The 144179-nt window shown below is 38.1% G+C and overlaps 4 protein-coding genes across 7 annotated transcripts in view; 3 read left to right on the forward strand and 1 right to left on the reverse strand.

Moving 5' to 3' along the window:
• The first annotated feature begins 42615 nt into the window (after positions 1–42615).
• On the forward strand, positions 42616–69403 carry SLC24A5 (solute carrier family 24 member 5). Its single transcript, XM_021693907.2, has 9 exons — positions 42616–42736; positions 43448–43627; positions 61511–61594; positions 61693–61796; positions 62134–62234; positions 63917–64200; positions 66262–66468; positions 68383–68484; positions 68976–69403. Exons 1-9 carry the CDS (start codon positions 42616–42618, stop codon positions 69296–69298), a joined length of 1506 nt encoding a protein of 501 aa, XP_021549582.1. The 3' UTR covers positions 69299–69403.
• Positions 69404–69871: 468 nt separating this feature from the next.
• Positions 69872–100328, reverse strand: MYEF2 (myelin expression factor 2). Of its 2 annotated transcripts, XM_021693905.1 has the most exons (17): positions 100150–100328; positions 94590–94798; positions 93309–93361; positions 92095–92102; positions 91895–91988; positions 88101–88292; positions 87245–87398; positions 86660–86709; positions 86476–86539; positions 81685–81786; positions 80157–80207; positions 79792–79860; positions 79449–79547; positions 79089–79151; positions 77157–77365; positions 77028–77079; positions 69872–70042 (listed from the first exon to the last, which is right to left on the reverse strand). In XM_021693905.1, exons 1-17 carry the CDS (start codon positions 100308–100310, stop codon positions 69879–69881), a joined length of 1794 nt encoding a protein of 597 aa, XP_021549580.1. In that variant the 5' UTR covers positions 100311–100328; the 3' UTR covers positions 69872–69878. The 2 variants fall into 2 exon arrangements, with proteins under 2 accessions (XP_021549580.1, XP_021549581.1); XM_021693906.1 differs by lacking the exon at positions 79089–79151.
• Positions 100329–123091: 22763 nt separating this feature from the next.
• Positions 123092–123337, forward strand: CTXN2 (cortexin 2). Its single transcript, XM_021694044.1, has one exon. The coding sequence runs from the start codon at positions 123092–123094 to the stop codon at positions 123335–123337; it is 246 nt and encodes an 81-aa protein (XP_021549719.1).
• Positions 123338–128545: 5208 nt separating this feature from the next.
• Positions 128546–144179, forward strand: part of SLC12A1 (solute carrier family 12 member 1) — an 86738-nt gene continuing 71104 nt past the window's right edge. For 2 of the 3 annotated variants that reach the window (XM_021693783.1, XM_021693784.1), the window contains exons 1-3: positions 128546–128978; positions 139249–139383; positions 139539–139614. In XM_021693783.1, the coding sequence (XP_021549458.1) occupies positions 128559–128978; positions 139249–139383; positions 139539–139614 (631 nt within the window). In that variant the 5' untranslated portion in view covers positions 128546–128558. Of the gene's footprint in view, positions 128979–139248; positions 139384–139538; positions 139615–144069; positions 144166–144179 lie in introns of all 3 variants that reach the window. The other variant, XM_044917786.1, reaches the window with a different exon arrangement.

Genomic DNA, 144179 nt, shown 5'->3' on the forward strand with positions numbered 1-144179 from the left:
AATTTATTTTGGTGGCTGATGAAACCGGCTCTTGGAGTTCCTGAATCTTTGGTCAAATGAGTCATGCTTCCTGGGAACTTTGCAGAATAGAGCCATCTTTCCAACTAGTTCTGATGATCAGGTCAGACCTGTTCAAGGGCTCCTAAAAATAAAACTTAACAATTTGGCTGGAGTCATCCCAGAATTAGAGTGAAATACTCCATCACACAGAACCCCTGAAGGTAACCCATCACTGATTTGTCTCCTTTCCTCAGAGCTCCGTGGAAGTTTGCGCAGTGTCTCACCACACACATTCCTATAGCTCAGGAAGGCAAGGAACCTTGGTGAGGATCATATCTTCCCTGCAAGCTCTTTGCACGACACCAAGGCAAAGGGGGCAAAAGCTTGCTCCTTCGTGAGGCAAAGCATTGTCACAGAGCTCACAGGGCAGATCAAAACCTAGCTCTTCTCTATCGCTAGAAGGAGGTCTTGGGAGCCCCAAGTACTCAGCTGAGATTTAGTGCCTCTTAGCTACTATGCTACAAGGCTCCATAGAGCAAAGAAAATATTCACACCAAGGTAGTCTTTGACGACAAGGTAGCAGAACGTTGACCCTAAGTCTTAACCCAAATAGTTCCAGCAAGTATCAGAATCAACCCATTTATGCTGCACACCTTCCGCCGAGGAACAGGGCGGGGAGGCAGTCGTGGCTGAGAGCAGGTCCTCCTACTCCATGTGGCTATTTGCACTAGCAGCCTCTGGCTAACCAGAATGTAAAAGATCCTAAAAAACACAGTAACACAACAACACATAAACACTGTGAGGTCCTTGATGTCACCTCTGTCACTTACCCAGACTTATCAGGCATGCTATTATTTCCTTTACAACTGCAAAGCTGGCCCAGGGATGGGGTGGGGAGGTGGAGGCCAGTCACAGCAAAGCCCACACCACTGAGGCATTTCTCCCAGTCATCAACATTCAAGTTTCATGAGAAGAACTTGTCTGTGCTGTTTAGGACCGAATCTTCTGTAATAGCAAAGTGCCTGGCACCTCATAAGTGATCAATAATATCTGTTGAATAAATGAATGAATGGAGTCCACCCTCAAGAGAAACCTAAAAAACTATTTCAGAGTACCACCTGTGGATTTATGGTTTGGGAAAGAAAATTCCAAGGACTGGATCATAGAAATCAAGTGATGTCTGAGTTTCTAGGAGCCGAAATGAACATCCTAAGATATTTCAGCCAGGCCACGAGAGGAGGATGGCAGTGAGCAAGGCACGGGGCAAATCACATGGTGTCACCTGAGACAGCCCAATGCATCTGCAATCATAGAATCTTGGCTCTTGAAAGGACTGTCGATGTCATCTCCTCCATCCTCCTTCTCAATAAAAGGACTCTTTTTCTATAGGTTCCCTCCAAACAGAATAGGATGCAACAGAACCACCCAGGGAGATTTTTAGGTTGTAAGTAGAGAGCAAATGAGTATCCCGTGGCACCCGCCCCCCCCCAAAAAAATCTTTGAGGATAATCAGAAGGAATAATACCAAAAGAGTATTATCTGTAGATTATTTGACTCATTTGCTTAACAAATACTTATTGCGGCCAGGCCCTCTGGGGATAAAACAGTGGTTGAGACCTAAACTCTGGCCCCTTTCTAGAACAAAGGCACCACTTGTATTTGTAAAGCCCTTCACAGTTTATAAGGCATTTGATTTGATTTGATCATATGGCCACAACAGAAGTTGCTAGTAAAACAGCTTTGGAGTATAGTCTGTTGAACAAACTTCTTCATGGTGAGGGTAGGGAGAAGGTGGCCTCCCCCTGAGGTCCTATAACCCAAGCACCCATCATTCCTGGAAGTTTTCATTCAAAGGGCAGCAAACATTCATCAGGGTGTATCCTTGAGTCCCCTCTCTTTGCCTTAATCCTTCAGATCAATATAATATAATCACTGCTTTAGTCGGCAGGTTTTATATCTTCTATTATTCTTGTTGACTTCCAGTCAATTTTTAAAGTTTATTTTTAACTTAATGGTTTTTGTGGATTTTCCGGCTCATTAAAGAATTTTGGTTTTATGGTAGATTTAAACAGACATAAGAATATAATTTTAACTGATTTTCTTTCCTGGCCTATAAATCTTAATTTGACAATGTTTGCCAAGGGTGAGTTTTTATAAGTGAGTCTGTTCCAGGGACCATTATTTCCATGGAGGTATTAAAGTTAAAGTTAGTAGGTACAAGGAATAGAATTCTCTTTTGTGAAACACCAATCTGGGAGCTTGAGGAAATTAGAGCAATTCAAGGAGTGAATATGGAGATGGACTTAACTTGGGGGGATCGAGTAGAGCAGGAAAAACTCAGTATGGTGTGACTGCCGTCTCCATGATATTGGGCGGGCCACCTACCCTTCCTGAACTCTGAATTTCTCATCTGCTAAATAAGAAAATGATGTCAAGAGTCTGGATAGTATGTGCAAGCACTGGGGTCCAGCTAGGAATGAACAGCCCTTCATCATAATGCAGCGTGTGGCACTCAGGACCCACATGCAAGGCTTTGTTCGGGGCTGGTGTGTCAGGCCTTGCGGTTGAGACACCGGCTTTGCACGTAGGGTGAGTTACCCATGCCACAGTGATGCTAATGTAGACAGTCCCCTGGCTGTTCTGAAGATGGGGCTGAGGGCATTCAGCAACGGGACATGAGTTCGTCTCGGTCTCAGAGAACTAAAGAGAACCTTCCAGACCAAGGGGCCCGTTTCGGTCAGCTGCCTGAGGGAGGGCCAGCACCCATCTTCTAAGTCACCAAACCCAGTGCTGTTCTCCATGACAAAATGCTTTACTTCTGCTCCCCTTGTCATCCTCAGCCTCCAAAGTAGGTGGTAAAACAGGACTGCTCCTGGCATGGAAGGCAATTTGTAGTGGGACCTTACTTGTGTTGGCTGCTTCTGCCACCCCATCTAATAAACCAGACCTTCCAGTTGAGCACAGACAGCACTCCTTCCCGTCCCAGTCCCAGGTCACAAACGCCCTCTCCACAAACTTTCACCCTCAGGTACCAATTCGCTCCCTTGGATTTTCCAAACGGAACCTGGTTTTCCCCTTCTGAGGACTCCACAGGGAAGCCTGGGGTTAACCCAGCTCTGCAGTCGAGTTTTCAGTTTATTCACATTTCCTGCCCCAGCCTTTCAGATCATAATCCATGTCACCCTCTAAGACAGGCCAGGTTTAGGGTATTCTAAGTATAAGGCCTGCCTTCCTTTAATACCACCTTGGTCCTTCCATTTTCCCTGTCACTTCTCTTCCACATCTCCCCATCTCAGAACCTCCAAACACAACCTGAAGGCAGTCAGTCAGGCTCAGTTAGGCACAAAGCAATCGCCTTTACTACAGAGTGTAAACTCTCTAAGGGACAGACTCTATTCAACTATATAAAAGTGGATAAATCACAGCCATGCATTACCTCAAAGTGGAGGCTTGGGGTCTGTTTCATCCTCACGTTCTTCTCTTGTCCCCAGCCTCCCCCAGCCTGTGTCCCAGCCCGCCATACCCAGCCCTCCTCAACACCCAAACAGAACGGAGCATCTGCCAGAATGGTGCTGGCCAGTGTGCATGCACCCTCCTCCCTGTCTGGTTCCTCTGCGTCTTATCATTGAATTGAGGTTAGGCTGCTCTCCAAGTCACCCTGACATTCAGAGAAGGGATCCTCCCCCTGCCTCCCGCAGACTTCTCTGAGAAGAAAAAATAGAGAGAAAATAGAGAAGTTGAGAGGATTAGATTTTCACTTATCTTCCTTTTTGGGTCAATCTTGATGTAAATATAAAATGTCTTTTCATTTATTTTAAACCAATTAAGTATCTATTTGCCGTGAGGACAATAAATTTTTAAACTGTTCTTTTTGCTTTTTCCCTAAGTCAAAACATCTGTCTTTGTTTTGGGGCCTGGGATTTTTTTTTTTCTTGTCTTTCTTTCTTTCTTTCTTTCTTTCTTTCTTTCTTTCTTTCTTTCTTTCTTTCTTTTCTTTCTTCTTTCTTTTTTATAGTTCTCAAGACAGCCACCCCAGCACCACGGTGTCATTAAGTCAGTTACAGCTTTGGGAATCTTCTGGCTCTTGCCCATGGTTCTCACAGCTGTCACCAGCCCATTGTCCTACCCTGCAGAGAGGTCAGCAGAAGCGACCGCTCATGGGCTGTGGCATATGAAGAGATACCAGGGAGCCATCATCCAGGTTTTCAAAATAGGCAAGAGATCTAAATGCTGAGAACTTTGACGTGGCAAAGAATCAGGAAAGGACAAGGTTCCTGCTTTCCCTGCTGCTCTGCTTGAGGCACACCCTCGTCAATGGCCTGAGAGCACCGAGGAAGCCTCAGGTGTCTTGAGAGCTGGCATCAGCCTTAGCTTCTCTTAAAATGAGCCACAGGAGCACCTACTAGGTGTCTGGTACTGTACTGGTCTCTCTATCCGCATGATCTCTCATGATTTTCCTTCTGTTTTTTCAGATGAGGAAACTAAAGCTAACAGAAAGTGATGTCACATCACCAACCAGAGATAAGTTCACACAAGGCGAATTTGTTATAGGTAAATGAAGGCTGAAAAGGCCCAGGAAGCAGGATGAGGCCGTTAGGAAATGAAAGGGGGGAGGAAAAAAAGAAAAATGACTGTACTCACCATTAGGCCAGAATTGTGATGCCAGGGCATCAGTCTTCTGAGAACTTAAACTTGAATCCATCTTGTGACCCAGTGCTCAGATGATATTCAAACGTCCCAGGGCCCTGCTCCTAACCTAGGCCTGGGTGACGCATCAAGCAGCTACCCTCCAACCCCCTGTAATCTGGTTTGCTCACATGTGCGCACATGGCTTGCTCCTTAGAACCAAGAATGTTTCCATCTACTTTGTCCAGTAGTGCACGGCGCCTCAACACTTTTCTTCGTACTCCTCGGGAGGAGATAAAACTTCCCATTCGGGGGCCATTGGCTTCTAGACTGAAAGCTTTATCCCAAATGGATTTGCATCTGGCTGACCACCCAGGACAGACAGATGATATCCATATTTTCAGTTCACTCAGACCATCTGCTTACTTTGCAATAACACTGTCCTCTAGTCTGTGCTAAGGGACCATTTAAGAAAATGCTGCTTTAGGAACTAAGCTCTTTGGTGGGAATTTAAGATGGATCCTTATTACAATTAACTTGATCTGATAGCCCATAAAATTATGGTGGGTTTCCAATAGAGTCCTAATTCTCTCCATGAAATGGAGACTAGAAGGAATGAGAAAAGGAAGGCCTTTTTTAACTCCTAGATTCCGACTAAGTCTCTGCCTCAGCCCATCATCAGAACAGCATTGCTGCCCACGTCACTGATTTCCCCAAGCCTGTATTGACTGTCATGCACAAAGCTCTCTGATGAAAACACCAAGGGAGACAGCCTTGATAAGATGAACTGCAACTCTTAGAAGAAGTTCGAAAAAACACATGTGACCCTCATTAGGCTGACGTGGTGGGTTTTATTTTGCTGACTCAACTTTTACTCTCACTGGAGAGTGGTTGCAGAACAGAGGGGAAGAGGAAGTGGACAAACGTGCTTCCTGATACAGACATTTGATTGTCATGCTGTGGGATTTAGGGTGGATTCTCACTTCCAATAAATACCTCACAAAACTTGCGAGAAGATCTACATTTTCATCAGTGCTTACAGTTTCAGGTTTTTTTTGTGGGAATACATGCATTGAAATGCTATGTTGGCAGAGACTTCTAAGGAGGACCCAGCTACATGGATATTACACAGAGGGAGATGGATGTGATTCCTGCCCGCAACGAACTCATGATCTGGTAGGATTGGTAAGACAACTAAAGAATACCAAGGACACTGGGAAGACCTTGGTCAGGACCCAAGTTCTGTGCAAAGTCAAAGCAATTCAGAGGAGAGCATTCTGTCATTTTGACTTTGCTGATTTTATATCATAAGCACCACCTCAGTACTGATTTTTATCGCACCATCTGGTGAAGTGGAGGGTGGACAGAATAAGGAACAGAGGGAAGATGTCTGTTTTGCATCTTACTAGACATAACCTGAAAATGTATGGTTGTAAAAGTAATATAAGAGAACTCACATAAATAGTTCTATCCATTGGGATGGAGAGATTTCTAAGCACTATACCAAAACCAGCAATAATAAAGGAAAAGATGATGACTCGATGATGGTATCACACATAAACATACATATACACAAACATCCAAGTTTAAAAAAAAACTGAATAAATATTTGCAACAGGGATCGCACATTGTCATTTGATTTTTTTAAATTGGTTTAAGTTCACCTTAATTTCGCACTTGGATTCTTACCAAGCGCTGCCCTGCATCAATATCACAATGGTTCATTCAAATCAATAATAAAAATATATGCACCTGAGAAACTTTCATTGACCTGAGAAGACAATGGAGAAATGAAAACTAAATGCAGTGTGGGATCCCAGACTGGATCCTGGAACAGAAGAAGGGCAAGTACCCCACTAAGAAAATGGACAAAGGATAGGAACAGATAATTCACAAGAAGAAATAGCTAATGAAATAGGAAAAAATGTTCACTAACTAATAATCAAAGGAAAATTATTTAAGTTATATGTATAATCCGTATTATGTGTAATACATACCACACACACACATTAGATTGGCAAAGATGGAAAAAGATCAGCGACATCCACTCTGATACCAGTATTCATTGGTAAAATTATAAAATCATCCACTTCCCTATATTTCTGCCTTGATCACCTTATTATTGTCTATAATTCAAACTAGTTTAAGCTAGTGTCACCTGTCACTTGGACAACAATAGTCTTGTAACACGTCAAAACTGTTCATTGCCTGTTTATCAGTTCTCCACTCAGCCAAAGTTTCTTTTTAAAACACAAATACGTTCTCTAAACTCTGCTTATATCTCCCGTTGCTGTTGGAATAACAACAAGATCCTTCACAAGACCTACAAATGCATCTGTGACCTGCTACCTTCCCATATCTCCAGCTTTGCCTTGCACTGGGCTCCCCCTCACTTTCCACACCAGCAACGCGCAACTTCTGCAAGCCCCCCGTGGCCACATTGGCACAGGCTGTGGCTGAAGAGCTCTTATGGTCCCCACGAGTCTAGTTACCTCCCACTTAGGCTGTAGGCCTTATCTGAAATGTCTCTTCCTCCACAAAGCCACCCTTGAACTCCCCAACTATGCCAAATCCTCTCGACTGTCCTTTCTAACAGGACCATATGTCTCTACTTAGTAACACTTACACCAGACTCTACCAAGGGCAAGGACCACATCTGCCATTACTCGCCATTGTGTCCCAAATACCCAGCACCCAGTACATATTCGGATCTCAATGACTATTGTTGAATGAATTATAAATTTTTCTAAAGATCAGTTTGGCAACATATGTCAAAATTTTAAATATGTGTATTCTTTGACCCAGGGATCTGCTTCAGGAAATGTATCTTTCCTTTATTCTATCACACACACACACACAAGGATATGGGAGTGAGTCTTGAGATTTCCCACTTTTTTAAGTTTGTCATATTACTTAGATAATCAGAAACAAATGATGAAGGTATCTTCATTCTTGAGGGGAAATGTAAGTTAGTAGTGTCTTCTGTAGGTTGTATCAAAGTGTCCCCAGGTTAAAACAGTTACATCAAAGGGAGGACATCAAAATATCACTGTCATTCCAGAGACAACCTCAGAATGCTGTAGCAAAAGTCAGAGCAGGTAGAGATTTTCAAGTAGAGATGGGGGGTGTTGAGGGTTCAAGGATGTCTTCAGAAGAGGTAGCATGTGAGTATGGTTATAAAGGAGAGTTAGGACTCGCATAGAAGAAGAAGAAGGGAGAGGTGGGGAAGAGTGCATGTCAGCAAGAGGTTCAGCACAAAGAGAGGTATGAAGATAGGACTGTGCAGGGCAGCAATGTGCTCCTTTGACCAAGTATAGAAATGTAGAGAGAGGCAAGACTGCAAGACAGAAAAGGCAGGCTGGGGCCAGATCACAAAACTTTCCAAACCTGATGGGAAACAATCAGGGGTAGAGGGCAAATATGGCAGTTTCCATGCTTTATTATTTCTTCGTTTCTTTTTTTTTTTTTTTCTTTTTGAGATGGGAAATATGCTATTGCATTTAGTGCTGTAGTGAATATCCTTATACATTTCTTCAGGCACAAGCTGAAATAGAATTGTAGGAGACAATTTTAAACATGGAACTGGATGTGTGGAAGGGCATGCACATTTCAAATGTTGATAAATATTCTGAAATTGCTCTCTTTAGAGATTGCATCAATTTAAATACCTTAAAAATGTACAAATGTCTGTTTTTCTATATCCTTGTCAAAAACAAGTTGTCAAAAATACATTTTAAGGAACTTTGGATATTAGCTGAAAAATGCAGTTTTAGTTTACATTTGCTTATTGTGGAGGGACCTAGGTATCTGTTCAACTATCTTAGTACCATTTGTATTTCTTTTTGTGAGTTATTTGTTCATGCCCTTTGCCAATTTTTCTAGTAGAGTGTTGATCTTTTTCTTATTGATTTGTAGAAGTTCTTTATATTTTAACATATTTAGCCTTTTGTCTGACATGTTTGTTACAAATATTTTTCTTTCATTATGATTTGTCCTTTGACTTTATTTATAGTGTTTCTCACCATGCAGAAATCTTTGATTTTTAGAGCTAAATTTATCCATCTTTTCTTTTATGTCTCCTGAATTTTGTCATGCTTAGAAAGTTCTTCTCCATTCTAAGACCATTAGAAAAATTTTTCCATTTTTTTCCTAGAACCTTGATAATTTAATTTTCATGTTGATAGTCCATCTGGCACTTATTTTGGCTTAAAGAGTTAGGAGAATACAACTTTATTATTTTCCAGATGGCTACCCAATTGTCCCAACACCATTTATTAAATTGTAAATTTTTCCCCACTAATTTAGATATGCATCCTTTATCAAGTACTAACTTTTCATTAAAAAGTATTGGGATCGATTTCTGATTCTATCGATTGTTCTCATTTATTATGTACAATTAAGCTATATTAAATACTGTCACTTTTTAACAATTTTAGTATCTTTTAGGATTCATTCCCCCTTTTTATTTATCCTTTTCAGAATTTTCCTGCAATATTTTATCATACTATTTTTTTCTATAAAAACTCTCAGATCAGCTTATCTGGTTACAGAAAAATACAAATAAAAAAGCCCTCTTGGTATTTTTATTGAAATCTTATTAAATTTATAGACTAATTTAGGGAGAATTGGCAGCTTTATAATAATTTGTGCTCCTGGCCTTTCCATTTATGAAGACTTTTTCTGTGTGTGTCCCTCATTAGCATTTTAAAGTTTTCCTCACATAAATCTTATGGGCACTACTCTCTGTGAAGATTATTTGTCAGATACTTAGATAGTTAGCAAAGGAACGAAGCTGGAGGTGAGGTGGTCAGTGAAGAGAGAACTCCCCAGGCAAGACATAATGCGTAACAAAGCTACATGAAGTCAGTTGAAGTCAAAACAGCATTTTTTTTTTTTTTTTTTTTTTTACTTATTGGAAACTAGTAGCATGGGAGAAAAAAGAATCAAAGTCTTCTCTAGGGTTTTGAGCTTAAGGAATGCAGAGTTGGGGAGGTAGTGTTATCAGAAAAAGAAAGCAAGGAGAAGAACCAGATTGTAAGCAAAAGGATGATATATTTGATTCGGGAAATACTGGTGCTCAGGTTCCAGCAAGATGTCTGGGTGACAATGCCCATCAAACAAATGGAAATAAATGTCTGAAGGTATAGACACAGACTTGGAAAGGAAACCCATAGGGTGAAAATCAAAGCTCTTCTGGAGGAAGGGAGTGAGCTAGAGACTGGAGAACAAGGGCAGGACCTTGGAGACAATCTTGTGTGAGGAGAAGGAAGAAGAGCCAACAAAAGAGTCGGGAAGCGAGCAGCCAGAATAGTGGATGAAATAGTCCGGTGGAGGGTCAGGGAGAAGAGAAGGCGACAATGGTGAATGAAAACACTGCTGTATTTGTCCTTCACAAAGCATCCTCATAAGCTTGCATTAGAGACTAGTCAGCCAATGTTCACACTGTGACCCCATAACCCAAGAGTTATATGGCTTGAGGCAAGTCAGTTAAGTTCTCCAAGCTTCAATTTCCTCATCTGTAAAATGGAGATAATAATAGTACCTATTTCATAGGGCCACTGTACTGACTAAAAGAGATACTTCTGCAATGATGGCAGGCACTCAAAAATACTAGCTCCCTCCTTCCCTCTGTATGGTGAGGTTTGTAAAGGCTAAGCAGCATTCCCAAGCACACACAGCTAGTGAGCAGCAGAATTTGTGATTGTACTACACTAGAATTACTTCATTCTGGAGGAGTGTGTGGTCAACAATAAGCAATGACATCCAGGATGTTGAGAGTTTGGCATTTAGGACATTCATTATAGATGAGGCAGTAGGGAAAATTTTACATGGAGCAAAATGTAGTGCCCTGCACATTGTGTTCTCTGCCTGACTTTTACTAACAAGTGTCCTGGAGCTTTTTCCATCTCTGGATATAGAGACAATCTTCATTTTTTGGTTGCATTCCAGTGTATGGATATATTATAATGTAGTTTGCTCTTCGTTGATGAAGATTTGGGTTGTTTCCAATCTCTTGCTTTCATAAATAATGCTGAAACAATTAACTGTGTACACATGTTGCTTCACACAGCAGTTCTATCTCTGGGGAAATTCCCCAAAGTAAAGTTGCTACAGGACAAAATCTTAATCAGACTTACAAAGAGAATCAACCTATAAATACAGAAACCATAATTCTTTTGTGAGGTGTCCAGTTTAGCACAGGAACAGATAACTAAAAATCCCTACAGGAATAATATTTCTTACTTCCTCTCTTTGTACAAACAGAAAACAAACCCAAACACCCATGATGAATGTGCATTTTACTCCCCATTTAATGTGCTTTGCTCCAGATGTTATAGAAATCATTGAGTTTGATGTAGTCTGCTATAATTTTTATTCACAGTGCTGTTCAAAATCTTTTGAGTAACATCAGGGAGGTGGCTGAGTTTTGCAGGAATTAATATACAGAAACCTGAGTCTGAGTTTCTTAGAGTGACAACTACCGAGCCCTTTTATGATAGCATAACTTCAGCAATCATGTATTCCTAAATTGAGGTATTGAGTTAGTGGTTGGCAAGCATGCAAGTTTAAATTCATATTGTTCTCCCACTCCTTTCCCGGTGGTTTCCAGCACACTGACCCCAGAAACAACTGTATAACCCTCAATGTTTAACAAGAAGCCTCTTCTTCCATGAGGCTTCAAGCACTAAGCCGGCTATCATGTCCAAGGCTGCTGGGAGTAGAGACTTGGCACTGCAAGTGTGTGGGATAGAAGAGCCAGCAGAGACTAAAGAGCCAAGAGGTGGCCTGCTTTCCTTATTCCTGACATCAATCATTTCCTTCTAGATGATTCTGACAGTAAAAGAGCTGAATTTTTCCAGAGGAGCTCCATCTCAGATCATGTCCTCATAAATCAGAATAAGCTGCCTTCCCATGGTCTACTCCAAGGACTGGCTCTGCAGGCTAAGCTGAAGGCCAATCCAGGCACCCCAAAAAGAATGCCCTTAACCAAGAGGGATTTGAAAAAAAAAAGAAAAACAGCTAAGCTGGCGAAAGTATAAAAATACTCAAGTCATGTGCTTTGTACCATTTTCTTATCAAATTAAAAAATAATTATAACCACAAAGAAGTTAGAAAACTCAGCCCTCAAGGAAGAAAGAATAAAGAGACCGACAAAGCTGGATGTAACCAGCAGCATAGTTCTGAAGATGGGGCCACCTGGTGAAGATTCAGAACAAGTGTAGGGTTAAAGAAAGGAGCTCAAGAAACTCCAGCGAGCTGGGAAAGCTGGGAGGAAAGGCGTCAAAAATCAAAGTGCAGCTGCTCTTTTTGCTGTTTAAATCATTATATATTAGCTGAAATTTTAGTTTGTTGGCCAACGCTCAAAAGTGACATATGGCCAATAAAAGGTTTGGTGGAGTTTTCCATCTGCTGTTCAACTTCACTGTGGCTTGCACATGTACAGCTCGGTGTCAAGCAGGCTGCACTTTAGCATCCTCCCATGAGCCGCACGCAGCCTATTCACCCGGCACGATCCTACGCCAACTTATGTCACCAACCCTGTAGAACATCTGACAAGTTGATGTGCATGTTCCCTGGAATTTGTTCTATGCTCAGATCCAACCACCTTCCAGGACCTACAGGGCAAAAAGTGTCTGAGTGGACCAGCCCTCCAGAATGTCACAGGTGTGGATGCCATAGGTTCTACAGGTGGTGTTCTCCTGAGGCGTCATCTGGACACTCTACAAAAAGCTTGGGAGAAACAACTACACTCTGGGTGCTCATTAAAATCCACTCCAAACGCAAAGGAATTGGCAAGTGCCACTGGCTCAATTTTTAGGGGCCATATTTACTGGTATTAAAATGCAAAGAGAAGAGGTTTGTTTTCCTGGCTCTGGGTTGTTTATGTCACCCACCTCAGAAGTAGAATTGCCTGCAATTGAGCAAACTGGCCCTCGGCCACCAGTATGCAGGGGCACCTCGGTGGCCCTCCTGCACTTGCATCTGCATAGCTGCCTGCAATGGGGGACATATTTTTATCCCAAACTCTGGAATGGGAAGTATCTAAGATACTCAAAATCATTCTAACCCTTTTCTCATAGTTGTGCTCTTAACGGTAGAATTGGGGGGTGATGAATGATATCCACAGTGACTTCTTTGTTTAAGTAAAAGAACAAAAGTCGTCCCCAAAGGTGACTTCACTGTAACCCAAAGGGACACCAGCAGGAGAAATGATGGTGCACACTGCTATATTTGCTTGTATTTTGCATGATGCTGTCATTCCTCCTGCCTGCTCTGCACCTGTCAGAAATATCCTGCCAGAGGCAGAGTGAGATTCAGGGCTAGACAAAGAAAGCCCTGTCGCGGACTCCTGTTTTGAATCTGTTGGCAGAGATGATGGAAGGGCAGGAGGGAGACAGGGGAGGAAAAAAAGACTTGTTGAAATACTACACAGGAACTGATGTAAAAAATGAAAAGTCCCTGAGTCTGTGAGGAGGTGGCACAAATTATAACGATGAATCATTTGCACAGAAATGGGCTCTCAGCTCTGACAGACAGCGAGGATTTAGGAAGACTGATCCCTCCCGGGTTCAGCAAGAAGCTAAGGCAAGGAAGCCAGTGGTGCTTGGGGTTTGGCAGAGAGTCACAAACTCTTTCTCCAGTGTGCTGACTTGGCAAAGACTCAGTCCTCAAGGAGCCAGGCTCTCTAGAGACTATAATTTTTTTTTTAACCCATGTGTATTTGAGGGAAAATTTAATCTCTCTGCCTCTGACTCATTTACACTTAACTCATCAAAAAGTTGTTTTGCTTTGTGCTATTTGATGGCCAGTAAGTTAGAGTCTAATTTAGAAACAGCCTCTGGTCCTGGAAAAAGACCCAAACCCAGATGAGAGACTCAGATCCAGCTTCTGCTTTGATTATAAAGCAGGGGAGGTTATTTCTTTGGGGAACAACACGCAGGGAAAGGGGTCACCGTGTTCTCACCCCCAGCTCCCATGCTCCCAACACCCAGTGCTCACACATACACACACTCAACTAAGAAACTGGGTCTGGAGGAGGACAATGGAACAGGGGGGCTGAATGGATCTGTCCCCTAAAATTAAATCAGGTCATGGTAAATCTGCAAACAGCACTGATTAAAATGTGTCATCCTTAACCATTAACTTACAGGCACAGAATCTGGACTCAGGCTGCCTTGGGTTCAAGTCCTGCCTCTGGCCTTTTTGTTATTACATTACTTTAGGCAGCTTACCGCATCCTTATGTGCTTCCGTTTCTTCATTTGTAAAATGTGGGCCACGTTAATAGTGCCTGAGTCACAATGGTGAGACTTAAACGCATCCATTCACACGTGGTGCTCAGCATAGCCTCTGCACCGGGTGAATACTTACTTACTTAGGGGCAGTTTAAAATCAGTGAACTGTACCCCTTCTTGCCAGATCCAGCAGACACCATCGGACACCTGTACGTGTCACCTCGGGTCCTCTCAACCTGCCCCGACTTCCGCCGCTGCCGCCATCACTGCCGGAGTGGCTACAGGTGCGGGACGGCCGCACCCACCGCGTGCCCGTGCCTCGCACCCCTCACCGCCCCGAGGACCTGTCTCCTGGCTTCGGTTAAGTTCTGAAACGCAGACTCTGAGATGAGAATTTAGGGTGGATCCTAGGGACGCTGATAAGGGATAGGAAGGAAGCCATGTCAGTGGGAGGTGTTGAGGCGGGGACCTGGGCTTCCGCGCCCCTGGAAGCCGCTGGGAGAATGCACAGCACGGGCTTTACACTGGCCACACCCAAGGGATGAAGACCCCAGAGGAGTGAGCACCAACTCGCAGCTCCCAGGAATGTGAACTCCCTGGTAGGTGGGCCCGATGCGCTTCTGCAACCAGAGAGCGCCTCAAGCAGAGAGCACAATCGGGGGAGCGGAGGGACGCGGGATAACAAAGTGGCCGCGTCTATGACTAGCAACCCGGGACTCCTCGGGACTCTACTCGGGGCCTGCACACGTGGCCAGGACACCCAGGGGAACTAAGAACCTGTGGATAAAAACCTTTCAGGGGATGGGGGGAAGGCAAGATCAATTCTGCCTCTTTTATTCCCTCAGGGTTGACTTCCTAAGACCCAGTTTATACATCTTCTTGGAAAATGGTCTCATGAGATGGAACAACCCATCTCACTTAGAGGAGACTAGTTCTACAGCCCCTCTTCACTCCACCCCTCCTCCTTCCTGCCTCACTTCCCTCAGCCCTCACTCTTGCTGCCTGGAACTAAGCTGTTCCAGTAAGCCCTGGCCTCTAGGGAAACCAGGCTAGGACAACGGGGTTACTTTCGCTCCCTTTTTATTATTATTTTTTTCTTAGAGAGGGGGAGAAAGAGAGAGGAGAGAGTGTGTGCAAGCGGGGTGGGAGGGGCAGAGGGAGAGGGAGAGAGAGAATCTTAAGCAGGCTCCATGCCCAGCACAGAGCCCAACACAGGGCTCAATCTCAACGACCCTGAGATCATGACCTAAGACAAAATCAAGAGTCAGACGCTTAGCTGAGTGACCCCAGCAGGGTTACTTTCTAACTAATTCCAACCTCCACCACTGTACCAACCTCACAGAAACTAGATCTCAGTGAAGGTGGTGAGAGGTACAGTGTGGGCTATCAAGTCACATGTGACCTATTAAGAAGGTTTAAGACCTTCTAAGTCATCCGGGAGAAAAGAGTAGATCCCAGTCCTTGTGTGTCCCTAGGAAGGGAGATACAGTTCTTGTAGAGAATGGTCACAAAATGCAGGTCCCCCGCTTCCCCCAGTTTAGAAAAAGTAAAATTCTTGGAGCAACCGAGGGGGTGCATTTAGCAACTTCTAGGAATGGCTGCATCAGTTTTGTCCACCACAAGCCCCAGGCACCCCTGCAGCTGACCAGTGGAAAACCGGACTGCATGATAGAAAACGGTCGTTAACAAAAGTACAATAAAGAAGCAGACGCTGCCGTTGACTTCAAGGTAACTTCAAACATGTCAAGACTCATTTCAGTTTTTGATATTTTAAATGTATGTTGAAGGAGAAATTGAGCCCCTTCTCTAACCTGGTGAAGGAAAGTGCCGTTGGGACACATCATTGTCCCGTGTCTGTGGCACTAAGGCATCGATCCCCGTGGTCCTGCTCCCTGCACACTCCCAATCCCTGCCGCCTGCACACCAGAAAACCCTCTCCGCAGAATGAGTAACACATCACTTTGTTTCTGCAAGGATGCCTGTCACTTTTTCACTTGCCACAGTGCAGACGAATGTCCAGTGAGGACCGTGGCCTCCGCTGCCCGCCAGGAAGGGGAGCCTTCCTGTGCAGGGAAGCCCTGCGCTGTGCAGAAAGCTCCTCCTGCCGGGACTCCCCACAGGAAGACACCTGGAACCCGCGGGAAAGGAAATTGCCATTTATTGAGTGCCCTGCGCGACTTCTGCGCAGAGCCCCTGCATAGCTCAGCTCGGGGATGCGCCAACTTTCTCCCTAAGGCCCAGACAGCACAAGTTTTAGGCTGCCGTTTTGGCGGCGTCAACGCGGCCACAGACAGTCAATGCACAGCAGGGCGCAGCTGTGTTCCCACGTAATTTTATTTACTAACACAGGATTTGGCCCGCTGTCTGCAATTTGCTGACCCCTGGGCCAGCTGACGTCACCTTCCTAAGCACTCATGCTGGTAAGCGCTGTCCTCCCAGGGGAGTTTCTCGTCAAGGGCCATCACTCTCGAGAGAACTCACTCAGCAAATCTCAAATGTCTAAGCATGATTTAATTCACCATCCCCGCTTCTAGAGACGAGAAGTGGAGGAAGGAGAAACAACTCTCCAGAGTAAATGTGAGTATCCGGAAATGAAAAAGAAAGAGGGAGAAGAAAGGAGGAGGTGACAAGCTGAGCTTGGGGCGGGGGGGGGCGTGCGTCTGGGCTGGGAAGGAGAAGGGGCAGCTTTACGACACCTTGTCACCGGGTTATATCATCCCAACTTTTCCCAGGGCGACTGGAGGTGCTATCACTCCATGGTTAAAAACAGGGTCTGGAAGTCAACAGCGTTCATAAAACTGGCTAAGCTTCTGCCAGGTGGTGGGAACTCGGATAAATTGTGAGTCCCGGGCATCAGGTTTCTCATCAGTCAAGTGGGGATTCCTAAGATTGAAGTGAGGATTAAATTAGATCATGTATGGAAAGGGCTCGGCCATGTGCTTGGTGTGTTGTGAGCACTCAGTAAAAGCTGGGGGTGTTCGGACCATTTTTACCTAGACTGAGCCCAAGGAAGGAAAGACTAGCAGAACAAAAATGCCGGCTTTCAGTTCACCGATGCTCTTAGTGGGTGTTCTATAGCTCCTCCCTAATCCTAAGTAAGACACCTATCAGGGAGTCAGCTGGCCTGTCCGGACTACTAATAACCATAAACAGCGATAGGCATTCAGACTGAAGTTCCTTCATGAACTAAGATCCATCAAACTTTGCCCCGACGAAGTTTCCCTTCCCTGATTTTGTCCACTTAAACGTAGTATGTCTTAGCAGTTGACCACTGAGACTAGAGGAAGTGCTTCTGTTGATCCACCCTAAATGCTGGGGCTTGTTTTTCCAGTCATTTATTTTAAGCATGCTTTCTGGAAGGCTTACTGGGGCTTGAGTAGAAATACAAGAAAGGGTATAAATTAGATAAAATATAGAGTTTAGGGGACACAAGACTAATTGCTTTTTAATTCTATTTGCATGAATTCTGGCAAGATCCTGTTCGCAAGCTCTTGAACCTAAGAGCATTTAAGATCAAGTTTCTAAGCAAAAATGTAGCCACTACCAGAAAAACAGGGAAATGAGACTTGGAAATTGCATGTTTCCTGGGCTCAAAAAACTCATTTATTGTGCGGCCCCACTGGCCTCATCAATCCCTCCTAGCCTTTGAGGACCCATGCGTGGTCTGCCCTCTCTGGGAAGCTTGAATTCACAGCTCGAGTCTGTACTGGTTGCTGGCTTCTCTCACTGCCAACAGGACAAATAACAGTTGCTCTCAATCCTGGGTGCACTCTAGAATAATCTAGGGAACTTTTAAAAATACTAATGCCCAGGCCCTCCTCCAGGAAACCTGATTTAGTTAGTCTAGGTAGGATTAGACATCAGAATAGCTTTTACCTTCTTACTGAAATAAAATAGTACTTACAGAAAGTGCATACGAGTGTTTAGTTGGGTCAGTTTTCACCGTGAAACATGCCTGTGTAACCAGCACACAGATCAAGACAGAGAACGTTACCAATTCCCTACAGGCCCCTCATGTGCCCTTCCAGAAACCACTCCTCCCAGGGTAAACACTTTCCTGACTTCTAACAGCATAAGACCAATTTTGTCTGTCTTTGAATTTGACATAAATGGAAGCATACAGTATGATTTTTTTTATGTTTAAATAAGCTTTTAAATTTTAGAATGGTTTACTTTTACAGAAAAAGTGTAGGTAGTACAGAGAGTTCCTAGACACCTGGGCCAAGGTTCTTGTGTGGTGAACATCACACGTTACAATGGCATATTGAAGTGTGATATTTTTTTATCTGGTTTCTTTCGCTCTACATTATACAAAAGAGATTAAGCCACATCAATATGCGTAGCTGTCATTCTTTCCATCTCATTTTTGAATGGTACTCCATTACACAAATAATCCATAATTATTTTCCAAACTCCTGTTGATGTGCATTTGGAGAGCTTCCAGCTTGGAGCGCTTACAAGTAGTGCTACTACTAGGAACATGCTAGTAGGCATCTGCATTTTGTAAAAAGCTCTCCAAGGATTCTAATATGCATCCAGAACTGGAAACCACTGATATGATCTAGGCCAAACGATTTATCCCCCCTTGGATGGTTGTTCTGTCATTTCTCTTCCCTGTCTTTCCTCTTGCGTGGAGGGGGGCAAGGGGCACAGAGCATGGTGTTCTCGTCCTCCGCGAGGTACACAGGGTAGTGCTGGAGACAAAGTGGGTCTTTGGTAAATACCTGTTTCTTGATTAATCAACTGACCATGCTTTCATATTTCCCATCACCCTTTGTTCTAGGTTGGAGGAAACCATCTCTGTGTAGCAGCACCTGGCCTGCTGATGGGGGATGAGCAAGCAGCACCGTGCCCGCTTTACTTCATCTGGCCCGCTCCAGACCTTCTCTCTGGTACTCACAAGCTGGGTCCCGGACGTACATCTTCAGGATACACTTAAGAGAACACATTTTGAGTACAGATTTAAAGGGAGGGAGGAGGCACAATGAGCCCAGGTCATCCCGGTGGTGATTCATCAGCTTCTTCCTTTGTATATTGATTGTTCCTCAATTTTCCTCATTTTTCTAAAAGGCATTTATCTTTTCTTTCCTGATTTTTTTGGAACAGCTTCTCATATATAAGGAAATTAACCCTAGTTTCCTATCATATCATATATGTTCCACTTCTTTTCAGTGTGTTTGCCCTTGGTCTTCGTAGGTAGTGTCCCCTGGAAACCCTGTATCTAAGCCTCTCTTTTCTTTCCACGGTCCTCCCCAAAGCTCTGCCCATGTGCCTGGCATCATGAACATCCCAATCAAGTCCCAGAGTGGGACATCAGACCCTAACTTCTACTGGGAAATGTGGCTGGGACACTGCTGAGTTTAGCTATACATTAGTTTTTTGGGGCTACTGTAACAAACCATAAATGAGGGGGCTTAAAACATCATAAATGTGTTCTCTCATAGCTCAGGAGGGTAGAAGTCCAAAATCAAGTAATTAAAACAACAACAACAACCACCACCACAAAATCAAGGTATTGGCAGGAGGGATTCCTTCTGGAAGCTCTGTACGAGACACCAACCTAGACATCTGTCCTACCCTTTCATAGTTGCCAGCCATCCTTGGTGTTTCTTGGCTTGTAAGCACATCACTCCAATCTCTGCCTCCATCTTTACAGTATCTTCATCCTTGTGAGCCTGAGTCTCTGTGAGAGTTAATTTTGTGTGTCAATTTGGATGGGCCGCGTTGCCCAGATATTTGGGCAAATGTTAATCTGAATGGTTCTGTGAGGATATTTTGGGGTAAGAGTAAGATTTAAATTTGCAGATTTTGAGTAAAGCACATTGCCTTGGGAATGGGTTTGAGGTTGAAGGTTGAGCCTCCTTCAATCAGTTGAAGGCCTAAATACAACAAAAGATGGACCTCCCGCCCCCCCCCAACCCCCCCTCCCAAGAGGGAATTCCACCAGCAGGAGATCTTGAACTGCAATATCAGCTCTTCTTTGAGCCTCCAGCTGGATGGCTGTCTCTAAAGATTTGGGACTTGCCTGTCTCCATAATCCATGAGCCAATTCCTTAAAATTAATCTCTCTTTCTCTTCAGCATGTCCTCATAAAATTTCTCCTGATCACTCTGTATTACCCCCCCCCCACCGTATTCATCATAAAAGAAACATTCAAACATGCTGCCATTGTCCACTATCCTCACATGCCTTGCTGAGTGGGGCTGAGTCATACCAGCACAGATCTGAAGGCACGAGTTAGCTAGGCCACAAGGCTCCACTATTGGAAACCTCATCTTGGCCCTCATCACTGCTGTTGTGCCTATATTATTGCACAAGAATATTTCTATCCTTTTGGGGATATGGCAAATTTACCTGTAAACTGACCTGCCCAATCAGAGAAATTAACTAAGTTCTTAACTGAGGGATCTAAAAAACGTAAATAATTGAGACATGATGGAGAATCCCAAAATGTTTGAGTTCCACCCCCCAGGCAGATGGTAATGCAACCAGGTAGTGTCCAAAGAGTCCGCCAGATAGCTAGATAAGTTTCTTAGAAAGCCCAAAATATAGGAAGAAAACTGGCATTAAAATTCCTTATGCCTCTGGTGAGAGATGATGAAGGATTTTCTTTTAAGAATATTCCTGGATTCTTGGCAGTGACATTTAGGACTGCTAGCCAGTAAGCATGATGGAAATAAGCAACTCTGACTTCTCTCAAAAAGCTACCCTCTACACTGTGACCAAAGATGTTATTCCAGACTCTGAGCACACCCCTGTACTGATTCCAGTGGCCCAGCACTGCTCCCTATTTCATACAGGGCCAAGCATCATCCAGGCTCAAGCTTCCTCTAGAGCCGGAGTCATTCCATGTTCCTCACCCACACCTGACCATGCTGCTCTATTGTCCAGCACACAGACACCCAGGGCTGTCCCTCCTCCAGGCCTTGGTCATGCTATTCCTCTCTGTATATTTCTATCTTCTTTCATCCTGCTGGAAAATTCAACTCTCTAGATAGATAGATGATAGATGGATAGATATCCTTTATAAATATATGTATATATAATATATAAATATATCCCTTTATTTCCATATTTCCACTACACTACGTTACAATGAATCATCAGAACTGGAAACCATGGTAAACTTTTTTGGGGGTGGAAGGGTTGGGGGTGTAAGAACAGAACAGATGTTACAAAGATACTCATAGCCTGCGGGCATGGAAGAGCTTCGGTGAAGTCTGGAAGCACGTGCTACCGCAGCCTCCTACTTTCCCCTGTTCACACGGCTTAAGGTGGGGTGGCAGTTCCATCCCACTGGTGAGAAAGGCTGGAACACGTAACAGTGCTTTCAGTGCTTACTCACCATTAGGGCTTAGTCACGAGCGCCCGTTATATTACCTCAGACAACCGAATGTCCTAATCAGATTCCGAGCTCCTCTGAGGGCTGCCACTAAAGCTTCGCCTGACATACAACACAATCTCGTGAAGCAGCCAATTTGAGTTGTAAAATTGGATTTAAGAAAGGAGTCTAAACAGCCCACAATTCTGATTCATACACCACCTCTCACCCTACCCAGCTTTGACTGCCCACCATTCTTGCCTCTCCCCGAACTTCACCAAACCCCTAACTCCCACCTTCTCCCTTATCACATCCTTAATGGGTGAGTATCAGAGCTGTGGTAAAGAAAGAACCAGCTATAAGGAAAGAGGTGAGGAGTGCAGTGATGGCTTGTGCAGGAGTGTTATTTGATAACTTCTTTCAAGGTGAAAGTTTGTTTTACAGTCCAGTCAAAATACTGTCAAACTATCTGAATCAAGATGTCATGTGACACAGGGCAAGGAAACAGTAATTGCTGTGGCTAGGGAATGGAGTTGCAGAGACCTTCACTTTTCAGTATATATTATTAACACCTTCTGCATTTTGTATTATGTGCATGCATTACGTTTACCAAAATATAAGTGAGTTTTCTTTAAGATTGTGTATGTCCTTAAGAGACCCCTTGCACTCAAGTCCTAGAGAATAGTGCAAGACAACTCCAGGAGGGGGCCTGTTTAATTAAAATTCCTATTAATTCCAATGTATTTGGACCATCCCTTTGGTGGAGATGTAAATTTGAAGGTTCTCTTAGAAATGTTCTTTCTAAAATTGGAATTGGAGTCTAGAATTGGCTGTGAACTTGTAAATAGCAACTGAACATAGGATATAGGTTCAATATCACTCCTCCCACGGGAAGCTGAAGAATTATACAAATATGTGTCTGAAAAGCAAAGTCCTATTTAGGGATGCAAGCTCATGTTTCCTGATTGAATAAATATTACAACCCTGTAACTCAACATAATCTTCAGTGGTAGAGTTTACTGGCTTATTTATTTTTCAGAAACGAAACCAGCAAAATACACCATGCTGCAAATATATTTCATTTGCTCTCCTCTGTCAACTCCAGATGAGTTAATAAGTGTTACTCTTTTATAGGCTATCGATAATTTCTCCATCATAAAGCTATTTTAATTCATTATTGATGCTTTTTAAAAATGCCACTGTCTAGCCACCACCCTGTTGATGGCAGAGGATAAAAGAGAAAACATCTGAGGAAATGTGAAACATGAACACAACCATTGCTTTTGTTTTAATATGGTTCGTTAAATTATCTCTGCCGATGCAAGTAAACTCAGTGACGTCTCCATTACCAACCAAAACTCCTGAAAGCAGATGGTCGGTGTGGCAGAAGAATTGCACTTTGGGGCTCTGGAGCCAGATTTCAGTGCTTCACTAGCTACTAGCTAATAACCTTGGCTAATTGTCTTAACTCTTCTGCCTAAATTTCCCCATCTATAACATAGGGATAACAGTTGTATCGCCTGCATGGGGTCGTTAACGTGCAGTAAATAAGATTATGCATGTCAAGAGCTTGGCAGCAAGTGAGTGCTCAATAAATATTAGCTATTATGGTTATGTGATAATTGAACGGCCAGATTCGGTGCTATTAGATCTGGAAATTTTTCTATCCGGGTACTTCTCCATTTCACCATTGTCCCCTTGATGATCCAAAATGTGTGTGGAGAGCACGCTTCCATTTGTCACCATGTTCCCCACATTTCATTGCCTCATTCTGCCTCGGGCCTTTCCTGAGTTTGGCAGTCAGTCATCTCTAGCTGAGCAACCTGGAGACACTGCCTCTCTTCTCCCCCCTCCTCTTGTCTGCTCTGACACAGTTCTCAAGCACAGGCAGGCTGGGGGCGGCCAGTGCAGTATCATTCCAAGGGAGAAGGGAGCTCTAAACCTCCCCTCGTCCCCAGGCTTCCCTGATGTGTGTGTGGAGAATGCCTCAACTCACACCACTGGCTCAACTCAGTCTTCAGTTGAAAAGAATGGAAAGGAAAAAGGAAATGGAATTAAAACTCTCCTAAGAAGAAATAGAATACAATCTTCCCTTGTTCCAATCTGCCTCAAACTCAGGCTTAAGATGTGATGGGAAAACACGGCGACTTGGGTTGTCTACGGGTTATCTTAAGAACCAAATCCAGAAACATATATTACCTTTTGCCTTCTGCCCACCCAAATCCTCTGCATCATTCAGGACTATTCTACACATATTCCATCCAGGAATAAACTCTCCCTTTTTTAAATGCCCCTAATACCTTGCAAGTTGATTCTAACCCTCATTAATACCTGCCTTATTTTAAGGTTGTGTGTTATAGGTGTTGGTGACGATGTTCTCACTTTTCCACTGAGCTATCAGGAAGCTGAGGTCATGGCTGCTACCTTTATTTCTCATCCACAGCTTGTAATCCGAGTTCATTTTCATGGTGTGTCATCCTTACTGCTCCAGCCTGCACCGATAGGCCCCATTTGATGCATAAGCGGCAACTGTCAGAGCTCCAAACTTACAGGGACTTTATATCCGCACAGCCTCAGAAACCATGATAGAAACCAAGGAATAATCAATGGCGTGGTTTTAAATAGTGCAACTAAAAATGGATTACCTGCTCCCACATATAGAGAAACAATTACAGCTGGTGCTGCTACAGAGGGGAGGGATGAGGCTTACTAACATGATAGAGGAAATCTCACGAAGCTACAGAAATGGGTTGTCTCTGCTCAGCTCCAACCTGGAAGTGACTTTTCCCACACAGAGGGGTTGCAAACCCCATTAATAACCACAACCCTTAAAACTTCAGCTTCTGACCCCCAAATTACTAGTCCTCGCCAAGAGAATGCAGTAGTCCGATTTCATTTTAGATCTACAAACCTCAGAAATGTTTATAACCACTGGCAGCATGTTGGAGGAATATTGCCAGGAAACAAGGTCTTCTAAAAAACAATGTATCTGATGGACTCAGAGCCAGTGACATCACAGCCAGAAACAGCATTTTCTTTTCATCCACATAAGTCTACCTCAAAGCTCATGTCATTCAGAGCTGGAGGTACATGGCCTCTCAGACTTTTATTCCAGCCTCTTTCCCCTCCACTATTTGAAAGCTTTACCAAAAAACCCTGAACTAGGGGCAGGTCCTCATTTCTCCCAACAGCTTCCTCTGACATGTTCAAAGTCTGTGTCCACAGAGTCCCTTGAACTGTGCCTGCGCCAAAGCGGAGGGTCTCTGCCCATCTTGCTGGTGCTGCAGTGACCTTTACCTTCCGGAAGGCTTGCCCCTCCCAGAGCACTGCTGGGAGCAGGGTGTGGGTCCCGCCCAACCTCGAGACCCTTCTTAATGCCTGGGATGCCCCTACTCTCATCTTGTCCTCAGAGGTGCTCCCTCCACACCACCCTTCTCCAGAATACCCAATGCCATCTCTGACGAGCTCAAGACTTTATAACACACTCGAGGGCCTTTTGCCCTCATGCAGCTTCCCCTCACTGGCCTGCGAAAGTTTTCAGGGCAAAGAAACACAACAACCTTGTCTCCCATCTGAACCATGAAAGGAGGAGGAAAAATAGGGAAAACCTGCACTAATCAATATCTCAATCCTTTGTTCTGCCATAAACAAAGTGTCTGTAATAAAGGCACAAGCAGGTTGCAGATACCCCAGGGCAGATAAGACCTTTTCAGATAAAAGCAACAGGAGGCCTGCAGAAAAGAATCTAGTTTGGACCAGAGCTGATCTAGTGAAAGCTTATCTCCAAGTTCTGCAATGAGGAGGGCAAAGAGAAACGGGCAGGATCTGCTGTGTATCTTTCTTTGCAGCTTGAAGTAATACATAAGAACAGTGAATGGCATTTCAATTCATTTTCCATAACGTGTTTATGATCTTCATAAAACCCAAGGTACAGAATCCTTTCTAAAAGTTTTAGAAATAGACACATGATTCGGGTGATGCCCGCTTGAACACTAGAGTCACAACAGGGGGCAAAAACCAAATAAGCAGCTCCAGCTATGAGGACTGGTTAAACCCAGAGAATTTCCATCTGTATGTGCAGAATATGAAAATCACGGTTTTTGAAAAAGAATCCAGGTGTCCGGGTGAGACTTTTGCACAGCACAGATGACTCGAAGAATAACAGATGCTTTTATCCAGTTTATTACACTGCTCAGTTACTAAGGAAATGGAAATTCTGGAAGTTTGCCAGCAATGCTTAATCTAAAGATGTGTGCTTTCCAAAAAGGAATGGAGATAAGCCTAGCTTATCTTTCTCATCACAGACATGGCCTACACAAGGCAGAAGTTTTCCAAAGATAATATATGGTCCCCAGACTTTTTTTTTTTTTTTTCATTTTCCTGAGTTGTTGGCCAAACAGTCCCGAATGGAATAACAGAAGAATCTTAAAAAGGTGTGGTGAACGGTCAATCAGCCAGTGTGCACACACATGGGGAAATTACATTGTGCAAGTCATAGAGTTATACATGTTTATTGTTAAACAAACCAAAAAAAACCCTAGAAATTATATAGATGAGCCAATAGGAGAAGTTGAGAATTACTTATTATCCTACCACCACTATTAACGTCTTTGTATATATTTTTCTGGACTTTTTTTGGTACATACTGATAAGTAGACTGTACATCTAACTTTTACAAGATTAGAGTCATTGTACATATTACTTTGTAAACTATTTTTTCATTTAGGAATAAACTTCCATAAAAACAAATGAACTTCTGTTTAATCCTTTTAACATCGACAGAGCTCTCCATTATACCATAATTATTTTATTAGAAAATGTAGGTGATCTCCAGTTTTTCAACATCATAAAAAATGCTACTCTAGATGCATCTCTGGCCATTCCCTTAGGACAAATTCTTTTAAAAAGGAGTTTGAGGTCAATGCTGTGCAGATTTCATAAGTTGTTTTGATGCACATTGCCAAATTGCCCTTCAGAAATGTTGTTCCAATTTATACTCCCACCTGCATAGTGTGGGTGAGCATCCAAAGCATTAGTCTTCATGTTGTTCAGTTAAACTCATTGACAGAACCAACCTCTTGTGGCTACAAGGATCCACAGCCCTTATGACACATTGTCCATCACTTGCACACGAGAACACCTAAGGAAAAAATAATAATACATAATACATAAATAATACATACATGTGCAAACAAAACAAAAATCTTCAGGAACTTCTCATTTGGCAGTAACTCTTAAATCATATTCTATTTGTAAATATCTACTTTAATCAAGTCACCATCTGGGCGTCAGGTTCTTTATCCACTAGATGTTCCCAGAACCTACAGTTCCATTCCACAGAGGGAGAGAAAAAGGCCTGAGCCCCCTGGCTGGGAAGAGAAGGCCCTGCGTCTGGCCCAGCCTCCCCCCGCCCCCAAGCCATCCCTTCCCCGGTTCCCTGCAGAGGTATCTCATGCCCCACTGCTGTTTCCTGAGCCAGCCAGGCCGCTTCTGAATTCTGTCTTTGGACACGCTATCCCCTCTATCTTAAAACACTGCCCTTCATTCTTTCTTTCTCTGGCAAATTCTACTTCTCCACCAAGGTCCACCCTCAAGAGCACCTTCCATGATGCTACTTTGAACAAGTCACCCTTTGTATTTCTGACATCACCCCGTGTGCACCTCTCTTATACCACTTGTAATACTGAATGCAATGGTCTTGTTCACATCTGTCTGTCCCACGAGACCACCTTCCCAGATAAGAACTGGGCTGTGGATATTGAAGGTGCCTAATAAGTTCGTGGAAAATGTGCACATGAGCAAATGAACAAACAGGTTAGAATTCTCCTGAGTTCTTCTGTGACCTCTCCAACAACTTCAGAGATTTATTCAAATCCACATCAACTCGAAGACTGTTATTTTGCATATTTAGAGGCCAGGCTTTCCTTGGGGGCTTATCCCAGCCCAGGCTCCCCCCAGTAGTATGCTCTCCCCTCCTTCTCATGAACAAGCACTACCACCAGTGCTCATTCCTACCCTGGGAAAGAAGGTGATTAAACCCAGTCCCCACAGACAGTGCCATGGGACCAGCCAGGGACTGTCCATTCTCCGTCCTGAAGGATCAGGGAGAGAAGGGGAGGTGACAGGAATTCTAGCAGAACAAAAGTGGGCTGTGAAGTGTAAATGGGGCAGTCTTTGCATTCACTTCTAGCAACCACTATAGCATGACAGGGAAAACTAGTGAGGGGAGGTTAAAAGACATAGATGTCTTTCCATTCTATCAACTTGATACTGTAGGACTCAGGCGCAGGACACAACAGGAATTACACTCAAGCAATGTGAACATTCTGTGGGCACCTCATCAAGTAATGCTTTATAAGTGCCGACCCTACACAACACAGTTCCCAAAGACACTCCCCCTCTTACTACTGTTACACAGGAAAACAGATCCCAGCTGGTTTTCAGATCTATTTTCATCAGAGACATGCTTATCTTTTTGCCATTAGACTGCAGCCTAGCCACACTGTGCTGTGGCCGAAGCAGGACCACTGCCGAGCAGCGGAGAGCAGAGAGCCCTAACTTTGGAAGATGGAATTCCAGCAGTTGAGATCCTACTTTCAAAACCGCCCTTGGGGCCTGTGGTAGAATTAGCCCAGAACTCTGTGCTTATGAAATGACTTTCTCAGTGCATGCAGGTTTCTTCCCAAATGTCACCTCCGCAGAGAGGCCCTCCCAGACCACTCTTTGAAAATTGTACCCCCTGTCACTCTCCATCCCCTTGTCTAGGTTTACATTTCTCCCAACATTTATTACTCTTGGTATTCTGTTAGATTCTGTGTTTATTGTCCTCCATTGGTAAGGAAACACCATGAAAGCAAGGTCTTTGAATCACTCATGAGAAAAGGTGCCAGCACATATTAGGAACTCAATAAATACTTGCTGCATGCATGAATGGGAATCCTGATCATTCCTATCATCAGATTATGATGAAGATTAAATGAATAAGACACAAAAAAACGTTTAGCACTTGCTTAGCACATTAGAAGCACACAATGTATGATAGTGAATAGATCTAATAATACTAATAATAAACAGTCCATTCCCGGAGAGTCATTTTTTTAAAATTTGATACTGAAAATATAACTTTATGTAGTCTGGTTTTACATTCTCTAATGAACAGCTTTGCTTCTCCCAAGAAAGGATTTGAGGTATCTTACAAAAATATGTAAAACTTGCTTTGCCAACATAACTTACACCATTCTGGAATATTTTTACAGTTGTTGATAAAATATTAATGCATTTTATTTTCCTATGCATCTATTTCATGGCCAACACAATCAACAGTCTCATTCTTCTCAGATACAACACTTAAAATGAGACCAATGATCAAACTTTACAGAAAGAAGCTTACAGTCGTCCCCAACCAAATTACACATGGTGGTCGGGTCTTGGCCCCGCTGGTGCAGGCATCATTGCTGAGCTGTACTGTGCATCACTCTCTGCCCTGTGGGTTTCACATTTCCATCTGCAGAAAGCAACTCTTGTAAAATATAGTGGGTGTCTCAGCTTGTGTTCTGGAATAAACTCTCCCATAATGACAGTATTTATGTACTCTCTCAATGTATTTAGTGACTCCAATATCATGTATTGCAAAGCTCACAGCTGTAACACGTTTCCTGTTTTTCATTTTCATTTTCTTTCATGTATAGATTTTTGTGCCCAGTATTCCTCTGTGGTTAGTCCTATAGAGTTTCCCATGTCCTCTCATTTCCAATCATTCTTCTTATTCTGCAGTGGCCTTTGTTCATATTTGTCATCTTGATCTCTGCCTTATTATTGCATTTGCATTTCTTTTTTTTTTTTTTTAAAGATTTTTATTTACTTATTTATTTGACAGAGAGAGAGAGAAAGAGAGAGGGGAATGGCAGGCAGAGGGAGGAGCAGGCTTCCCTCTGAACAGAGAGCCCGATGTGAGGCTCAATCCCAGCACCCCGGGATCACGACCTGAGCCGAAGGCAGATGCTCAACCGACTGAGCCACCCAGGCGCCCCGCATTTGCGTTTCTAATAAGGCTCCCAAAGTCCTTAGTCATGACTTAGTTCTTTTCTCACTTCTTCAATTATTTGATTAAGCAAGCATATGCTCAAAAAATTCATAAGATTCTTTAATTAAATTAATAAAGCCTCAGATAGGAGCTTTTGATTTAATTGATAAATGCTCAAACATGTGTTTAGTTTTTGTAAGCAATTTTGTGCTTGTTATTAAGTCCAAAATGGGTGGCATGTTTAACATTCTATGTAGAAATTCCAAGCTTAACTCAAAAAGATTAGCTCAATAAATTCTGAGAAACATGTATTGTTTATAAGTGGTTATAAGCTAAATCTTCACTATTATGGGTTATGAAATAACAGGCTCGCTTTTAACCTGATCACCAGAAGCATGCACCAGTCGAAGTGGTCAAGATAAAATTCCATCCAGCTGAACCTTGGGGAAACACACTTTAGCTTTACGTATTCAAGAAATATTCTAGAATAGAAATGAAACATGAAAAGAAATCACCAAGTTGAGGAAATCAGGAAAAGATAACCAGATAAAGCAAAGGGTAAAATTATTCCTAAGAAATCGATACCATAATTTTCTGCATAATTGCTAAGTTAAGCCTGAGCCACAAATCTGGCTGTAATGGGCAAAGTAAAAGGGGATACATATTTGCTTACAAGGCTCACAAAGGGTCAGTTCACTTAGGAGTGTCACAGGTCTTCCTAGCAATGAAATCTTAGAAAAGTTTCCCTTGTGGGTCCTAATGAAGGGAATACTGTGCTAGGGAGTGCATTACTTCCTCAGAAAGCCCTATATTCAATACCAGTGAGAACTAGACAGGAATGTTTCCATGGGAGCAGTAAATATCATTACTGACAACACGGCTCACAGAAAGTGGTCCATAAGGAGTCAAGACAATGGTCCTAGGGTGCAGCTCTCGTTTCGGGAATAACTTCTAGCATTTTTAAGAGAATGGACCTCTTTGCCCATTCAGTAAATATTTATTGAGTATTTTATGGGTCAGGTACTGTGCTGGGCATGAGGGAAGAAGCAGTGACAAGACAAATGTAGCTCCTTCCTTCAGAGAATAACATACTTGTTGGAAAGATGGACCAACAACCGCAAAACATTGAGATGTGTGAAAAATGAGATAACATCTAAACGCTGAATTTTCAGCTCCTTAACGTTCTCATCTCCAGTTGCTTTTCCCTCCATCGTATTACAGCTGAGCTAGTCCTACTGTCACCCACTCCTGTGTTACTGCTGCCTCGCACCACCTCCAATTCTGTTTCACCAAAGCCAGTCTCTAACCCACACCTTCTCCCCTAGCTCCCACTCACCGACACGATTCTTTAACCTCACTGCTATCTCCAAACCATCAGCCACATTCCCATTATCCATCAGTCAGTCCCCTCTTTCTATTTTCCTTCTGAATCATTTAGATCATATGCTCTATAATTATTATCGCCTCCTTGAAAATTTCCTCTCCTCCTTTACACCTCCCTCTCTTCTGTCACATTTGCCTGGAATAAAGCCAAGCCTGGTGGACTCCAGTTAATCCACACCTGTATTTAAAAAATAGAATATTCCTGGAGGGAAAACACACACATGAAATATAGCTAACCAGGTTCATTCTAAATTCATGACCAGAAACCTGAACAAAACACTCAACACTCCTCTTATATTTCCTCAGTAAATTAGCTTTTCCAGTCTTGTCATGATTAGTTTATACCTTCTACAGTTTCTTTCCTCAAACCCTCTTTAAATATGAATTAAACATGATTTTTAAAATGTTCTGATTAAAAGATAGACACCATCAGGTAAGAATTCGTACTATTCCTCCCCACCAAATCTGTGAGTCTGCCTCATCTCTACCTGTCTTCTCCATTTCTCTTGTTTCAGTGGAGGAAGCAAAGCTCCTCCAACAATGGCCCATCTATCTCTGGAGCTCTGGGACCCTGATCCCCAGCACCTTCTCAAGGATGCCCTTGTCTTTGCTATACTTTCAATCTCTTGCTTGTTATTGGATCATCCCCATCAATGCATAGACATGCTATAGAATTTCCCATGGTAAAAACAAATAAACCAATGAACAAAAACCCAAATCCCTTATGCAATATTCTCCTCCAGCTGTTATTCAATTTGTTTCACATACATTAATAATAAATAAGTAAATAAGATTAAAAAAATAAACCCTACTTCTTTCCTTCTCGGGGTTTGTTCCCATTTTACTTACCCACAGGACTCTAATGAAACTTCTCTGTCAAGGTCACCCATGATCTCTGTGCTGCCAAATACATTGGGCTGTTTTGTGTTTCATCTTAACCTCTAACCACTCCCTCCTTGAAACCCACCCATCTTCCACTCTAGCAATACCACAACCCTCTGGCTTTCCTCCTACCTCAGTGACCCGCTTGCTGAAATTCATTTGCTGGCTCCTCCTCTTCTATTAGGCTGCACCTCTGAGTTCATACTCCTGTATTCAACTGCCTACTTGACACACAAGGACAATGGGCTGTAGGGTGGCAAGAGAGATGACACCCCGTCAGCAGAATTCTGGGTAGCAAATGATGGTAACGATGGATATCGAGGGAAGTGTGTTGACCCAAGAGGTGTTCGGGAGAAACAAATAGCTGGACTCAGAGACTGAGAGATGCGGGAGGGGATGGGAAGAGCAGGACAAGTAATCAAGGATGCCAACCAGGGCGATGTCATTCACTAAGATTGGGAACTTGGAAGGAAATGGGCTGCATAGAATACATCCTTCAGAAATCTTCCAGAATCCTGGTTTCTCTCAGCTTAGCCTTTAAGGAAAATTAGACAGCAAGCAGAAGGTTAGAGGTGGATTCCCCAGCCAAAAACCGCGATATGCAGGTATTTTCCCTGAAGACCCAGATGTTCTGACCATCTCTGACGGCCAACAGTGCAGGGACCCTGTCTGCTTTATCCAGCACTCAATCCCCCAGTGCTGGCCTTGCACCTGGCATACAACAGGTGCTTAGTGAATAGTTACTGAGTAACTGAAAAGAAAACATAGTGATTAATAAAATAAGGAGATTATCCGTACCCCTCCCCCAAAAAAATAGAAGAAAGAAAAAAAGAAAACATAGCAACTCCTTATGAACAGTTAGGAACTGAACCAGAATGGACGGATGCCTTTTTCCTTTGCCTCTCTTTCCTCATGACAAAGTGGAAATATTAGTAGCAATATTCTTTTAGAGTTATTGTAAGAATTAAATACAGTAATAACTAGAAAGGCTTAGAACCGTGCATGGATCATAATAGATGCTCAATAAAAGCTATTTTTATTATTGATTTTTTTTAACAGAACCTCTACTCAGCTGTGTGGAAGTGCCAAGTGACTTAGGATTTTTTTTAAGAAAACCATGAGTCTTAAAGAGAGAAAGAATCCTGAGACTTGGCTAGAACTTCTGAGCTCTGCTTTAGTCTCCCGGGCACAAAAAAGACATGGACTCCACGAAACGGCCACCTGAGAGACTCTACCTGCACGGCAGCCCTTTTTCTATTTCTCTCTGACCTTGCCTCAAAGGAAGCTAAGTCTCCTAAGGGGGTGCTGAGTGAATCTTAAATGTTGCAGTGAAATTCCTTGTGAAGGGAATCCAAGGCTGCTGGTCTTTAGGGTTCTCCCCTGTCATACCTCCCAGTGACATGAGTCCACATGCAGGACAAATCGATGGCTGCACAAGTCACATTCAAAAGGTTAAGCACACAAGGCACGGAAAGAGAGGCAGCCCTCCAAAAATGAGCTTCTCACTCCCTTTGTACCTAGCAGGAAAGTCTGAAAATCTCCAGATTAGAGGGATCCTTCAGAGCCACAAAATAAGCACATGAGCAAAAGGAGAGCAGAAAGCAAGATAGGCAATAGAGACAGCAGCTGAAATTAAAATATCTTAACTTGATTAAAGCCATTTCTGCCATCATGGCCACTGCTCCCTCCTGTCTAAATTGCCTCCCAAAGTATCTGGGAACAACAGAGTTGGCTGAGGCCAGCCCAGTTGTTCAGTGGACCGCAACCTCGCGAAAGGGATAGCGCTCATCCATCAAAAGAGCCACAACCGTCAGGGTTTGTCTAGTGCTCTACAGTTTACAAAGCTCTGTAATAGGGATATAATGGGGAGGATATTTTAGAAATAGTTTCCAACTCTTTTTTTCCCATTTCCTCTTGTCCTGTGACCGACTACCCATCCATGGAATCAAAGGCATTCATGGCTTCAAGGAAAGGGTAGACACAGCCTAGAACAAAGGAGTCATTCCTCAACTTTGAGTTTCAAATTCAACCTGTTTTTTTCTGTCCAGAGACAACATTTTTGAAAGCCAGGATATGTTGAAAGAAAAAAAGCATTTTCTAAAATCTAAAATTCACTGTTTATACACCCAGATTAAAGTTTGGAGTTCTGAGCATAGAACTCTCCCAGACTATCAGGCAGTTTAGAGCCTATCACATGTTGGTTTTTCTGAAGCTGTCACTGAGATGGAGTTGGGGTATAAGATGTTTCCTGGGGCTCAGCATCTGTGAGAGGAAAAGGAGGAAGTAGGATTTGGGGGTGGGAGAAGTTGAACTTGGGGGCAGCTGAATGAAGCCGTAGCCAAACCAGTGAGAAGCTCTGAAATGAGCAGTAACCATCAGAGTTGTCTATGTCTGGTCAAAATGTCTGGGCTTCTTTAGCCCTCCCTTATTTAGATGGGGGCTGCCCTGGGAACAGCGTGATGTCAGGTGAGGCGGCTCTGTGCAGCTCAGGCTGCCCCTCAAGTGTCTGAGGGGTAGAGGCCATCCACTGACAGCACCCCAGGGCTGGGGCAACAGTTCTCCCTCGAAGGGGATCGGGGAGACATACGTTCATGTCTCACAATGATCCTCCAGTTTGGAGAAGAACTGGGAAGAGAGACCGAGAAGAGCAAACAGTGAGAAATGTGTGTCCTTAGGTTCCAGAAAAAAGTAATAGTGTTCTAGTTCTTTGAGAATATCTAGCCAAAGACAGAGAAGTATGAGTAGCCCAGCATTCTGGAAAGCAAGGGCCTTTCTCACAGAGACTTGTGCAGATCGTGCCTTCGAGAGACTGATTTACAAAGACTGACCAGGGTCACAGTCTCAACAGCGGTCCTGGACTGCATGGGTATGGTGTACTAAGCTGCTCTGATTATAGCAGTCAATCTTTTTGGTCCACTTCCCTAACTTCTCCTCTAGCTCCCATACCCCTACCACCACGGCAACTCCCTTCTCTGTTTGCTAAGCAAGGACTTCAGAGCACATAATATAATCTGTACAGCCAATCCCAGCACAGAGAGAATTACAGAGCACTTACTGGCTTTCTCTCTTCAGGACCAGATTCTCTTATGTTCAGTCCTTATGAGCTCTAGGGCTTTGGGGTTCCAAGCCTGGGGGGTGAGAAGTTCTAAGGCCAGCAAATTTTGAAGAATCCCTGATAAATGCCTTCGCCCCAATTTTTTATAGTAAGGGAGGCATCAATCTACTCATGTAGGGTTGGCAGCCTTCAGAGAGCAGACTAAGGAAAAATGATGATGCTAACTCAGACCCTGAGGGGGTTTATTATATTAAAGTGAAGAAAATAAATCTCCACACCTCAGCATATTTTAGTCAGGGGCCCTCCACTTCTTGTCTCACGTGCCACCCCTTCAGAGCACCTCAGTGAAATAGAGCTGGAGGAGAAAATGCAAAGTCAGGCTAAGGCAGGCCCTTTTCTGTATCACTCATTCAACTACCAAGGTACTGAAACACTCAGGGAAGGCTTTCATTTGGACTCGGAGAACAAAGACAAAGAAAGGCTCCCACAAATTAAGTGACAGTAACAAGTATCAAAAAGCAGGCTAAAAGCAAAATTCCAATTTTTGTAAATATAGCTAATGAAAATCCCTTATCATTTTGTTCCCAGCTGATGGCCTGCCTGATGCATTTGATTTCATTGAGAGCTAAGCACTCTGCCAAGTTCTAATAACATAAAATGTGCTCTCATGGAGTTGTAGCACGGAGGGAAAGGGGACAAATATTTATATTCTAGGCCTATAATCACACAGCCTAAAAACATGTGGTATTATCCCCCACTTACTACATTTCAGAAATATTGAAGAAGGGGAGATTTAACTGAGGTTCAGTTAATTCTAAAATTATTTCTACTCCAAAATGTTGTTTTAAATGATCTTTGATCTGAAAAACTTGGACTCCCCTTCAGTACTCAGAGGACTGGAATATGCCCTCCCATAAAAAGGGGGAAAAATAGAAATTCTGAGAAGACGGTGAAGGCCTTCTAGGAATTGAAAATGTTTTGAATAATTTTCATGGAGCTGGACCCACACAGCAGTGAATGAGACCAACCTATCCTGGGTTGAAAATTGAACATATTCAGTCATACCCTAAACCAGTGCTCAACCTTAAGTTTTGGCTGATAAACTCACTGAGGATGAGGGTGTGGGCAAGATGGCAGGCACCTTGTGAATATGTGAACCATCAAGTAGAATGCTACTCAGCTCACAGCCGTGGCTACGGCTCAAGCTTGCAGCTCTTGTGATGGTTGGAGACAAAATAGGAAGGTTCTTGGTAGAGTGAGCTAAAAGCTCCTGTCCTGAGGATTCCCTGGCTACTCTCCTGAGCAAGCAGCCACTCATGGGACAGCAGCAACTGAGACACTGAAGACTCCTTGTAACAATGCACTCCCACGCACACTCCCTCCCCAGGTTGCGCTGAGCACACATGGCGACACTCAGTCCCTCACCTTATTAAGGATGACCTATGGGGCTTGATTCTGCATGTCTAAACTGCAAAAGGCAATGGCAAAATACATGCACTTTTCTGTGTGTATATATATATATATATATATATATATTATATACATATGTAATATGTGTATATATATTATATAATATATAATAAAAAGTTAAAAAATATAAGAGTTCTATCGACAAGCTGGAGTCCGGGGCACCTGGGTGGCTCAGTCAGTTAAGCATCTGCCTTCAGCTCAGGTTGATCTCAGGGTCCTGGGATGGAGTCCTGCATTGGGGTCCCCACTTGGTGGGGAGCCTGCTTCTCCCTCTCCCTCTGCCTGCCACTCCCCCTGTTTGTACTCTCTCTCTCTCTGCCAAATAAATAAAACAAAAAACCTTAAAAAAAAAAAAAAAAGCAAGCTGGAGTCAGAGCACAGGGACAGGCTTAGCCATCTGCTTCTTTCTCCTCCTCTGTCCTCACAGGAATAAGGGCAGCCTGTGAAGGCTTTCATTTAAGGGTGCAGATACTAAAAGGCAGGGGCTAGCAAACATTCCTAGCTTTCATTTGATGGAGGAGAATCAAAGTATCTTTTCAAATGACTGATTTCACAGGGCTTCTAAGAGTAGATTTTTCCGTATTTCTTCCAACAGGAAATTGGAGAGCCCAACCGTGTTTGAAGCATCAGCAGGTGGAGCTGGAGAGCTAATTGAGCTGCTCCATTAGGGGACACTTCAGACAAATGCTCAGACAGCACAGCAAAAGGCATTTTAATGGGACAAAAGACCCTGTGCATTCTTGTGGGGTCCCAGGGATGTTGTCAAGGAAAAGTCACTGTGAAATTCCTTAAGTACTTCATTCATTCAAACCTTCTACAATATTTATTAGATACCCACCATGTGCCTGGCACTGTGTTGAACACAGGCAATGCAGTAGGAAATTAGATAGGCATGGGTTTGCCCTCATGAAATTCACCTTCTGAGGACTGGCTCAGCTTAGCAAGTGAGGATGCATGTACTTTGGCATTAGACAGACCTTTGCCTACAACCTGGCTCCGCCACTTAGGTGGGAGCTATGTAGCCTTAGATCTTAGGCAATTGGTTCAATCTATCATCTATAAAGCAAGGATAGCAATATCCATCTTGGTAGTTCTCAACCGTCCTGGCATCAGCTGGGAAATTGTTTAAAATATCCATGCTTGGGGCGCCTGGGTGGCTCAGTCGTTAAGCGTCTGCCTTCGGCTCAGGTCATGATCCCAGGGTCCTGGGATCGAGCCCCGCATCGGGCTCCCTGCTCAGCGGGAAGCCTGCTTCTCCCTCTCCCACTCCCCCTGCTTGTGTTCCCTCTCTCGCTGTGTCTCTCTCTCTCAAATAAATAAATAAAATCTTTAAAAATAAATAAATAAATAAATAAATAAAAATAATAAAATATCCATGCTTGAGCCATGCCCAGAAATTTTGGTTCAATTGGTCTGGGTAAGTGCCAAATCATCAGTAATTTTAAAAGCCACCAGGTACTTCTACTGAGAAACCAGTGAGAACTCCTCTGCTATCCTATAGAGCTGGTAGGAGAATTGCACTGTATGATGCACAAGAAGATCTCAGGTTTAGTAAACACAGAACTGTTAGCTTTGATCCCCAAGCATAACTGGCGACGTCTTACTCAGCAGAGGTCCAGGTATCTCGAAGAAGACTGTTAAACTGAAGCTGGTCAGTGAGAAGGAAGAGCTGAAGGTAATTCTGATAGTTTCACATCTTAAAAGAAAGGATGACTACCAATCTATAACTTGACCACAGTTCAATAACCACCGCTTGCTTTTTTTTTTCAATAACCGATCTGAATGGGTTACTTACTTGGCTATTTAAAGAGATAGCTTGTTCCAGAGATTCTCTATTTGTTTATTTATTTTAATTTCCATTTTGATACAAACCACCAGTCTGAGTCTAATAATGTTGACTACTAGCAAATGCTAATAAGTAGAATTAAGAACATATCTAGCCCAGCCCTTTCATTTTACAAATGGGCACGAGGAAGCTGTAGGAAGTGAAGTCATCGTCCCAAGATCAAACATCCAATAGGTTCACAGTTTTGTTTTATTTGTGTAGCATGAACCTCAGTAACAGTTTAGCTGTATGCAACTTTACATAATAGATGAGTTTCCTACTGGTTGTATGTAAATAGAATCTTTGTCAAGTAAACCATATGTTCAATGGACTAAAAAAAAGTTCTGGTTAAAAAAATACAACTATAGATTCCTTTGGTTAAAGACGAAAAGGTTTTTCAAGATGGAGGCAGGAGTGGCATGGTTTCTCAATCTTTCCAAATCTCCACATAGAAACAGACAAAGCAACTAGATAGCAAAGACCCATTAACAGCATTTAACAGAAAGTTGTACGGAGCTATCACCACCAGTCCCAAATACAAATGAGTGGGGACGAAGCACCCCCATGACACCAAATATACATGGTATCAGCTTCTATTCAGGAGAAAGTACAGGCAAGGCACGGGAATCTGACCAACCTGAGAACAGGACACCCCAAAATAACAACAAAAATTTGATGAAATACGATAGGACTATTTGCAAACAGCAGTTAAAAACCAAAAAAAGGTTTGGCTCGGTCTAACAGTGGTTGAGTACAAGGGGTCACAATAGGGTCAGATACATACGAACTATCAAAACTAATCAAGCAGAGTTCCCTTCCAGGATAGGGATGACACATAGAGATTTGAAACTACATATTGAAACTTCTAGTCATGGAATAAAAGCTAACCAGGGTAACGACAATAGGGAAATAAGGAAAGAGGAGGTCCCAGTAAAAGTAGGCATGGAGGACAGAGCCAGTAAATTTCAGAGAGCAAGCCATGATATTTTTGAACACTACGAGAAAACAATAGAAGGGTGATCAGTGCAAATTGAGAGAAGCTACGCTGAACAACACCTTCTTCTTAAAGTTCAGAAAAAATTAGTTTCACATAAAGATGAGAAAAAGAAAGATGTGGAGGTCAAATCCCACACAAAGTTACCATAAGAATAAAAAAGGATAAGGGGAGAATAGCACTGCTTCAGACACGGGAAGCATACTAGGAAGACATGCCCCCACAACAGATCAAACTATAACTAGAATCTAAAAGACATGAAGAAAATCATATAAGATAAGAAGAATTAGAATTAGAAAGAAAAATCTCAGAAATGAGGTGGTAGCCATCAGGAAATATTACATATAAAAGAAAAATTTTTGAAAAACTGAGTATAAAATTAGAAAGAACACAGGAGCAATAAACATAACAGATAATATCTTAAATAGAAAGGAAAAAATGAAAAATTTTAAAATCAAAAAAAATGAAAAAAATAAAAAAGATTTATGACCAAGTAACAATATTGAAGATATCCAAAGATATCCAACATAGAAATAGTGGAAGTTCCTGAAAGAATAAATCCAAAGAAAGGGAACAGAACAAATACTGAAAACTGTAATTCAATAAAACTTCCCTGAAATAAAGAGATTTGAAACTACACATTGAAAGAGCACATTCTTATACCTAAGAATATTGACTTAAAATGACCAATACTATGATATATTCTAGTAAAATTACTGAAATTTAAAGAAACAGGAAAAAAAAATCTTCTGGGTATCTAGGAAAAAAGGGCAAGCAATGTCTAAGGAGAGGAAAATTATATAATTATCAGCTTGTCAACAGCAATGCTTTATGCCATAAGAAAACAGAGAAACATATTTAAGATACTCAAGGGAAAAAAATGTGAGCCAGTGATTTTATATCCAGCACAGTTGACTTTCAAGTATAAAGACCATTGAGAAATCTTTTACAGACAGGAAAGAACTCAAGGAACACAGTTCCCATGAGCTCTTCCAAGGGATCTACTAGAAAGTATGTTTCAGGTATCAAATTGTCTAGAGAAACATCAACCTTAGAATGGTGGCAAACATTAAAAATGTAGTTACTTGTACCAAGACTAAGTGAGGGTTAAAGGGAGACATTTAATGACTATATGCTCAGGCAGTGCAGATAGGCTATAGCTCTTGGAATAGAAAGAGAATGGAAAGAGCATAAGCAAAAATTTTTCACTTTTCTTAGTAATTATATCAGTGGTGGTAGAATAAATGTCATTATTTTGAGACTCATATATGTAATATAGGAACAGTAAATGAGTAAATATGAAATACTAGATATTCCAGTTCTATCATCCAGGACCCTTGAATGGGAAGGCCAAGTATGAACTCATGAGGTGTTTTATGAAGAGATATGGCAGAGGCGGGGGGGGGGGGGAGGGGGGATTACAAATAATGAGCAATCCAGTAGCAGTGAGCATCCCTAGCAACCCAGATTCTTAGATGATATGGATGTACTTTCCACTTAAATAAATAAAGAGACATTTTGGAGAAATGACTGGTTTTATGTGTAGGATGAGCCTGGAACATCTCTTTTATATCAGGTAATAAGAAAGCTATTAAAAACTACTAAGGTCATATCAAAGGCTCTCAGAAGTCAACCTAAAGGTAAGGCTCCCACCAGCTAAAGACGAGATGATTTGAAATTCAAAAAGGATAATCATGGCAATTGGAAGTCATCAAATATATTTAAATACATTGATTCATAATCATTTTTAAAATCTAGTTGGTTATTTTGGGAAGAAAATTGAAAACCAATTAACTTGAGAACTGATCAGTAGAGGGAAAGGATCAAGCACATATCTTATCTTTTCCATATAAACTGGGTACCCCTGGGTATCCAAAGAGTAGATGCTAGAAATCATCTCACTGTAAAATGTTCCAAGTAATAAGTGAAAAAGAAATCATAGAATTAGAACGTGGCCCTTTTGTGACCTCTAAAGAAGGAACGGCTGCTAATATCACAAAAGAAAAGACAAGCAGACCTCATGCGCTTTCTGAAGAAAGGTCACACCACCCACCCACTTTGGTCTTGCCAGTGGGACAGAACCCAGTCTGATCAAGCCTCTGCATCCAGCTGCCAATTAACAAAAACAGAGGAAACGGAGGGACATGTCAAGCTATACCATACGACACACTCAACAAAATCAGGACTGTGGGAAACTCTACAGATTGGAAATACCGTGGGTTTGAATTTTTGTGCTATTTTGTTTGTTTATAATGTTTAGTTTTATTAATTGGTTGAACTACTGCATTTTGGAGAGGAAAGGCTCATGCGACACATCCACTCAGCGCAGAAGTAGTGGCCTCTACCCCTGGCCTTGACCACTGCTGGCACCGGGGCCACAGTCCCGCGGTCCAGGGCGCCGCCTTCTGTGGGGGGTCGGCAGCCCAGACGCGGCTTGCTGAGAATCTGCTCTGCTCTGGGCTACACTTTGGTGACTCATCATCCCAACCTCACAACCACACCACACATCTGGATAGACAGTTCCTAGAAATGACAGTTTCAGAGAGGTTTATAATGGCTACCAATTCCCAGCAAGACAAAGGGGTGTTTGAGAATTTTTACCAACCCAGGATCATAAACATCCAGAAGCAACTTACTCCTTTCCACCAGAAAAACCCAGTTTCTAAATCTAAAACTTGGCGAGCACATCAATTTTTATGCTTTTTCTGCAAAGCCAAGGAACCACGAGAGTTGCAAAACTTAAAAAAAAAGAAATCCAGTGGCCAAGAAGCTTTTATCTTAATCCAGAGTAACACATCAATAATAATATAGACAGATGATAAACAGGTAACATTGACCACGTGGCAGAGGCTTCTCTAAGTGGATTACATGCATTCATTTATGTCATCCTCCACACAGAGGTCAGGTGGCACTTCCCTTCCCTTTCTACAGATAGTAGAACTGAGGAGCAGAGAGGTTAAATAATGTGCCCAAGGACACAGAGCTAGGAAGTAGCAGAGCTAGGACTCAAACTATATGGTCTGTGCTATTAGGCACATGTTACTTCATTGTCCCAAGCTCTTAATGCCTTGGCAAGTGCACTAAATGCTAAGGTAGGGAAGATGGTAGTCTGTGTCTGAACCCCCTTGGCTTGTTGGATTTGCATTTCAAAACCTCTGGCAGAGATCACAGCTAATCCATGATCAAATAGCATCCATCATGTCTCCATAATAGTTCTTGAAGCTCTCCGCTTCTCTCCACCCCCATTGCTACAGCTCTGGTTCAAGCCCCCGTCATTTCTCCACTAGATCATTGCAACAGCCTCCCAAGTTAGCTTTCTGTCTCTAGCCCTAACTGGAGAGGAGGAGAAGAGACCCAAAGAAATATAAAAACGTGCCTACCTAGTCAAAGAATTCACATACACCAGCCCCAGCAACTTCTAGAAGTGAGGACTGGAGATGGAAGCAGTTGCAAACTCAGGTCATTCCAAATCTAGAGAAAGTCAAAATCAGAGCCACTGTGAAGACCAGTAAATCAAAACATGCCTTAGAGAGCAAGCCGCCTGGACTTGCCCTCAGGGACTACTACAGCTGTACACAGGAGTCATCTGCTCTCCTCCCCACCTCCTCCAGCCTCTCTGGAGCTTGGGGCTCCTGATCAGAAAAGCTTGTCTGGCTCCTTTCACCCTCCCTCCTGCACAGGCCTTCCTGAGATGTGTCCTGGGCAGGGCAGTGAGCAGGAAGGAGACTCCTCACATGATCCAGCTTATTCCTTCCTTTCCCCCTTCCCCAAGCAGCGCTCTGCAGTAAGAGCACAGCAGAAATGCAGACCGAAGGGGGCCAACGGTGGGCAAGAAGGGCTCTGCTCCTCGGCATCCTCTGCACTACCGCACGCTTGCCTCCCCCAGGCGCCTCCCTGCCCCAGCGTCTCCCAAGGGCCACAGGTAGGTGGACACTGGGGTCAGCCGTCCCTGCCGCTGATGCCACGTATGGATGAAGGGGCAAAGGGAGAGGAAAATTCTCCCTTGACTCACTTCGGCTTATGCTTCCTCCTCTGACTATTAGCATTTGGAAGAATATCAAACACTTTTGATCCCTCATAAGTTCTCAAAGATAGTTCAGAAAGAATTCACAGACTTCATGAAGCAGGCGAGTCTCCAGTTTTTTACTGTTGGAGACTTATCATGAAAAAAAAATCTTTCATTTTAGAAATTCTCTCTGCAACAGTGGAGGATTCTTCGTAGGCCTGTGGGCAGCTTGGGCTCTGAAATGGGAAAATGAAATTGTACAGATATTAGGAATCTTTCTCATCAGAGATATAGTTTCTCTTTGAGAAGGAAGAGGGGTTCAGAATTCCCTTTTAGAAATAAAGGAGACAAGGAAGAGTGATTTCATGATTTTTTTTTTTTAATTTTTTCACTATCATCAGCTTATTTCATTAAAGCTCCTCTTTCAGGCCCCAAAGTTTTTTTTTTTTTTTAAAGCTCTACAAGGCTCTACATCATATTCAAAAGTGCTTTATACATTTTCACCAGGGTTCTTAAAATTCTGCCCAGTTACTGCACACGTGGAGTTTTCTTAAGGAATCTCTTTTTGTGGGCTTGGAACCAGCTACACCAGCATACTTCAGATTTTCACCTTCTTTTCCTTACCAGGAAATAGCACCCAATGTGTTTCGTCTCCATCACTGGAATTTCCTGAAGGGTTTTTCACGAAACAGGAGCGCTGGGATGGAGGCATTGTCCTCTACTTCCTAATTATCCTTTACATGTTCATGGCCGTGTCTATTGTCTGTGACGAGTACTTCCTACCCTCCCTGGAGATCATCAGTGAATGTAAGTGGCTGGAAATCTCCCCTATAAGCTTCCGAAATAGTGGTGTCCCATGTATGTGGCTGTCTTTAAAACAGCTCAGCAAACAATTCTGTCCATCTCAGCTGGTTGCCGAGCACAGACTTCTGTGTTGCGGGGCCCTACCTTAAGGAACTGGCCTGCGTGTTGTTTTTTCTTGGTAGTTCATGGGCAGCAGGGCATCTTTAAATTAGTACCCAGCAATTATTATTACAAAGACTATCTCCAGAAACTCTTTGGCTACGATACGGCTGGCAGCTTGTTAGTAAACTGTTCCAAGTTTTCGCATATATGCACTTGGTATGTACTCCTAAGACAAGGCACTCCTAATGCTTGCCATTTTATACTTTAAAAAACTTTCTTTCAGTTTTATTCTAAAATTGTAATTTTTTTAAAGGTAGATGGATGGTAAACAAATGACATTAAGGACTATTCTCTTCCCACCACCCCCTTCCTTTTTCAGCCTTATTCTAGTAAGGAAACTAACTGATGTTTATGAACCAAAAATAAATAATAAGTCCTGCATCCTATGTAAAGTGACCTCAGGCATCAGATAATCGTAAATTCAGTTATTAAACATGAAGCTCAGTTACTGGTTTCCGAAAATAAGATCGGCCAGGCCAAGCCTCCCTCTTCCATCCCCTCAGCCATGTATATCACCCAGAACCCTGAGCAAAGGCCTTTCGTTGGTATCCCAGTCCCTTAAAGTCGGGATATCAATGATGATTCATGCCCTATACAACAAAAGTGCCCGCAGAAGTTCCCAGTCTGTCTCCAGCTTGGCTAGTTCAGTTGGTTGAACGTGCTCACCTCAGAGAATGTCAGAGTTAAGGGTTAGGTTTCCAACTGCATGCTCACAGGATTGCGCAGAAACCGCATCCTCTCCTCCCACCACACCCACACCCACACCAACACACACTGCTAGCATTTCTTCCCAGAGGGAGAGAGCTAGAACATTAACTCTCCCTTTGCCATGCAGGCCCCTGGCCCCGCTGAAATGCTCCTGATTTTCTCTCCTGTTCACTGCACCATCGCAGTATCCTTAAGACCTACAGCAGGACCTGGCAAAAACACAGAGGTTCTCAGCACGTATTTGTTTAAAGAAAAAAATTCATAGAACAGGTCAGCATAAGTTTTTTATAATTATTATGATTTAACTCAAGTAGGTATAAACATAGTCATTTTTATATTGGCATTCCACTTTACAACAGCATTAATATTTTTCTATAATACCGACTAAATTACTTTAACATAGTGTTTTTACCTAGATTGATAAAATGCAAGAAAAAAGTAAAATCACCTACATCTTCATCACCCAGAGATCCCCACAGCATCTGGTTTATTTCCTTTCAGGGTTTTAGGGCTTGCTATAGATACAGTTTGAGGTTTTTTTCTTCTTCCTCATATAATATTTTATTCTGCACATTTTCCCATATTATTAAATACTCTTCAAAAACATGATTTTTAATGGTAGCATGATTTTGTAAATGATGTAAGTACCTAACACTGTGTTTTATACATAGTAAATACCCAGTTGAAATGTATCATAATTTTTAAAATTATTAATCTCTTTGGACTTTTTTTTATTTTTTATTCCAAGCAATGTTGTGCCCATACTTGCATAAAACCTTTGCAAACTTCTCTGATCATTTTTTGATAAAGATGCACTTCACAAAGGGTGTGCCAACTTAAACCTCCAGAATGTGGGATAGCTTCCATTCCAGAAAACCATGAATAATAACATAATATTTTTGCTCATTTCTTTAAAATGGAACTTCATTTTATAAAATGTGTATTTATCTTATTATTTGTGAGGTTGAACATTTCATTTTATTGAAATTTGTGGTTTTGCTTTTGTGCTTTTTTTGCCCATGTTCTGACAGGAGGGGATTTGTCTTTTTCTTATTGATTCCCAAGACTTCTTTTTTCTCATATAAGGATATTAACCCTTTTCCTAATATAATTTTTATATCATATGCTTTTTCATAGTTTGCTGTTTGCTTTTGTATTTTGTGTGTTTATCACATTGAAGTTTACATATTTTTAAGTGAATTTATAAATATTTTCTTTTATGATTCTCCTTTTGGTTTTATACTTAGAAAGACATTTATCCCCAGGTCAGAAAAATTGTCATATTTTCTTTTACTTGTAGTTTCTCTCTTTTTTTTTTTTTACATTTCTTTCTTTCACTAAGAATTTGTTTTACTATAGGATGCAATGCTATTTTTTCAGAAAGTTGATCAATTTTCACATACTAAATTCTTTCATCTATGTGTATGTACATCCACTTCTATACTCTTTACTGTTGTAATAATTATTTGTTCACCCTAGTGCCAGGACTGAACCTTTAGTTAGAAAACCTACATAGATCATGTTAATTATATTAAACTAAGAAATTTTATTTTATTTTTATTTATCTTATTTTTTTAAGATTTATTTATGTTAGAGAGAGAGAGAAAGAGGAAGTGCTCGAGCAGGAGAGGGGCAGAGGGAGAGGGAGAGAGAGAATCCCAAGCAGACCCCATGCTGAGCTCAGAGCCTGACTCAGAGCTCTATCTCATGACCCTGAGACCATGACCTGAGCCCCTGGGGTGCCTGGGTAGTTCAGTCAGTTAAGCAGGCGGACTCTTGGTTTCAGCTTAGGTCATGGTCTCAGGGTTGTGAGATCGAGTCCCCCAACAGGCTCCAAGCTCTGCATGGAGTCTGCTTAAGTTTCTCTTTCCCTCTCCCTCCGCCTCTCAACCCCACCCCCTGCCTCAGGCTCACACATTCTCTCTCTCTTTCTCTAAGATAAATAAATAAACCTTTAAAAACAAAACAAAACAGAAACTAGGAAATTTTAAATTCAAGTTACTTTGTCCCACCTTGAAAATTTCTCGTCCTAGAAAATAGACAGTCAAAAAATGTTTTTGTTTTCACATTTCGAAACAATAACTTGACTAAAAGAATAAGTTCATCAAGAATCTTGTTTATAAAAAAATTGTCTTGGGTGTAAATAAATAACTTTTCTAGGCCTGCAGCAGAAACTGCATTAAAATTTAGATTGCTACTTCAAAATAATCTAATCAATGATTAGATTACTAGTTTATTATAAAAGGATATCACTCAGGAACAGCCAGAGGGAAGAGATGCATGGGGCAAGGTACGAGGAAAGGGAGCAGAGCTTCCATGCCCTCTGCAGACACATCACTCTCCCAGCTCTCCAAATCCCATCTTTTTGTTTTTTGCTTGGGGAGGCTTCATCACCTAAGCATTATTGATTACGTCATTGACCACTGGCAACTGATTCAGCCTCCAACCGTTCTCCTTTTTCCTTTCTCTGGAGGCCAGGGGGTGGGACTAAAAGTTCCCACCCTCTAATCACATGATTTTTTTCCTTGGCAACCAGCAGCCATGCTCAGATGGTGTCCAAAATATACCTCATTAACATAACAAAAGGCACCTTTATCACTCTCTGTACTTAGGAATTTCCCAGGCTTTTGGGAGCTGTGAGCCAGAAACCATGGACGAAAACCAAATATATATTTTTTATAAACCACAGTATCACAGCCCACTTCCTGGTCTTCACACACATATCCCCCTTATGGCAAAACAATCATGGCAGTCCAAAGATACTGGCCTATTACTAGACTCTCATTCAGTCGTTGGTAACTACCCAGTCCATTGTGCTGGTCTAGATCGCAGGCAGCAATACCAGCAAGCGCCTCTCCCTCAGCCCATTCCAGATCAGACAGTGAAGGCCACACTAGGTGCACAACTAGTGAGCTATTTTTACCAGAAGCAATAGAGCTGAATTCACTACTAATCCCAACTTGACAGAGGGGGTGAAGGTACACCCTAGCCCACCAGGCTCTCAGGAATTGTGGCAGAAAGGTTAAAGACATGGTCAGTTTCTGGCTTAGCCATTCTCCCTGCTTCCAGACCTTGTAGCTGCAGCCTTGGTCCTGGGACCCCTGCATCTAGCGGGGGGGTGGGGGGGGTGGGAAACAAAACAGAAGTTGAGGCAATGTGAGGGAGAAAGAATACCAACAGCTTCCCCTCCCACTCTTGCCCAGATCCACCAGAAAATAGGAAGCTACCGAGTGGGGCCACCCCTTCAGGACTCCGCATGTGGAGGGTGAGCAAACACTCATGATGGCTGGTGAGCCAGCTCTCCGTGCCTTTTTCTTCCCCCATTTTCAATAACCAGTGTTTCAATCGCCTACTCCAATTCTCTATCAAACTTATCTCTCTGCCCATAGGCAGCAAAATGTGCTCCTTGGTCTGAAGAAATGGTCAGTAATCCAAATCCGTGCACTTATCTTCTGCAGCTATTCTTTTATAGTATTTGAGCATTTGCCATCTAATACCAGAGAAGCAAAGCCCAGTCCAGAGGCAGTGAATACTCCTGTCAGGACCCATTTGTAGCCCCCGAAGGCTACCAGCATCAGTCTCACTTGCCAGCTATGTTCAGGACCTTCCCACCAGGGAATCTGCCACATAGCCCTCTGCGGTCTCCGTCTCTCTTGATAGCAGGTAGAACAGCTCTTATTGGCATTCTGTGCTTCAGAGGGTGCACAAAGAATGTGTCTGGATTCAGCCCATCTTTGCACTGCTGCAGACCCCCCTGTCTACTCATTTCATGGACCCAGGCTGCCATCTCAAAGGAGCACACTGGGATATCTACTTATTTCATTCACCTTCCAAACTTGGAAGAGCATTCTTCTTATATGCTTCTACTTTAACGCACCTTTCAAATTTTCATAGTGATTTCCACAGGGTTATGTCTTATATGGGCACATCTTTAGTACCCAGGTTTCTATTGTCTTTCTAATCTGACCGTATCACCAGGCCATTGGCCACTGCCCTGGAAACTACTCTTCTCCACCCACTGCCCAATTTATCCACTCTTGCACATAAGGTCCTCAGTGAGGGATCGACCCAAAGGACCCTGTCCCCTCTGTCAACCTTAAATTTGATTCATCTGCCTAACCACTGCCCCAAGTGGTTGCTGGTCCATTTCTTCATAGTGATCTCTACCTTCCAGTCTTTAAAATTTCTCCAGACAGGGGTAAATAGAGCGGATGTGTTTGGGGTCCTTTAATGTTGGGTCACCAATAGTGGGTCCCACACGTCCACCGACCTTAGGTAACGCTGCATCAATTTCTGCTTTATTCATCCCATTGCCTAATAACCATAAAGATTTCCACCCTACTGGGACAAGTCCCACCACTTTTCCTTGATTCCTTTGTTTTGCCCCTTTCAATATTTGCTTTGTTAATGTATTTCTTAATAATCTTCTAGAAATTTTCATTCACCTTCTTGGAGACAATCCCTTGACTCTCCCCTTGGCCTCTTCCCATTTTCTTATTAATTAACCTAATGTTTTTATTAGCATCTGTAAGACCCAGGAGGGGAAGGAAGCTCAGCACATTTGATAAAGATTCCCTGTTTTTCCATTTTGCAACAATAAGGTTATATGGGGTGCTCATGAGGGCCCCCTTAACCACAACATTTATCATGACATGGGTAATGGACGTATTCAGTGGGTGAATATCCTAATCTTCATAAAGCCAATCCCACATGGCTTACATATAAAGCATTATCAACGGCTTCATCTGGGATGTTCCACTTGTTATTTATAGGGAAAATTGGGCATATAGCCATCTGTAATTTTTCCATAGTGAGCTAGCTGTATGTCCCATTATCAACCCAAACATGCTCTTTCACTCTGCAGCATTCAAAACGAGACACAGCCTCCAAATCACCCTCACAATTGATCCCCTCAGGAAAGGTTCCTCGGGAAGCTGCTGATACCAATCCACAAAATGAAACAGTTCTTTCACACTATACCCTCTGGTTTCAATGGTTTCTTGGTTTTGCTGTTCCTCCCTATTGATGACCTTCTTGGTAACCAAAGGTCTTAGAAGTACTTTCTGTTACCCCTGCATAGTTCTCCCCTTGCTGGGCAGCTCTGAGGCTAGCAGTCTATGCTCAGACTCACTGAAATCTGAGACATCAAGGTCTGATCAGGCATCCTCATTTACTTTTAGTTTAGCTTTTACAGTTAACAATAATCAAGGGGTAGAAAATTTTGCCTTTTTCTTATACTTTGCATTTCCTTATGCATCAAGTGAATCAACCACAGGACTTGGATCCATCTCTAAATTCCTGGTGGTAACTTTTACCTTTAGTAACTTTTACCTTTAGTAGCTGACCATAGCACAGCTGCTGCTCCATACCATGGGTGACCACATGGCCACCCAGAAATCAAAGGTTCCTCATCCCCTGTCCTTTCACCTTTTCTTTTCCCAAACCAAACGTTTCTGTGAGCCAGGGTCATTCTAGCAAATCCCACTTCACTGACACTAAACTAAATAGGTTCTGAGCCCAATTCCAATGTATATGCATGGGGGGGTCAGGGGACGGGGGTTCCCCACACCAGCAAAAGCAATGCTCAGACACTAGCAGGGTGTCCAAAGAATCAATTCAATTCTGACAGTATTTACCTGGAAATAGCATCAACTTTCACAGGTTAAGGGCTCAGGCCTATAAGACTGCTCTCCCACGCCCCACTTCAGATGCCAGTTGCAAGCCTGTGCTTCTGAATAACTAGCTATAGATTGGGGGTTCCAATAGACCCTTCCCTGGGTTTCAGACACCAGTCATAAGCCCAGGTTGTTACCCTAACTTCTGGCCAACTGGCTGTCTATCAGAGGTTCCCACAACCTCCTCCTTGGGTTCAATTAATTTGCTAGAGTGGCTCACAGAACACAGAGAAACATTTTACTTACTAGATTACTGGTTATGGGAAAAGATATATATATTTATATGTAAAATATATATAAATATAAATAAGTATAGTATAAATATAAATAAATATAATTTATATATATACATATATAAATATATAATTTATATATATAAATACATATATAATTATATTTTTATAAAATGACATAATAGCCAGATGGAAGAGATTCATGGGGCAAGGTATGAGGATAGGGCATGGAGCTTCCACTGTCCTTGCACCTCCACGTGTTCACCAAGCTAGGAGCTCTCCAGAAGGGTCCTTTTGGGTTTGATGGAAGCTTCATCACATAGGCATGATTGAATAAATCATTGACCACTGGCAACGGATTCAACCTTCAGTCCCTCTCTCCTTCCTAGAGGTCAGGGGTGAGACTGAAAGTTCTAACCGTCTAATTACAGGGTTAGTTCTTAGGTGGGGTCTGTTAACCTAACAAAAGATGCCTTCATCACTCTCAATACTTAGGAAATTCCAGGGGTTTAGGAAGCCTAAGTCAGTAACTGCAGTTGAAGACCAAATACATATGAGAAATATATTTTGGTCACCTGAATGACCAAATATATATTTCTTATAAATCACAATATCACATGTGTGATTGATGGATGCCCATGCTGCTGCTAAATCTTCAGCTGCTAGGAATTGACCCTGGTCTTGAGTACTGAAAATACCTGGCAACAAAATGAGATAGAAATAGTGCTGGCTAGATTCATTTTTTTAAGTGCCTATAAACTAATTCTGTCATTTCTCTGCTCAAGGTCTAGCATAGTCTCATCCAAATTAAGACATCAGCAATAAAAAACAAATTCCCTGGAATTTGTTTATAGCCACAGAAACTGGCTTCAGAGAAGTCTGCAAATGCTTCACATTTCCCCATAGTTCTTTGATGAGCATTGAGTTGTAATAATTCCCCCCATTTTGTCAACTAATAAGGATTAATAAAATCTTGAAAACAGTTTACTGAAGCATTCCACAATGTGCTGGAGTGTTATTATTTATTTATATATTTATTTATTAGCTATTTATCATAAAACAATTATAGAAGACCAAGCATTGTTCTAAATTAAACAGAGATGGTTTCATTTAGTCTTCACAAAAACCCTACCAAGTCAGGACTATAGATTGGCTTTACTGATAAGAAAACTAAAGCTCAGATGATGACTAATTACTTAAGATTACACAGCCTGGGGGCACCTGGGTGGCTCAGTTGGTTAAGTGTCTGACTCTTGGGTTTCAGGTCAGGTCATGATTTCATGGATTGTGGGATTGAGCCCCGAGTCAGGCTCCTCAATTAGCAAGGGAGGTCTGCTTGAAAGATTCTCTCCCTCTCCCCTCCCCCCGACCCCCATCCCCACCCCCCGCTTGTGCTCTCTCTCTAAATCTTTAAAAAAAAGACTACACAACCTGGACCCTGCAGAGCTTGCTCTCTCTAATGCCAACATCCAAGAATGTTCTCAATTGCTGTATGATATAATTTTACACGTCTTTGTTTGAGCTTAACTGCCATAATATGGTTGCTTCAGAAGAACCGTTCTATTTAAATAGCCTTAAGCGGTGCTTTCCTCCCAAGGGCACTGGAATTTTGACAAAAAAACAAAACAAAACAAAAAAACATCAAACACCCGTTGTTACTATGGAGGAAGTATGCTACAAAATAAACAGAATCTACTGAATTGCTTTAAAAAAAAAATCAGTTTAGACTTACAGCAACCTTTTGGAGGTTGTAAATGAATGTTATAAATACTTGCCCACAGTACAATAATTAGACTCTGAAGCCTAAGCATTTTGTCTAGGATGTCCATGAGCTCATAGAATGGTACTGCAGGACCTAATCATCATGTATGATGCAGTGATGCATGTAGGGTGCATGCTCTGAGTCCCAGCCTAGAACATGATGGGAGAATTGGCAGGACACTGGCCCACCCCAGCCCCATCACCCCATTACCCCCTCCTCAAGTCACAACGGTAGTTCGTTTGGTCAGCAGAAGGGTCTTTAGCAAGATGAAGACTAGAAGAGCCTCAGGGCTGGAGTCTCCGTGGAGAGGACGAGCAGGAGGTGGTAGAAGGTAGAGCCTCTTGCTGATACCCTGGCTGGGCCCTTTTTCTGTCTGTAACTATCTATGTTGATCTGGCAATTTCTTCTAGAGCCACCACCACCTGAGGCTTCTTCCAGCAAGGATCTCGGCTTTCTCCTTGACCTACTCATGATCACAGAAGTCACACAGACTCTCTCCCCACCGCATCATCAATACATACCTCTGTTAGACAACCTGAGACATTTTGCTGTCATCTTAACTGTGTAGCACTCATATGAGAAAATGCTGTTGCTATACCCTCTTCCTCTAATCCTATCTTCTTTCACATCCATTTAGGTTCTATAGGAAAGGAGGCTAATGATGATTCTTTGAACATAGAGGAATGAAGTGAAATTAATTCTACATCATAGAGGGAATAAAAATCACACTCTATGGGGCGCCTGGGTGGCTCAGTTGGTTAAGCGACTGCCTTCGGCTCAGGTCATGATCCTGGAGTCCCGGGATCGAGTCCCACATCGGGCTCCCGGCTCGGCGGAGAGCCTGCTTCTCCCTCTGACCCTATCCCCTCTCATGCTGTTTCTCTCTCTCTCTCTCTCTCAAATAAATAAATAAATAAAATCTTAAAAAAAAAAAAACAAAACACACTCTAGTTGTCCAGAGCATTTTACCTTTGGAGATAAGACCTAGTTTCTGAATTGGGAAATAGGATGAGGATTCAGGGGAAGGGGTTAGAAGGCATCATCAGAGGTGGAATATTATCTGAGATCAAAGGAGCTAGAGGTAATGGGGTAAAGAATAAACTTAAGGGAGCTCCCTTATCCCCACCAGCTGTGCTCCTCTAGACCCTAGACCCGTACTTGGTGGACACACTGCGGCATGTGGGTGACAGAGAAACGGAGACGGAGACAGCTCATAGAGCTCTGTGCCTATGTACAGGAGGAAATATAACTAAATTGCTTACACAACAACCTAGAACATAGTAAACATTCACTAAATATTCATTATTACATAAGAATAGACTACAAAGACTATAATCCTTTACTCAGCAAAGATGGAAGTGCAGAAGGTGAGTGATCAAAGTCAATATGAATATGTTTCGGGCAAATACCAAATCTAGGGAGCATCTGCTAGAGCCTGAACATGAAGTTTAAGGCAAATAAAAGCAAGTACTACCTTCACAAGCTAGGAAGTAAGTTTATGAAACCCACTCTTTGATCTAATAATCCATGTGACAACTTTAAATGATACCTCTTTGGAATATTCTGTTTAGAGTTCCTTTTACTTCTTTTACATTAAAATCCATACCATTTTATTCTATCTTTAGCAATCTTTTCTTGTTTAAAAAAAATCTTTAAAGTATATTTCATTAAAATATAAATTAATATTTTACATTTATATAAATTAAAAATATAATATAAACCATATTAACTGATAGCCCAAATAGGACTATTACCTCACATCTCTATAAGCAGTCCAATTTTAGAAACAACAGAAGTTCAGTATAAAGCCAAAATAAATCCTTTTTATGTATCCTTTTGATAGGTAATGGGGATCTCTTCAAGTTATTTAACCACTGTTTAGAGCAGCTTTCTTTACCTTTTTCCAAGCTAACTACATAGAAAACTGAGAACCCTTTAAGACTGGTCACTCAATACAGCCCAAAGTCTACCATAAGCTGGCTAAGACACGTTTCTTTTTAAATGTTACACCAATATACTACTCAGAAGCACTAATTCCTCCATCATGCTGATCCTTTGAGGTATGTTATGTCTTAAGTGAAAATGATCTTAATAACATGTTGGGGAAACATACTTAAATAAAATATTTAATTTTTGATTAAAAGTTTATTTTTATTCACTCTGCTTTGAACTAATGTTTGCCCATGTTCAATTTCAATGTTATGTCTCAGAAATAGACAATAAGAAAGAAATGAAAGTTTTAATTCCAGGTAGAATTGGTTCTAAATTGGTAAAATTGAAAGGGAGTTGAATAATTCCGTGAGTATGGCATTTGGATAGCCTACAGTTTCAGGGGATTGTTTGATTCTTAATCCTCATGAAATTTACAGAGGCAAAGCCTTCCCAAAGAACAAAGAGTCTAAGAATAGTGCTTCCTCCCTGACACAAGGGCACTCATCCTTCTCTCAAGAGCATTTTCATCCTCTTTGTTTTTCTTTTCCCTCTGATCTTCGTTGTGATTCCCTTGGATTGCATCTAAATCTACCCCAGGTATATGGATCTAAATAAGTACCCAGTCATCTGGGTATTACCTGGGTAGTCTGCAATTGCAGAAACAGGCAATAATAATAATAATAATAATAATAATAATAATAATAAAGCTGTGCATTAATCTCTTCACTTTACCTACATGGATAACTGAAAGAGTAGCTTTTTGTAGTAAAAAAGAGCTAGGTACCATCCCATCTCTGCAATTACTACCTATACGACCTTGGGCAAGTTATGGAGCCAAAACTGAGGTAATTTTGAGGTTTGGAGATAAAATGTCTTGTGCATGTATTATATGATAGGGTTAGGGCAGTTGGAAATTCACTATAATATTATAGGCATTAGACTGGGGGTTTGTGGGAGTCCTCTTAACTGGAATTACTTTAAAAGCATTATATTATATTATGTATTACATATATATTATAATATATATTATATAGGGTTTTAGAATTTATTCCATCTTGGCTCAGACAAAATATGAGATTAGTAACTATAAAGAACTCAAAATGTTTGTATTTATTGTTAAAAACATCACAGAATATATATATATTGTGTATTGAGAAGCTAGGCATTTATTCCAATAATGCTAAAGCTTTACTCAAAATTTTTCTAAAAATACATTTGAAATTAATGTCAGAACCAGTTTTGTAAATCATAAAAAACATCAGTTTGCTGTCACACTTCCTATTGGACCCAAAATAAAACTAGACAAGATGATTACCATCCTAGTCACGAGATTGGGTGTGAATGACCTTTGATTGGTTCCAAAACTCTAATCCATTTACAAAACATGAAAATTTGCTATCATTGGGGACCTTCTAAAATTGTGCCAGAGGATGCCAAATTACATATATATAGTTTATGCTTATAACTCTATTAAAATATGCATCATGAAAATGGCTGGAAATACATTAAAATGATAGCAGTGGTTAAAACACAATGGTAAACATGTAAGTGACTCTTCCCATTCTATATTTCCACTCTATCTCCTAAATTTTCAATAATGTAGGGGGTTTTAGTAAAATAAATTTATTTAACAATAAAAAATGGTATAGAGTCTAAAAGCATAGAATCCATATCCTACATTTTGATAAAAACTGATAAAATTAGAAGATACTTCAAAGATCGTGTCATCCAATGCTTCATTGTACAGATGGCAAAACACAAGGCTTGAGTGAATGACTTGTCTGAAGTCTCATATTAGGGCAGGGCCAGAATACAGGTCTCCATTTTAGTTTAAAGCTCTTCCTACTATATTATATTCCCAGAAGAGAGTTTTCAAAAACTGTTACAAGCTTTTCAACATGGCATCAGAGAAGAGAATATGCTTAAGAAAAAGCCTGATGAGTTTTGGTCTAAGTCGTGGTCCCCATGGACCACAGCTCATTATCATAAAGTTGCACTTTATATAAACAATGTAATGATATCTAAGCCTATAAAGAAAATTCACCTTGAACAGTTCTCCTATATCCTGAGGGAAATGTGATTATTCCTTTAGAGAAGTAAAGAGGAAAAAAGTAATAGCTCTGGGGGGAAAAAAACCAGAACAATTTATCTTTAATAATAAACTATAGCAGAGAGAAATGCTACCCAAAGGTCAGCGAAGACAAAGTCAGTCTATTCTAAAGTTCAAAGGTATAAACCATTTTACAAAATATTCTTAGAACCTTAAGATATAACTTGTTAAAATATCTTTGAAGCTTTATACATCCATCTTTATAGAATCTTTCCTTTCATAACTCAATTAGAGCCCAGTGAACAGCAACAAGCTTTATTGTTACTGCCTTTTGATAGTGGAAGTGTTCAGAAGGGCCACTTATTTTTCTACCTTGCAACAAACAGCTCAATAGATCACCTTTTCCCTCCTGAGACTGAACTTTTCTAATGAAACATTCTTCAGCTAGCATTAAGCAAAGATTGGTCATTCACTCTTCAGCTGCACCGAGTTTGGACATTTAGTTCAAAATAAAGCATATTGTTCTTATCAACTTCATCCACATATTATCAGGCCCTGATCTGATTAGAGAATTCATGATAATCCAATATCCCTCAATTGATACATCCTCTGAAATATGCTGGAAAACTTCCTAAGTACCCCTGACGCCTGGTAACTATTAGTTCTCCTAGGAAAGACTAGAATGGAGGCAGTTATATGCCCACGCCAAAAAACAGGGAATAAAATAACTCAGTTACCCATCATGTTATAATTGGCCTGCCTGAGTGCCATTTTTACATTGGGTTTCTGCAGTAAAATAGAAATAGCATTGGATTTAGAAACAACAGACTCAGGTTGTATGCCCTAACTCCTCACACTGAAGATCCTTACTATCCATGTACCTGAGTTACTTAACTCCCTGGACCTGTGTCTTCAACTGTAAAATGGAAATACCACCACTCATACCTGAGAATAATTGAGATGATTAAATTATGTACATGAAAGTGAGTTGTATACCATGAATGTAAGATATTACTTATGTCATTCCCAAAATGAAAAAAGTTATTCACAGAGTAATATGCCATCACAGGGATAGATGGATGGATGGATGGATGGATAGATAGATAGATAGATAGATAGATAGATAGATAGATAGATATAGATAGATAGATTGATAGATAGATACTCTAACCAGCAAAAGAAATGTTATGAAATACGTTCCACGAAACATTACTTCTCTCGCTTCATTCATCACTGCAACATGTTCACCAAGCAACATGACCAAAGGCAAATAGTGAGGGATCATTCCAACTCTCCTAAGAGGATTTTTCACAAGAGACACTTAACAGGTGGCAAAATGGCTCAGCCTACAGCTGGTCTCTGAGACCAAAAAACCCCATGATAAAAAAGATGACCAGGGCTGGTATCATTGACAGGAAGTATGTGGATGCCTACCCAAGCATTTCCCATATCTTTCAAAATAAAGGCTAAAATCCTTGCTAGGATTCACAAGTCTTACATGATCTGGCCACCTATTACCTTATCCCCTTCTGCCATCCCTTCACACTCTTTATTCCAGACACACCAGCCTTTTCCTCTTTCTTGAACACACAGGATAGCCTCCACCATGGAATCTTGGCACTCACTCCTGCCTAGAGCACTCTTACCCTAGATACAGGCACACCTCAGATGTTGCAGGTTTGGTTCCAGACCACCACAACAGAGCGAACACCACAATAAAGTGAGTGAAATCAATGTTTTGGTTTCCCAGTGCGTATAAAATTATGTTTATATTAGGTGTGCAATAGCATTATGACTAAAAAAATGTTCATACTTTCATTTTAAAATATTTTGCTAAAAAAAATGCTAACCATCATCTGAGCTTTCAGTGCATCATCTTTTTGCTGGTAGAGGGTCCTGCCTCAGCTTTGATGGCTGCTGACGGATTGGGATGGTGGTTGCTGAAGGTTGGGGTGGCTATGGCAATTTCTTAAAATAAGACAACAGTGACCTTTGCCACAATGATGGACTCTTCCTTTCATGACCAATTTCTCTGTAGCATGTGATGCTGTTTGGTAGCAGTTTACCCATACTAGAACTTCTTTCAAATTCAGAGTCCATCCTCTCAAACCCTGCTGCTTCTTTATCAACTAAGTTTATGCAATACTCTAAATCCTCTGTTTTCATTCTAACAGTCTTCACAGCATCTTCACCAGGAGTAGATTCCATCTCAAGAAACCACTTTCTTTGCTCATCCATAAGAAGCAACTCCTATCATCCTTTACAGTCTTATCCTGAGATTGTAGCAATTCAATCACGTCTTCAGGCTCCACTTCTCATTCTAGTTCTCTTGCTATTCCCACCACATCTGCAGTCACTGAAGAAGTCATCAAAGTCATCCATGAGGATTGGAATCAACTTCTTCCATAGTCCTGTTCTATTCTGTTGATATTTTGATCTCTTCCCATGAATCATGAATGTTCTTAATGACATCTAGAATGGCGAATCCTTTCCAGAAGGTTTTCAATTAACTTTGCTGAAATCCATCAGAGGAATCATTATCTATGGCAGCTATAGTCTTACAAAATATATTTCTTAAATAATAAGACTTGAAAGTTGAAATTATTTCCTGACCCATGGGGCTACAGAACGGATGCTGTGTTAGCATGAAAACAACAGTCATCTCGTATATCTCCATCAGAGCCCTTGGGTGACCAGGTGCATTGCCAATGAACAGATTTTGAAAGGAATCTTTTTTCTGAGCAGCAGGTCTTAACAGTGGACATAAAATATACAGTAAACCATGTTGTAAATAAATGTGCTGCCATCTAGGATTGCTAGAGCACAGGCAGAGTAGATTTAGCATCATTCTTAAGGGCCCTAGGATTTTCAGAATGGTCAATGAGCATTGACTTCAACTTCAAGTCACCAGCTGCATGAGCTCCTAACAAGAGAGTCAACCTGTTTTTGAAGTCTTGAGGCCGGGCTTTGACTTCTCTCTAGTTATGAAAGTCCTAGATGGCATCTTCCTCCAATAGAACACTGTTTTGTCTGCATGGAAAATCTGTTGTTTAGTGGAGCCACCTTCATTAATGAGCTAAATCTTCTGGATAACTTGCTGCAGCTTCTACATTAGCACTTGCAGCTTCACCTCGCTCTTTTATGACATGGAGGTGGCTTCTTTCCTTAAATCACATGAACCACCTCTGGTAGCCTCAAACTTTTCTTCTGCAGCTTCTTCAACTCTCTCAGCCTTCATAGAATTAGAGAGAGTTAGGGCTTTGTGGATTACACTTTGGCTTAAAGGAATGTTGTGTCTGGCTCAATCTTCTATTCAGACCACTGAAATTTCCTCCATCTCAGCAATAAGGTTGTTTTCACTTTCTTACCTTCTGTGTGTTCACTGGAGTAGCACTTCTAATTTCCTTCAAGAACTTTTCCTTTGCATTTACAACTTGGCTAGCTGTTTGACATAAGAGGCCTAACTTTTGGCGCATCTCTGCCTTCAACAAGCCTTCCTCACTAAGCTTAATCATTTCCAGCTTTTGATTTAAAGTGAGAGATGCGCAGCTCTTTCTTCCACTTGAACATTTAGATGCCATGGTAGGGTTATTCATTGGCCTAATTTCAGGAAATAGGGAGGCCTGAGGAGAGGGAGAGAAACAGCAGAATAACCAGTTGGTGGAGTGGTCACAACACAGAGTATTTATCAGTTAAATTCACTGTCTCGTACGAGTGCGGTTCATGGCAACCCCAAACAATTCCAATAGTAACATCAAAAATCTAACACAACACATATTTTGCTTATCTTGTCTGTTTCTTTTCATTAAAGTTCCACAAGAGCAGAAACATTTGTTTTTTCTGCTGTATTCTTAGCACTTAAAAAAGCATCCAGCATAGTAGGTACTCAGAAAAGTGTAACAAATTCAGTGAATAATAGCCAGGTGTCCAGTTATCAATAGCTGCTTAACCAATTACCCCAAAACTGGTGGTAAAACAACAATCACCGTATTACCACTCACAGCTTTGAGGGTTCACCAGGCTCGGCTGGTACCTCGGCTTGAGGTCTCTCATGCAGTGATAGTTAGATGGCTGGAATTATCTGACACCTTCCTCCCTTTCACATGTCTGGTGCCTAGGACGGGGAAATTCAAAATTTGGGGGGGCTGAAATAGTAAGGGTGCATCAGGCATCTCTATTTCTGTATGGGCTCTTCATGAGCTATCTCCAGTACAGGAGTTCAATGGAAGTCAGAGTTTTATGTGGTGGCTTAGGGCCCTAAAGCAAAGGTCCCTAGAGAGAGAACCATGAGGAAGTTTTGTCACCTTTTATGTCCCAGCCTCAGAAATATTCTGGCTCCACCACATTCTGTTAGTCAAAGCAGTCACAGGAGGACACATAAACTCTTTTGGGGTGGGGGGGAGGCAGGAAATGGAAAGGTTCTGGAAAATCACATGGATGCAAAAATCATAGCCATCTTTGTAAAATACAATCTGCCACACAAAGAATAAAAAAGCATGCTACTTTTTAGTGTACCAGTAAAGCCCGGTTGGGGATTTCTGATGCAACCTGTCTTGGCCTCCCCAAAGCAAGGTTTCAACATGGCTTTCTCTTCCTTTCCATAGTAGATGCCTTAGCTCTAAAATTGAAAGAGCCAAAAGTTTCTTAAGATTCTCATCCCAGCAATCACTGAAGATAATGGATTTGCACGCTTGTAAGTCTGGGGGATATACACAAACTATTTGAATAGTAGTATTTTCTTATATTTCCTATTCTAGAGCAAAGTCTTAATGGTTTTATGTTTTAAATCAATAGATTTTAATTATACAATAGTAAATCTTTTTGGTTCCTCGTTAACCAATTTCCTCTCATTTGTTTTGACAAGGTTGACATTGCTAATTTGTGAATAAGCTCCTTAATTCAGGTTCATTTACAGGTCCTAAAAACTACCAATATTCACTTTTTCCTCCTCTTTCAAATTGGATTATGACTCCTGAAAGACTTCACTTTCCCAACTCCTATTGAAGCACTGTTGACAGTGTCACTTTGGAGAACTTATGCTGTCACTATACACCTACAAGCCATACAGCTAGAAAGGAATCTTTTCTGGCTCCTACAAAATCCTGTATCTTGGCATTCACAATACCGAGTCACAGCATAGTTCCAGTAGTCCGTGGCCTTCTCTCCCTTTCTACCGAAACATTAAGTAATGAATTCATAGAGAAAGCAAGGCATTGGATTCCTCTAATTTTTTTAACCTGCATGTTTTATTTTTCCAGTTTAAGTCACCATCACTGCTTTTCTGTGAAGCTGTAGATTTGAATATTCAGGTATAGAGACATACCCTTTCATTTGCCACTTTAACAGAATTTCGTTTGTCTTCAGCCCTTGGATTGTCTCAGGATGTTGCAGGTGCAACTTTTATGGCAGCCGGTAGTTCAGCTCCTGAGTTAGTTACTGCTTTCCTGGGTAAATATTGCTCCTTATATTTTCTGCTTACTCAATGTGCTTTTCTCTTCTGTTCTTCAAGTCTAGTAACACTAACTTAGCAATTACCTCGCTCATAGGTGTATTTATCACAAAGGGAGATATCGGCATTAGCACCATCCTTGGATCTGCAATGTATAACCTCTTTGGCATCTGTGCAGCTTGTGGCTTGCTATCTAACGTGGTATGTAAGAAAACTTCATTCAACACATTTATTGTTTTGACAAACTATAAAAACTGTTTATAGTCTAGAACAAACAAGCACTAGTAATGTGTTCAATCAAATTTATTAATCAGTAGAAAAACATGTATTCCATTTAAAGTTAACCCACAAATAGCTCTTGGTCAAATTTATGAAAACCTAATAGGCTTTGAAACACAATTTTTCTTAAAATTCCTTGGTCTCTAAGCAAAATACAAAAGATAACAATATTTAGCTACAAACATACAATTTTCAGTATTACGCTAAGCATGTGCTTGAAGTTACAGTGTAATGGAAACAGTGAATTATCATTTTACAGGTCTCAACGCTATCATGTTGGCCCCTATTCAGAGACTGTGCAGCATATGCAATTAGTGTAGCTGCAGTTCTTGGCATAATATTTGACAACCAAGTTTACTGGTAAGCTTGAAATAATCACTACTCTTATGTAAAACACAATTAGAGAGAGGATTTTATGAAATTCCAATGGTTTGGCAATGTGTCTTTTTCAGAAATGTTATTTCAGTCACTGAGTTCTCAATTACCTGCACCATTTCCCCATATGCCTCTGAGCTAACTTCCTCATCACAGCTGCTGGTTGGGTTTTCCCTTCTTTGAAAGTTCTATAGTCATGTCAGTCTCCTTGTCTCACTAATCACTGGATATTACCAACCTTCCTTCACCCCACTGCCTGTTCAAAGTCTCCCCTTCTGTTGTCCATTAAAGACCCAACAGTTGGGTCTTTCATTTATTGGGTTGTTTACCTGGCCTTGGTTAGAAGTGGTCATGGTCACAAGACTGGAGAGAAATGATGGAGGAAGTAAATTTTAAAATCTTCAGATTCTTGAATGGAGCACTGGATGTTATGCACAAACAATGAATCATGGAACACTACATCAAAAACTAATGATGTAATGTACGGTGATTAACATAATAAAAAATAAAATCTTCAGATTCTTCTAACTTTTTCTCTGATGTTCATTTAGCAAGAGGAATTACAGCTTTCTTCCTCTAAGGATCAACAATATTTAGGTATTAACAATTGTTTGCTTTCTTTGTAACCTCCCAGTATCTTGCTGTTGCAAGAAAATTAAAGAGGGTGACTCAGTGGACAGCAAATAACTTTTTCAACTAATAAGAACCAGGTATCTATGAGGTGTTTAACACTATGCTAGGAATCATAAGGGATAGAGAGGAATGTACAATGCACAGCCACAGAGGTTGTGCATTGCACTATGCCAGAGGATACCAGAAAAATAGAAAACAATATAAATGGCACCTTCCTGGAGGACTACAACTTAGCAACCCTGCAAAATATCTGCTAATAAGAAACTTAAAATCTAGCAGGGAGAAAAATTTCTAAATGAATCTTCCTAAAATCTGGTCTATTTCCCAAAATTTTATTTATAAAATAAAAGGTAAATGACAAGTTCAAATTAATGATATTAGCTAATCATAACTCTTTAGGAAACCAAAGCATAGGGCAACAGTTCTCAGTGCCTAAGGTATAATTTTATTTTTAGGACTATCCTCATTTTCTTGCGAATACAAGTCAAATTCGGTTACATCAAAATTTAAAAAAAAAAAATCTCTGTAAACTGAAAAGTCCCAGTCAAAGTCTCATATATCTGAATATTTTACACAAAATTCTTATACCAGATTTGAATAGACACAGTTGAAATGAACTAACAGATAGTATATTTTTTTATAATTACTATATATTTTGGGGAATGGATGCTGCCAATGAACTGAGATGGAGAATGCCCATCACTATTCATTAACTTTTACTCTGAAAAATCTACAATTATTTTCAAAGCACTGTTTACGCCTACCGTTTATAAAGAATCTGTAAATGAAGACAATGAGTTTATAATTCTTGGTTTTATTTGAAATATAAAAAGGACTGTCAAGCTTTTATCAATAAATTTATAGTTAATGCTGTAACCAAGTTAGGACACATCTATAAAACCAAAATACACCAAGAAATGTTCTTTGCTTGTTCTATTGCTGGAAAATTATTAAGCAGATACTGCCCAAAAGCTATTAACCCTAAAAAAAAAACTTTTATTTTTAATTTTAAAACAAATTTCTTTAATTTATAGGTATGAAGGAACTTTGCTGCTTTTGATATATGGATTATATGTTTTGGTGCTGTGTTTTGACATTAAAATTAACCAATATATTATAAAGAAATTCAGTCCTTGCTGCACCTGTCTTGCTGAAGCTATGGAGGAGAGAAGTGAACAACAGCCACTGATGGGGTGGGAAGATGAGGGTCAGCCATTCATCCATCGGCAATCAAGAACTGACAGTGGGATATTTCATGAAGAGTCTGGCTACTCTCAGCTTCCTTTAAGTTTACACGATCTTAGTCAGGTTTCTGAAGGTAAGAAGCACATCATGCCCACTATTAAGTCTATTCACTAGAAAAACTTAATCTCATTTCAATTCAGCAATTACTATATACACTTATCTAAAAGATCCTGGGGAGAGTCAGAAATGATGAAGAGGTGGTCCCTATCCTTAAGAAGCTTCCAATGCTGTACGGAAAAAAAGAAAATAGCTAAAATATGAAGGTTTAAGTACTATAAAGAGAAAAGTGTAATTGTAGTTCCTAAATGGGACAGATTGTATAAAATTTGATGGCTACATAGAAAAGATTATCACAGAGAAGGGAGCATTTAAACTGAGCCTTATAGAATTAATCAGATTTTAGCTGATGACGTGATTTATGACCAATAAGTAACAGCTACAGCAGTCTATTATGTAAATGATGTAGAAGTAAGAGTAAAGTATACTCTATAAATTGATGCTAAGGAATTAATATTAGCAAAAGGCCTATTCAAGTATTAGCATACCTGGAGCACAGAATGTACACAGTAAGGAAGCAGAGAAAAGACAGATAGGAAAGAATAGGATAGGAAGTCTTAAATGCTAGTATACAAGTCTCTGCAGGTTTATGAAGCAGGGAAATTAGAGGATAAAAGAAATGGAGGTCTGTCAGAGGCTACTAAAACAGCTGATGTGCTTGGTAGATGCCTAGACAGAGTGAAGAAAAGTAGGAATAAAAAAGACAATGCAGAGGAAGCACCACCAAGACGAGGCAACAGAAGGACTATCTGGGGCCAGAAAAGGGAGCAGAGAAAATTCTGAGGCTTTGTTCGTGATTGATTGAGAAAATGTGAACACCACTTACAAAAAGTTGGAATTTAGGAAAAAGGGCTGGTGTGGGAAAAAAGAAAAGCTGAGTTTTAAACATGTCATCTGAAGCAGTAGCAAAACATTTAGATATTTAGAAGTCAAATTCATCTATGGCCAGAAATAAAAATTTATGTGTTAGTTTTTTACAAAGTGGTTGTATGAAACAGATTCTAAATTTATCTAAGTACATTAGGAAGGAAAGTTATTCTTCTACTACCTAAAAAAAATTTAAAACAAGACTTTTTCCCTTCTTACAAAAATTACAGTTTTTAGCCTTTCAAGTGCAAGTGGTATATATTGCCAAGTTAAATTTTATAACAAGAAATTCAAAAGAACCACTCTAAATTTTTTCATTACACTGAGATTATATCTCAAATTTACTTAGTGGCCCACTGGCTGAGGCTTGGCAAATTTTTTTCATGAGTTATTTTACTAGCGTTAGGTGTAATTTGATCCAATATATGGGTACATTCTTTTGTAAATGCCATGCAAATTTTGAATAATTTTGAAGTGAACGCTTATTTTTATCCAATATATTACTGTCTTCCATTAATTTAGTAAAACAAATGTATAAAGGAATATACTCAAGTTTTGTAAGTTACACTGTAGATCCCACGCTAGTTCCTATTTTCTTAAAGGTTCTTCCTAAGAACTGTAGTGAATTCCAAATCTGGGAAACTAATATAAGAAAAAAAAATGAAGCAAGCCTCCGAAATTCACTTACAATGAGAATTAGAATGGAATATTCAACTTCATAAAAAGATTATGCTGTAATTATTTTATACTTCTTAAGTATGCATTATCTGACATACAGGGCAGGCTAGAAACATCATCAATACTGGGGAACAAAGAGAGACAACTATAATAGCTATAAATAGGTAGAAGCCAGGTTAATCCCATAAGCAAAAAAAAGTTACTAAACACCATCCACATTGTAGAAAACCAAGAGAAGTCCAACTGACACTTCATAAACATTACATCTAATATATTTAGTGAATGAGCCAAGATATTTTGATGGATTTAAGGCCCCAAATCAAGAAACACTGACTATCACATTTTATACTGTCTGCCCTAAAGTCTCAATTAGTTTTTGCCAGCAATATCAGTAATGAGGTATTCAGATGTTTTAAACAGCCTCTTAAAAACTGATACAGCTAATTTATTTCAATATAGCTTTCTAAATGGACATTTCCAACTTAACTGGCCATTTGAGAAAACTCAAAATCATTTATTTTTTCCTCAACAGATCCACCAAGTGTTTTCAACATGCCTGAAGCAGACTTCAAAAGAATTTTTTGGGTACTATCCCTTCCTATTATTACCTTACTTTTTCTAACCACACCAGATTGTAGAAGAAAGTTTTGGAAAAATTATTTTGTGATAACATTTTTCATGTCAGCACTATGGATATCTGCATTTACATATATCCTGGTTTGGATGGTCACAATAACTGGTATGTATCTTTAGTATAAGAGCACAATTTAAAAAGAAAATAATCAGTTTTATTGAAGAACAAACTGCATATATTCACTAAAAGTAGTCTAGCTACGGAGGAAATTTTTCTTTCAGCAAAGACCAAAGAGAAGCGCTACTTACAAAAAGATTAAATATTAATATACCAACAAGATCATTCAGGGTTTGTAAGTTGCATATTACATATCAACTATATTCTCAATATTATACAGCCCAGAGTTACAAGTCATGGGATCTTCTTATAAACGAAATCAAATACACAGGATTTCTTCCTATTGCTCTAATAATTAAATCACATCGTATGGGGTCCACAATAATACTTTTTATATTGAAATCCATTCCATAATGAAAAATATAGCAAGAGGCCAGCATTTTAAGAAAACAATGTATGCTCACTGTTTAACTGGATTGCATTTCATTTTGCTTTTTAATATGGACATATAAACAAACTATGAAATGGGTGAAAAGGGCATAAAATAAAATTTCAATTTAGGTCTCTACTACCTTCATGATTAAAATTTAAATATTACTGCTTGGCCATAATCAGCTCTAGTCCCACAGGACTCCAGGAGGAAAAACTGAATACAAACATAGGAAAAAAAAAACAAAAACAAGAATTTCTCTCAAAAAGGTTAACCTGAATGGACACATCAGAGGTGATCAGAGGTGAGCAAACTATGGCCTGTGTGACCAAATGACCAGGTCTCCTGTTATCGCTAGTGAAGTTTTACTGAACATAATCATGCCCGTTCATGTAATTCATTTATATGTTATCTACGGATGCTTTCACACTACAGTGGCCGAGGTGAATATCTGCAACAGAAACCATATAAGCCTGCATAGCCTAAAGTAATTACTACTTGGCCCTTTACAAAAAAAAGGTTGCTGACCCCTGACTTTTCACAAATTAACATGTGACTTAGAATAGCATACTAGCAAGAAAGCAGAATATTCTTTTTAATGAGAAAGATGAAGAAGTCCAATTAGCTTGCATATTAAATCTCTCTAAATTTTCTCAGCCAGAATATATTTCACAATAGGAAATCAGGAAAAGAACAAAATCAAGTAATAGATCATAGACTAGCCCCCAAGATGATAAATACTACTAGTGTTATTTATGTACACATGAACTCTGGCAAACCAGTAACAAAAATTAACAACCAATTACAATTCCAATATCAATATATAAAGCATGCAATAAACAGCTAAAGTTCTTTTAATTGACATCTTAAGAAAAAAAAAGAAGATTCTAAAGTAAATTTTCAATCACAACATTAAAAGAGCAGTTACATGTACTTTTTTTTTAACTTCCCTCTGATTGTTTCCCAGAATGAACATATTTCTGAAAAAGTTGAACTGATACCAAATTTAACAGAACAGGACCATAATGTTAGGAAGACTCAAGTAGAACCCTATTTTTGTTTTCCTGTGTTTAAGATAGATCACCAAAGTACGACTTAAAAAATGTGTACCATATTAACACATTTACAGGTTAAAAATAGCTATAAACAGTTTGCTTAATTCTGACCACTTTAAGAAAATAGTTTGAAAGGCAGAAAATGACCAATCTCAGCATATATTAAGCAACAGCCTTGATGAGATAACAGTGAATATCTAAACCTTCTGTAAGCATACCAGGTAGGGGAATTACTCCTTAGTAGAATTCTATTAAATATCTTTAGATATCTGTCATTAAAAATTTGTGCTACCTGGGCTAACCAATTTACCAATCTTATCCAAATATTTTGCTAGGTAAAATCTAAGTACATATTGGTTGTAAAATCTAAATGTGCCTATTTTCTTTTTGTTCAGGAAGGAAATATCTGAAGTAACTGCAGAGAATGGTCATTGAATCTATAAGATTTGCAACTTGAAGTATCTCTGTTTATTACAGGGGAGACATTAGAAATTCCAGATACAGTAATGGGCCTTACTTTATTAGCAGCAGGAACAAGTCTGCCAGACACGATTGCAAGTGTACTGGTTGCAAGAAAAGGTAAGAGCTAGGTCCCTCAAGCTGCAATGCCCATTCTTCAAGCCTGGCTGAAATACACTGAGCAAAGGTACCTTTAAAAATATTTATTTCCTCAGTTAACATACTTTGAAGAAAAAAAAGAGTGACTCAAAAAGAAGGATTTACTTTTAATAGCAGAGTAATTTCACTAAATCTAATCCCCCAAATAATATTTATCTAAAATGTGCATCAAATTGTAATTAACCGTATTAAATTAGAATGAAAGCAACAAAGTAATCTACAGACCTTATTGAAAAATGGTTTAATAAATAAATTATTATTAAATAAATGTTAAGACTTTAAATACTAACCCGCCCAAATTAAAAAATACAAATTCAGTAAGACTTTTGCCCTAATATAACAATTTTCCAAAACCAACAAATAAAAAAACTTTCCAGTGTTTTTTTTATGAAGCTTATTAATAAAATACAGTATTGGTGTGCACATTTTAACAACATGCTTTTTTTTTGCAGGCAAAGGAGATATGGCTATGTCTAACATCGTGGGATCCAATGTGTTTGATATGCTGTGCCTAGGTGTCCCATGGTTTATTAAAACTGCATTTATAAATGCATCAGCTCCTATAGAAGTGAACAGTAGAGGACTAACTTACATAACCATCGCTCTCAACATTTCGATTATTTTTCTTTTTTCAGCAGTTCACTTCAATGGCTGGAAACTAGACAGAAAGCTGGGAGTAGTCTGCCTGTTATTATACTTGGGGATTGCCACATTATCAGTTCTATATGAACTTGGAATCATTGGAAATAATAAAATAAGGGGCTGTGGAGGTTAATATTAATAGTGTTATGTGGAAAATGTGAATGATGGGAGAGGGAAGAGAAGGAAAACTCCATTTCTTCATTTAAGTGAAATAAAAAATACCCTGAACTTTAGAATCTAAAACTTACTTACAATAATGCTTCATCACCAAAGAAAAGTAATTTAAAACCAGCCAAAATCACATCCTAATTTGTCTGAGCCCTTTCTTTTCAAGGACAATTACATATATAAAACGTAAGTTTTGAAAAAATCATCTATGTTTTACCTTACAGTAAGCTGATAAAAGCTGAGGAAACTTGAACAAACAAATCCCACTATGTAGTACTGAAAGTAACAACAAGAAAATGGCTTATTTCATTAAAAACAGTATAACCATTCATTTAAACTGAATGACCGACTTGCTGTCTTTAAAAACCCAAACTTGAGATTAACAAAAATCACAGTATATTTAACACTATACTGTTAAAAGCTGGTGGGAGTTTTAAAAGTTCATTTTTACAGCTTTTGTAAGCATACAGTATTACTAAAAAAATGACTTTTTACTAGGAGATTCAGCAAAACAGATGTAAGAATGTTCCAACCGTGGTTTAAAATTATGCATTACGATCCAAGCGAACATCGATTTCTCTGCCACTGATTTTTATGCCATTCATTATTCTGCAGGCTTTTTCAGCTGATTCTGGGGAGTCAAATCTGACCGTTCCACAGCCTTTTGACTTTCCGTTCTCCATTTTTATTTCGGCAAACATTACATGACCTGTAAAAGAAAAATTATAGAATTACTAGTCAGTTTAAATGGGCTTCATTTCACTGCACAGGTCTGAAATTCCTCATAGCCAATGAAATGATAAATAACTGGCTAAAAATATTAATGATTTTAAAATAACATCATATAAACATTATTCTCAACGTTTTATATTCTGACTATAATGCAATTCATATAAAGTAACAAAATACATGTTAAAATACACAAAATAGGAATCAAAATAAACTTGCTTCTATTTCTATTTTATCAAAATAGAAAAATAAAAAATTTATTCCTTATGTTAAATTCTTAGTTTCTGGGGCCACCTGGGTGGCTTAGCTGGTTAAGCATCTGCCTTCAGCTCAGGTCATGATCCCGGGGCTCCTGGGATCAAGTCCTGGGATCAAGCCCCGTGTCAGGCTCCCTGCTCAGGCTCCATCCTTCTCCCTCTCCTTCTGCCCCTCCTCCAGCTTGTGAGCACACACACACACACTCTCTCTCAAATGAATAAAGACTTTAAAAAAAATTCTTAGTTTCTGAAGTGAATTTTATAGCAATATGGCAAACTAGCACAAAATGCCACCAAGTCACCATGCCCAACAAACTTTTAAATTTAAACAAAATGTTAGAAAAAATTGTCACTTTCTGCCCAATCTCCCTAATCTCTCTTCTTTCCCTTTTACCCTCCTTTTCATTCCTTCATAACTGCAAATAATAGCAACTGTCCAGAATTTTAATTTTTACCAGGCCACAAAGGGCCCCACTAATTCTGCTTATGAATCACAGTTCCAAAGTCATTTATTTATTCAACATAACAATTTGAACTCCACTGTAAGAGTGGCACCAAATGGGTTATAGAAATAGGCATGAAAGAGATATAGATTTAAATCAATAAAAGTAAAAACAGTGATGGTAAGAACACAAAGAACCTCAGAGAAGTTTCGAAGAAGAGGAAGAAAACCAGACAATTGTTCCATATACAGTTAATATTGCCGACTCTAGAGACTGGTATTTGAGTAAGTCAGTATCATTTATCAAATTGTAAAATGTCCATAAAAATCCACCATCCAAACTAGAACACTTTAGAGAATTAAATGGAGAGTTATTAGTAATTACACACAAATAACAGATGCAAAGGGATACTATCCCCAGGCAAACTGGGATGTATTATCACCTGATCCACAACAGGGGAGTTGTGTGCCTACTTACCATAATATTTCCTTTCCTTGAAAATTATCTAGTTGCCAAATCACCATAGGCTAATTTTAGCCTGGCAACAAACTAAGAAAGCCAAACATATTCAGTTCTGTAAAGGGACTAAAAAGGAAGAGGTGGACAATAAAAGCAAAGGGCTTATCAAAAAATCGCATAAGCCCTTTTCCAGGTGATAGGATCAATTTTAATCTCAATGCATGATTAGAAAAATTTGTTTACTGTTTAAATCTTGATCTGAATGCTTTCTTATCTACAACACCCTGGACTACTTTTCTTTTTTCTTTTTTTTTTTTTACTTTTTTATTGTTATGTTAATCACCATACATTACATCATTAGTTTTTGATGAAGTGTTCCATGATTCATTGTTTGTGTATAACACCCAGTGCTCCATGCAGAACGTGCCCTCTTTAATACCCATCACCAGGCTAACCCATCCTCCCACCCCCCTCCCCTCTAGAACCCTCAGTTTGTTTTTCAGAGTCCATCGTCTCTCATGGTTCGTCTACCCCTCCAATTTCCCCCCCTTCATTCTTCCCCTCCTGCTATCTTCTTCTTTTTTTTTTCTTAACATATATTGCATTATTTGTTTCAGAGGTACAGATCTGAGATTCAACAGTCTTGCACCATTCACAGCGCTTACCAGAGCACATACCCTCCCCAGTGTCTATCACCCAGTCCTGGACCACTTTTCTACTTTTGTTTTTTCATCCATTTCCCATCCCACCATTACTGCATTTTTTTAAACCAACTGCTGGTCAACTGCTCACCCACTCAATAGTAATTAAATGGTCCAAGTTAATAAATGTCATAGTGAGCCAAAACCATGATCCTGTAACCCAGGCCAGGCAGCCTTTAACTGTTTCTAAAAGTTATAAAACAGACTAATCCCCAGAAAAAATTATATTATCATGATTAAAATAGATCCAAACAATATATAACCTACAACTGATTAAAACAAAACAAAAAACACAAATCACATTTTCTAATAAACAACATAAAATGAAACTTTAAAAAGCTTTAAAGATAGATGTAGAGCAATTTCCAGAGTCCTCTTAATATCCTGAATGCTGGGACCTGAAAAAAAGAAGTTTAATTAAAGAAGCATACCTTGGTAAATGGCAGCACTTAAAATGGCTTTTAAGGTTAGAGGTTCTTCCTTATTCTACTTTTACCTTTTATAAAAACTTAGGGCTTTTCTTAACATAAGCATCCCGTCATAGGTTTATAAGCAATAATACTAAGGTTCATTAAGCAAGAAACGTTCAAAACTTCAAAGGAAAGTATGTAATTATCTCGTGCAAAATCTGTCTCAATCTTTCAAGACAAGTTTCTTTCTTTTTTCCTTCTCTTAAATTGTATCTCTCAATTTAAGAATCAACACTCAGACCCCCAAATTCCTGGACTCACGATGATCTCACGGCATTTCAATTTGACAAGGTCTCTCAGCCAGGATGCTTCAACATGCTTACAGTTTGGACACTCAGGCTATAGAAAATGGCCTATATGTGTTTCATGGTTAGACTGTCCAAAAATCCCCACTAGGCACAGAACCAGAAAGAGTCGTATGTTTTCTAAGTTTCTTCTAAATCCCATAAACACACCAATTGAGATAATTTACTTTTCTAAAGATAAATAATCGAGGAGAAAAAAATTTAGTTTCAAAAAATTAAAATCAGACCTCCTTAGCTATTTTTACATGCTCTTGAGGACTTTCTTAAATGACTTAAATATCTACTGATCTTGTATGATTCCATGAAAAACAAAAATAGAACTGCTATTTTAACAACAGTTATAGGACAAAATAGTATGCAATGAGAAATCAGTACCACAGAATAATCAAACATATTGCTGTTACCAATATACTAGTTATAAAAATGACTTATCCTTCAGTGAAAGAGAACTTTTCACTTTATTTAATCCAGCCTATTAACATCCTGTGGTATGCTTTGGGAAATGCTGATATAAAAGCATATCTAAAAATACACCAAATTAAAAGCACAAATAAATGGTTCAATATAAATCTACTACCAAAGTGAAGCTGTAACATAGAAACAAGAGAAAAAAAAGCAAAATCAGATATTCTACAAGAAGCCATAATTTTGATACAAGGGACAAAAAACAAAGCTTTAGTGTTTCTTTACAAACAAAAGAAAGTGACTCTATCAATGAATGCTCTTTGTATATTATTTTTACTGTTACTGCAGCATTTTTACTATTAAATTATTCCAGAGTTAAAGTCTACTAGTCATGCTTGAAGCAGCATGTGCTTTAGTAAAGAAAATCTACCACAAGTCTCTACTTTCTATCCGGTTAACAAGCATACTGATCTAGAAAAACTCCATAATGGAAATGTGTGAAACAAAGTTGTATTTGTTTACATGGTTTATAGAAGAATAATTAAATGGGCTTTCCTTGCCCTGCAGTTCTAAAATGTTATGGTCCTGCATCATACTGAGCCAGGTCAAAATACAGCTAAACTGGACAGTAAATATGGGAGCAAGTTTGAAAGACTATGTCTATTTGACCCCATTAGCACAACTTAAACTAATGTAGGGTCCAATTCTGAATGAGTCAGTTAATTTATTTATACTCTGCTTTCTTAAAAATGCATGTCACTGAGGAATTACATAGGGTGGGATGAAAAGAGATCTATTTTTACTACAGTCACTTATTTCTCATCCTGTTACATATTTGGGGATATCTGAACACATTTTCCCCTAAATTACGAAGGCTGAGGAACTGTACTGCATGTAGTATAACCTAAAGTACATTTTCTAGGGCCTTTGTACTTGCCCTATCAAGGACAGTTAGCCACTACAGACGGTCCCAACTCATAATGGTTCGACTTATGATTTTTTTGACATCATGATGGTGCGGAAGTGATACACAGTAGAAACTGTACTCTGAATTTTGACCTTCCCCCAAACTAGTGATCTGTGATATGATACTCACGACACTGGGCAGAAGACACTGAACAGCAGCTCCCAGTAAGCCAGGCAATCACAGGGATAAACAATCCATACATTTATAACCATTCTGTACCCACATAACCCCTCTTTCACTTTCAGTATGGTATTTAATCAATTACGTGAGATACTCAATACCTTATTATAAAATAAGCTTCGTGTTAGAGGATTTTGCCCAACTGTAGCCTAATGCTAAGTGTTCTGCGCATGTTTAAGGTAGGCTGGGCAAGGCTATGATGCTCAGTAGGTTAAGCACAGCCCCACTGTAAGTTGAGGAAGATCTGTATAGACATTTAATAAGCAGACGGCTCGCTGGTGAGCCACTTACAGGCAGATATTGTCCAGGGAAGATGCCTGGAGTACCACTAGTCTCTTACTAAGAAGGAACCAAACGTATATACTTACACACTTTGGGCTCAAGGGGAAAAAAAAAAACAACAAAAATCTGCCTTTTACTGTGAAAGAGGTGATTACTGACTTGCAGCAGGTTAAAAAAAAACTTCCCATACTAACAAAGAAAAAACTTTCTAAGATTTGAAAATAAATAAGGGATGTGGCAGAAAAATGGATGGTTCAGTTCATACAAGCCAGATAATTTCCATAGCTGTCAATAGCTGAACACTTAATTCTATATTACCATAACTTATTTTCTTTCCCATCACAATGCAGTTCAAGTTTAAAAACAGGAAGATGGTAGGGAATTATTTAAACATAGTATTGCTTTAATATAAATATGAAAGTCAGAAGCTTTTACAATAGAATTGAGAAAAACAAAAATCATTACTCTCATATTATAGATTGATCAAAAAAAGGACATAAGAAGAGAGCTAAAATAACAAAGTAAAGAATAATAACCATTTTATCAGCTAAAATGCTGCACACATTTTTTTAAGTATAGATTTGGATACTATTTTTTTCCTTTCAGAAAATATTTTTGAATTGCTGATGTCCTTCTATCAAAACAACGCCACTCCATCAATAAGCCCACCAAAAGACCTCAAGTTTGCTGCAAGCCTTGCTCATGTCTCACCTCAGAAAGAAATATGCCTACATATGATAAAGAAAAGTCAACTCAATATTGGTCACATTTTCATTAATGTCATTTGTTTGCCCCACTTTGTTCTATATTTGTCTCAGTTCTACCGTTAAAAATAATGTCATATATCTCATTTGGAGATTTTTTTCCTACTGAAACTATAACAGAGATCATCTATACCTGCTGTCACTGCTCCTCATTTGACATATTTCACTAAGGCCCTCCCTAGTATATTCATTCCTCTGCAGTCTATGCGATTCATGGCCAAATGCTGCTTACTCATTCTGGTAGATGTTCTTACTCCTACAAATATTACCAACACTGCAAAACTGTTACAATTCTGCTTTCTCTTAGTGGTACCTGTTTGGGAGTTAAATCATTTTCAACAACTTTTTTACAATAAAAAAATATTAAGTTTCTCTTCTTTGAATAAAATATAAATGAAATACAAAAAAAAAAAAAGGATCAACAAAAAGAGTCAAAGAACATCCTAGACAGATTCACACTGTATGTTCTTTGAGGGCAAGAGGGATAATACCTTTCTTTGTTCACCTTTCTAATTCTGTTCACATTTCTAATCGGACCATCAAAAATAACACTATTTGTAGATTTATTCAATGAGTAAATAAGTGAATAAATGAGTAAGTTCTGCTCAGAATGCTTAACTCACTCATAAACACTTAACAAACTCTTAATATATGTACCAAGGCAATGAAAAATGTTAGAATAAAGATGACAGCTCTTGCATCAAGAGCCTCCATCTAGGAGGGAAGAAAACATGTGAGCAGATTATTACCACAGAGTCGAGTGAGTATAAAGTACTCTGAGAACACAGCAGATGACAGCCACGTGATCACTTTGATCACAGGTAATCACTACCACTTTATGATAGTAGCCAAAGGCTACTTTTGTGGGAGAATGCTGAAGTTATTCACCTAATGATCTCAAAAAATTAGAAGATATATTCTAAATACTCCTAAGTTTCCATCAACTCTCAGAAACTGAATGTTCCATCACTATATGCCACCTCTATAGCTTACCACTGTGATTATAGTTTCTGGGATACCATGCAATAGCAGAAAAGTACTGGCAGGAAATCTGTTATGTTGTTCCACTCACACTAATTCTCTCATTAAGAAAAAGGCTCTCTTTTAAAGTAATAAAACCATCTCATCTTCTACAGACTTAATGAACACAGTATGGTTGTACAGACAGCATCATCACAGCCAAGAATAGTTTATAAAAGGGCTAGAAGGGCCACCAGAATGTATCTAAGGAATTCCAGGCAGTGGACTCTATGCTATCAGCTAAGTTTCCTGTGTCGTGTAGGCAACAGAGTGCAGAATGAGTCTCATCTATTAACTCCACATCATTTGGATGTCAGCACTTTGGGGTCATGTTGACAATGCACTGCACTACACTACAAGCAAGGAAATAAATATACCCTTCATTAATATTTCCCACAGAAGAAAAAGTCTTTTTAAATGCAAGCAATGATGATATATTAACCTTTTAAAAATCAGGTAATAAAACAAGCCCTTTCTTTATCCACAGAAGGCAATGATAGGCTCTACTCTGAATCTGGTTATTTAGTAGTAATTTGCACTGCTCTATGTCAGAAGACAACAGAGTAATTTACTTGAAGTGGAATTAGACCTGTCCTACTATCCAGGAACAAACATCTGGACAGGTAAGGTCTAAACACAGTGCTTAAAAGTTTAAAATCATTTGTTCCTCCATAATCAATATTAACATGTCTGCAGTCATTAGCATACTTACCACACTGACTGAATTTCTCTTTTAGTTTCTGCCAAGTCAAGTCAAAAGGCAGCTAGAATGAAAAAAGGTATTAGTAACAGATATACAAAGAAAAAAAAATTTAAGTATCCTTTACATTTAGTTGCTTACATTTCTAACAAATATCTGGTTGCCTTTGGAGCCTATTCTGTCTCTTATTCCGCTTCCCATTGGCCCAGATAGAAATCCTCGATCCATATCGATGCTCCTTTCCAGTATAGCTCCTATACCTGGTCCCATTCTATCAAAGCTGGAGCTCATCCGGTCCAATCCCATCCCCATTCCTCCAGTCACATTGTTCATGCCACCCATGCCACCACCTGGATTTCAAGAAGGGAAGGGGGGTTTTGGGAATTTGGGTGTTTTTGTTTTAAAAATGGAAGAAAAAGGAGAAAGAAGAGGAAAAAGAGGAGGGAGAAAATCATTTTTGAGAAAGAAAGGGAGAGAAAAATTAATTCATTTATATAACTGGATCATATATAAACATAAAAAAGCATTTTCATATACACAATAGAACATCTTCTAAGAAACAGAATTTAATCTGTATACATTCAGTTAGTTGAATGTTAATGGCTAACTGAATCTGCTCATTCTAGCCACTACATAAATACATCATACATATATACTTCTATAAAATTATATTCTGATCATAAAACACATCATATAAGTTATATAAATTCTCTACCAGTTATTTGATCCATTAATGTTATAGTAGCTTTTATCATTTTTCTTTAATAATACCATGTTTAATAAATGCTAGAACAAAGATATACGAAGTGAATTCAAATTATTACAACTCCAACACGTTAACTATTGATCTCATCATACTCTCCCACATTAATATTCTTTCACCTCAGTATCTTCTGTTTTTCATGCAATTTCTCTTTCATATCAATTCAATTTTCAATAACAACAGAAAAACCTAACTTTTAATCTCAATATTATATAGAACTTAAGGAGATAACAAAAAATGGAATCATGCACCTTTGGCCAGAGCCTGAGAATTTAACTCATAGCTCATACCCAATTCATGCTTATGCACTGAGTCCCCTTTAATTAATTCCAATCCTATTCATTCTCAAAACATCCTTTTTTCTTGTACTTAATATCCCCATATATAGAAATTCTAAAAATTAACATTACCTTCAAATTGACTTTCTATGAATAACAAATACAAAGGTAGGAAAACAGAAGTATAAACACTGAGGTGAAAAAGGAAAGTAGGGAAGTTATGATTAATGGGAAAATGACCAAGGCTAAAAAAATGATGAAAGGAAACGAGAAGCAAGGTACAATGGAAGTAAATATCTTTAGCTGATAGGATTTTAGAAAAGTTCAAGTAGGCTGTATTTCCTATTTGTGAGATTTCAATTAAAAGAAGTCAGTAAAGTATGGAGAGCTCATAGAGACATGGCTCAGTAAGCAACAGAGATCAAAAACTGAGCCATGTCTTAAGACTTAATATAAGGCTTCAAATGTGGTAGTGGCAACAGATGGAAGACATGGGGCAACTACTCTTGATTCTGTCACAGGAAAAGTTTAAGAGGAGAGGAAATAAACATCTCTTTCAATCTTAGCCCTCAACCTCAGGGGTCTCTAGAGGTATTACAACTGGGGCGATTCACCTGCATCTACCAAAAGACACAAGATGTTCACAGATGAAATAAGCTAGTCACCAAGAGCAGCTGTAGACAACAGGCAAGGGAACAAAGCTGGTGCTAAGGCAAAAGTTGCTCCTGACATGTGATCACAGAAATCCCCCGATTCCTTAGTTGGAATGGAGCTTCTTGGATTAGCTGACAGTTAACACATACTCTGGTGTTAGTTTAGAAATGTCAAAGAAGTAAAATTCAAAGTTAGTTTAGAAATTTCAAACAGTGATCAAACAGAAAACCTCAGTAAGTATCAAAATTTCTCTAAATTATGACAAGACATATTAACACATAAGAACAAAGTATTACTATACTACAATAACTACTCTTGCAAACTCTTTTGCAAGCACTCAAATATTACTGAATAAATTCTAGTAAAATTTAAACCTACTTATTCCAGATCCTACTGGACCCATGTTAGAAGCTCCTATTCTTCCTGCAATCATTGCACTGCCTAAACAAGGATGGAAAGATAATATACTAATTAATTTGAATAATCGTATTTTAAAATCCCCAAGGTACTATGCTCTCAGATGTACAGTAACCAATAAATATGTCTTCTAGAAATAGGGTTCAAATATATAATATACTGAAAAAGCGAGCAAGTACATTAAAATTCCTAAAGTATTTTTCATCAAGTAATAAATTATGTGAAACATTATTAACTTCCAATTGTTCACAAAAAAAAGGAAACAGACTCTGAAAAATATGACCTGCAAAAAGAAAAGGAGAAATATGCAGCCAGCCCTACCAAGTCTACCAAAGGAATCTCCAAAGCCTCGATTTATTCCAATATCACCACGTCCAAAATCTCTCTCCATGCTACTAGTCATCGCACCACGGTACAGCTCTGAAAAGATTATGCAACAAATTAACCCTTTTTCAAGTGCATCAGAGTACATGGTAATCCATTTAGGAAAATTTTGAAACTAAACTGAAAAGACAGCAAAAGTCACAAATACAAAAAGGTCCGTGATTTACCAACTTACCTCACATGCCATATAATATCCCCAGTCCCATCATGCCTGTCCCTATTCCCTATGCCCATATGCCCTCCGAAGACATCTACAGTACCCATTCCTACATTTACCTACCTCCCATTCGGCCAACTCCTCCAAATCCTCCCATGCTATTCATTGCTTCCAGACCACCAAACCCAATTCCTATGGAATAAAGATTAATTCTGAGATTTGACTGTCAGTTATATAGCCGAAAGGTACATTTTGTAAATGTTAAGTCTCATCAGTAAGCTCTTCATCCACCCTACCTTGTCCAGGGGCTTCTTAACACATCAATTTCCATATCCCTTAAGTATGTACCAGGCTCAATTTCTGCTAGCAGCCTTTAGGTGTGAGCCAACAATAAACCATGATGTTTTTTTCCTTGTAATTCTCAACACAGCTTCTAATTTACTAAAAATGGTGATGGGTACATACAAAAAACAAATGCTTATACATACCTCCTCCAATTCTATTCATTCCTCCAAAACCTGGACCATCCATTCCCATACCTCAAATAAAATACACAGTATGTACGTTCAGTCAATCTTATTTTTATGACTAAAGAATGACATAGCGCAATACAGCAAAAGATACCACTGGCCTAGTCATGATGGAACGCTAGAGAAGCAGCAGGGCACAGGTGGCTTGTGTATTATGCCACATCAGCTGTCTAAGCATGAGTCTTCAAAGAGGCTTCTATGAATATTTATTGAATGAGAAAACAAAAGTCACTGGTCACACTCACATTCAAGCAGAGAATATCTAGGACTAGGTAACCGTTCCCTCTTTTTTTTTTTTTTCAACACACCACACAAACACAAATATCACCACAGCAGATTGAGAGATCAAGTCAGAAAGTAAGGACTCCTTACATGACAGCTAAGGGAGCAGTAAAAAACTAAAAATAAAAAAGCATGTGTTTAGGAGGGTGGAGGGCCTAAGAGTAAGGGACAAAGTTTCTATCTGTTTGGGTCAGAATGATTATGGTATAGCTACCCTCATAATTTACAGGTTTAGCTATAGCATCTCAGCAAAAACAGGAATCTGATAGCATTTATTAGTCCATCAATTAAGACACAGTTCTTGAAGTATGGTCTGGGGTCCAATAAGTCAAAACTATTTCATTCATCACATAATATTAAGATATTTGACTGTTTTACTCTCGTTCTCTCATGAATATAAGGTGTAATTTTCCAGAAACTACATGTTGTATGATACTCTAACAAATTAAATGCAGAAGCAGATACAAGAGCATGGGATGTCTTGCATTAAACCAAACATTAAAGAGATGTACAAAAAAGGTAAAACAATGCCACTCTTCTAATTTTTTTGTATTGAAAAATACAACTTAGTTTCTTAAAAATTATATTTATATTAACACGAGTTTATTACTGTTATCTTAAATACGTAAGTAGTTTTAAATTTCTAAGTTTTAATTTCTAATACAGTAAATATTGACAAACATAACTACATAAATGAAAGCACTTTGGGATCCTCAACGAAATTTGAGAGACTAAAAGGGTTCTGAAACCACAAAGTTTAAAAAACTAATCTTCAAAGACAAACTGTAAATTAGTCCAGGTAAAGAGCCAAACAGCTCTCTGGAAAGTTACCTTCCCAGCTATACATATAAATTTCACCTGCTTATGATAGGGTAGCATTTCAGTCCATACAAATACTGTATATCCACAACACACAAGGCACTACATTTAAACATTTGCCTTCTGCCTTACAGACATTTTAAAATCCAAAGTGCTAAAAGACTAGCTACAACACAGATGGCCTCCGAGGAACCTGACTGACCTTGGCTCACCCTCTTTCATGTTCTCTGCTCTTGAGGTTTCATTCTTTTTTCAGGCTGAATGACATCCTAAATGCTCAACTATAAACAGAGTCCTTTGAACATTATTACAAACTAGTACATGTAAGCTTTGTAATCTAGCAAATGTACCATTTAAAAAGAAATAAGAATGTGAGAATACTCACCACTTGGACCTAAATTTCCCATTACACCACCTATGTTCAACTGGCTGGCACTAATAGGCTGTCCGCCTGGACCAAGTCCCATTCCAATGCCTCCAAGACCGCCTAAAGCATAAATAAGAATATTACTAACCCATATATAATTAACTAACTGGCACTAAATAAATTTTTTAAAGCTAGATGCCTGTAGTAAAATTTCCAAAATTTTGCAAATTTGCCAATAAGAGCACTGGTTCTTGCTTTCATCAGAATGCAGCCCACTGAAGCCTCACTATAATACCATTTATTAATGAGAAGTGTTTTATGAAGCAGGCCCATCTTATATCCTGGGTTCAAGGCATACTGAAAAGGATTAATGAAATACCAAGAGGATTTTGAATAATATTATATACCTTATAAATGATACACATATCTGAAAATGAGAACCTTGCTCAAATTTGTAGAACCACTTAAGAAGAATTACTTTTAAGATGCTTTAAATCAAACTAAAAAGTCAACAACAATGACAACATAATATTGAATAAAACAAACGTTACATTATCTGGTTTTGTCCATGACATATTTATTGACATTTATATGGCACCCTAAGTGTTTTCACATCTATTTTCCATAGAGGAGGAAATTTTTGAGACTTTAAGTTACTTGTATAATGCCATTTAGCTATGGGATTAAGCTAGGACTAGAATTTAAGTTTTCTTCTCTAAATCTAGTATTCTTTTTACTCTCTCTTAAAATAAACTAATTAAATTTGTTGAAAATAGACTTTAAGAAGTTGATTTCACGACCTTAAAGACTTAACATTTGAGTGGGAACTATTTTATTCTACTAAATCTGAGTATGGCTTTAAAGTTCTTGCTAGTCAATGTAGCAATTAAGTGGCAGGGGCTGAGAAAACGATATACCATATATATTTTTTAAAAGATAAAGTACAGAAGCATGTTGTGTTAAGTTGGAAAGATTAATGTGATCTGGTAAATGAAATACCTTTTTTCAGCTCAGTTCCTAAAAATGGTCTAACTGAAAGCAATAGCACATTTGACTAACAGCAATCTCATGTCTATACCTAAAACTCCTATTTTTATCTCTGATATCATTCGTCATTAAAAAGAACCAGGACTCCTTGAAATTAGGCCAATCCCATGTCTCTGGGACTAAAAAAAAAAAAAAAAAAATCGTCCCAAATCTGGGAAATCAAGTTTTACCAAAAGTAAGAGTATCAGCAGCATAGGAAATGAGAAGGCTCCCACTTAACAAGTTACAATAATTTGAGCAAAATTAGAGAAGGGAAAAATGAGGACATTAATAATGATTAGAACAAACTGATTCTGTCAAAGTCTATGAATTCATATTATATCTCAATGGAGAAGAATATATAAAAACATGAATCTCAAAAGAACAGATACAGAAGAAGTCTGAATACAACAGAGGATATTTTTTTATCTAAATAAATAGAAGAGTACTAATAGGGCAAAAATAAACCAGAAGCCCTGCAGAAAGCCAAGCAGGATCTTGAAAGATGATAAATAATAAGTGATAAGGTAAATTTGGTTGAGGGAGAAAAAGACTGCCCTGTAAAGAAAGAAAAGGCAATATTCAAAGACACATGAGCTGAGAATTTTCCAGAATTTACTTTAAAAAAACTGAATCCTCATATTGTGAAAGCCCAATAAAAAGTAATTCATACCCACATTGTAGAAAACTGCATACCAAAGACAACTATCTTAAAATCAGCTACATGAAGAACAAAGATTACCTATAAAGAAAGGACATTTCAACTGATAGTTGACTTAATATAGCAACAATGGAAGCCAGAAGACTGGGATATTTTCAAAGTGCTGAGACAAAATAACTACCAATCTTAAACTGCAAACCAGCAAAACTATTTTTGAAGATATTTATAGACTATCCAAAATTGAGAAAATTTACTAACAACAGATCCTCACTGGAAGAGCTTTTAAAATATATCCTTCAGGGAAAACAAAATTAGTGCCAGGGTCTGTGAAAGCAGAGAAAGGTAAGATAAAAAAAATGCTAAATAATAGTAATGCCTAATTTGGGGGACTAAAAAAAGCAATACAGAACTAAGACAATGAGCAATAATAGCACCTAATCAGTAGAAAAGTGATCAGAACTAAAACATTCAAAGGTCATTCTATTATTGAATAAAAGAATTACATTAACTCCAGACTTCATATCACTATATTAAAAATCCAGGATAACCACTAAATGAGAAAGCAAGATAGGAGAAAAATATTTGTAAAAAAAACAGAAAAATATAATACAAAATAAGATAATGGGCAAAAATCCAAATAAATCAATAAATGTGAATAAACAAAACAAAGCTGTTGTATCTATATTAATATTAGACAAAAGACTTAGTTACTAAAGATAAAATCATTTTAAAAGATAAAATTTTGATTCATTAGGAAAACATATCAGTTCTGAACTTGGATGTACCTACTAAGTTAGTTTCAAAATACTTAAAGTAAAAACAAGAAAAAATAAGACAAATCCAACATTCTAGTGGGAAATTTCACCATATACAACTCTCAGTAATTGACAGCACAAGCAGACATGATTATTAATAGAGACATAAGAAAATATAAATGATTAACAAACTTGATTTAATGGACATATATAGAAACTGCACTCACCAAGCACACCTGGAATATATATTAAAATAGTGCCATATAGTAGGCCATAATGCAAAGTCCAAATTAATTCCAAGAATCACAATCATATCTTCTCTGGCCACACTGTTTAGTTAAAAATTAGTAAGAAAAAGCCCCATACAGTTAGAAACTCAAAAATGTATGGCTTAAGAAGAAATCATAATAGTAATTTAATAAAAACTAAATCACAATAAAAATACTCCATACCAAAACCTGTGTACAACAGCTACATTTAATAGTTATAACTACTTTTACTAGAAAAGAGAGGCTGCAAAATTAGTGAAGTAAACATTCAGCTTAAGGAATGTGGACAAAAATAAGAAACTAAACCCAAAGAAATAGACAGAAGAAAGTATTAAAGCAAAGAGCAGAAATTAAGATACAAAAATGAAATTCACTTCTTTGAAAGCACTAATTAAACTGAAAAATCTAAGCAAAACTGACCAAGTAAAAAGAGAAATTGCAAACCTTTGGAATGTATCAGAGGGAAGAACTATAGATGTAGCAGAAATTTAAGAGACTATTTTATGCCAATAAATTTGAAAATGAACAAAAATGGTAAAAATCTTAGAAAAATAGAAATAATCAATACTGACTCAAGAAGCAATAGGAAATATGAACAATCATTAGTTCAAGTCTTCCCCCAAATAATACAGGAAGGCCAGACAGTATTACAAGTAATTTCTCATGAACACTGAGAGAACAGATTATTCTAACAGAAAAAGAATAAATACTCCCCTACTTAGTACTGTTTCTAATGGCCAAAAACTAGAATAACCTGAAAAACAAAAATATATATAATGTGGTATTAGCAAGTTAAAATGAAGGAACTAGAGCTACAACTATCAATATAAATGCATCTCAAAAACGATATTAAACCAAAAACAGCAAGCTGCAGAATAATATATACAATATGATGTCACTCACCCCAAATTTTATATCCAGCAAAACAATTTCATGTAGTGTTTATGGATGTATAAATGCGTAGCCAAATGACTAAAGCCTAAGTGATAAACACTATATTCCTTAAGTTGTTTCCTCTTGGTATGGTATATCTGGTGGTCAGGAGAGAGGGGGAGTCTCAACTTTATCTGTAAAATTTTATTTAAAGAAAACTCATCTAAAACAAATATGGCCTGTGATAACTACAGAAGTATTTTATTTTTGTCTGTATATTTAAAATATTCTATGATTAAAAAACTTTAATAAAAACCAGAGACGGTATAGTAAAATAGTAAGAACAAGAGCTAGTATTTTTGAGTATGTACATTATACCAGAACTGTTCTAAGTGCTTTACATATATTAACTCATGCAACACTCATGCCGGACCCATGATAAAAGCGCTATTAGCATCCTCATTTTGCAGATGGAGCATTGAGACAAAGATGTTAAGTACATTACACTGTGTTATAATCATTTGGAAAACAATTTGATAATACTGATCAATGAGCATACCTGAGAACCTGTATATCTACTTGAAGGAAATAAAAAACATACCAAATATTTGTATACACAGACATGAATTACTCTGTTGATAATTAAAGAGAAAAAGTTAAAACAAATATACCAAACATAACTGCAAAATAATTATGGAGCATCTATACATAAACTATTATACACCGAAATAATTATGGAGCATCTATATGATAGACTATTATACACCTAATAAAAATACTTGGAAAGAATTTTCAACACGGAATACTGCTTATTAATGTTAAACACACACAAAAAAATACAAAATTATTTATATGGTAGTACTCAACTATGTAAAAAAATATACATATAAAGAAAGGCTAGGAAAGATACACAAAAATGTTATAATGGAGTCTACTTGTGGTAAAATTAAAAGGACTCCTCTTCCCTTCATGTATATGAACTTACCAATTTTTTTTTAGTATGTATGGCTAGTATAACCAGGAAAAACACCAAAAAAAAATGGTACATACTTATCTTTTCACTCTTCCTCATCAACATGACAACCTATCTCCATAACTCCTAAAACTAACCCTAAACTGAGGGCAATGTGCGATATAGGCACAAAAATAAAAGAGTTTTGCTTAGCATATAATAAAATTGAAAAACAAATAGTCTGCACTGTTTCTAATAATAACTTTTACTTACGTGGTAACTGTGGTGTTTTACTATCATGTGAACGGTAGTCTTCATGAGGGACAGACTTGTCATCCTAATTGCAAAAAAAGTTTATTATATGGTTAATTCATAACTGAAAGGATCTGTAATGCAGAGGAGAGCAGATAAAAGATTTGAAGAGGTTGGAGGGTTGAAGTGATATATAGGAACTCACCATTTTCACATGCATAGGTCTATCAAACAAAAACTGCCCATTGAACATAGCTGTTGGTTCAGTCAAGGAAACTCAGTTAAGACTATAAAATTATACTTGAACACACATTTTGAATAATCTTAGAGTCAGACTACCTCTATAATTTTAACATCTTACTACTGTACTTATTTGTATTAGTCTCTTCCATATACTCAAAGAAAAATCTTGAATTCTTTGCTTTACAGTTTTACTTTATAAATAAAATATAATCTAATTCAACCACTGAAAAAAGAAAATTAACAAGGCTTCATTTAAAGCAACTGCATTAATGTACAATGGATTACATTAACTGTCAACAACAGATATACATACAATTAGTTGTGGCAGGAAGAGAAAGTAGAAAGAAGTTCATACCAGGCTTATGCATAGCTAATTCAAGTTTCAAGAGTGACTTTAGTACTTGGACATAGTAAAGGTTTTATGTGCTGGAGACTAAAGTCTAATACACATTTCTAAGCCAGGCAACCTTAAATTCCATGACCCCCACAAAATGGTATCAAGCTTCTTCAACCTTATTAAATAATGCTAAAGTGTAAATCAGGATACAAATTGCTTGAACTGCTTCAATTGCTTGTTCAAAAGTGACTGTGCCCATTCCTCTGCTCTTGCCATCTTTGTCTTCTTTAATATCTGCCCGCTTTACAGTTCCAGCTATGCTGAACACCTCCTTTAGCTTCTTCCAACCAACTTTGAAGTCAAGCTTAACATAAAATTATATAAAGTTACATACCTAATAAACCCTTCTTCCCATTTATAAATAATACAAACAAATCTTTTCTAAACTGTCAAAACTATAAAGAAGTATACTTCTTGTTAGACAGTACATCAAGAATATTCAAGTAAAAACATCTTCAGTTATTTAAAATCAATTAAGCTACATCTACATTGTTCCTTCTCCTGAATTTTTTTTTAATTCCCGAAATAGTCTCTCAACTGCCCAATCCTGTTTTATACATTTGAAACTTGCACATCTATTTTTACTGAGAGAAATCCAGATTTTGGAAAGTATTGTTGGTATCACTGACTTTCAAAAGCTTTGAACAAATGGCAAACCAACTACAACGTGCACATTCACAAATATCAAATAACAAAGCTAAAGAAAGAAATCCATTTCCCAATATGAACAAAAATCACATATAATGCAAGTAAATATTTTCAAGAACTGCTTAGGTATTTATAAATTCCACAGTTCTCTTTTAAAGAATCCTACTCATATTTACACCCTAATCTTACATATATAGACTTAAACTGGGTTCGAGTTTACAGTAACTACTGTTCCACTTACTTTAGTTAAAAATAAGCAAAATGTTCTATAAACCTACAACCCATTCATCTAATTTAATAATCTTATGATTAGAATTAAATACTGAATGACAAAATTTAAACTAAAGCTTAAACTTACATTAGCAACAAAAATTGTGGAACCAAGTCTACCAGCCTGCAAATTACTGATAACCTCAGGAGGAATGTTTGGATTATTGAGAATGGAAGGTGGTAAATTCATCAACCCCGATCCCATATCGGGTACATGTCCTCCTGGAAATGATCCTCCTGTTCGTTGCAATGCCCTACGAGCATTTTCTCCATCAGGATCCTATAACACACATTGAATGTTAAATACCACTAGACACATCAATAAATCTGTATCATTAAAATAACAACTTCAAATTCTACAGTAGCTATCCCAACTGGCTCAAATTATTGGCTCTCTTGAAGAGTGAGCTTTTTTTCTTATCCAGGGAATTCAGTCCCATAAAAACCTGTGGACAGACAAAAGATTTCAGTCTCCAGGGGTGTCAATTAAATACCTCTTTCCAATCACTAAAGTCACTTAAGAACTTGAAATTAGTTTAATTTTGCCCTCATACTAGTGTACAAATATATGACATAACACATAAATATACATAGGAACAAAATACTTACTGTTGACTCTTTTCTTTCCGAAATGCAGTAATGGTGAATTCTCACCACTGGATGCCCAAGGCAATGCCAAATCAGACTAATTCAAAGCTTTGCAACAGTGGAACAGACTGTTATAAAACCCAGGAATATTGGGGTAAAGGGGAACTTTTATAATGTGTAAATTTCATTCCTAAACAAAATATAATTACCCACTTTCCAACCTTTTTCCTTCCTCAACAATGATTATGATCTGACAATTGATTATTACCAAAGACGAAGAGGTGGGGGAATGATAAAGAAAGGCTAAGTGTCCAAGTGAAGAATAATAAACATTGCTTTTCATTAAGTTCATTAACTTTATAACAGAAATATTCTACCTTTAAACAAAACTAAAAAAGCGAATTTGAACATACTTCTCACTCATCTCACTAGGTGGAATGCAAAAAACAAACAAAAAAAAACACATAAACACATTGATAGATTATCATCTGCAATACCAAATGAAAATGATAAATGTAACCATCAACGCTGCTCTGCTGGTCTCAGTCTAGGGATACTAATAAAAAGAAAGTTGGATAACCTTAAGAGATTCTCTAGGAAGGCTGGGAAGATAGAAGGTGAAAAAGTAAATGCAAGAATAAAGGTATACCAGCTTCCGAAGTATTTCCTCACCATGAAAAAATAAAAAGAAATACAGAAGTAAAGAAATACATGTTTTCAAAAATGCTATAAAATTTTTAAGTTAATAAATAATAAATGCTTCAGGTCTAACTAAAGCTTCAAAAACTTGTACAAAGGCAAAATTTAAGACAGTGGTAACCTATGGGGAGAGGAGGAGGGATAGGAGAGGTGCTTCATAAACTATTAAGATAGGTTCAGATTGTCCTTAACATCTTAACATTAATAAAGCATATTCTTATATTTCTCTCTTTATATTTCACATATATATAAATATGTATACACACAAAAATATATACATACACATATAAAATACATAAAACATATATAAAATACAATTTATCTAAAACAAATTAACCACTATATAACATGATTTTTATTCCTCTTTTCCCCTTGGATGACAACCTGCCAGTCACTACCAGCTACTGCTATTAGAGGGCCTATAAGCTTTTAACTGCTACTAACCCCCATTTAATATAATGAAAAAATACAATTCTAATATCTGGTAAGGAATACTGGAAATATATTTTCCTTAGTATTTTCTCACTAGTAGTTTTAGCCCTGAGCTCAGCCACATCTCTGTAAATTAGATATTCCCAGAAAAGGGACCTTTATGATATTAATCCAAAAAAGCTAACTGAATAAAGAATACCTCTTCATTTAGCTAAGCCAAACTCGGTTATTTTTCTCTCTTAAAAAAAGTTTAAAATGGAAGTATCCTACATCAATTTGGATCACATAACTCTATATTAGGGTCTCTGAAATATTACTGAGGATCTATGATGTGCTAAAACTTAAAATAACAAACAACATAGGCTTGACCTTTAGCATAAAAACCACCACATAAATGGCTGGCATAGACTACAACAGTCTAAACTTTCTCTACTAATTCTCCACTTCCCAGTCAAAATATTAAAAAAGAAAAATAAAGAATGAAAGAACCCCCAGACTCAAACAGAATTAGAGGAATTCAGAAGCTGACTCCAATAAAGGGATTTGGGATACTTGTATTTGTTGGTGGCATGGCCTTTAATTTTAAACTATTATCACCTCATACTCAGGATCAAGACACCAACAACCGTAACATTCCCACCTTGGACAGGAATAACAACAATCAATTATTATTACAGCTAACATTTATTGTGTAGTTATTTAATATTTTGAGCACTGTGCTAAGTACTTTATATAATAACATCACAATCATAGTAGCTAACATTTATCAAATGCTTTATATATATTAACTCTCTGAGTCCTTATAAAACTATCAGATAGCTTCGGGCGCCTGGGTGGCTCAGTTGGTTAAGCGACTGCCTTCAGCTCAGGTCATGATCCCAGGGTCCTGGGATCGAGTCCCGCATCGGGCTCCCTGCTCTGCGGGAAGCCTGCTTCTCCCTCTCCCACTCCCCCTTCTTGTGTTCCCTCTCTCGCTGTGTCTCTCTCTGTCAAATAAATAAATAAAATCTTTAAAAAAAAAAAAACAAAAACTATCAGATAGCTTCTAATATTATTCCCATTTCAGTGATAAGGAAACAAAGAAATAGAGAGTAATTAGAGTTAGGCAATTTGTTAAGTAATTAAAGGTAAGTAATTTGCCCTGAGTCACAGATTATCTGATACCAGAGCCTGAATTCTTTACCATGTTATCTCATTTAATCCTCATAAAAACCCTATCAGGTGAATCCTATCATTAGTACTATTATAATTACTGAGGTTTAGAGAATAAGTAACATGCCTCGTCACAGAGTTAGAAAGTGATAGAGGGACTCAAATCATTACTATACCAAATTAAACTGTGACCCACAGTAATGCTCTACTACCATTGACTTGCAAGCTTGCTGGTGGAGACTCATCGGGGTCCTAACATACAATCTCAATCATTTGTAATACAGACTTTAGCAAAAATATATACGTAACTGGTCTGTGATCCAACTATTCAGATAAGAGTAACAATATGAACTAAAGGAAGACATGAGAATGACTTCTGTTCAAGCTAATCATTACCAAGGTCAAAGTATAAATAGTTTTTTATCTATCTTCTGATCATTCTTTTTTCAACGGATTTATACTGCTACAGTTCCATACAAAGGGAATACCTCCACTTTAGGGGTTTCCAAGTTCCAATTACAAATTTCACTAACTGATTCATAAGTTTTCTTAAATTTTAATCTGGCACAGTGTCAAGGTAATTTTAATTAAAAGTGAGTATCAATCTTATTCAAAGCCATAAGGTATTTGCATTATTAAGCAACCTTTTATTATCAACTACAAGAATATCTATTATATTTCTCAAATTAAGCAACACAATCTAAAAACTGAAAATGTCTACACCAAATAAAGTCAGCACCTAGAAGTTCACCATCTTCAAATATCTGAAATTTTTTTAATCATGTACCTCTGCTTATAATAACTTACAACAAATCAAATATATAAAACTGCTTAAAGGCAAATAGGAAACCATGTACAAGCGAAACTATGATCAATTATATAAAGCTTTGATAAGCATCTATGTTAAAAAAAAAGTTGTAGTCAGAGAAATACATCCCCAAAGATGAAAATCAAAGAAAACATGTCCTTACATTCAAAAGTTTAAATTATTCCAAATATAAGAAATCTTACCTCCTTAATATTCAGGGGTCTTCCACTAAGATCATATTTGTTCATAGTTTCTAGTGCTTTCTTTACAAATTCTTCATCTTTGAATTCAACCACACTTAATGGGGAAAAAATTTATAGGAAATGTTTATTTACTAAGTTTTCTTCTTCCCAATCAGAAGTTTAAATTTGACTTAAGATACTTTAAAAAAAAAAATTCTTACCCACAACCCTATATCCAGGTAGATTTGTCAATATATGCAAAAGAAAAAAAGTTTTAGATCAGTAGACGAAGTTAACAGCAGACTGTAATATTTAAGTCATTAAAAGCAATCAATAATACAATTACATTTTGTCTTTTACACTTCCAGAACATAATAGGCAAGTGACCACAAATTTTCTGTCAATGTTTAAATCTATCTATTTAAGACAGTAAAATCTAGTATTTAACAATCTTGAAGCAAATATTTACTCTTAGAGGACTCTTCTTTAAATTAAAACTGAGTAGCGTCATTGCACAAATTCAATCAAAAGCAACTCAAGGAAATAACTGAAGGTTTCAACATACCTATTCTTATACTGTTACGAGTATTTTCAAAAGATGTATGATGCGCAAATTTTATGTTTATCTTTCAATTTTATTAAAATCAAAATAGGAAATAACCTCATTTTTAACTAAGTTCTCTATTAGAGAAAACTGGCTGCACACAATTTAACAGCATCCAGTTTAAGTACATAAAAAAATCACCTATGCTAAAGAAATTCATAGAACCATTTTAAAATAATTGTCATTATTACTGAAGTGCCATTTGAATGTGATGACAAAGCTTTCCTCATGCACCCAACTGGTTTTTGCAATATAATTTAACACTTTTAAAAGCTTTCCATTGTATTCTTCAGTGTATTGCTTTCTTGTTGCTAAAAATCAAAATCTACTATCAACCAATTCCTTCTATGTCAATTTAATCATCAATGTCATTCATACCAATTGGTCAGAGCCCTGCCTCTTATGTAGTCTTCAGGTTACCAAATTAAGTTCTTCAATATAAGTTTCAAACATACATTCTGAATTAACACCTTTAAGCTATGGGCTTCTCACAGAACTCTTAGGGAATATTATCAATTCAGTAACTTTTAAAATATCCTTGAAGACATCAAAACACAACAAAAAAAATCCTATATTAAAATCTATTGGCTAAGAAGAAGCATTACCTTAGAGCATTAGAAAAGTGAATGCCCTTTATGAAACCCATCCCTTCCAGGCAGCTAGTTTGGTTTGGATAAGTGTCAGACTTGCTAGTATAAAGCCTCAAAGCTTGCATAATAAAGTAAAACAAAATGAAACTTAAGTTTCCAAAAACTGGTACAAATATTATACAAAAAAGTAAACTGCTGAGGAACTTTTAAACCTCAAGCAGATATTGCCCACAGCACTTACCCTTGATTTTCCTTCCGCATCCTTAAAGAGCTCCACGTATGTAACCTCACCAACTACATAAGACATACAAAAGGAAGATACCAAGAAACAATACATTTAAACACCAATATCTTGCTTTACTGCACACCTGTGCACAACTCTACAGAAAAGCACCTATTATTCACCAACAATCAAAACCAGACCAACATACCTCCTATCAATGGCTATGTAAATTTAACTAATTTTCTGAAATGTACATCATCCACGTTCTCTAAAAAAAGCTAACAACCATATTAACCTAATTCATACTACAGATCATATTTTGGCCAGCATGATATAGTTGGTGAACAAATGCACATATACATACAAATGGTCCCTTAGCCTATCATATTAAAAACATCAACATTAACACTTTTCAAATAACTTTGGTCGCCTACACACAACAGCTGTTTTAAGGTGACTTTCTACCTGAATGTCTTCAATCATATTTGCCATCAGTAAACTAAATTTACAAGTCATGCTTCACAGCAAGCCACACACTTTCTAAATAAAGTCAATGAATAAAACCAATCAAATAGTTGTCACCTTACAACAGATACACCAATGCAAATTTTTTTTTTTATTTATTAGAAGAGATCAGCCTCAAAGCCAAGTACATAGTTTGCAGGACTGTTGAAACTCAATTTTTCAAGAGATAACAAAACTAACTTTTACAAGATCAAATATTAAAATTATTTTTCCCCAAAACCAACCATGTATATAAAATGAAGGTTTTCAGGTTATTCTAAAAACAAAACTGCAACAGCAGTAACGCAATTTTAATATAGAACTGCAGAGACAGCATCATGGCATTCATGACAATGCAAACAAAATGAACTCCACAGCCAGATTCCAGACTCCACCAAGATAATAACAAAACAGCTTTTGGAAAAAAATAATCAGACCTTATTATTCATACTTTAACACGCTAAATGTATTGCTTAACTAATGCAATAGTCCTTTAAAAATCTATAAAAACTTCAACTAGACAAAGCAATCACTTTAACAAAGTTCTTGGTGGCATGCATATGCTGGCTCACTACTATAGCACTAAAATGGGAAAAAAAAACTTCATTTATCCATATGACTTTGTAATGAAATTGTGTCAAGTGAAAGAGAAGGAAAAGATTAATTCACGTCAAGAAATAAACAAAAATCAATTTTTTGAGTCTGTGTGGCTCAAGGGAATAAAAAACTTTTACTTAGTTCCCTCCCCCTTCTATATGAAGATTATCCAACAGTGGGTTTATCAGGGATGGTTACCTTTTTCTCTCATTAGATCTTTAATAGCTTGCCATTTCATGTCATATGGGATGTTGCTAATGAAAACTCTGTTTCGATTTGGACCCTTCTTTTCTCCAGTGCCTGAATTCTTCTCTTTTGAATAAGGATGAAATCTATTGGCCTTCTTATTTCCTGAAGATTTTTCTTTTAATTCAGATTTATCTTCTTTGACGGATTCATCATTCTCCCTATGAATTAAAAACAAAACAAGAAGAAAACCTCAGTCATGTTTCTAATAATAGAAGCCTACATTACATAAATATTTTATATTTATCACTTCACAAAACTCTCCATTAAGTTACACCTTAGCAAAGCAGCTGAAGAGTCAGCTTGCTTGCTTTGAAATTACCCAGTGCCATTTCAAAGCAAGGATTTGGGCATCTTACCAAACTTCTCATTTAACAATCCTCCTTTTTTTCCATATTAAATAGCTGCAGCATCCAGTCTCCCAGCTTTTCCCACCATACTACTTAATAAATATTATTAGAACCTAACAAGAGGGGAAAACGGGTGATTTTATTCCTACAATAGATATAACTGCCTTCTTTAAAGAAGCTTCAATCAGAACTCTATAAAGAATTAATTTGCAAAAGGATACCCTGAAAAAAGTTCCATCTCCTTAAGGTTAATAGTTTCGTCACATAACTTTTCTCCTCCTTGCTTAAAAACATAACTAAAATACATAGTTATATTATCTATATATGCATACATTCCCATATGACTTGTAAATTTTTTCTATTCCCAATTTTGATCAATGTAATTAATTGATAAGGTATACTAATATTTTCATACTCAATATTTCTGTGTATTAACTTATAAACTAGGATAGGGTACCTCATAGAATCATACAATTTTTACTGATAGTTATTACCTAGAAGGTGGGATGGAGTGGGAGTGGAGATGGGAAGCAGTACATAAAGGCAACACAAATCAGAATTTTATAAATCTACTTTTTAATGAGACCCTAACTGGAAAAATATTTAATTTATAAGACTGCAATCATAATGCAACTATATGATGCTACCCACCAACCATCCATAACATGTAAATATATGCTTAAAGTAAATCTTACAGATAAAAATCTGGGTATGTATTGTAAAAATGCAATTTTTTAAAAATTACTTTTTAAAAAATCTTTTTTTACAGAATAAGTAACAATAGATTTCTTTTAAATCACTAATTATTCTAGTGAATCTAAAACTATTTAATTAAAACTTCAATTTAAAGTAATTTTCCAAGCGGTGCCCGGGTGGCTCAGCTGGTTAAGCATCCGACTCTTTATTTCCGCTCAGGTCATGATCTCAGAGCCCTGCATCTGGCTCCGCATTGGGTGTGGGGCCCTTAGGAATCCTTCTTTCCCTCTCCCTCTGCCCCTCCCCATATGCACTGCCCCTCCCCCCAGGCTCTCTCTCTCCCCCTCTCTAAAAATATAAATAAATAAATAAATAAATAAAGTAATTTTCCACAAACATATACTAATAAAAATCTCTGGGAATGACATTCAGAAATCCAAATCTTTTAAAGCCTCTGGCGTATTCTAACAACAAAACAGGCTTCATAATCCACGCTCTAATTTATCTTCTAAGCCAAGCAACTGTGGGAATCTACACACTGTAGTGCTCCACACACACTTATTGTGGTCATCTGTTCCATGATATACTGAACTTTCTAGGCACTACTTTTCTGAGCAGGTAACAACACAGCCATAAACATACTATGTAAAATTCTGTAAGAACAAAAACTATCTGCTTTGCTATGAGCAGCATCTAGCATTGTGACTGCACATACCATGTCACTCAATAAATATTAATTTTTGAATGCATGAACAGTCAATTAAGAACCCATCCTAATCTGAGCACAGATGGTACTGCTGTCTGCCAGAAAAACTGCTAAAATCAAGGAAGAGACATTAAGGGCCAAACTTGCTCTGCCACCTCTTCAGACCTCGAAAGGGGCACCTTTCCTGTCAAACATCTTCTCTCACCAGAAATGGCACAGCCTAGAAGTGGTCTTCACAGCTGTCCAACTCCACCAAGTACCTACCTGTCTGAACAGTGTGCCACTTCTGAAAATGGCAGGAAGCAGCCAAAAGGTACAGAGGCCTTTTCTCTGGTTTCTGAGTACAGTAGATACAGGAACTCTTCTTTTTAACCCCCCAAAGAGCTCATTTACATAGTAGACTGAATTCAATGAATGTCTTTATAAAATAACTAACTCTCTGTTCAGGTAAGCAGACATCTATATAGTCTCTAGCTCAATGCGCCTTCTCCTACCTATTTTCTTCCTGGATGAAACCAATTATGAAAATGGCACAAGGTTCTGAAATGCTATGTTCTTCTATTTTTATATGAATGTTGTGTTTGCTTACAACAATCTGATAATTCCATTAATAATAAAGCAATATTAGGTAGGGTAGGATACCCTCTCTAAAATGTTTATTCCAACAATGACCAGAGAGAGCAATTACTTCAAGTTTTTCCCAATTAGCAGCATATTAAAAATACTGCTACACTGCTCATCTACAATGCATAAATTATCTATGGAAGGCAGATCAGTTTAGTGGCTAGAGGTATGGTCTGATTATTAAGAAACTAAGCTATAATTATTCAATTCCTCATCTCTTTTTATGCCATAAATACACGATGGGATAGACAGTTAAGATACATGTGACTAGAACTAATGATGTAATGTATGGGGATTAACGTAAGAATAAAAAAAATTAATTAATTAATTTTTAAAAAGATACATGTGAAAACTCTTATTAGAGAAATGATGCTACATAATATCAAATATTGGCACTATATCCAGAATTCCATGTAATAATGCCCAAACTATTCATTTAAACAAACCCCCTTCTTAATGTACTGGAAATAAAGACTGTGACTATTTTAAGTGACGAAAATGTTATCTACTCTTAAGATGGAATTATGCCTACCCAAATTATAATATAAAATTCTGAAAAATCAATACTCAACATCAAGTAAGGAAACACAGTTTTAATATGATTTTAAAAACAGTGCTATAGTATGAGATCTAAAATTAAGCACAGTTCCCTTCTTTACTCCCAATATGATTTAAAAAAAAAAACTACTACTCTACTTCAAACACTTCACCTTGCTTCAATGCTTAATATTTTACACAATATTTTAAACCCTAATGTAACTCTCAATCTCTATATACGGTGTTATTTAATCACACAGAACTAATAAAGAGTTGTAACAATACTGCTATTTTTCCTCCTTGTCACTTAAGAAAAGGAGAGTTGGAATACAAACATTTCGGCATAAACAAAAAGACGAAGCCTAGGAAAACACCTTTGATTTCTTGTCAAAAGATGTGAACATGCCCATGAAATCCTCTGTGCCTAAGTTTCATGATCACAAAAATTCACATCTGCATTTCTTAAACAAATTTCCTGGGCCTTTTAAAGTAAAGGCCTTGAGGATACAAAGATGAATAAGACATGGTGGTCTCCATCCTCAATGACTATGGATTAACCTCAGAAAAGTCATTTCAATCTTTGTAAGTGGCACTCTGTTCACTTCTATGTAAGGCAATATTTGGTAATTTTTATAATCTCTGTGAATTCTTATCCTTAAAATTATATGGTATCAACTCAAGGGTTATGTGTTGGATTATTAACTACTCCTGTTGGTTCTTAGAGCCAAAAAAAGGTTGTTAGGTTGATGCAGGTAAATGTCCCTAGTTATTCAGTATGAGTGACCCATGCTGGACCATATATATTATGGTTCTTATGGAATTGACAGTACAAGAAACCCTTGAGAGTAAATTTGCATCTTTACTCAACTTTTGGGAAAAGAGGAAGGGCAAGAGATGAATTATAAGCAATACGAAAGAATCTTCATTTGTGTTTACTAGTAACGTTTCTTAATTTCTTGACTTTATATTCTCTTCATCTTCAATTGGAAGTGAAAGACATTCTTTTCCCACCTCTGTCCTCTCCTGTCCAGGTAAACCAAAATGAGACTTTAAAAGGGATTAGAGACTTTTAGTTTTGGGAGGTTTAGATGCCAGCTTTACCTGTACTGCCACTATTATACTAACCATACCCAAGTATGTAGGGCTTCTCTCTGTAATTCAAGGCTGTACTTTTTGTTCAGAAGAAAAGGGTGGCAAGCCCATTTTAGATATAAACAAAAGGCACATATTTTAAGTTTAGCATTCCAATGCTTTTTATTCGAATTTATGATGCCAAATCCCAGACAGCCAACATTTTCGCAGGCATGATAGAAAGTGCTCACTTTCCAGCAGCTCAGTTACTGAGGTGCACCACTTTGCACCTAAGAACAAATTCCACTGAGGTTGAATCTCTTATACCTGCACCTCTATTCTGCCTAGATGCAACTTATGCTATTCAAACCCAACTGAGAACAAGAGTGTCATAACTGAGCTGGGACAGCTACCTTATCTGCACTCAACCCCTACACAAACTAGTCCAGGTCTTACCCTACTGCTTTACACATTTTATACAAAAGAACATTTCTCTTTCCTATTTTAGTGTGACCATATGTTCATTGCTTTCTACTCTGAAGCATAACTGAAAGAAGGAAAAGGATGTTTTGGCTAAATTATTAACATACTTTCAACTTCAAGTTTAAAGAGCTGGGCACATGCAAAAGAATGCCTGATTCATATCCCCTACATAACAAGAACAATGGGGAGCATAATATTTTCTTATAACTAGAAATTATGGATTCAAGTCAACTAAATCCTTTATAAGCACTGATGACTGGGGCAATCTTAAAAGTAGCGGGCTTTCTTCAATTAAAAAAAAATCTTATTTTACCAATTTACCAAAATTAAGAACAAACCATCACACGATGAGTTCTTTAAAAATAACCTGCACGACTTAACAAACATTTGAGGGGCGGGAGTGGGGCGGAGCAAGATTTCCACGCACATTTCCCTTTCAGAATAACCTCTTACCAGTTCAAGAATAAAACAATGGATTCAGGCTAACAGCACATTATTAAACTTCCTCTCGGCATATATCAGTTCAGAAATTAATATATACTTTGGAAAGCAACAATAAACACTGAACTTATAAAGCTCAGAATGAGGCCGGGAGAAGGGGTAATATTCCTTTTAAATACGTTCTCGGTAGTTAAGAGGAAATGTCCGATGATGTCATCCCTAGTTACTCCCTAGTGATGAACACTAACTACAGTACTGGGCTTTAAAAGAGGGACCATTTTCCTGCAGACCAAGGCGGCCGCGGAGCTTTGCTCAAAGGTTCTCCAGCTGAAGTCTGGGAAGAAGGGGTGACCCGCAGTCTCGGGTTGGAAACGGGAGGGGCGTCCGCGCCGGGCTCACAGCCGGGCTCCCCCCGCATGGGGCGGGAGGGTAAGGCCTGGGAGCGGCCCGGCTTGCACCTGCTCCTCCCGCCGCCCACGGCCCGGGGGCGGTTATCCCTCACCGAGGCCCAGGACGGCTTCGACCCCACCCCCCCCCAGGCCGACTCCCCCCCCCCCCCCCCACACACACACACTGCCCCGGTCCCCAGAGAAAAAGACAATACATTTTAACGCCATTGGAGCTGCTGCTGTGCTGCGGCGGCTGCTTCTCCGGCTCCGGCGGGTGCGGTTCTCGCCGCGGCTCGCCCGGCTGCTCCACGGGCTGCTGATGCGGACTGTCGTCGCCAGCGGTCCCGGGCACCTCGGGCTTGTCGGCGTCCGCCATCCCGATACCGCTGCCTCCGCCTCCTCCGCCTGCGCTAAGGGGCTCCGAGCGCTACAATGGCGGCGGCCGGGAAAGCGGTAACGGATCCCGATTTGAAAAGGCCCCGAGCGCTCAGTTGCCCGGATCTCGCGAGAACCGGTCGGAGCTAGGAGACTGGGAGAGGGTGTGAGCCTGATATGGGGGGGTGGGAGTGGAGGGGTAGGAGGGGAGGGATGGGGTGGCGGCGGGTCAGGGCCGCCATTGCCGCAGTCCGCCCTACTTGAGCCCGGGGAGGGCTTGACTTGTCCAGAAGACCCCAGTGGGGCCATGTTCTGACCACCAGCCCCATGTCGCTTGGCACCCAATGGGGTCTTCGCTTACAAAGGTCAGCTCTGAGTGCTAGAAATCCCTAGGGCTCTGAAACCCAGACTATTCAATTCATTCCTGGTAGGGGCAGTTTAAATTAAAAGAAGCACATACCACTTTGCATCTTTAAAGACGTCTGCAAATCTTCAGGCTCCCCTTAGAAATCCTTTGAATAATGCAAATAAATCACTTGCCACTTCAATGCCTAGGCACCCTGTGGACATTCAATAAATAGTTATTGATGACAGGTTGCAATTCACCAAAATGAATAGCTTTGAATTTCTTTGAATTCTGGTTGTTCTTAAGAAGGAGGCTTTCCTTTAGAACTCAGCTATCAGCTTACAAAAGGAAGACTGAAGTATTTGAATTCTCTGGGCAGCAACCAATGAGGAGAATCTATAATTTTAATAAGAAATCTTCTACTAGACTGGCCGATAATGGACGTTTTGGTTTGGAGTTGTGTTTATTCTATGTTGATGAAAATTATATTTGAAGCAGTTAATAGGCTTTCAAACAAATTTAATTACCATATGGAGTTTTAAAATATAGTCCTAGATTTTCCCCCTAAATATGAAAAAGTAACCCGTTAAACTTAATCAACTCCTAACTCCTGAATACTGTAATAATATTTCACATTTAAATAACCTTTGTCCGGGCGCCTGGGTGGCTCAGTTGGTTAAGCGACTGCCTTCGGCTCAGGTCATGATCCTGGAGTCCCTGGATCGAGTCCCGCATCGGGCTCCCTGCTCGGCAGGGAGTCTGCTTCTCCCTCTGACCCTCCTCCCCCTCATGCTCTCCGTCTCTCATTCTCTCTGTCTCAAATAAATAAATAAAATCTTAAAAATAAATAAATAACCTTTGTCAGCTGAAAAGTTTAAAGACCTTCCCAAATGCTCCTTTTAATAAAGAAGCAAACACATATGGTTTACATGCTTTGCAGAATATCACACACACATTAGTGCTAAAGTGGTAGTTAGAAACTAATACTCAAGTAATACATTATTTCCTCATTTTTCCCCGGTTCCTTGACATTTTAATTATGTAGATTTCTTCCCTCAGCAAAAAAAAAATACCTTGGAACAGAAGAGTTGAGCTACTTCAGCAAACATACACACATAAAAATCAGAACAGTTTTAGTCCTGAGGAATACACTTGGTAACATACTGCTGTTTTGGGTGCTACTGACTTTATTTCATAAACGCAACACATGCTGTTGTAGTTGCTGCATGAGTTACTTCTCCTCGGTCAATCCCAAGACTTAGCATTTGGAAAAGCAGAAAGGCATTGGATTTTGACACAGAAAACCTGGGTTAGAACCCCAGCTCTGCCACTTCTGCCTGTAACTTCTTGGGCAAGTCACTTAACTTCTCAATCTTTCTGTAATAAATAAGGATGATAATACCAACTTTACAGGGTTAAGATGAGAATTAAAAGAAAGCACTTTATGTAGGGCAAAGTGCTATATGAAAATAAAGTAGTAGTACAATTCCCTATCTCTCCAGGCTGAGCAGGGTTTTAGTCAAAAAGAAGTTAAGTGATTTTCCCATAGAACTGAATTATAAGTACTTTCAAAACATTCATCACCTTCTATTATTCTTTTGCTATAGTTGAATTTAATGATGAAAATGTAATCCTGCTGTCCCTGATACAGTATATTCTTGCAAAATCTTTCAATAGATGGAATTTAATATGTTTTAAGAGATCTTTACGCTTGAAACAGAATAGTAGGCACATGAGGAATATGAAAATGCATATAACACTGTTGGGAGAGAACATTTATAAAAAGTACTATTTGAGTGCTATAGCAGAGATAAATGTGAAGCATAATTAAAATTTTATTTACAAAAAATTTTACTTACCAAGAGACTGATCTGCTTGCTGTAGTGTGCTAATTAAAATATTCCATCAAAATATTTTTCTTGATTGCTGAGCTTTTTGGCACCCCTTAAAATGTTGTGCCTAAGACAAATACTTCCCGTACTGTAACTTTGTCCTGGCCCTAATAAATGCAACGAAGGGCAAAGGTTAATTACTGCAGAGGGATTGGTGAGCATTTCATGGAGAGCTGGATCTTTAAAAGATGGGGAGAATTGGGGCAGCTTCTAAAGAGAAAATGATTAATACTACTCCATCAGATTGCTCTATAAATGTTTCCTTCCTCTCTTGCTATCAATATCATACTTAGCTAAATCTGCTAAAAATAAAAAATTGATATTAACATTCTATTACTACATTCTATTTCTGTATTGTCCTTCCTTTCTCCTTCCTTCTTTCCTTCTGCTTTTTTTTTTTAAGTCTATTTATACATACTGAAAAATCTTGAGTAATGCTTTAGTTTTTATCTTCTCACAATTCCCACTGCAAATGTTATTATTTGCAACTGCCCAAAACGTATAACTGGTACAACTTCACAGAACCACTTAGTTTTCTTTCTTACAAATTGGGGGGGGGGGGGGGGGGGGTATGTGAAGGGAGGGGTGGATTGAAAGAGGCTATTATACATATCTGGAAATTTAACCCTAAAATTCCAAAATATTTTCAATAAATACTTTAATATGTGTATTATTGAGGAATTGTGTTCACCTGCTAGTAATAAAGACTAGAAATAATAGTATCTTAAACAAAATAGAAGTTACTACTTCATTAAGTAAAAGCGGTGCAGAAGTAGGCATCATAGAGCAGGTATGGTCATCTTTGGCTTAGGTTCCTTCTAAATCTTTCACCATCCTTGTGTGTGGCTTCCAATTCTTAGGGTTGCCCTATGGCCCAAAATGGCTACTCTAAATCTAGGCATCTTGTCCTCACTGGAGGGCAGAAGCAGTCCAGAAAAGAGGGATCCTATCCAGAAGTCTCAAACAACACTCCCATCATGGGTCAAAACTTAGTAATAGGACACACTCAGCTATAGGGAAGGTGGGCAAATAATTTCTCAGCTGGACTCACTGCCCAGGGTTCTGTTACCAAAGAAGAGAATGGAGTGTCAACTTAGGTATGATTATCCTTTTAATTTTTTTTAAGAATTGAAGGCAAATACCAATAATATGAAGTCAAACAGAAGGTATAGTATGATTTTTAAGTCAATTTGCTTGGCTTTATGAAATTAAATGGCTGAATTTGGAACCACTAATTTTCCACAGTTTAAAGAATTGAAACCCAAAAAGGAATTTATAGCTTTAAGAAATACTATGGGTCGGGCGCCTGGGTGGCTCAGATGGTTAAGCGTCTGCCTTCGGCTCAGGTCATGATCTCAGGGTCCTGGGATCGGGTCCCGCATCGGGCTTCCTGCTCCTTGGGAGCCTGCTTCTCCCTCTGCCTCTCTCTCTCTCTCTGTCTCTCATGAATAAATAAATAAAATCTTTAAAAAAAAAAAAAAAAAAAAAATAATAAAGTTAATGTTTTAAATCTAAAATTAGAAACTTTTACTTTTTCATCATAGAATGAACTTCCATGATGAAAAAGTGGATGTCAGTTATTGTCATTAGAAAAAGTATGGGGGAAAATATGGATTTATTCTGACAATGAACTACTTATATTTCTCTCTCTCTCACCCCTCCCCTCTCTCATTGTTTCTCTCTCTCTCCTCTCACCCTCCCTCATTCCATTGCTCTGCTTAATTTAGAAGTCTAATTTTTCACATTTAGCATTCTAAAAATACATCCTAAGGAAAGGTCTCTACCAACAAAATGAATCTTGGAATTAAGGCAATTATCTGAATAATCCAAGCAGAAATCCCACTTTCACCTCAATTATTCAAATAATTCAGATAATGCAAAGGGTTTTGCTTGAATTCCTTAGATAACTGTTTCATTTTTCAACTTTACAATGCCAGGGTCATCACCCAATAACAGATTTAATTTTGATTTTTGAAAGCAATATTTGGACATTTTTTTCTCTGAAGACTAAAGACTCCTATAACTCCTAGACATTTCTTTTGTCTCAATTTTTGTCCACTTTCTAATTTCTTAAATCACCCTGCTTTTTCCTCAATCTCACCCCAGTGACTCCACTAAAAGGTGGATCAGGAGAGCCAATTTCCAAGGTCTCTGCTCTGCTTTCCTGCCTATAGGAATAGTTGCTCCCTATTCTTTAATAATCCCATGAACTGGGCTTCCTCTGTTCAAGGCAATGGGTATTGTATGGTAATATTTTTAATTATTCTAGGTTTAGTCCTAAAGAGTATTAATGAAAATGATTATAACAAATATTGTTTTTCATTTAAATAATTACCTTTTTTAGAACTATTATTCTCAATTTTCAACTACAGCATTTGGAAGAGAAAATAGATTTCTTACAGTGATGAATAAGATTCAATCCTCATGCTGTCCTGCATATTTGAAGATAATCCTATAAATCCTGGTGATAGAGATAACAACTAACATAATCCATATGCCTCTTCTTGGTTGATAAAAGAAATTTATTTAACTAAATTTATTTATAAAAGCCCCTATCCCCTAGCCTCACTTGCAGCTCTGCATGACCAGTGACTATGCTCTGACCAGGAAAATATAAGGAGAAATGTTGTGAAGACCAAATATGAGGTTCCTTAGAAAGAACTGACTTGACTGGAAGAATGGCCCTTTTGCCCTCCCTTGCCTTCTTCTGCGGGCTGACTTGGAATGAAGAAATGATGTCTGTAGCAATAGCAACTATGTTTGACCATGAAGTAACCTTGTGATTGGAAACTAAGTGCTGAGGATGATGGAACAGGAAAATAGACTAATAGATTAATCAGCCCATCATTAGATAGCCACAGTAACAACCCTCACATTCCCACCCAAAACTGATTTCGAGAGGAGGAAATAAATTTCTATCCTGATTAAATTGTTACTATTTAGAGTCTTTCTCTTATATACAGCTGAACTTAATCCTGATGATCAGTATTTTTATTGAAATGACTGAGTTGCTTCAATAGTTTCTTCTACACTGTGGTCACACAACACTACTTTTAAAATGGTTTTTTCTGAAGACATCATTTACATTGGTTTTTGTTTGCTCCTTTGCTTTCAGGTCTAGAACACTACAAATTTCCTATCTGGTATTCATTCTCCCTTTTTTCCTTACTGACAGAACCACAGTTTTGTTTAGAGTAGCAATGTGCCCAGCTAAAATACTGGGAGTGGCCTTGGAACACAACTCTAAGAAGCTGTAAGGAGAAATACACTAGGGATTCCAGAGGGTCTTTCTTAACAAGTTCTTCACCTTCTTTCTTTCCTGTGAGGCTAGAGGGTGGAGTATCCCTTTGGAAACCATGAGAGAATAGGAATGAGGATAAAAGCCACAGCTAAGGATGACAGATCAGAAAAATAGGAGACTGAAACCCATATGACCTTACAGAGCCATTGTAAAACTCCCAGACTGCCTATACCCAAACTTCTTATTTGGGGAGAAAAATAACTTCCTGATGGCTGCTTATGAGCCTAGTTTGTTGGAAGTAATGGTTTTTCAGTAGTATACAAATGTGGTACATTTTTTCATAGTGTATTACAGAATGGTAAGCTAGAGTGATTTCATGTCATTACATTTCCATTCACAAACTAAACATGCTAAAAATATTAGCCAATACCCAACTAAACACGGTAGATATTTCATGTAAGATTTAATGCACAAAGACTTAGAGGTTTACACAATAATTAGGGCTGGGGGAAAAAAAGGTCTAGGAGCTATTGCTAGGCTTTGAAAAATCAGAAAGAGCAGGAATCATGGAGAATCTATCACCAATGATCTTTGTGCCTATAGCAGCAAAGTAAGTCTCAGAGCTTCCTAACACCCCAAAACTGCTGGTATAACACCTCATCTGCCACTTGCTGGTAACTATAAGTTTAGTGAGATTAGTGATTTTTTTTCTTTTCCTCCTCTTAAACTTTACACCAGTGCCTCTCATTGGCAGAATTTAGGTTGGAATACTGCTGGCCACAGAATCTGAGAAATATCTCATACAGGGAGAAGGGTAAGGATGGTGCTGGGTATCAACTGATAATATTTGACACAGTGTCTAAGCCATTTAGCATACATTCTGAGGTGCCCCAAAACAAAAGAAAGAATTACTATATCCATTTTTTTATTCATCTATTCATTCATTGTATCTGTTAAATTTAGGAATGTCTGTGCCTCTAAATAAGGTTAAATATGTAAATATGTAAAAAGACTTATAACTTATAACGATCTTTTGACTTCATCAACAAATCTCAATTGTGAGTGCCTTGAGCTATCTTTCAGATTATTAAGGAAACTGCATGGTAGTACTGTCAAGGTCATTGTTCTGATAGTCCTAAAGTCATTGAGGAAATGTAGGTCTATGTAAGTAATCAACCTAGATTTCCACATCTAGACTCCTAATATTTCTGGAAACCAGTGTCAAAAATATTTCTGAAAAATCAGACCTTATTCTTCCCAACTGTTTATTGCTTGAGCATCATCTAAGAATAGTCAAATAAGAACTACTATATAGAAAAAGATTATGTAAAAATTATTAAAATTAATCAGTCCTCAAAACACTAGGTTTATAGTTTTTCCTTTTTTTTTTAGTATATGTGCTGCCAAAGCAAGCACAAGGTTTATAGTTTCTCCTTAAAATTTTCATACTTTCAAGTATTCTTTTATGCACTAGTCACTAACTTCAACTTATTTTACTGATTTTTTAGGTAGTATTGAAAGAGAAGGCCCATATGTAGGCCTTTCTAGTTATCTTCTATAGTTGCCTAAAGTGACTAAACACTCATGCAGTTTAGTTTTACTTAGAATATGAGAAGTGTGAGTTTTATTTGGCTAGCTTAGTTGTAGAAATCTGATATCAAGTATGCAAGTGTTTCTTCTTTAACAATGCACACATTTCGGGGGGGTGGACAAATCTTGTTCTACAAAATTATCCCCTGAAAATAACTAGCACTTAAAAAAGTGAAAAGACAAACTGGGATAAAATCTTGGCAAAACACATATCTGATAAAGGACATATATCCAAAATATATAAAACTCAATGATAAGGAAGCAAACAACCCAACTAAAAAGTGAAAAAAGCTCTGAACAGACTCCTCACCAAAGAAGATACAAAGATGGAAAATAAGCATTAGATGTTCCATGTCTTACATCATTAGAGAATTGAAAATTAAAACAATGAGATACCATGATACAGCCATTAAAATGGCTAGAATCTGAACGTTGACAATACCAAATGCTGATAAAAAACATGAAGCAACAGGAACTCTCATTCATTGTTGGTAGGAATGTAAAATGATATAGTCACTTTGAATGGCAGTATGGTGGTTTCTTACAAAGCTAAACATAAGCTTACTATTCAACCCAGCAATCGAACTCTTAGGTATTTACCAAAATGAGTTGAAAATTTATGTTCACACAAAAACCTGTACATGAATGTTTATAGCATTTGCATTCATAATTTTCAAAAATTGGAAGCAACCAAGATGTTCTTCAATAAGTGAATGGCTAAACTGTGGTATATTCATGCAGTGAAATGTTGTTAGGCAATTAAAAAAATGAGGGTGCCTGGGTGGCTCAGTTGGTTAAGCATCTGCCTTGAGCTCAGGTCATGATCCAGGGTCCGGGGACTGAGTCTGACATCAGGCTCCTTGCTCAGCGGGAAGTCTGCTTCTCCCTCTCCTTCTGCTTCTCTTCTGGCTTGTGCTCTTTCTTGCTCACTCTCTCTCTCTCTCTCAAATTAAATAAATAAATAAATAAATAAATAAGAAATGAGCTATCAAGTCATGAAAAGTCATGGGGGAACCTTAAATGCATTTTGTTAAGTGAAAAAAGCTAGTCTGAAAAAGTAACAGAGTCTATATGACTCCATACATACAATTCTAGAAAAGACAAAGCTATAGAGACAGTAAAAAGATCAATGGTTTCTAGAGGTTCATGTTGTAGGTGGGTGAAAGGGAGGGGAGGAAATAAGTAAGTGGAGCACCAGATATTTAAAGAAGTAAAACTATTATAATACTATAATGGTGGATGGATGACATTAAGCATTTGTCAAAACCCATAGAACTGAACAACACAAAGATGAACTCTAAACTATGGACTTTAGTTAATAATAATGTGTCAATATTGGTTTACCAGTTGTAACAAATGCACCATACTAATGCAATATGTTAATAATAGATGAAACTGTGCGGCAAGGGGAGAGGAAGTATATGGGACCTTTCTGTACTTTCTGATCCATTTTTCTGTAATACTAAAACTGCTCTAAAAAATAAAGCCCACTTGGGGTGCCTGGGTGGCTCAGTCAGTTAAGCATCAGACTTGATTTTGGCCCAGGTCATGATATCAGGGTCGTGAGATGGAGCCCCACAACCGGCTTTGTACTGGGTGTGGAGCCTGCTTAAGATTCTCTCTCTCCCTCTGCTCCCCCCCCCCAAAACCATAAAAATAAAAAGTAAAGCCTACTCAATTAAAAAAAATAACTGAAAATATTTAGGAGAAAAAAATCATGTTGGGGGGAAAATATAAAACCCATTCATTTTCACAACCAGAACACCACAAAAAGATTTATAAAAAATGAAAATCTAGCGCAGTTAAAAATACAAGTTAAAAATACACATTGCAATATATCTAGAACCTCACAAGAAAACTTTAGTTAGAAAAGAATGATAGAAAAAGTGTAAAGGAAGGTTGAATTATGAAAATAGGGACAAATGCACAAAGATCAGGAAGAACAAATAAGTATGCCTTTTCAAGACAGAGCACGTGGCCAAACTGAGCCGAGAGTAAGAAGGAATGAATGAGCATGTGTATAGGACTGTTTCCTCCACAGTTTACTGCATTCTGCTGTGTTAGTGTGGACTTGCGGTTAAGCTGCTTTCACTTGGTAGTCAAACCCTAATGTATGAGGAAAACTTTATATAAACCAATTGATTTCCACGTTCTATTGACATACTTATTTGCCAATTATATATTAACTGATTCGTTTTACAGAAACATACACTGGAGCAAAATACACTCCTTTTGTTTCTTTGTTTCTTTAACCCAGTAAAATAAACCAATTACATATATTATACCATGTTTATTGCTCACACATTTGTGGAGATTGTGCCCAACGTATCCTATCATACTCAATAGATTCAACTGTAAATATAGTAGAGGGCTTGAAGTACACTTTAAATGAAACAATTTAAGGCTTATGGGCTGTAAATTAAAGCCAATTAAATGAAACTTCATTCAGATAGATCACTCTGAACTGAAGCATTTAGCACATTTTTTCTTTACAGAAAAGTTTACCAGCAAAACAAAACATCTCATTTTCAATGGTACTCATCAAACAGACCAACATTAGATCATTATCTACACTGAAGTGTCATCATGCTCAATTCACTTATGAGTCCTCTTACTTTAGATAATTTCTTCACTGTTGACAAAAATCCCACATCATTTTCTAACCAAATCTAATCAATCTATTACTGTACACTCTAATCCTATGTCAGCATATTCAGCATTGGCTACTCTCTAGAGATCAGATGGTAAAATGACCTAGAGAAAGAACTCCAAGGAAAGAAAATAGAAAACTAATAGGGTGCTTAAAAAAAATACAGGACTTTGGGGCACCTGGGTGGCTCAGTCGTTAAGCGTCTGCCTTCAGCTCAGGTCATGATCCCAGGGTCCTGGGATCGGGTCCCGCATCGGGCTCCCTCCTCAGCAGAGAGCCTGCTTCTCCCTCTCACACTCCCCCCTGCTTGTGTTCCTGCTCTCGCTGTGTCTCTCTCTGTCAAATAAATAAATAAATCTTTAAAAAAAAAAAATACAGGACTTTAAGCCAGTCAATTTTTAGTTGCAAAACTGAGAACAAGACCATGGACCATTCATTTTTGCGGAAATTTTTAGATCGTTCCCTGAATTACTTTGGGATTATAGAAATGGACTTCCAAGGGCTCATGAATGCTCTGAGTTGTGAGCAGAATTTCCTGCATATTTTTTCAGGTAGAGGGCATATATTTCTTATTGTATTTTCAATCAATCTTAACACTCCAAAAAAATTAGAACCACTCATGTGAGAAAAGGGCATGTGTAACTAAAAATGACACTCAGAATAAAAATGCATTTTTTAAAGATAAACAGGTGATGTTTGGATATAGCTAATTATCTCATACCATCTAAAGCCAAATAAGCATTGGATTAATTTTTTGATGTTTATAACAAAAATAATTTATATTTGTCTTTAATACATTTTTTAGAGTTCAATATTTTAGTAAATAGCAACATTTCAAATAAAAAGACCCAGCTACATTTAAGACATTTTAGTTTAGAAAGAATAATCAAACTCCAGCCAGACAAGATGTAGATTTCCATGAAAAGCTGAAGGTAACATGTTGGCCTAATAAGTTCAAGAGATGATCCCACCATAGAAAGCTTGAGAGCAATAAGTCAGCCAGAGCCAGGGTGGCAAGAATTCACAGCAAGCAAAATTCTCCTCTGAAAAGAATCCTGAGCCAGCTTGTTAGAAATTCTTGCTTTTAGTTCCTTTGTGACACTCTTATTTTAAAGTATGTTCATAAGAGTGGGGCTGTCATGTTCTTCAAATTTCTGTAGTTGCCACATCTTCCAGCAAGTTAGATAATCAACACTTCTGCTCTCTGACATAAGAAAAGTACTACTCATATAAAGGACACTATTTAGGATATAGAAAGAGAAACAGAGAAACAAAATGTTTTGAAATAAAGCTGATCTGTAGTCATATAAGTTAAAAATTTCTTCTGCTAGCTTAACATTTATGTAGTCATAATAAATTATAGTCTTCATAGCTAACTATATGATTGTTTTCTCTATATTTTAGTATCTTGTTAAAAACAAACTTATAGAACAACTAACCTATACCCACACAGTAGTCAACATTTTTGGCCAAAAAGTAGAAAAATAAATGTATTTATTTACTTACTTTCAATTTCTTTACTTCTTTTCTGATTTTGCAAGGACATTTATATAGGACACACATTAAAACAGATAATGAGAGCACCTGGGTGGTTCAGTTGGCTAAGCGACTGCCTTCGGCTCAGGTCATGATCCTGGAGTCCCAGGATTGAGTCCCACATCAGGCTCCCTGCTCAGGAGGGAGTCTGCTGTCTCCCTCTGGCCCTCCCCCTTCTCATGTTCTCTCTCTCATTCTCTCTATCTCAAATAAATAAATAAATAAATAAATCTTTAAAAAAAACGGATAATGAAAAGAAAATAATATACCAATATACCAATACCTGAGAAAACAAAATTGTGTAGTCAAGGCAATAGAGAAAAAACACAAATATAAAGGCCTTAATATTTTACACAGTTACTAATTTTTAGCTGTTAATTTAACTTGGACATCCCTAGTAACTAAGAGAAAAGGCAAATGGGATCAATTACATAATGCACATTGTATAAGAGAACACACCACTTAGCTTTGGATGGTTTAAGTGAGGAGGAGGAGTATGAGAGTTCAATTCATGAAATTGGCAATGAAAGAAATGTTTTTAAAGAGATCTCATATAAGGAATAATGAGTGATGTGTTGGGCAAGTTCAAGTCTTTAGTAGCAACCCTATAGTACACATAGAGCAGGGCATGTAAACTGAGGATTGTTTTATACAGAATATTTGCATATAAGCTGAAAGTATAATGTAGAAGCATAGGAAAGGCAATTCTGTTTGGGGAAGGTCTAAACAATGCACCCACATATTTACCTTTCCAATAATTTGGATTGCTCTGAAAATAAATCATAGCTATCCAGAAGTATGGATTAACCACATGTGCTTTAGAAAAGCATTCATAGCTTTCAACAATTTTTTAAAATAAAAATTGAACAGCGGGCATTGACAAGGACCTGAATTGCAGGTATTCTGGGTTTTCTCTATTTTGCTATTCTTCATCACTTCTTTGGCAATGGAAAATAAAATATAAATTATTAATCTCTGTGCTTCTATACAACTTAGTAGACTTGCCATGTTGTTTTGCAATGTATCTCATCACGGTCAGAGACCAAAGATCGTTTATCTTTGTATCCCAGCAACTAGCAAAGGAAGTGGAACATAATGGATTTTTAATTCATTACGTTTTCCTGAATGAGCCACTTTGCAGACTTTCCAGAGCATCAACACCTTTCATACAGCTTGAAAAAGATCAAGATCATGCACTAACACCAAGGAACCTAATATATAGTCAAAACTTACCTTTGGCATCAATTCAAAAGCATTGACTAAAAACACTGTACCAACTGATATATGTATGGATTTAAAAAAAGAAGAAGAAGAAGAAAACCACCCAGAAAAACCTTCAAAATCTAATTATACATGTGTTATGTCAGTGACATGACAGATCAGCATTTACTCAAATGATCTATGAAACAATGGCCCTATCTCACTTTCTAAACTGGGTGAGAATTAGATCTGTAACATTCGGATTTGTAAAATCAGTTTAATGAGTATTTAGTATGAAGCCATACTTAAAGTCATAAATTGACAAGTCAAAATCTCCAATCATGACAACAAATCCTTGGCGTGGGGCCCATACATGAGCAGTAAAATCATGCAACCTAGTTTTTTTTTCCTTGAGTTTGGATTGCAAAGAGAATGGGTGATTGCAGGTTATAGTATGAAATATAGAGTGATGTAAACTGTAGAATGTGTTCAGGCAATGTCAAAATCAAAACCAAATGATCAAATTTATAAGCAGTTTGAGTTAAAACGATTTATTAATACTGTGCGAATAAAATAGTTAACTTCTGAACTTACCTGAATAAAACATTCTTGCAACAGTCTAGAAACATACATAGAATAATAGATGGAAGAAAACGACCTCCTTTCCCATACTCTATGAGTGACTGCATTGCCAGAATACAGTATTTCTAGAACCTCGCTGCTTGAAGTGTGGTCCTGAACTAGCAACCTCTGGCATCACCTGGGACATTGTTAGAAATGCAGAATCTGAGACTCAAACTCACTCTTACTCAGTGAAAACCTGCATTTTTTCAAGATCCTGAGGGGATTCATATGCATATTAAGTTTCAGGAGGCATTGCTCTAGCACATACTACCAAAATAGGATGGAGCCCTTAGCAAGCTTAAAAAGAGTCAATAAAGCCATGGCTAGGAACATGTTACTGGAAGAAGAACTTCTTCCACTTTCTTCATTGGTGGGCAGTTCACCTATGTTATAGGGTGTTTAATAGTTTTGTTTTGTTTAAGATTTATTTATTTATTTGAGGGGGAAGGGAAAGGGAGAGAATCTTAAGCAGGCTACAGGGTAAGGGCTGAACCCACTGTGGGGCTCAATCTCACCACCCTGATATCATGAGCTGAGCAGAAATCAAGAGTTGGGCACTTAAACGACTGAGCCACCCAGGTGCCCCCAGGGTGTTAATAGTTTTTAATTAAAAAGAATAAATATTTTTGAGTATAGTCTTATATGAACTCCCATTTATACATTGCCTATTTCTTATAAGACCATGAAATTTCCTAAATTAGTAAATACTCTAAATGACCATACACATTGTCTTCACTTTATTATTGAATTCTAACACACCTTTACAATCATGTGCTTTCAGCATTTTTTATATTAACAATGACCCAATTCGGCATCTACATTTTCCCCAATCGCTGACAATTTAATAATTTACAGGATCAATAATTAAGTTTTTAGAGAATCTACAGGTGTTTGCAGTTTGAAGGTTCTGGATATAGTACCCAAACACGAATAGAATTGGACCCTTGTAATTGAGTGGACAACAAGACCCCTTATTAAGGATGAGGGGAAGAGGTTTTGTTGTTGTTGGTTTCTTTTGTTTTGTTTTGCTTTGCTTTCAATGCCGTTTAAGTTTAGAGTCTATGTACTGAATACTGTTTAGAAAACGTGCCTTGCAACTACATCTGGGCTTTTATGGAGCATTCCGGTCTTGGTGTATTCTAGCTCATATGTACATCTTACTACGCAATTTTCAGCACTATGGTCAGCGCCTGGACGCCAATCCCTAAAAAGCGGGGTGGGGGGGAGCGGGGGTGAGGGCAGGATCGGGTTGAGTTTCCGTAGAAAAGGTGAAGAATAGGAGAAAATAACTCCAAATGACGCATGCGGTCCCCAATTAAACCAATACACTTTCACTCTTGTCTTTCTCTTATTGGATGAGAGGGAAGACCTATTTAGCCTCTACTCCCCGGCTGAGACTGCGGTCAAGGAGCACAACAAAATGCCCGCGGCATAGTTACTGATGCAGAGTAGAGGAAAACAAGGATTTTAATAATAAATTAATTAAATCCCCACTGCCTTAGGAAGAAAATTGGGTGATGAACTCCGATTGCTAACCTGCAGTGTGATATGAGTGAAAATGAGCACCTATTTTTTTTTTTTTTCTTTTCAGCAAAACTGAGGAATAGATAGAGCCTGTTGCTGCCGTGGCCCATTCCCTTCTTCCCCCTCTCATTTCCCAACTCTTCTCTGTTCACAAACAGACGCCTTCACACACACGCGCGCGCGCAAATATTTACACTCTGCCGCATCGAATAAATCCAGGCACATTTTCCCGCAAATACTCTAGCGCGCGCACACGTACTTCGCGGGCGCCCACGTCCTCTGTCTCTCACTGACAGATACAGACATTTACCCACGTAGGCCAGGAGAGCGCTAACCACGGTCCTGTGACTCCACGCAGGTTCCTGGGACACGCCTTTTACATTGTTACTGAACCGATCAGCGAACACGGACAAACCTGCCAACACTTAAGTCTACTCGCGGGATTTCATCTCCATGGCAACAAGCATGGAAGGTGAGACGTCGCTGCCTGCGAAGTAACTTTCTCCCTCTGCCCTCCGCATTAACTGACAGGGTTCCAGTGAAGGTCCGGATGAGAAGCCAGTCTTCATTCTCTTGTATTTCTGAAGCTAGGGAGCGGGAAAGGGAGGGGGGTGAGGGATGCAGCCTGCAGGTCTGGTCAGTTCAGATTCTAAAGGAGAAAAGAGCCCTGATGTTTCCGCTGCTGCTGCTGCTGCTGCTGGTGGTGGTGCCAAAAAAGACAAAAAAAAAAAAATGTGTTTTGTGTTTGCAGTTAGCTTTCTGATGCTTCTCCCGTAATGTTTTGTAGGAGGTTTCCATGCTTCCTTAGTTTAATATGTCCAAAGAGAACTGGAGACAAACAAGGCAGAACGATAATAACAGTCCAGGTTTCTCTAGTGAGATATTTTGAAAATTTTCAGACCAGATATCCAGTGCTTTGAAAAGATCCAATGTCAGAGTCCTTGGGAGCCATGTGAAGATTCTCTTAAGGTTGAAATCTGAAAGGTTGGAGGCGAAGGGGGTGGGGATTCTGGCAGATCCCGGGGTTTTGGATCTCTGGGAAGGCCTGAAATTTATGCACTTCATCATGATGAAGACATCTGGGTTTGTAATTTAAGGTTTTCCTTTAATTCCAACACATCCCATTCCTAACGATTAACTAGCTCTGTGCAGAAGTGGCCTGAATAATGGGATTTTCCCTGTTTACTTTGAATGGGATTTAATAACCTTGATATTCTGTGGGGGATGTGTATATGTGTGTATGGGAGGATTCATTATTTTTTAAGCCTGGGTTTTCTTACATGTCTCATTTCATAAATCACAAGTATTCGTATTATTAGCGTTAAAGATTACTATATCTGATATCCAGTATCAAAATACTTTTCACCAAGATTAACATATTCCACTATAATAGTGTTATTTCAGTATACTGTTTGAACTATCATTAATAGATAAATAAACCAGAGGAAAAAAAACTATTGATTAAAATAAAATACAGGAGGTTCTTTTTTTATGGGCATATTCTTTTCAATATTGGCTTCTGTAATTGTGACATGCAAACTATAGGTTTCTGAAAAGTGAAATTTTATATTTCTAATCAGTAAACTTATTCACAGAAGGAAAAAATCACATACAACATTCGTGTGTATGAAAGGATATATATATCAATATATAACAGTATAACAGTTAGGATATATATAAAACAGTATAAAAATACTGTTATCTTCGCTTGAATACTCACAATGGTATGATTTGTATGACTGATCATAGAAAGACTTTGTTTATTGGTTATTAACTACAAAGCTATTGAGTGAGATTTTGGCCTTTTGGTCTACAGGGATACCATTGGCCCAATCCTATGACTCATCAGGACTTAAAAATCCCAGTTCCTGACAATTGCCATGAAGGAAATGATGTACTTTCAACTCAATTGCTCATTTCTAAAGTACCTAAATGTTGACATTCTTATCCATTTTTTGTGGTGTAGCATATTTAAAATAACTTCTACCACACAATTTTACATCTACTCTCTTTTTTGAAAATTCATTTCTTTTTTCTCAACAGGGTTTATTTATCCTGGTTTTGTAACTTCAGGTCTAAATGTCTCTCATTTTTCTATTTCCCAGTAAACAAGATATTAAGATGATGTTTTCCTTCTGAGGTAGGCATTAAAATGTCTGTTTTACAGAACCTAATGATTTGTTTTGCTTTTCCATCTCTGTCACACATTAGAGAAAATGAAAATGTATCTTTTATCCACATTCGTTGAGTAATTCCAGATATTAATTATGAAGAAGTCAATATTGTAATTGGAGAGTTCCCTTTATTTTTAACAGTATTTTGTTACTAGCAATACTTTTTTTTTACCAAATTATGCTCTATATCAATAGAAAGGTGCAAAACTCATTGCACTAAACAATATATTCTCAAAAACTCTATTTTATTTTATTATGTTATGTTAATCGCCATACATTACATCATTAGTTTTTGATGTTATTCTCAAAAACTTTCGACTTGCTGTTGAAATGAGACAAGTTGTTCATTCACACAGCAAGTAAAATGGGAAGTTTAGGCAATGTTTGAAAAATTTAGGCCTGAAAATACTGGTTTTTCAATTGCTACACCTATGGCTTAAATTACCAAGAGCATCTATTTGCTGGACATATTGTTAGACAATTGCTTAACTTTTTATTTATTTGCTTGTGTAGACACAGCTTGCAGCAATGGCCAGACTTTTTTTCAACGTTTAAATACTACCCCTTTAGTTGTTTACCTTGACTTGTATTTTGTTTTCATCTTTACTATAAGGTAGAATTTTAAAATAAATATACAAGTCCAAGTTCTTCATTTTGAGATATTAATAAAACCCCTGTTTTTTATCACCCCAATTTTTGGTTACAAATGGAAATTTCCTAGTTCTCTGACCCTCAACTGAATTTACTTGGCTCTACTTTTAAAAGTTGAATATAGAATCATGTCATTATTGGAAATAATTGGTCTTTAGATCTAAACTTTTGCACTTAAATTTTTGTGCAAGTAAAAACTCTTTTTTGTCAAGTTTCTTTTATCATTTGGCTTCATTTATTCATTACCCATCACTCCAAAACCCTCTTCAGTTTAGTGTCCCTCATGGACATTCAACCGAAATTTTTTAAATGATGAAAAAATTCTGAATGCCAAACCCAAGGCCCTGTTTTTCAGCACTTAGTTTCCATCACCACTGAAGAATTTGACACTGTTTACCAACACCTTTAGAAACTCTAGCTTCCTTTGTTCCAAGTGAACTTCCTACCACAGATTCCCTTATGACTCTGATCATTCCTTATACAACTCCACTAGCAGATCCTGCATTCTTCTTGTAAGAGAGGGATTCTCTGAGGCTCATTGCTAGGCTTCTTTCATCTTCAATCCTTTTTGGTGACTGCAATAGAACCTTAATGGGTTTACATCAAAATTGCTTTCTGGATCAATCCAGAACAAGTAGAGCTGGCTCCTACAGTAACACTTGAAATATTTGAAAGCAGCTAGCATCCTCCTTGCTCTTCCCTTTTCTGCAAAACTCAGCAATTCTTTCCTTGTCTTAAGTTTTGATCTACAAATGCTTCTATGTATTAAACTCTCTTCATCCGGAGACATTCTTCCACACAAGCTTTATTTGTCAATAATATCCTTAAGATAGTCTCCCCACCAACAATTTTATGCTGGACAACATGATCTGGGTTAATTTGTTTAAAACTGCTTATTGTTAAAACTGCCAGGTATGGACACCATAAGTTCACTAAGACCAGAACTAAACTCGTCATTTACTTTCTAAATTTACACTTTGCTCATATTTTCTTTATTATGGTTAATGAAATCACTATCTTTACACTTGTCCAGGCTTAATAGAGTGGAGTCATCTTTTTGATACCTCTCTCTCTCCATGGCCCGCTACCTTCCATCATTTGCCAAAACAATCCCCAATATCTTTATAAATATCTTTCAAACCCATTTCCTCTCCCACACATCTACTTTGTTACTCCAAGCCCGAATTTCTTCTCAGCTGGACCATTTCTTTCCCAGGATGCTCCCTCCCTGAAATCTTTGTCTATTTTGTCCTCATCATCAAACAACTCAGCCTTTAGGCAAATAAATTGCAAAGTCTTAGCCTGACAGTCAAGAGATTTCACATTTTGGCTCAACCTACCTTTCCAATGTTTTGTTTCCCATACTCCCCTTTACTTGTGCCAAATTGTTCTGAACAAATTGCTCCTCTGAACAAATTCAGCACTTTTCCACCTTTGTATTTATTGTCATGCTGTTTCCTTCCTCACATATCTAAATCTTCTGTCTTTCAAGACTCAGCTCAAATACAATCTCTTACAAGAAAAACTTTCCTGATCCCTAAATGAGCGAAATCTCTACTCCCTCCAAATTTGTTAATCTTTGCATCTCTTTTGTCATCAAGATGTTAAAGATAATAATACTAACCCTGTATGGTTATTATGGGGGTTAAATAAAATAACAGATGTGAAGCTAATGTTTGGGATACAGTATATGTTAAATGCAAGTTTACTTCCTCATCCTTTCTATTGCCTTTGTAGAAACCCATGCCGTTTTCTTCCTATTTGTGCATAGACCTCTCCCTTACAGGTTGGAATCACTTAGAGTACAAATCATGTGAATCTTTCTGGGAATGCTATTATTAATCAATCTGATAAAAATGAACAAGAAACACTGAACTCTGAGCTGCTGAATTTTGATATTTATCTTCAAGGCCAATTTTTTTTTAAATCAAACAAAAGTTTTCTTATTCATTTCAACTAAATGTTAAACATTTTTTGACATGTTTTCTGGATGCCTAAAAATCAGATTTTCAGAAACCAGAACTTTATTCATCAAAAATTATATTTTTCAATAAATTTACTTTGATTCAGTTCAAATATTTTTTGGGATACCTATGGTATGCTGGGAACTATAATCAGTAGTTGAGAACTAGTTATTTTTCCATTAAAAAGGAAAGTAATTCACAGATTGTCTGAGACTCTCAGAACAAGGCATATCTGGTGTGTTAGATAATTTAATAAGGGATTTTTTTTATCTCAAATTCAGAAGATACTGTGTTTTCATTTTAATAGCGATAAATGAGTTGAGTGTTAAATTGCTACAGCTAGAAAACGCCTTTTTTTTTTTTTTTGTCTGTTTGGTCAGTTGATGGGTTTTAATAAGAATAACAGGGGCGTCTGGGTGGCTCAGTCGTTAAGTGTCTGCCTTCGGCTCAGGTCATGATCCCAGGGTCCTGGGATCAAGCCCTATATCGGGATCCCTGCTCTGTGGGAAGCCTGCTTCCCTCTCTCCCACTCCCCCTGCCTGTGTTCCCTCTCTCACTCTGTCTCTCTCTCTGTGAAATAAATAAAATCTTAAAAAAATAATAATAATACGAATAACAGAGATTAGTGGATTAATCATTAAGAGCTAACGGACTTAACTCTTCTAATGATCAGCTATGACCTTGTGTCTTTGTTTGCATTATGATTTTTAAAAACACATAAATAAATTGAACTAATATCATAATTATACACAGTTTAGGTTGTTTCTACATAATGGCAAAACGAACTAGCTGAAAAATGTACAGATTCTTTTTTTTTTTTAAAGATTTTATTTATTTATTTATTTGACAGAGCGAGCGAGACAGCGAGAGAGGGAACACAGGCAGGGGGAGTGGGAGAGGGAGAAGCAGGCTCTCCGCTGAGCAGGGAGCCCGACGCGGGGCTCGATCCCAGGACCCTGGGACCATGACCTGAGCCGAAGGCAGACGCTTAACGACTGAGCCACCCAGGCGCCCCAAAATGTACAGATTCTTAAAACTGCCCAGATGTTTTAACTTTTGTGCTACCAATTGTTGCAAGTTTGGTTCCTCAGAAACCAGACTCCGAGGCAGAGTTTAGTGTGAGAACGTTTATTAAGTAGCACCCTTGGGCTCAACACTTGCAGAAGAGTGGGGAAGTAGGCAGGAGTGGGCAAAAGTTGAGCTGTAATGTGGAGCAGTGACTGTCTTGGTTTACTCCATGTACAACTCTAAATCTAGAATGGTCTTTCAGAGTTGTGCTCCTTTGAGTCAAGATGACCAGGCCTTTTACTCTTGCATCAATCAGTCATTAAAAATGGTCTGTCCTAGGAATAGAAGTGACCTTGCATGAGGCAGGCAGCTCCCCATGAAAGGGGCTACAGCTGAATACTATCTGGTGGCAACACTCCCAGCTGCTGGGTAACAAGTCCTCCATTGAAGGGAGCCTAGACACCCCACACCACAGTGTTCACCAATAAACCAGGTTGATTGCCTCCTCGTACCCACATGTCCTCTGAAATATTCAAGTGATATAACCTAGCAAAGTCATGACTCTAGTGAAAAAATACTTCAAACTAGCTACTTGGCTGAATCAGTCAGTTACACAACAAAGGTTTGGTTCAACATTTCCAAAGTAGAAACATCCTGCTTTGCAGCTTCTCCACTTGTCAAGCAAATGAACCAGAGAATAAATGGATCTCAACCAAAGACCTTTAGCTGACAAAAGCAATAAAAGTAGAGATTTCTTCAGAAAAAAAGTTCTTGTTAAGTCCCAAGGTCATTAGATATTCAGTCCAGTTTCATGTCTTCCACAGGATAAATAGTACAAGAGATTAATCAGAAAAATCACTCTGAGTCACCTAAGTGATACTAAATTTAAAAAAAATTAGAGTATAATCACTATATACATATTAGGACAGAAAAAATGATTTGATGGAAAGAAGTTTAACAGAGAAGTTGGAAACAATATTTTTCCTTTTATTAAACAAACAAGTCAAATAACAGCATACTACAGAATGTATTAAATATTCCTGACACTTAAGGTTTGAAGATAAAGCTGTTTTGTAATCCAAACTATTACAAAATAAGATATTGGTTAATATTAACTGGCTTATTCATTGGTGAATAACTTTGAAAGCTACGAGTTTGTTCTTATTAATTACTTCCTTTTACTCCTTACATCCCGTACCTCTTCTACATCAGTTGTTTTCTGAAAATTGAATCCAAAAAAATCTGAAGGGTCAGCCATTTTAATAAGTAATTCTCAAGAATTGTTACAAAAAGCAATAATAAAAATGCAAACACAAAAAATTTATTATTCTCTGTTCTTGGATGACAAGCTATTTGGTAAAAGTCCCCTCAAGAAGGGTGACTATGGGTTAGTAACCATTTGATTTAATTAACTAATCTTAATTTTTATTAATTAATTTAATTAACATTAAGACATCAAATGGGAAAATCTATTTTGTTTCAATCCAACACATACTTTCTGAGCACTTCTGCTGTAGTTTTAGAATCTCAGTACAGAAGGAGCTTAGGACTGGGAATCTGCTTGGGAAGAGAACTGGGGAGCTCATCTTGAAGCTGAATGTTTATAGAAAATACGCTGTTTAACTTGGGTTTTATGTTTATTTAGGGTGCTAAAAGCTAACGGGGATGGTGGGGAGATGGTTAATGATCCATAGCTACTGCTGCTTACTATTTGCAGGATGCTATGTTGGGTACAGGTCTTATTAAAATAATTTTAAAAACACAATTTATCTCTTTAAGAAATTAAAATTTAGCATATGGAGTGGTAGTGGGAAAGAAAACACAACTACATAAGTCTAAAAGCTAAGAGAATGAAAAAGAGAGAAGATATTACACCTATTTAAAAGGATTGGACAAAATGGCACTGGAGATAGACCTCAAAACATGGACCTTAGAGAGCTTGACCAGCTCACATCCTATGATTATTTATGGTGTTATCTACACATGCAAAAATGAAGTAAAAATTCAGGTCAAGGAAGCAGTGACTTAACCATCTCACAATGAATCAAAAGCTTCTAGGGTTAATTACTTGAATATTCACTTTCATACCTGATTTTATATTTAGTGTATATAGATAGTTTCAGGTATCCACAAAGGCAATTCTGTAATTACTACAAGAAAAGTAGCATCTCCAGTGCCAATTTGATCCTGATCCATTTCTGATGTTTTCACATGTCTTTTGTGAGTTAAGTCAAGAGGGTTTGAAAACTGCCAGATTTTAGAAAACAATTACCTGCTCAATACCATACATGAATAACACTAAACTGAGTCCAATTTTGTATCTAGGCCAAGAGGGGACTCCAGCAGGAATTCTGAAGAGCCATAATGATATGACAGTGAATAATGAGTAGTACCTACTGTGGCAACTCTTCAGCTAAGATGAGTGTCAACGAAGTATCAGCGTTTTCATTGACTCTGGAGCAAAAAACTGGCTTTGCTTTTGTTGGGATTTTGTGTATCTTCTTGGGACTTCTTATTATCAGATGCTTCAAAATCCTGTTAGACCCGTATAGTAGCATGCCCTCCTCTACATGGGAAGATGAAGTTGAAGAGTTTGATAAAGGGACATTTGAATATGCACTTGCGTGAGAATTCTACCTTTAGGGTTTTTAGGGTTATGCCACTGGGACACGTGGAATATACAACTGTAACTTCCTTGAACATACTGGAAGAGGCTCATTTCATTCAGTAAATTCAATAAACATGTGTAGTTGGACAAGTCATCTAATCTGTATGGACTTCAGTGAGGAGGTTAATCAGAGAACTTTTAATGTCCCTTTCAATTCTAGTGCCCTATGAACTCTGTGAACGTATCTGGAAATCCAGAGATCTGAGATGAATGAAGATTTGAGATGTCATTAGAAGTTTTTCAGTTAGGAGTCTAAAGTCTTGTGATTTGAATTCTAATGTTGACTTAGTCAAGAACTAGCTTTATGACCTAGAAAGCTAGCTAAGGAGCACCTTTCCACACCTGCAAAACAAGAATAAAGAAACCTATCCTGCATATCTTACAGGGATGTTGAGAGGACAAAGTGATGTATAATGGATGTGAAAGCAATTTGAAAACCATAAAACACTGTTGAAACATACCTTGCAATCATTATTTATTACCCTCATTGGCCATAGAAATAGAGAGCCTCAAACCTCAAGAACCAATGGCTTAGTGTAAGTTATTCCTTCTTCAATCTTCATTCTCTTCATTTGATATATGGAAGGATAGAATTATATTATTCTAAAATTCTTTCCAACTACAAAATTCTGACTCTTTATGATTACCAAATGGAGGAATATAGTAGGAGATAAATAAATACAAAAATATTTGTGTCACCAGAACACAAAACTGCCAAACATACCAAAAAAAAGAATGACTAATATTTACTAAGAGTTAGCCCTAAATTGAGTGCTTTCCACTTATTATGTGATTTGATACTCTTATGAATCCTTTGAGTTCAACACTACTATTTCCATTCTATTATCTTAATGTCACAGATGAGGAACTGAAGCTGAGAGAGATTAAATAACTTCCCAAGGTCATCAAGCTAGAGAGTGGTTGTGTTAGGAATTGAACGTGGGCAGTCTAATGTCAGAGACATTGTTTGTAAACATCATGCTGTACTCTGAGACACTATCCTCATTTCTATATAGCTTACAAATATGGTTACTGCTCAAGTCTACGGCACTCCAAAACAAGCTGTCTTATTCCTGATACTTTCCATGTCCTAGTAGACTTAGAACACATCTGTGTTGTTTGTTAATCTTCTGGACCAAACCCACACCTCAAGGAGCTCTTTGAACCCCAGTAGGTACAGGAGTGTCAGCCTGGGACACCTTATAGCCAGTTAGTAGTTTTGTCCAAGAACATCTCATTGAGCCAAGTCAGCTGGACACACTGAAAGTTACGTGTGCCCAGGACACTAGGTATCTCCCTTGTGACCCAGGCTTCTAAAGTACTTGTTAAGATATGGATCCAAGTGTGAGATGCACCATTTGTCCCCCAGGGAAGACACCCAACAAGACCCTCCATTTTGGTGACTGGAACATAACAAGGACAGATTTTTACTTCAAAAAGAAGATCCTAAAACCCAAAACACAAGAAAACTTTATGAAGTATGAGCATTGTTTCTGAAAGTTCAACACTCACCAGCTTTTCAGATATCATCAATTCCGCCATAGTATTATTTTCAGTCCCACTAAACGGAAATTCTTTTAACCAAAAGTGTCTTCATCCATGGCATTTATTCATGATCTATTGTTCACCTTAGACTTTTGGGGGGGCAGTAGGGGAAAGAATGGTCAGTGTCTATATTTTCAGAGCCAGAAACAATATAAAAAATATGAAGAACGGTTACAGTATGGATACATCATGGAAACTTCATGAAATGCTAATTCTTCTAGGAATGTCCAATGTCATAGTCAGATCATCCTCTAGCTGCCCCTTCCTTAGAGCCCCATCAGGAAAGACAAGAGTTAAAATAGAGGAGCATACCTCCAGACAGTTTCCTCCTGTTACCTTACCCACATGTCTGAAAAGCCTAAATTGGGTTTACCTTTCAAGGATAGCTTTATGGATGGTGTAATTTCATCCATATCCTCCAAACCATGTCCCATCTGCTCCAGAACGTCTGAATCCCCTTAATAGAGAACGAAGACTTTCATTTCACAGTTAGAGATAAAAGTCTTAGAATGAAAATGTCTGGTTTATGTAAGACCAAGACTAAAACTAACTCACATGACACTGTAGTCAGGCAGGCAAGCAGCAAGGAAAAAGGAAATTGGCCACTATAGGATGCATTCGCAGTCTTTGGCAGAGGAAAAAGGTTCAGGAATAAATAGGTGGGCTCCTGAAAGAGGGAGGGGGTTGAGGGAATGGCTGTAGTAAAAGGGGACTGGGGTGGCAGAAGTAACTGACACCGAGTTCACAGCTTCCATCCAGGGCCAGTGAATAAGGCTTGTTTTGAGTCCCAGCCCTATCTTAGCTGTTCTAAATAATAGCAACAGCAAGATGAATCTGAAATAAATTTGCTGAAAAGCATAATTCCTATGCCTTGTATGTGGGGAATCAGAACCCTTTGTTGAACAGATAAATGCCTTGTACTTAAGAGCAGAGTGAGTTAGTGGTACATAGTTGTAATTCTGTCTCTATTTCTGAAACAGCCTCATGACATTAGCCTGATTGGTTAGCATGACATTTGCCTAAAAGCGTCTAAGGGGTTTTACTTAGGTTTCTGCAGACCATTTTCTACAATCCAGCATCTGCTCACCCACCTACCTTTCCTCCTACTTTAATAGGCATAGTACCTCTCCCAATCTCTAATGATTCACCCTGGAATCTTAGATGTGACTAAGTAAAACTCATCAGTCAATTGTAAATATTTCCAAAATAGTAAAAGTGCTTAAGTACAAACCAGGACTGATCTAAATCCAACACACAAATTAACTCATTTAATCCCCTCGATAACTTTACAACAAGGTAGGTAACATTATTATCCACAATTGCATTTTACAGATGCGAAAGTCAAGGCACAGAGAGATTGACGAATTTGCCAGAGCTCACACAGGAAGTGGCACAGCTGGGATGTGAGTTGAGCATACACATTTCAGAGTTTTGCTCCTAGCCCCTGTGTCAAGCTACAACCGTGCTGCCCAGGCAGCTGGAAATCACTTGGATAGCTTCTTATAAAAGACCAGGAGGATTCATTCAATCACCCCGATTGCAAACCAATGACAGAACATAAACAGAGAAATTGTTTGTGCTGTCTTAATAATCACCACCTCACAGATCTGAGCAAAACCTTTCCCTCAACAAAACGAAAAAACCGGGTTTGATATAAATATTTTACCAGGTAGAGACCAAAAGGCCACTGGGAGACTTACCCACAGTTTCATTCTCGCTTAAAACAGTTTCCCCACTAGGTAGAAATATTTTCAATAAATCACTGATTCTACATTCAATCTGCTCACTTCCTATGCAGAGAAGAATTAAGCTAATATCTACTATAAGCAAGATAAAATGATCTCAAATACCATCTTCTGGTTAAAAAGTGTAGAAATTCTCTCTGGAAGCCTAGATTTTGCTGTACTTACTAAACAATAGGAGGTCACCAGGAATCATGTGAAGACAATGGGATTCAATTTATTTAGCACCAAACAACTGTAGCACTGCTTATATTTTGCTGGATGATTACTGTTGAGCAATCCACCTCCCCTTATGAATTAAAGAAACTTTATGTGACTTCCTGTCTAAATGGATTAATCGTTTACTACCCGTTACTAGCTGAGGTGGTACTTAAGTTTCCTCAGGGCTAATGACTGGGCAGTGCCCACAGTTTTATTCCACACCAATCACTGCTCAATCATCTCTTTCAAGGAAGAGTCTAACCAATAAGAAGAAGCCTACGATTCTGGGCTGAAAGCTAATTGCCCCATATATGCCTGGGTGATGTTGAAACAGGTAACACTTCCTGAGAAGAAGATTCCTTCTTCTGGTGGTAAGTTAAACATTTCTGGGTAGGGTAAAAATCACACTTAATATTATGTCATAAAGTGGATTCTGAGGAGTGGCGTAAAGGCAAAGGATGTCGAGGACTATGATTAGAAGTGGTATATTCTATAAAAACTAAAGAGATGACAGCTTCACTTATAATTTCCCCCATAAAAGGTTATTTGCAAGTTGAAGTTAAGATTTTTTTTTTTTAATTCAAAGAAATAGCCTAAGAACTTCAGGAGAGAGGCAAGTTTTTGTTTGTATTTGTTTTTCCAAAAAGCCAAAATTTAAGGTATCAATAAAGAAATATTATTCTAGTTAAAGAATGTTCTAAGATGGGCTCATGGATTGTAAAGTGATTATGTAGTCTATTTATCTCATGGTCAAATACAAGCTTCTCAATGAATTTGAGACTATTTCATTAAAGGGAATCAATAGGGCATGATTATTTTACCTAAATATAGCATACAACTTTATTAAGGACTGAGGTTTATTTCCTTACCCTGAATACTCATATTTTTTTAAAGAGTCCATGATAGCATTTGTAAAACATACAAATGTATGAGCAAATAAAAGGCTAGTAAAAGATCCAAGAATTTACAGAGCTATCTTCCTCACAGGATATATTGTTATAAACGAATAGCATGTATTTCTTAGAAGTTTTAAAAATATTTTTAAAATTTTATAATCATCATATAATAAAATCATCACATAATATGTATTCATATCAGTAATAAAATACTTTGCAGTTTCAACATTTAGTAACGTCAATGAACTGTGTTTCAGACAGAACTGAGAATATTCTCGTCAGTTCTTACTGTACTCGGTAGAGTTATATCTCTTCTAAAATCGTATTAAATCCAACTGCACTGAGTCTAAGCAAATACTACAAACACAGATAACGGTTTAATGACTGCACCGAAAATTCTGTTTGCTGAAGCAGTTCCCCAGTTATTTATTATGGGATTTAATTGCTCAGGTGACTAAAGTTCCTGGACAGATAGTTTTTAATGAAACGAATTTAAAATTGTATGTCTTGTGATATAAAACTGCTCCCTCATAGCCCCATTCCTACTTAAGTGTGTTTATATTTCTTGAAACAAGTTTACTTTTCTTTTTCAATGGCAGCTTTGAAGAACATTCTGAAGATTGTATAGCAGACAATGCATCAAGAATCTATTTATTGAGTCCTTCTAAAACAAAAGCGAGGAGCTCCCTAATGTAAACACCTAGGGTTTATTTTGAGGAGAAAAGACATAGATTAAAAAAAAAAAAAAAAGCAACCATAAAGTAGACAGCTTGATCCAAAAAAATCCACTTTGGAAGATGTCTCTGAACAACTCTTCCAATGTATTTCTGGATTCAGTGCCCAGTAATAGCAATCGCTTTCAAGTTAATGTCATAAACGAGAGCCATGAAAGCAGTGCAGCTGTGGATAACAATGCCGACCCTCCACATTATGAGGAAACCTCTTTTGGGGATGAAACCCAGAACAGATTCAGAATCAGCTTTAGGCCTGGGAATCAGGAGTGTTATGACAGTTTCCTCCAAAATGGAGAAAATGCTAAAACAGATGCCAGTTTTCATGCTTACGATTCTCACACAAACACATACTACCTACAAACCTTCGGCCACAACACCGTGGATGCCGTTCCCAAGATTGAGTACTATCGCAACACGGGTAGCATCAGCGGGCCCAAGGTCAACCGACCCAGCCTGCTGGAGATTCACGAGCAACTTGCAAAGGTAAGTTTCAGGGCACGGGCAAGTATCTTCCCTTACTCCTTCAGGCGATCTCCTGCTCTTTAATAATGCTCTGAATGTCACAGTGTCTGGTGAGGTCTATTCCGAACCACCCTTCTTCCTGACATGACTGTCCCTAGTTCCCGATAACCAGAAAATACACAGAAGTGTCCCACGAATGTTCACTGACTGAGCACAGAGAACGAAAGAATTAGTTCTGAAAGTTAGGCAATGTGTTGTATCTTGTTTACAGTTATCATCTACTCAATGCACACTTGGTTAAACATGTCAAGCTAAATCCAAAGCTGGTTTCACCTTAGTTTTAATGCCTCCACAACAGTTGTAAAAAAAGAAAAAATCACGGGCGCTTGCTGTAGTTAATACTGTGGTTCCAGCCTTTAGAGCACATGGGTATTTTATATTCTTTAAAGAGAGAGCAAAGATTTATAAGATTCAGCATTTTATCCCTTCTTCAAAACTTTGCCTGAGGCTCCTGAATGCACTTAAGCATGTAAAAGTAACTAAATTAAATTTAAGTACAGAAGCAACAGACATGGCTAAACTTTTCATTATTTCAGGAATATAGCCTGGGTTCCCAAATCTGCTAGAAGCATGAGGCAGCACTTTTTCTAATCTTGTAGCAAATCAGTTATAAACTCAGTAGATTTTTTCTTCTATACCTTGCTCTAAAATAGGTTGAAGCACTTTACCTTCTTGCTCTTCTGGAACACAGTTTGGAATGAATATCATTCTTTATGGGTATAACTACTTGCTAAACAGAATAATTAGCTGTCACATACCCAAATGTAGTTTACTTTCGCTCAGGTTTTGAGGTAAAAGAAAACATTGACTGAAACAATTCCTTTCATATTCATTCATTCAACAATTTTTTTTTTTTAATCAAATGATTACCCACTCTGGGGAGTCTAGGAATATTGCTCTCAAGAAAGATGCTAGTAAAGGTGAAAATTCCCTTTAGTTTCTGTTCATTCTTCTTTCCACAAGGATACCCATCTCTAAAACTTACTCCCCTGATTACCCAGGGTCCCTGACTCTGCATCCTACCACCAGAGACTGAGAGACTTCCTGAGGGGAGCCCATGCTGTGAATTCTACCCTTATCTCTTCTCCCCACCAAGCCTTACTTGTCCCATGTACCATATTGGCAACACTGGGCTGAATGGCTGGTTTCTTTACAGATATAAGATTTAGACTTTATCTGGGATATTCAGCATCTTCATCAAAAGAAGTTAGCAATGTGAGAAAAAAATAGCAGCCCCCATTAAGAATTTTGAGAAGAGGGTTGATTTGAAGCTCCTGAAATCAGACTGCGGTGTCACTTTGCATTGTGTAGAAAAGAGGAAAGAAGAGAGAAAGAGGAGAAGGAAAAGAGGGAGAAGTGGGTTGCGAGAAGAGAGCACAAGGAGTTTTCAAGATATGGGAAAGGCAGAAAAAGAAATTTAGGGCATTATAAAGAGGTTTCAATTTATTCTGAAGAAGGAAAATGAGCCAAAGTTCTTTTTAAAAAGACCTGAAATTTTCTCCTACCATAATCAACCTCATTACACATGATAATTTTTAAAGCTGCATCCCTCATAAAATTGCCATCAAAATTTAAATATTCTCACTCACATTCCTCCCCCAATTTACAACAAAACAAAATAAAACTCCAATTCCATTAAAAAGGAAATGGAGCAAACTCACATTGTTCTTTGGACTAGTGTTGAGAGAAACGTAGCTTATTTACAATTCCCAAAGCCACAGTTTATGTCAATCTTTACATTAGGGGAGGAAAAACTCTCAGGGAACAATGGTCGGGTTGGTTGTTCAAAAGCCATCTGAATGACCGTGGTAGAAATGCAATAGCTGCAACTGACAGATTGCACAGCTGTTTGCAATATCATATTCTTTTTGAAAAGATAAAATGAGACAAAGGACTGCACTTTGACTTCAAGCACTTTTTTCTCAGCTACAAAGGAATAGCAAATTAAATAGTTTAAAAATAAGGTTTAGGCCCGGGGTGCTTGGGTGGCACAGTCCATTAAGCTTCCAACTCGGTTTAGGCTCAGTTCCTGATCTCAGGATCGTAAGACTGGAGCCCTGTGTTGGGCTCTGCACTTAGTGCAGAATCTGCTTGAGATTCTCTCTCCCTCTCTCTCTTCCCCTCCTGCTCGTATTCTCTCTCTAAAATAAATAAATAAATCTTAAAAAAAAAAAAAATTAGGTTTAGGCCCAATGCCCTGAATAATCATTCTGAATGAATGAGTATAGTAATAGGTCACTGTAATAAGTAATAAGTAATAAGTAATTTGACCCTTACTTACCAAGTAAGTAAGGATTTTTATTTAAAAAGCAAAATATACACTGATAAAATATTTAACAACTACTAAAAAGTAGTTGTTACTTATTGTATAAGTAACAATAAGTTGTTACTTATTACTCATTACCACTGTAATAAGTAATAAGTAATAAGTAATTTGACCCTTACTTACCAAGATACCTCATCTTGATTAAATGGTACTGTGATATCCACATAGCTAAATTGGGAGCAGAATTCAAATACAACCATGGAATCCACATTCTAGTGTTTCTAAAACTGTATGGCCCAGTTCACCTCTCCACGTGTTCTACTTCTGTGCTATCCTTCGGTATCAGACATGAACAATCCAGGCCTTCTTCAATTCATCTCTTTCTTCCTTGTTAGTGAATTTGATTCTATTTTCCCCTGCTTAGAACCATAAAAGATGAAGATCTATAGTGGAATGTAGCTATGCTGCTCCCTCCTCTGGCCCTTGACATTTTTATGGTGGTCCCTCAAACTACAACTAGGAACAATCAATAGAGCAAACATTGTATAATAATACTCAGACACATCATAGATTTTGTATGTAAAAAATTATAAATGATAATGCTTACTTAAACAATTTAAAAGTGGGAATTGACATAGTACGAGTGACATTTTTTTTGTACCCATGATTCTAATGCTTTAAAAAGCCATCTAGGAATGGTACATTCATACTACATGACAGAACATATTTAGACAGAACCTATTTGTATTTTGTGCAAATCCCTGTTATAACTTCCAAGTCAGAAAAAAAAATTACATGAAAACGTTTTCCTAATAGTTGAAATGAAAAATAGGTTTGAAAGACATTATTTCAAGTCTCTACCTTAACTGAAACTCTAGGAGTGATACTTATTGACAAAATTTGTAATCCCGATGATTTGAGATCATCTTTGAAGAAATCTTTTCATTTTCTACGTAGTAAAGAGCTAAATGCCTATACGGGTGGCTATGAATCATGGATTTCCAAAACTTTAGTCAAAAGCAGGAAAATAATGACTCCATCCTTTACTTTCTCTGCAATATTATACAAGCTACTTAACTTCAACTGCTGTTGTAGGATGTTTGTAAATACTAGAGTTTATAGGCATGTAAAGTCTAGTATGTTGCCTACAATGGTTAGAAACCCAGTAAATGGTTGTTGATGATGATGATGGTAATTTTTATATTAGCTGATTTTTATTTAAAAAGCAAAATATACACTGATAAAATATTTAACAACTACTAAAAAATGTATGATGAAATGTCTCTTATCTAATATAGATCTTCCATTATTCTCTGCAGGACTGTCATTACTGTCAATTTCTTATAAATCCTCCCAGAAATTTTCTATGCCTATACAAACATACAAATATATCTATAAGTATCTATATTCCTATCTAATTTTCTGTCTGTCGTTTTTTACAAACACATATTGAAACATACTTTACACATTGTCCTGCAATCCACTGTTTTCACTAAATAATATACATTGGAGTTCTTTCCATATCAAAACATGTATAATGATTGTTGGACGTCTGACAAAGATTAATCTGGTATTTTTACTTTGTAAAAATAATTCTACTTGTAGTGTCCAGAATAATCCTTTGGCCACCTTTTTATATACAGTTCCTAACTACAGGGTTAACCAAAATGAAACTCCTTTTCAGCCTTACTAACCACATTGTTGTTAACATTTCAGAAAAATATAATTATATAGAAATCAGGAAAATATACAGCCTTTCTATCAAAGTCAGCATTCTCGTGTCATTGAAATAAACTGTCTATGAAGAGTATAAAATGCTATAAAAATTAAGATAGAAATATTATTTTTAAGGAAACCAACCATTTACAAACTCTTCCAAAATAAAGACAATGGAATGACTTCACATTGGGGCCAATAGGCTGTTATTGACAAAAAGTAATTTGTGAGTAAAAAGCATTAGGAAAAGTAATTTGTGAATAAAAACCAATACACACACTCTGGTGTAAAAACAAACTTTTTATTGAGAGATTTTATGTATCAGACGGGGTGCTCACACTTGGCAAATTCTTGTTCAAACCTTAGAACAACCCTTCAGGGTAGGTACTGTTATTATTGCTATCTTATAGATAGCAAAGTTTTCATAAAATCCTATGGATCCTTTAGAAGAGAAAACAAAAACTTAAGTCAATACACTTCCAAGGTCAAGAAGCCAAGGTCATGTGTCTAATAAGTTGAACCCATGTCTGCATGACTCCAGAGTCCATGTTCTTTATCAGTACTTTCCATCCCCATAGCACTTTGCCTCAGCTCACTTGACAGCTACAGGAAATAGTGGAATTCAGGCTCAAAGAAGAAATTGCATTTCAGTCCTGATGGGCAGAACAGGAGATTCTGATTCCTTTCTTGGGGACTGTACCAAAAGATCACGTTGCTTCTCCTACAGAATTAATTGTAGGTCTCTTTTCATTGTCATCATCAAAAGCATTTATTAGCCTTTTATTTGTAAGTGCTGCTGTATAAAGTGAGTTAAAGAGATTTGATTTCTACTCTCCAGAATTTTATTTTATATGTCAAATGACATTGTTATGGGTAGAAATAAAAGACATGTAGTCAAATATACAAACATTAAACCACATAAGCCAATGTATAAATGCTTATATTCTGTAAAAAGACAAACAAAAGTATACAAATGCATTCTCTGGAAAATAATATTTTCTAAAGTGTTTCAAAGTTCAAATTTGGAACTTCAGCATTCAAATTGGGGATATCCAAAATTAGAAATATCACCAAGCCAAATAAAATAGACATGAAAATTGAGGCAATAAATGCCTTGAGGTAAGGACAACGGCCACCTCTAAAATATTTGTTGGAGTGAAAATCTGCAACTAAAGACTCATTCTAATATTTGCTAGACGTTTTAGTTGTAGTCTTTAGTATTCAGTAATAGATGGTGAGGAAAGAAGGAGTTCCCTTGAAGTATATGTGGAAAATATTAAGAATCTTTTGGTTTTATCTTCTTAATGCTGTTTAATACACACATAGCCACCTTTGGCCTAAGTTATTAAAAATATAAGTCAATTTGCATGTGGGCTATGTGTTTTCAGATACAGTAAAAATACTGTGATTATAAACTGTGACCATTGGTAGTAATTTAGAAGCATGGTTTATAGTAACTGTTAAAACAAAACAAAAAAAAACCCCCTCATTTTCATAATTTAAAATACTCCCCTTTATCGCAAAGGGCTAGTAATGTACAACCATAATAACGTTGATCAATAAGATATAGAAATGTGATTAGAATCAGACTTTTCATTCTGAAATGAACCTTAGGAATTATCTGATCCTTAATGGGATTGGTTTAAAAAAAAAAAAATCCCAGGATTGTAAGACGCTTAAGTAGAATAATATTGGCCATATGTTAATAATTGTTGAAGTTGAGTGATAGGCACAGGAGATCTATTTATTCTCCCTACTACTGCATATATTTAAATATTTCAATAATAAAAGAAAGTTTAAAACAATTGGGAGGGAATCATGCAGTCCTAAATATTTATGGAGCTATTTCTCAACGATGGCCTAAGATTTCTATCATCCTGAGATTAAAGGGTGAAACCTAAAAACATGTATAGCAGCAAATATTATCTAGTTAGAATTTAAAGAATAAACATACTTATTTCTTTCTTCTTTGATGACAGCTAGAAAGGTATTTGTCATTTTTCTGGGGTCTGTAAAATCACACATTTTATATTAAGTAAAATAATTTATGTGATTGAAGCTTCACTAGTTTATCAATATTGGAGGGGAGAAATGGCCTTTCTTTCTTTCTTTCTTTCTTTTCTTTCTTTCTTTCTTTTCTTTCTTTCTTTTCTTTCTTTCTTTCTTTCTTTCTTTCTTTCTTTCCTTCTTTCTTTCCTTTCTTTCTTTCTTTCTTTCTTTCTTTCTTTCTTTCTTTCTTTCTTTCTTTCTGATGCATTTTATTTTACCTTCTCTGAATACTTAATGCACAGGTGAAACTTTTGGTAAATAAATAATCATTCTCTAAAGCTATGCAATTTAAAATGCATTTACGAAAGGTGGTGGGTCATCATTTATGGTAATGGAGTGTGAACAAAAAATTAATTCAAAGTATGAGGGAAAAAACTGGTTTCAGGCAGCAATCATAAAACTTGTAGTCTTTGGGACTTTGGTCTCAAGAACATGTACCAGCCAGAAGCCTGCCAGCCACTGGTTATAGCTCACAGCCATCAAGTGCCCACAAACCCTCAACCCAGTCTTTTCAGTACTTTGATGATAAGTTGACTTTATAATTGCTGTATGGGCTTACAAAGGAGGCATTTATTAAAGAGTGAAACCAGGTTTTGCTTTGCCATGTTAGAAGAGAAGATGACAAACATAGAAAAATGATTTTGCCTTAGAGTAAATTACTTCAAAGTAAGATTTTCAGAAAACCCATTGGATTTATCCTCCTTGGCAGTATCCAGGAAAGGTTAAGTAAGTTGCTGGAGGACACACCCTGAATTAATTGCATAGCTGAAACCAGATTCCAAGTCTCCTAGTTTATATGGTGCAGTGATTTTTCAGCTCCTGTAAGAGAGTAAGCAATGGAAATGGATTCTATACTTATAAATTTACTACAGTCCTTTATAGTCAAATGAAGAAACACACTTAAAAGTTTTTTCCCTTCTATGGCATAAATACATTAAAAACTTTGAAACTCTAGCAGGCTGAACATATTCACCTAAGAAAGAGTTGAACATCCTACATTGACTCTATTTTGAATAGTTTTAAAAAATTATTGCCTTACTAACTTCCATTTATGATGAGTTCCCTGACATGCCCTCATAGAATATTCCTTTTGCTTCATATTGTGATGTCCTAGTGATAAATTGAAGAACTGCTAAACTGTGCCCAGAAGGGCATCTACGAGATAGAAATGTCCATTTAAGGGGAAATTTTAAATATCTTTTTCATCCTTTAGCCTATTTTGTAAGATGTTTTTTTACAATCATTGGTATTCTCATTAATCCAGATGTAAGTAAGGTTCACAGTTACCTCCGGTGTTCAGCCAGGAGCAAAGCAATTTCCTGGACCAAACCCTCAAGTTCAGGTTTAATCAGAAAACATAGGTTTTATTCCCAAGATTGCCTTTAAAAAGCAAGCAACTAGGGCTCTGTCTCATGGAATCCCCAATTAACCGAGGAAAAGGAAATTGCCTTCTCCCTAAATGAATAGCTGCTGATAGGCTGGCCATGGGATCTTGATTAACTAGAATATTGACAATTTTAAAAGTTTTTCTCAAATCAACTCAAATAAATGAATTTCTTAACCAAATAATCTCTTCAACATTCATGGGCATTTTAACACATTCCTCAATTCTGTGCTCTCATTGATTTTCTAGTTACGGAAAATGAAAAGTTCCATCTGAATCACTCAGCTGCCTTATGAGGATAGAATCCATTCAGAGAAAAAATCGAATTTTTAATTGCCTGGAGAAAAACCTCAAATGTTTCATCCATCTGTAATAGAATGCAGTGTATATAGACAGGTGCGCTCCAATATAATAGCCGCAGCCACACATGCTGCTCTTTTTTTTTTTTTCTTGAGCCCTTGAAATGTGGCTAGTACAAATTGAGATCTGCTATCAGTGTAAACTACACACCAGATTTCAAAGACATAGTGTGAAAAACAAATGTAAAGTGTCTCATTAATATTTTTTATTGATTTCATGTTGAAATAATATTTTATAGAAGTCTCTTAAGTAAAATATATTATTAAATATATTATTAAAACAGTCCATGATCAGATTCCTCCTCCAAGGTGGGATGCCACTATAGTAATGAATTATTGCCAACATTAAGAATATGATATTGTACAAAAGTTAAGTACATTTTTAAAATTTAAGGGTCCAAATCTGAACCCAAATTATTTTATTAATTTCCTTTTACTTTTTTAAAAGGAGCTACTAGAAATTTTTGAATTACATACATGACTTGCATCTCTAGCTGGTGTAGATAACTGGTTTCTGCCCTGCTCGTTCAGCCTCAATTTCTGTGGACTTTGATTATCTGTATGTTACATTGATGTGAACATATGATGTCAGCTTTCAATTATCTGTACAAATAGGGACTGAGGATACTTAGAATTAAGATATTCCTCATGTAATTCACGACTAAATTTTAACTATTGATTTCACTCAATTTTACCCCCAGTGCTTTAGGAAAACAGTAAGATGATCGGATTTGAGATTCATTCTCTTCCCCCTTCCTCTTTAAATGTGGGTTACACACAGGAAACAATGAGAAATGAAATACGCAATAGGGATGGAAGAGAAAAGAAATAGGAGGCAAGGATGGACAAGAAATGAGGTCATCTGTTCTTAAGTGGTAGAGATCAGGTGGCCTTCAAATCCACTTTATGGATTCAGTACTGTCTTTTGATGACCTGCTGTATGGTAGGCTCTTGTTTGGCATTGAGGAGAAGTAACCCACAACCTCCAGTTAATATACAATGACTTACCACATTGAATTGCACTGGTTACCCAAGTGTCGTACTAGTCAAAAAAAAAATCTTGTGGGAAAACAAAGTTGGAAGAAAGCCTTATTTACATAGAGAAGTAGAAGAACATGGAGACAAGAAGTCAGTCACTTGGAGCAAACAGCCCAAATTAGAGTTAGCTTACAGTGGGTATGCTAATGATACATCAAAGCCCAAAGAAGCAATAAACCTTGAGCATAGCAAGGACAAGAACTTTGATCACCTTCAAATAAAGTCCTTACAATAAATACTGAATATTTATTTCACACCAGTCCCATTTTAGAGGGGGGAAAATTGTCCTTGTCTGAGACTTCTTAGCTAGTAATGTGGGAACACATCATCCCAGCCTTAAACTAATTTAGACCATTTAAATAGAATAAAGTTGTTCTTTAATAATGGTAATTAAGATGTCCCCAGTGTTTCCACCCCTTACTGGAAAAGATTGTTCTGGGGGAACTCAGTGGGTAACTCAGTCTAACCATTGGAGACAGGTAGGTGCCAGATAGGCTAAATTAAGTGGGTGCATCTGAAATTATTCAAAGTCATATCTAAAAAAGAAATTAGATTTGTTCTTAACTTGAGAGAAACAGAGCTATTTCCTTCCCCCATTAGATCCAGATTATCCTACTGACACGGAAGGTCTTCAAAATCAGGTCACAAAAAGCCATAAATGAGCTTTTGACATTTTTTATACAACTTACTTTTTATTTCTACTCAGCCTACCTTTTTAGTAGTCAGTCAGTCATGAGACTTCTTACCCTTTGTACAATACTACCAGCACATCCAGCAATTTTCAGGCAAAGACATATCGAATCTGAAACTTCCTCTACAGGAATAGCATTCTTGTCGCCAGATACTATCTTTAAATCTTTTTAGAACTGTAACCCTTTTCTTCTTGTTTTTAAAGAAAGCGCTTCTATGTGTTCTTTCATTCAATCTTCTTAAAGATGATGATTAGAGAAGTTTTATTATCATTATTTTAGATGAATAAAGTGAAGCCCAGGGAGGTTAATGGAAAGAAGTCCAGATAGTCCACATCAATGAGATTAACCTCTTACTATGCCTCAAAGACTCATTCACTTTGATAGGCTTTCCACCACCCTGCCTTTAGTTTCTTTTTCTCTCTGTTCTCTTTGTGTTCTGAAGGTACCCAAATCTAACCGTTTTTTTTTTTTTTAGGTAATATTTTCACCGGTAGAAGAACTGCCCAAGCTCCTTTACCACCCTTGCAGTTTTGCTGTGCCTGAAATCTCTCACAAAACGAACCCATCAGCTCCCAGGGCAAAAAGATAATTATCTTATTCAAATGCTAGAATATTCCTCTTTTGCATGTGTTCTAAAATTTTATGTCAATTGTTTTGATTTGGCTTTGAACGTTTTACGGGTCCCTGCATTGACCAAATACTGTTTTTGCTACCTGTAAAAATGCAGAACGTAGCGGTGGCACCGGGTTTGGCTGACAGGGTTGCTAATGGTGATGGGATGCCTGAAGATGAAGAAGCCGAAAACAAGGAAGGGGAGGATAAAGCCGGCGCTGTGAAGTTTGGATGGGTGAAAGGTGTGCTGGTGAGAAAGCTCCTACGTTTCCAAATGAAATCTGTTTGTTCAGTGTCCTTGGGGTTTAAGTGTTGGCAAAGCCTGGACACCAGAATTACAGACAGGGCTGGGTTTTGCCCCACTCTCATGTCTCACATCCCTTTCGATGCTCCTTCAACCCACAGGTAAGATGCATGCTGAACATCTGGGGTGTCATGCTCTTCATTCGCCTCTCCTGGATTGTTGGAGAAGCTGGAATTGGTAAGCAGGTTTCCCCATGCCCCTTACAGAGTTTTCAATGTCAGTGATAAACTCCATAAGCAACTTGTTTTGACCATTAATGCTAAATGTGAGACAGAGGTCATGGAAATAATCTGCACTCCAGCTCTTTCACTTTGCCTCTTTGACAATGTTTGTCAGAGAGGAAAGGTGAAGTGTTAACTTCGGGGAGGCTGGAATTTTCCAGCTCGTTAACCAGATAAATGCTCAAGCAAGTATTTCTATGTTTTCATTGAGTTTTAGGTGTATAGATATATAGAGACACATATATTTGAAATAGTACTATTCCCATTGGGAGATATACTGATATTTGTGCATTCCCCCCTTATGATTTTGGCAAAATTTCACTCAACAAAAACAGTTTGTGGGAAAAGTGGTAACAATGTGACTGGACTAATGCTGAATTAGTTGAACATTTTCCAAAGAAAATAATTGTGTTACTTTCAGGTACCAGTGGTAGGAAAACAAAGGTTAATAAAATATTGCCAGATAGAGGCTTAAAAATAATAGATAAAATGACTAAGATAACATATATAACTATTACTAATTTTTCTAATGGAAAATGCATGATGTTGAAATTATTTCGAGTGATTATTTGATGTTTTTAAAGATGATATTTTATTTAAAATATCATTTCCCTTGGCAAACCTTTTTTTTTTTATCGAGAGTATACTGGTAAAATTTATATGAAAATTTTATTTGAATTTTATCAAAGTTCCTGATTTAATGCGATAAAAATTAATGATGTTCTACCCTGTATATGGGAAATACATTATAGATCCACTTTTGGAGAAGACCTATAAATCATTACTATCAAGAACGTAGAGGCTCAGATGTGCTTTTAGATAACTGCTCCAGAATGTATCTCAAATCACATTCAAAGGTACTTCATCCTTATTTATTGCCTTTGCCACTCAAAACATACTGAGCATCACCAGAAGACTAACTCGCAACAAGAAAGGGCCGCGCTGTAAATTGAAACACTGGAACCAGTTCCCATCGTTTTTCCATGTTTCATGTTTGGCAACTGCTGGGTTCCTGACAAAGGGCAGCTTGCCAACTTTATGATGCATATCAAATGAATGCTTATAGCCGCAGGGTCCAAAATAAGTATATGCTGTTCCATGGAAAATCTGCATCTTAATATTGCCAAGTGTTTGCTCCAGGGTTTCATGCAAAATTAGTTTTTTAAGGGCAGTTTAGTAACTTATTGAGATCATCAAGCAACATTACTCTGTTTGGAGGTGTGAGTGTAGCCAAGGGCAAGAGTAATTCTTTCTAATGCAACTTATTTAACATCCATGTGTTTGGGCAATAATCTGAACTTTAATCAGATCTTACATTATTCTTCTCAGTTTCACGCTTATCGCAAAATTATAAAATATGAAGAACCCTATCTTCAGTATTATACCTTCAGACATCAGTATTGTTTTAATAAGGACTTTTTATTTAAGTAGTCCTATCCTACTTTAAATGGGTGTCTAGCAGGTTTTCCTTTGAATGAAGGTTTGTTTGTCGTGGTTGTTTTAGTTCTCAGAAAGTAGACTTTAGTGAGTCGTAGAAACTTATTACCACCCTTACTCAGTTTTACTGGCCTTTGCTGTGAACTTAAAGCTAAATGAGCTGATTAAGTCACCTTCTGGGTCCCATTTGGAGTCCCTTTATTGGGTAAGAAAAGAAGCAAACCCAAGTAGTTTCTCCTTGTTGTGGGGATAGTTTGGGGAAGAAACCTGAATACACTTTCAAGAGGAGACCCTGGGAACAAAGCCAGAAGGAAGCTGGAGCCACAAGTCACAATAGCTACAGCCCTTGGGTAACTGTTCTAGCGCTGTGAGTTTGGGCTCTCTTTTCGCCAAAAGCAAATGGTAGAATAAGCCACGAATGCCATTGACTTGTTCTTCTCTGTCTCAGAGACTTTGGCTGGGGTAAGATAGTTTCTAATAAACATCAGGCATGGAAGAAGGGTATGAAAAAGGTATGACCTGAAGCAAGTCATTTATACTCCATGAGCTTCATTTTCTCATCTGAAAATGAAGGAGCTGGATTAATTGTTTCCCAGTCGATTCTTTGCAGATAAAGCTAAAGAACCTTGCTGTCTAGGCAGACACAAATTGAGATAGGCTAGGGTAGTGCAATAGTCTTCAGACTGTGGGGTGCCTAAGAATGACCTGGGAAGTTAGGTTACAAAACCACAGAATCCTGGGATTCACTTTGAAAGATTCAAACTCAGTGGGTCTGGGCATTTTTAATAAACACCTCAGGTCTTTCCTGAATTAGGTGGTTCAAGGACCTCCCTTGGAGAAAACTACAAACTGAGTGTTCTCGAAGCTGCCTCTTACCCTGGGATTTTATGTTTAATTGTGAGAGGAAAGCAAATCCCTTGCTGTTTAAATGTATAAAACTTTGTTCCAGGATTTCAAATGGTTTACAGAAATATACAGAATGCAAAAGAATAAATAAGAATTGCTGGGAAAATAGAAGCAAAGGGAAAATAAGGGTAGGGGAATAATCAGAGTAGGTTTAATGTCCTGAAATGCAAACTATATAGTTCTGTATAGTTGCTGGGGTGAGCTAAACATTTGACATCAAATGTCCTCAAAACAAAATCAGAAGCAAAATAATGTGCAGAAGATAAGATGAAACTACCTGTAGGGGTGCAAAGAACTGAGGCCACATGGTGATGTAGAGGTGATGTTCACCACAGGATCCCTGCAATAGATTCGAAGAATTTAGTGCAACTATTTCTTACAACACCAAACTTTGTCTGTAGGGACTGATGCAAACTGAAGTTTGCATCTCATGCCTACAATTAACCTCTTCCTACTGCACTTCAAACTGTGAAATAGCCTCGAGACTTATTTTAGAGCCAGGATATAGCCAGGAGCATCAAGAGAGGCAGCCTCCAATGCCTTGTTTCTATTTCTCTCTGTCCTTCCTCTCCTTCCACTTCCCCTTTGCCCAGGGCATGGCCAGAGAGATTACAGCCTCTCTTAGACGACTACTGTTCTAATAACCCCGGGAAGCAAGACAGCCTGCCAACAATTACGAAGCGTCCACTCTATGTGGGGGACCATACCAAAACAGACCCAGGGTAGAGCGTTCTGGCTAGAGCCAGGGGGATTTCAGTGCCTGTGACCCCAAACTTCTTTCTGTAACACTGGCAACAGACAGCCTAACAGGAGAAAAACAATCAGAAGTTTATTAACTTAGGCATCGTGTGTACACAAGGGAAGACTCTGCAATGGGTAACTCAAAGAGTGGGCTTACATAGCATTTTAACAAGAGAACAAGACTTTTTTTAGAGAAGTCACAAGACAAAGGGAAAGGACTGAGTTTCTAGGGTGGCAGATTGTGGGGGCACTAATGGAAAATAAGTAAGTTTGTTAGGTAGGTTCCTCCAGCTGCGAAGGGCCTTGAATTGGCTCTGCTGATGAACTTCTGTCCTTCCTGCTATAGAGGAAAGCGGATCCACTTTACAAACGTACATCTTGTTTTGAGGCAAATGGGGGGAAGTATCTGCTTTTTTTCTGTTGCCTTTAGCTCAAACTAATCTTTCTGCTCAAGTGGTACATTTCGGGGTGGCAGATTCTGCTACCCTTCAGTATCCTCTTGTCTGTGTGCTTCCTGAAGCTGACAGCAGCCTTGCCTTTCTCTGAATTCCGGTTTATCACTTTCTGCCTCCTAGAATCATTGACCTTCTGCACCATAAGATCCTTGAGGGCGGTTTTTTTCATTTCATTTTATTTGTTCCTTGCAGTTCTCTTGCTACCTGACACCTGGCTGGATGTATAGTAGGCTTTCAATAAACAACAGTTATAACTATTGTGGACATGGACCAAAAAGCAGGGCCACTGACTGTGTACCGTGTTCTACTCACTGTGCTGGCCACTTTCCACACGGATTCTTTCTAATTCCATTGCCATGTTTGGCTCAGAAAATGAGTAACTTGCCAGAGGTCACGTAGCCAATAAATGAAAGTAATTCCATTTGATTCTTTCCACTTTATTCATCTGCCAGAGGAACAATTTGTTATATTGTATGTAATTTTCCACTCCCACACAACCAAATGGACATAAAAAGATAGTTACCTGGAAGGATGAACATTTACTCTCCAGTTATATGAGCGGCTTGGAATTGTATGGACCAATTATTATGTTTGTAGGTGTCTAGAGCAGCATAAAAAATGGGGTGCCCATTAAATTTTGACCAGCCCTCGTTGTTCAGTTGGGAGCAAGTCTCGCTGCACATCTTAGCTCTTCGGTTTCTAGGCAGAAAATTTCAAAGCTGAGCATTTATTTACTCTGGTGATTTCCAGGCCAACTTGTTAATTCCAATGTGGTCCTTTGGTGGTTACCCTAGATTTGCTGGCTTTTATGTAAACGATCTAATGGACTGTTCCACTCTTTAATTGCCTTTATTTTTCCTCTCTCAACTGAGGTCTTGGTGTGATTATCATCGGCTTAGCCGTGACAGTGACTGGTATCACTGGTTTATCCACCTCTGCTATTGCCACAAATGGATATGTCAGAGGAGGTAATTAAACTTGT

Source organism: Neomonachus schauinslandi, chromosome 9 (genome assembly GCF_002201575.2).
Source record: "Neomonachus schauinslandi chromosome 9, ASM220157v2, whole genome shotgun sequence".
Taxonomy (NCBI): domain Eukaryota; kingdom Metazoa; phylum Chordata; class Mammalia; order Carnivora; family Phocidae; genus Neomonachus; species Neomonachus schauinslandi.

What these genes read in the sequence shown, in the direction of transcription:
- MYEF2 (XM_021693905.1), bottom strand. Translation starts at nt 100,310, where the DNA reads ATGGCGGACGCCGACAAGCCCGAGGTGCCCGGGACCGCTGGCGACGAC. An exon ending in AGCTCCAATGGCGTTAAAAT is followed by an intron (nt 94,799 to 100,149) that starts GTATTGTCTTTT and finishes TTTAATTCATAG; the next exon opens with GGAGAATGATGAATCCGTCA. An exon ending in AGGAGTTGGCCGAATGGGAG is followed by an intron (nt 79,548 to 79,791) that starts GTAGGTAAATGT and finishes TAATCTTTTCAG; the next exon opens with AGCTGTACCGTGGTGCGATG.
- SLC24A5 (XM_021693907.2), top strand. Translation starts at nt 42,616, where the DNA reads ATGCAGACCGAAGGGGGCCAACGGTGGGCAAGAAGGGCTCTGCTCCTC. An exon ending in TTTGACAACCAAGTTTACTG is followed by an intron (nt 62,235 to 63,916) that starts GTAAGCTTGAAA and finishes TTTAATTTATAG; the next exon opens with GTATGAAGGAACTTTGCTGC. An exon ending in TCTTAGTCAGGTTTCTGAAG is followed by an intron (nt 64,201 to 66,261) that starts GTAAGAAGCACA and finishes TTTCCTCAACAG; the next exon opens with ATCCACCAAGTGTTTTCAAC.
- CTXN2 (XM_021694044.1), top strand. Translation starts at nt 123,092, where the DNA reads ATGAGTAGTACCTACTGTGGCAACTCTTCAGCTAAGATGAGTGTCAAC.